This window comes from Pleurodeles waltl, chromosome 1_1 (genome assembly GCF_031143425.1).
Source record: "Pleurodeles waltl isolate 20211129_DDA chromosome 1_1, aPleWal1.hap1.20221129, whole genome shotgun sequence".
NCBI classification, from domain to species: domain Eukaryota; kingdom Metazoa; phylum Chordata; class Amphibia; order Caudata; family Salamandridae; genus Pleurodeles; species Pleurodeles waltl.
The window spans coordinates 593,987,090-594,131,268 of record NC_090436.1 but is presented as its reverse complement, the minus strand read 5'-3'; positions in this window follow the sequence as shown (position 1 = coordinate 594,131,268).

The window sequence follows — 144,179 nt, the reverse complement described above, 5'->3', positions numbered from 1 at the left end:
TAATTTTAGTAGGAAGGATCATGGCCAGCCGTAGGATGACCGCTCAGCAGGTTGTTAGTGTGCTTTTTGAGTCATCTTCTGACCATGAATATGAGACTGACTCTGCATCTGAGGCAGAGGAGGAAGTGCAGGATTCTGGAAGTGAATTTTCTGTCAGAGATGAATCATCTGATGATGAAGCCACTCTCAGTGCTGATGAAGGGCCTGTTTTAGAGGAGGACAGTGATGTGCCAATGGTGCAGGAGCCAGCGGCTGAAAGGCTTCCCATTGGAAGACCTGACGCATGGGTTGCACCAAACATGGAGCAGCCACAGTTGCCTGCGTTTACTGGTTTTCCAGGGTGTCGAGTTAATACGGAAAACTTTTTGCCCGTCAACTTTTTTGAGTTGTTTATGGACGATATATTTTTGGAAGAGATTGTTGAGCAGACTAATTTGTATGCAGAGCAGTTTTTGAGGGACAACGCTGCCAGACTTAGGCCACACTCTAGAGCTAGCCGGTGGATTCCCACAAATCTGGAAGAGTTGAAAAAGTTCTTGGGTTTAACTTTTTTGATGGGGCTGATAAGGAAGCCGTTGCTGTCTTCATATTGGTCTACTAGTCCCTTGATGGCAACTGCTATATTTCCTGCCATCATGAGTCGTAACCGGTATGAGCTTCTTCTGCGGATGTTGCATTTTGTAGATAATGCTTTAGCCTTGCCACGAGATCATCCTGATTCTGACCGTCTTTTTAAGATTAGACCTGTCCTTGATCATTTGGTAGATCGGTTTTCAGAGATCTATGTTCCAGGGAAAGAAATATCTGTAGATGAGTCTTTGGTCCTGTTCAAGGGTCGTTTGGTTTTTAGGCAGTACATTCCTAGCAAGAGGGCACGGTATGGAATTAAATTGTATATGCTGTCAGAAAGTAGTACAGGATATGTTTATAATTTCCGGGTCTACACTGGTAGGGATTCCAATATTGACCCCCCTGGTTGTCCTCCCACTTTTGGAGTTAGTGAGAAAATTGTGTGGGAACTTGGTAGACGACTGTTTAACAAAGGTCACCATTTATATGTAGATAACTTCTACACTGGAGTTCGGTTGTTCAAGGAGTTGTTCAGAGTGGACACTGTTGCTTGTGGCACAATCTGCTCTAATCGGAAAGGCTATCCAAAAGAGCTTGTCTGTAAAAAACTTGAGAAGGGACAGTGCAGTGCCTTGCGGAATGATGAGCTGCTAGCTCTGAAATTTGTAGACAAGAGGGATGTATACATGCTAAGCACCATCCATGATGAGAGTACTTCACCTGTGGCTGTTTGGGGTCAGGTTGCCGAAGTGCGCAAACCTGTGTGCATCTTAGACTATAATAAGCACATGGGTGGTGTTGATAGAGTAGATCAGAGGTTAGAACCTTACACTGCTGCTCGTAAGTCTTATGTGTGGTATAAGAAATTAGCGCTTCACTTGTTCCACTTGGCAACTTTTAATGCTTTTGTTGTGTTTAAGGATAGTTCTCCAGAGTCAAGGATGACATTTGTGAAATTTCAGGAGTCTATCATAGCTAGCCTTGTTGTGCTGGAACAGGCAAGAGTCCCTAAAGAAGCAGTGGTGGAGGATGTGGCTAGATTGAAAGATCGTCACTTTGCTGAGCACATTCCTCCCACGGCCAAAAAAAACTTTCCTGCTAAGAGATGTAGAGTCTGTGCTCGAAGAGGTATCAGGAAGGAGACTAGGATGTACTGCCCTGATTGTCCTTCAAAGCCTGGGCTGTGTGTGGGTGGCTGTTTCAGGAGCTACCACACACAGAAGAATTATTGGGAAATTCCGTGAGCGTAAACTGGTGTTTTATATTTTTATATGTTCGGTTTCACGGTTGGCATTAGTCATGTATTCAGTTAGAGCTTTTGTGTTTGTAGTTTTGTACTAATTTATGATTAGTGGTTTATTTGTTGTTTAAAAAAAAAAAAAAGGGGATGGCATGTGTAGAGTGGCGCTTGGCTGGCGGCGTGGGTGTGGTGGAGCTTGGCTGGCGGTGTGTGTGGGGTGGCGCTTGGCTGGCGGTGTGTGCGGGGTGGCGCTTGGCTGGCGGTGTGTGTGGGGTGGAACTTGGCTGGCGGTGTGTGTGGGGTGGCGCTGGGCTGGCGGTGTGTGTGGGGTGGTGCTTGGCTGGTGGTGTGGGTGGGGTGGCGCTTGGCTGGTGGTGTGGCGCTTGGCTGGCAGTGCCGGCCAAACGCCAGTCCACACACTCATCAGCTGGTGTGATTGCTGTATCAGGCATGTGGGCGTATGAAAGTGATGGGCCCTTGACTGGCGCTGTCTGTGGATGCGAGTCTTGTAATGTGCTGGGCCCGTGGCTGGCGGCGTGAATGGTCTAGTGCATGTCATGTATGAAAGGTGTGTGAATGGACTGTAAAGCGGTTGGTGCCTTGTCGTGGCTTTACAGCTCACGAGCTGTGAGTCATTGGTTCAGTTTTTTGGCCTTTCAGTTATTACCAGTGCATTTCACTTTTGTGAAATCTCTTGTTAATAAAATTTGATCTACTGAACCATCACTCACCCTCGTGCCAAATCCAACCAGTATGTGTGGTACAAATGACAAAACCTGCTCCGCTGTAATCAGGCGTCGCAGCACACTTGAGACACGCTAGGTGCCTCAGGTGGGACCCCGATGATGAAGCATGCCACCAACTTGGTTGGTGGGTGAGGGGTCTTCTTCACATAACCTAAGTGTGTTTCTTTTCACAATTTTAGTGTTTGGCACATCACGGACGTATGTGCACACATCAAAGTGATATATTCCAAAAATACCTGTGTTTGGGGGGGAGGGCCCACCTATGTTTTTGGTCCTGGGTGCGGCCGTCATGTAGGGAAACCTACAAAATCCAGAAACTTTTTAAAACTAGGCATCCCAAGGAGTCTAGGGAGGTGTGGCTTGTGTGGCTCCCCCAACATTTTCTTACCCAGACTCCTCTGTAAACCTCACAATTTGCATAAAAAAGCATATTTTCCTGATTTTTCTTAGTAGGATCACCGCTCCAGCACAAAATTCCTACTCCCCAGTTTTCCCCTCAGTCTCCCAAGTAAAATGACACCTCACTTATGTGGGTCCCCAAAGCAGAGTTCGTCTAAAGATGTATAAAAGAATATGCCCTTATAAACTTGCTGTGCTATCCCTTCAGGTTTTGGGCCTTATTATGTTGCAGGCACCTGGGCCACCCACACAAGTGAGGTATCATTTTTATCGGGAGACTTGGGGGAACGCTGGGTGGAAGGAAATTTGTGGCTCCTATCAGATTCCAGAACTTTCTGCCACAGAAATGTGAGGAACATGTGTTTTTTTAGCCAAATTTTGAGGTTTGCAAAGGATTCTGGGTAACAGAACCTGGTCCGAGCCCCGCAAGTCACCCCTCCTTGGATTCCCCTAGGTCTCTAGTTTTCAGAAATGCACAGGTTTGGTAGGTTTCCCTAGGCGCCGGGTGAGCTACAGGCCAAAATCCACAGGTAGGCACTGTTTTCTCCCAAACTTTTGGATGTGTCCACGTTGCGCTTTGGGGTGTTTCCTGTCGCCGGCGCTAGGCCTACCCACGCAAGTGAGGTATCATTTTTATCGGGAGACTTGGGGGAACGCTGGGTGGAAGGAAATTTGTAGCTCCTCTCAGATTCCAGAACTTTCTGCCACAGAAATGTGAGGAACATGTGTTTTTTTAGCCAAATTTTGAGGTTTGCAAAGGATTCTGGGTAACAGAACCTGGTCCGAGCCCCGCAAGTCACCCCTCCTTGGATTCCCCTAGGTCTCTAGTTTTCAGAAATGCACAGGTTTGGTAGGTTTCCCTAGGTGGTGGCTGAGCTAGTGGCCAAAATCTACAGGTAGGCACTTCGCAAAAAACACCTCTGTTTTTTTCCAAAATTTAGGATGTGTCCACGTTGCGCTTTGGGGTGTTTCCAGTCGCCGGCGCTAGGCCTACCCACGCAAGTGAGGTATCATTTTTATCGGGAGACTTGGGGGAACGCTGGGTGGAAGGAAATTTGTAGCTCCTCTCAGATTCCAGAACTTTCTGCCACAGAAATGTGAGGAACATGTGTTTTTTTAGCCAAATTTTGAGGTTTGCAAAGGATTCTGGGTAACAGAACCTGGTCCGAGCCCCGCAAGTCACCCCTCCTTGGATTCCCCTAGGTCTCTAGTTTTCAGAAATGCACAGGTTTGGTAGGTTTCCCTAGGTGGCGGCTGAGCTATAGGCCAAAATCTACAGGTAGGCACTTCGCAAAAAACACCTCTGTTTTTTTCCAAAATTTAGGATGTGTCCACGTTGCGCTTTGGGGTGTTTCCTGTCGCCGGCGCTAGGCCTACCCACGCAAGTGAGGTATCATTTTTATCGGGAGACTTGGGGGAACGCTGGGTGGAAGGAAATTTGTAGCTCCTCTCAGATTCCAGAACTTTCTGCCACAGAAATGTGAGGAACATGTGTTTTTTTAGCCAAATTTTGAGGTTTGCAAAGGATTCTGGGTAACAGAACCTGGTACGAGCCCCGCAAGTCACCCCTCCTTGGATTCCCCTAGGTCTCTAGTTTTCAGAAATGCACAGGTTTGGTAGGTTTCCCTAGGTGGCGGCTGAGCTAGAGGCCAAAATCTACAGGTAGGCACTTCGCAAAAAACACCTCTGTTTTTTTCCAAAATTTAGGATGTGTCCACGTTGCGCTTTGGGGTGTTTCCTGTCGCCGGCGCTAGGCCTACCCACGCAAGTGAGGTATCATTTTTATCGGGAGACTTGGGGGAACGCTGGGTGGAAGGAAATTCGTAGCTCCTCTCAGATTCCAGAACTTTCTGCCACAGAAATGTGAGGAACATGTGTTTTTTTAGCCAAATTTTGAGGTTTGCAAAGGATTCTGGGTAACAGAACCTGGTCCGAGCCCCGCAAGTCACCCCTCCTTGGATTCCCCTAGGTCTCTAGTTTTCAGAAATGCACAGGTTTGGTAGGTTTCCCTAGGTGGCGGCTGAGCTAGAGGCCAAAATCTACAGGTAGGCACTTCGCAAAAAACACCTCTGTTTTTTTCCAAAATTTAGGATGTGTCCACGTTGCGCTTTGGGGTGTTTCCTGTCGCCGGCGCTAGGCCTACCCACGCAAGTGAGGTATCATTTTTATCGGGAGACTTGGGGGAACGCTGGGTGGAAGGAAATTTGTAGCTCCTCTCAGATTCCAGAACTTTCTGCCACAGAAATGTGAGGGACATGTGTTTTTTTAGCCAAATTTTGAGGTTTGCAAAGGATTCTGGGTAACAGAACCTGGTCCGAGCCCCGCAAGTCACCCCTCCTTGGATTCCCCTAGGTCTCTAGTTTTCAGAAATGCACAGGTTTGGTAGGTTTCCCTAGGTGCCGGCTGAGCTAGAGGCCAAAATCTACAGGTAGGCACTTCGCAAAAAACACCTCTGTTTTTTTCCAAAATTTAGGATGTGTCCACGTTGCGCTTTGGGGTGTTTCCTGTCGCCGGCGCTAGGCCTACCCACGCAAGTGAGGTATCATTTTTATCGGGAGACTTGGGGGAACGCTGGGTGGAAGGAAATTTGTAGCTCCTCTCAGATTCCAGAACTTTCTGCCACAGAAATGTGAGGGACATGTGTTTTTTTAGCCAAATTTTGAGGTTTGCAAAGGATTCTGGGTAACAGAACCTGGTCCGAGCCCCGCAAGTCACCCCTCCTTGGATTCCCCTAGGTCTCTAGTTTTCAGAAATGCACAGGTTTGGTAGGTTTCCCTAGGTGCCGGCTGAGCTAGAGGCCAAAATCTACAGGTAGGCACTTCGCAAAAAACACCTCTGTTTTTTTCCAAAATTTAGGATGTGTCCACGTTGCGCTTTGGGGTGTTTCCTGTCGCCGGCGCTAGGCCTACCCACGCAAGTGAGGTATCATTTTTATCGGGAGACTTGGGGGAACGCTGGGTGGAAGGAAATTTGTAGCTCCTCTCAGATTCCAGAACTTTCTGCCACAGAAATGTGAGGGACATGTGTTTTTTTAGCCAAATTTTGAGGTTTGCAAAGGATTCTGGGTAACAGAACCTGGTCCGAGCCCCGCAAGTCACCCCTCCTTGGATTCCCCTAGGTCTCTAGTTTTCAGAAATGCACAGGTTTGGTAGGTTTCCCTAGGTGGCGGCTGAGCTAGAGGCCAAAATCTACAGGTAGTCACTTTGCTAAAAACAGCTCTGTTTTCTGTGATATGTCCACGTTGTGTTTTGGGGCATATCCTGTCGCGGGCGCTAGGCCTACCCACACAAGTGAGGTATCATTTTTATCGGGAGACTTGGGGGAACGCTGGGTGGAAGGAAATTTGTAGCTCCTCTCAGATTCCAGAACTTTCTGCCACAGAAATGTGAGGGACATGTGTTTTTTTAGCCAAATTTTGAGGTTTGCAAAGGATTCTGGGTAACAGAACCTGGTCCGAGCCCCGCAAGTCACCCCTCCTTGGATTCCCCTAGGTCTCTAGTTTTCAGAAATGCACAGGTTTGGTAGGTTTCCCTAGGTGCCGGCTGAGCTAGAGGCCAAAATCTACAGGTAGGCACTTCGCAAAAAACACCTCTGTTTTTTTCCAAAATTTAGGATGTGTCCACGTTGCGCTTTGGGGTGTTTCCTGTCGCCGGCGCTAGGCCTACCCACGCAAGTGAGGTATCATTTTTATCGGGAGACTTGGGGGAACGCTGGGTGGAAGGAAATTTGTAGCTCCTCTCAGATTCCAGAACTTTCTGCCACAGAAATGTGAGGGACATGTGTTTTTTTAGCCAAATTTTGAGGTTTGCAAAGGATTCTGGGTAACAGAACCTGGTCCGAGCCCCGCAAGTCACCCCTCCTTGGATTCCCCTAGGTCTCTAGTTTTCAGAAATGCACAGGTTTGGTAGGTTTCCCTAGGTGCCGGCTGAGCTAGAGGCCAAAATCTACAGGTAGGCACTTCGCAAAAAACACCTCTGTTTTTTTCCAAAATTTAGGATGTGTCCACGTTGCGCTTTGGGGTGTTTCCTGTCGCCGGCGCTAGGCCTACCCACGCAAGTGAGGTATAATTTTTATCGGGAGACTTGGGGGAACGCTGGGTGGAAGGAAATTTGTAGCTCCTCTCAGATTCCAGAACTTTCTGCCACAGAAATGTGAGGGACATGTGTTTTTTTAGCCAAATTTTGAGGTTTGCAAAGGATTCTGGGTAACAGAACCTGGTCCGAGCCCCGCAAGTCACCCCTCCTTGGATTCCCCTAGGTCTCTAGTTTTCAGAAATGCACAGGTTTGGTAGGTTTCCCTAGGTGGCGGCTGAGCTAGAGGCCAAAATCTACAGGTAGTCACTTTGCTAAAAACAGCTCTGTTTTCTGTGATATGTCCACGTTGTGTTTTGGGGCATATCCTGTCGCGGGCGCTAGGCCTACCCACACAAGTGAGGTATCATTTTTATCGGGAGATGTGGGGGAACGCTGGGTGGAAGGAAATTTGTGGCTCCTCTCAGATTCCAGAACTTTCTGCCACAGAAATGTGAGGAACATGTGTTTTTTTAGCCAAATTTTGAGGTTTGCAAAGGATTCTGGGTAACAGAACCTGGTCCGAGCCACACAAGTCACCCCTCCTTGGATTCCCCTAGGTCTCTAGTTTTCAGAAATGCATAGGTTTGGTAGGTTTCCCTAGGTGGCGGCTGAGCTAGAGGCCAAAATCTACAGGTAGTCACTTTGCTACAAACAGCTCTGTTTTCTGTGATATGTCCACGTTGTGTTTTGGGGCATATCCTGTCGCGGGCGCTAGGCCTACCCACACAAGTGAGGTATCATTTTTATCGGGAGACGTGCGGGAACGCTGGGTGGAAGGAAATTTGTGGCTCCTCTCAGATTCCAGAACTTTCTGCCACAGAAATGTGAGGAACATGTGTTTTTTTAGCCAAATTTTGAGGTTTGCAAAGTATTCTGGGTAACAGAACCTGGTCCGAGCCCTGCAAGTCACCCCTCCTTGGATCCCCCTAGGTCTCTAGTTTTCAGAAATGCACAGGTTTGGTAGGTTTCCCTAGGTGGCGGCTGAGCTAGAGGCCAAAATCTACAGGTAGTCACTTTGCTAAAAACAGCTCTGTTTTCTGTGATATGTCCACGTTGTGTTTTGGGGCATATCCTGTCGCGGGCGCTAGGCCTACCCACACAAGTGAGGTATCATTTTTATCGGGAGACGTGGGGGAATGCTGGGTAGAAGGAAATTTGTGGCTCCTCTCAGATTCCAGAACTTTCTGCCACAGAAATGTGAGGAACATGTGTTTTTTTAGCCAAATTTTGAGGTTTGCAAAGGATTCTGGGTAACAGAACCTGGTCCGAGCCACACAAGTCACCCCTCCTTGGATTCCCCTAGGTCTCTAGTTTTCAGAAATGCACAGGTTTGGTAGGTTTCCCTAGGTGCCGGCTGAGCTAGAGGCCAAAATCTACAGGTAGGCACTTCGCAAAAAACACCTCTGTTTTTTTCCAAAATTTAGGATGTGTCCACGTTGCGCTTTGGGGTGTTTCCTGTCGCCGGCGCTAGGCCTACCCACGCAAGTGAGGTATCATTTTTATCGGGAGACTTGGGGGAACGCTGGGTGGAAGGAAATTTGTAGCTCCTCTCAGATTCCAGAACTTTCTGCCACAGAAATGTGAGGGACATGTGTTTTTTTAGCCAAATTTTGAGGTTTGCAAAGGATTCTGGGTAACAGAACCTGGTCCGAGCCCCGCAAGTCACCCCTCCTTGGATTCCCCTAGGTCTCTAGTTTTCAGAAATGCACAGGTTTGGTAGGTTTCCCTAGGTGGCGGCTGAGCTAGAGGCCAAAATCTACAGGTAGTCACTTTGCTAAAAACAGCTCTGTTTTCTGTGATATGTCCACGTTGTGTTTTGGGGCATATCCTGTCGCGGGCGCTAGGCCTACCCACACAAGTGAGGTATCATTTTTATCGGGAGACTTGGGGGAACGCTGGGTGGAAGGAAATTTGTAGCTCCTCTCAGATTCCAGAACTTTCTGCCACAGAAATGTGAGGGACATGTGTTTTTTTAGCCAAATTTTGAGGTTTGCAAAGGATTCTGGGTAACAGAACCTGGTCCGAGCCCCGCAAGTCACCCCTCCTTGGATTCCCCTAGGTCTCTAGTTTTCAGAAATGCACAGGTTTGGTAGGTTTCCCTAGGTGCCGGCTGAGCTAGAGGCCAAAATCTACAGGTAGGCACTTCGCAAAAAACACCTCTGTTTTTTTCCAAAATTTAGGATGTGTCCACGTTGCGCTTTGGGGTGTTTCCTGTCGCCGGCGCTAGGCCTACCCACGCAAGTGAGGTATCATTTTTATCGGGAGACTTGGGGGAACGCTGGGTGGAAGGAAATTTGTAGCTCCTCTCAGATTCCAGAACTTTCTGCCACAGAAATGTGAGGGACATGTGTTTTTTTAGCCAAATTTTGAGGTTTGCAAAGGATTCTGGGTAACAGAACCTGGTCCGAGCCCCGCAAGTCACCCCTCCTTGGATTCCCCTAGGTCTCTAGTTTTCAGAAATGCACAGGTTTGGTAGGTTTCCCTAGGTGCCGGCTGAGCTAGAGGCCAAAATCTACAGGTAGGCACTTCGCAAAAAACACCTCTGTTTTTTTCCAAAATTTAGGATGTGTCCACGTTGCGCTTTGGGGTGTTTCCTGTCGCCGGCGCTAGGCCTACCCACGCAAGTGAGGTATAATTTTTATCGGGAGACTTGGGGGAACGCTGGGTGGAAGGAAATTTGTAGCTCCTCTCAGATTCCAGAACTTTCTGCCACAGAAATGTGAGGGACATGTGTTTTTTTAGCCAAATTTTGAGGTTTGCAAAGGATTCTGGGTAACAGAACCTGGTCCGAGCCCCGCAAGTCACCCCTCCTTGGATTCCCCTAGGTCTCTAGTTTTCAGAAATGCACAGGTTTGGTAGGTTTCCCTAGGTGGCGGCTGAGCTAGAGGCCAAAATCTACAGGTAGTCACTTTGCTAAAAACAGCTCTGTTTTCTGTGATATGTCCACGTTGTGTTTTGGGGCATATCCTGTCGCGGGCGCTAGGCCTACCCACACAAGTGAGGTATCATTTTTATCGGGAGATGTGGGGGAACGCTGGGTGGAAGGAAATTTGTGGCTCCTCTCAGATTCCAGAACTTTCTGCCACAGAAATGTGAGGAACATGTGTTTTTTTAGCCAAATTTTGAGGTTTGCAAAGGATTCTGGGTAACAGAACCTGGTCCGAGCCACACAAGTCACCCCTCCTTGGATTCCCCTAGGTCTCTAGTTTTCAGAAATGCATAGGTTTGGTAGGTTTCCCTAGGTGGCGGCTGAGCTAGAGGCCAAAATCTACAGGTAGTCACTTTGCTACAAACAGCTCTGTTTTCTGTGATATGTCCACGTTGTGTTTTGGGGCATATCCTGTCGCGGGCGCTAGGCCTACCCACACAAGTGAGGTATCATTTTTATCGGGAGACGTGCGGGAACGCTGGGTGGAAGGAAATTTGTGGCTCCTCTCAGATTCCAGAACTTTCTGCCACAGAAATGTGAGGAACATGTGTTTTTTTAGCCAAATTTTGAGGTTTGCAAAGTATTCTGGGTAACAGAACCTGGTCCGAGCCCTGCAAGTCACCCCTCCTTGGATCCCCCTAGGTCTCTAGTTTTCAGAAATGCACAGGTTTGGTAGGTTTCCCTAGGTGGCGGCTGAGCTAGAGGCCAAAATCTACAGGTAGTCACTTTGCTAAAAACAGCTCTGTTTTCTGTGATATGTCCACGTTGTGTTTTGGGGCATATCCTGTCGCGGGCGCTAGGCCTACCCACACAAGTGAGGTATCATTTTTATCGGGAGACATGGGGGAACGCTAGGTGGAAGGAAATTTGTGGCTCCTCTCAGATTCCAGAACTTTCTGCCACAGAAATGTGAGGAACATGTGTTTTTTTAGCCAAATTTTGAGGTTTGCAAAGGATTCTGGGTAACCGAACCTGGTCCGAGCCACACAAGTCACCCCTCCTTGGATTCCCCTAGGTCTCTAGTTTTCAGAAATGCACAGGTTTGGTAGGTTTCCCTAGGTAGCGGCTGAGCTAGAGGCCAAAATCTACAGGTAGTCACTTTGCTAAAAACAGCTCTGTTTTCTGTGATGTGTCCAGGTTGTGTTTTGGGGCATATCATGTCGCGGGCGCTAGGCCTACCCACACAAGTGAGGTATCATTTTTATCGGGAGACGTGGGGGAATGCTGGGTAGAAGGAAATTTGTCGCTCCTCTCAGATTCCAGAACTTTCTGCCACAGAAATGTGAGGAACATGTGTTTTTTTAGCCAAATTTTGAGGTTTGCAAAGGATTCTGGGTAACAGAACCTGGTCCGAGCCACACAAGTCACCCCTCCTTGGATTCCCCTAGGTCTCTAGTTTTCAGAAATGCACAGGTTTGGTAGGTTTCCCTAGGTGGCGGCTGAGCTAGAGGCCAAAATCTACAGGTAGTCACTTTGCTAAAAACAGCTCTGTTTTCTGTGATGTGTCCACGTTGTGTTTTGGGGCATATCCTGTCGCGGGCGCTAGGCCTACCCAAACAAGTGAGGTATCATTTTTATCGGGAGACTTGGGGGAACATAGAATAGCAAAACAAGTGTTATTGCCCCTTGTCTTTCTCTACATTTATTCCTTCCAAATATAGGGGTGTGTGTAAAAAAGACATCTATTTGAGAAATTCCATGTAATTCACGTGCTACTATGGTCACCCCGGAATTCAGAGATGTGCAAATAACCACTGCTCCTCAACACCTTATCTTGTGCCCTTTTTGGAAATGCAAAGGTTTTCTTGATAGCTATTTTTTACTCCTTATATTTCAGCAAATGAATTACTGTATACCCGGTATAGAATGAAAACGCACTGCAGGGTGCAGCTCATTTATTGGCTCTGGGTTCCTCGGGTTCTTGATGAACCTACAAACCCTATATATCCCCGCAACCAGAGGAGTCCAGCAGACGTAACGGTATATTGCTTTCGATAATCTGACATTGCAGGGAAAAGTTACAGAGTAAAAAGTAGAGAAAAATTAATGTTTTTTTCACCTCAATTTCAATATTTTTCTTTTTCAGCTGTTATTTTCTGTAGGAAACCCTTGTAGGATCTACACAAATGACCCCTTGCTGAATTCAGAATTTTGTCTACTTTTCAGAAATGTTTAGGTTTCTGGGATCCAGCATTGGTTTCATGACCATTCCGGTCACTGACTGGAAGGAGGCTGAAAGCACAAAAAATTGCACAAATGGGGTATGCCCCAGTAAAATGCCAAAATTGTGTTGAAAAATTGGGTTTTCGGATTCAAGTCTGCCTGTTCCTGAAAGCTGGGAAGCTGCTGAGTTTAGCACCGCAAACCCTTTGTTGATGCCATTTTCAGGGGAAAAACCACAAGCCTTCTTCTGCAGCCCCTTTTTCCAATTTTTTTGAAAAAAACGAAATTTTCACTGTATTTTGGCCAATTTCTTGGCCTCCTTCAGGGGAACTGTAAGGAAATGCCTCCTTGGCATGGTTGCCCCCTGACTTTTTGCCTTTGCTGATGCTATGTTTACAATTGAAAGTGTGCTGAGGCCTGCTAACCAGGCCCCAGCACCAGTGTTCTTTCCCTAACCTGTACTTTTGTATCCACAATTGGCAGACCCTGGCATCCAGATAAGTCCCTTGTAACTGGTACTTCTAGTACCAAGGGCCCTTATGCCAAGGAAGGTCTCTAAGGGCTGCAGCATGTCTTATGCCACCCTGGAGACCTCTCACTCAGCACAGACACCCTGCTTGTCAGCTTGTGTGTGCTAGTGAGGACAAAACGAGTAAGTCGACATGGCACTCCCCTCAGGGTGCCATGCCAGCCTCTCACTGCCTATGCAGTATAGGTAAGCCACCCCTCTAGCAGGCCTTACAGCCCTAAGGCAGGGTGCACTATACCATAGGTGAGGGTACCAGTGCATGAGCATGGTACCCCTACAGTGTCTAAACAAAACCTTAGACATTGTAAGTGCAGGGTAGCCATAAGAGTATATGGTCTGGGAGTCTGTCAAACACGAACTCCACAGCACCATAATAGCTACACTGAAAACTGGGAAGTTTGGTATCAAACTTCTCAGCACAATAAATGCACACTGATGCCAGTGTACATTTTATTGTAAAATACACCACAGAGGGCACCTTAGAGGTGCCCCCTGAAACTTAACCGACTATCTGTGTAGGCTGACTAGTTTTAGCAGCCTGCCACAAACCGAGACATGTGGCTGGCCCCATGGGGAGAGTGCCTTTGTCACTCTGAGGCCAGTAACAAAGCCTGCACTGGGTGGAGATGCTAACACCTCCCCCAGGCAGGAATTGTCACACCTGGCGGTGAGCCTCAAAGGCTCACCTCCTTTGTGCCAACCCAGCAGGACACTCCAGCTAGTGGAGTTGCCCGCCCCCTCCGGCCAGGCCCCACTTTTGGCGGCAAGGCCGGAGAAAATAATGAGAAAAACAAGGAGGAGTCACTGGCCAGTCAGGACAGCCCCTAAGGTGTCCTGAGCTGAGGTGACTCTAACTTTTAGAAATCCTCCATCTTGCAGATGGAGGATTCCCCCAATAGGGTTAGGATTGTGACCCCCTCCCCTTGGGAGGAGGCACAAAGAGGGTGTACCCACCCTCAGGGCTAGTAGCCATTGGCTACTAACCCCCCAGACCTAAACACGCCCTTAAATTTAGTATTTAAGGGCTACCCTGAACCCTAGAAAATTAGATTCCTGCAACTACAAGAAGAAGGACTGCCTAGCTGAAAACCCCTGCAGAGGAAGACCAGAAGACGACAACTGCCTTGGCTCCAGAAACTCACCGGCCTGTCTCCTGCCTTCCAAAGATCCTGCTCCAGCGACGCCTTCCAAAGGGACCAGCGACCTCGACATCCTCTGAGGACTGCCCCTGCTTCGAAAAGACAAGAAACTCCCGAGGACAGCGGACCTGCTCCAAGAAAAGCTGCAACTTTGTTTCCAGCAGCTTTAAAGAACCCTGCAAGCTCCCCGCAAGAAGCGTGAGACTTGCAACACTGCACCCGGCGACCCCGACTCGGCTGGTGGCGATCCAACACCTCAGGAGGGACCCCAGGACTACTCTGATACTGTGAGTACCAAAACCTGTCCCCCCTGAGCCCCCACAGCGCCGCCTGCAGAGGGAATCCCTAGGCTTCCCCTGACCGCGACTCTTTGAACCTAAAGTCCCGACGCCTGGGAGAGACCCTGCACCCGCAGCCCCCAGGACCTGAAGGACCGGACTTTCACTGGAGAAGTGACCCCCAGGAGTCCCTCTCCCTTGCCCAAGTGGAGGTTTCCCCGAGGAATCCCCCCCTTGCCTGCCTGCAGCGCTGAAGAGATCCCGAGATCTCTCATAGACTAACATTGCAAACCCGACGCTTGTTTCTACACTGCACCCGGCCGCCCCCGCGCTGCTGAGGGTGAAATTTCTGTGTGGACTTGTGTCCCCCCCAGTGCCCTACAAAACCCCCCTGGTCTGCCCTCCGAAGACGCGGGTACTTACCTGCAAGCAGACCGGAACCGGGGCACCCCCTTCTCTCCATTCTAGCCTATGCGTTTTGGGCACCACTTTGAACTCTGCACCTGACCGGCCCTGAGCTGCTGGTGTGGTGACTTTGGGGTTGCTCTGAACCCCCAACGGTGGGCTACCTTGGACCAAGAACTGAACCCTGTAAGTGTCTTACTTACCTGGTAAAACTAACAAAAACTTACCTCCCCCAGGAACTGTGAAAATTGCACTGTGTCCACTTTTAAAGTAGCTATTTGTCAATAACTTGAAAAGTATACATGCAATTGAAATGATTCAAAGTTCCTAATGTACTTACCTGCAATACCTTTCAAACAAGATATTACATGTTAAATTTGAACCTGTGGTTCTTAAAATAAACTAAGAAAAGATATTTTTCTATAACAAAACCTATTGGCTGGATTTGTCTCTGAGTGTGTGTACCTCATTTATTGTCTATGTGTATGTACAACAAATGCTTAACACTACTCCTTGGATAAGCCTACTGCTCGACCACACTACCACAAAATAGAGCATTAGTATTATCTATTTTTACCACTATTTTACCTCTAAGGGGAACCCTTGGACTCTGTGCATGCTATTCCTTACTTTGAAATAGCACATACAGAGCCAACTTCCTACATTGGTGGATCAGCGGTGGGGTACAAGACTTTGCATTTGCTGGACTACTCAGCCAATACCTGATCACACGACAAATTCCAAAATTGTCATTAGAAATTGATTTTTGCAATTTGAAAAGTTTTCTAAATTCTTAAAAGACCTGCTAGGGCCTTGTGTTAGATCCTGTTTAGCATTTCTTTTAGAGTTTAAAAGTTTGTAAAAGTTTGAATTAGATTCTAGAACCAGTTGTAGATTCTTAAAAAGTATTCCAACTTTTAGAAGCAAAATGTCTAGCACAGATGTGACTGTGGTGGAACTCGACACCACACCTTACCTCCATCTTAAGATGAGGGAGCTAAGGTCACTCTGTAAAATAAAGAAAATAACAATGGGCCCCAAACCTACCAAAATACAGCTCCAGGAGCTTTTGGCAGAGTTTGAAAAGGCCAACCCCTCTGAGGGTGGCAACTCAGAGGAAGAGGATAGTGACTTGGAGGAAAATTCCCCCCTACCAATCCTATCTAGGGAGAACAGGGTCCCTCAAACCCTGACTCCAAAAATAATAGTCAGAGATGCTGGTTCCCTCACAGGAGAGACCAACACCTCTGAAATCACTGAGGATAGCCCCAGTGAAGAGGACATCCAGTTAGCCAGGATGGCCAAAAGATTGGCTTTGGAAAGACAGATCCTAGCCATAGAGAGGGAAAGACAAGAGATGGGCGTAGGACCCATCAATGGTGGCAGCAATATAAATAGGGTCAGAGATTCTCCTGACATGTTAAAAATCCCCAAAGGGATTGTGACAAAATTTGAAGATGGTGATGACATCACCAAGTGGTTCACAGCTTTTGAGAGGGCTTGTGTAACCAGAAAAGTGAACAGATCTCACTGGGGTGCTCTCCTTTGGGAAATGTTCACTGGAAAGTGTAGGGATAGACTCCTCACACTCTCTGGAAAAGATGCAGAATCTTATGACCTCATGAAGGGTACCCTGATTGAGGGCTTTGGATTCTCCACTGAGGAGTATAGGATTAGATTCAGGGGGGCTCAAAAATCCTCGAGCCAGACCTGGGTTGACTTTGTAGACTACTCAGTGAAAACACTAGATGGTTGGATTCAAGGCAGTGGTGTAAGTAATTATGATGGGCTGTACAATTTATTTGTGAAAGAACACCTGTTAAGTAATTGTTTCAATGATAAACTGCATCAGCATCTGGTAGACCTAGGACCAATTTCTCCCCAAGAATTGGGAAAGAAGGCGGACCATTGGGTCAAGACAAGGGTGTCCAAGACTTCAACAGGGGGTGACCAAAAGAAAGGGGTCACAAAGACTCCCCAGGGGAAGGGGGATGAGACAACCAAAACTAAAAATAGTAAAGAGTCTTCTACAGGCCCCCAAAAACCTGCACAGGAGGGTGGGCCCAGAGCCTCTTCACAAAACAATGGGTACAAGGGTAAAAACTTTGATCCCAAAAAGGCCTGGTGTCATAGCTGTAAACAGCATGGACACCAAACTGGAGACAAGGCCTGTCCCAAGAAAGGTTCCACTCCAAACTCCCATCCAGGTAACACTGGTATGGCTAGTCTCCAAGTGGGATCAACAGTGTGCCCAGAGCAAATCAGGGTCCACACTGAAGCTACTCTAGTTTCTGAGGGTGGGGTGGATTTAGCCACACTAGCTGTCTGGCCGCCTAACATGCAAAAATACAGACAGCAACTCTTAATTAATGGGACTAGAATAGAGGGCCTGAGGGATACAGGTGCCAGTGTCACCATGGTGACAGAGAAACTGGTTTCCCCTGGCCAATACCTGACTGGAAAAACTTACACAGTCACCAACGCTGACAATCAGAGAAAAGTACATCCCATGGCAATGGTTACTTTAGAATGGGGAGGGGTCAATGGCCTGAAACAGGTGGTGGTCTCCTCAAATATCCCAGTGGACTGTCTGCTTGGAAATGACCTGGAGTCCTCAGCATGGGCTGAGGTAGAACTAAAAACCCATGCAGCAATGCTGGGTATCCCTGAACTGGTGTGTGTGAAAACAAGAGCACAGTGCAAGGCACAGGGTGAACAAGTAGAGCTGGAGTCTGGAAGAATGGCCCAGCCTACCAAGAGGAAAGGAAAGTCAGTTGGGAAACCAACTGCAACACAGCAAAAGAAAGGGAACCTCTCTTCTCAGGAAGAAGTTCTGCCCTCTGAGGGAACTGAGCCTTTGGAGCTTGAACCTTATCAGGTTGAGCTCTTAGGCCCAGGGGGACCCTCAAGGGAGGAGCTGTGTAAGGGACAAGAAACCTGTCCCTCTCTTGAAGGCCTTAGGCAGCAAGCTGCTGAAGAGTCCAAAGGCAAGAAAAATGGAACGCATAGGGTCTATTGGGAAGATGGACTCCTGTACACTGAGGCCAGAGACCTCAAACCTGGTGCCACTAGGAGAGTGGTAGTGCCTCAGCTGTTCAGGAAGTTCATCCTAACATTGGCCCATGACATTCCCCTTGCTGGACATTTGGGACAAACCAAGACGTGGGAGAGGTTAGTCAACCACTTCTACTGGCCCAATATGTCCAACATGGTTAAGGAGTTTTGCCTCTCCTGCCCCACCTGTCAAGCCAGTGGTAAGACAGGTGGGTATCCAAAGGCCCCCCTCATTCCACTTCCAGTGGTGGGGGTGCCCTTTGAAAGAGTAGGTGTGGACATAGTTGGTCCACTAGAACCTCCCACAGCCTCAGGAAATATGTATATCCTGGTGGTAGTGGATCATGCTACCAGGTATCCTGAAGCTATTCCCCTTAGGTCGACTACTGCCCCTGCAGTAGCCAAGGCCCTCATTGGTATCTTTACCAGAGTGGGTTTCCCTAAGGAGGTGGTGTCTGACAGAGGTACCAACTTCATGTCAGCATACCTAAAGCACATGTGGAATGAGTGTGGAGTGACTTATAAATTCACTACACCATACCATCCACAAACTAATGGCTTGGTTGAGAGATTCAACAAGACATTAAAAGGCATGATCATGGGGCTCCCAGAAAAGCTCAAAAGGAGATGGGATGTCCTTTTGCCATGTCTGCTTTTCGCTTACAGAGAGGTGCCACAGAAGGGAGTGGGATTCTCACCCTTTGAACTTCTGTTTGGTCATCCTGTAAGGGGACCACTTGCCCTTGTTAAAGAAGGCTGGGAGAGACCTCTCCATGAGCCTAAACAGGACATAGTGGACTATGTACTTGGCCTTCGCTCTAGAATGGCAGAGTACATGGAAAAGGCAACCAAAAACCTTGAGGCCAGCCAACAGCTCCAGAAGTTTTGGTATGACCAAAAGGCTGCACTGGTTGAGTTCCAACCAGGGCAGAAAGTCTGGGTTCTGGAGCCTGTGGCTCCCAGGGCACTCCAGGACAAATGGAGTGGCCCTTACCCAGTACTAGAAAGGAAGAGTCAGGTCACCTACCTGGTGGACCTGGGCACAAGCAGGAGCCCCAAGAGGGTGATCCATGTAAACCGCCTTAAGCTCTTCCACGACAGGGCTGATGTCAATCTGTTGATGGTAACAGATGAGGATCAGGAGGCAGAGAGTGAACCTCTCCCTGATCTTCTGTCATCAGACCCAAAAGATGGCACAGTAGATGGAGTGATCTACTCAGACACCCTCTCTGGCCAACAGCAAGCTGATTGTAGGAGAGTCCTACAACAGTTTCCTGAACTCTTCTCCTTAAACCCTGGTCAGACACACCTGTGTACCCATGATGTGGACACAGGAGACAGCATGCCTGTCAAGAACAAAATCTTTAGACAATCTGACCATGTTAAGGAAAGCATCAAGGTGGAAGTCCACAAGATGCTGGAATTGGGAGTAATTGAGCGCTCTGACAGCCCCTGGGCTAGCCCAGTGGTCTTAGTCCCCAAACCTCACACCAAAGATGGAAAGAAAGAGATGAGGTTTTGTGTGGACTACAGAGGGCTCAATTCTGTCACCAAGACAGATGCTCATCCAATTCCAAGAGCTGATGAGCTCATAGACAAATTAGGTGCTGCCAAATTCCTAAGTACCTTTGACTTGACAGCAGGGTACTGGCAAATAAAAATGGCACCTGGAGCAAAAGAAAAGACAGCATTCTCCACACCTGATGGGCATTATCAGTTTACTGTTATGCCCTTTGGTTTAAAGAATGCCCCTGCCACCTTCCAAAGGTTGGTGAATCAAGTCCTTGCTGGCTTGGAGTCCTTTAGCACAGCTTATCTTGATGATATTGCTGTCTTTAGCTCCACCTGGCAGGATCACCTGGTCCACCTGAAGAAGGTTTTGAAGGCTCTGCAATCTGCAGGCCTCTCTATCAAGGCATCCAAATGCCAGATAGGGCAGGGAACTGTGGTTTACTTGGGCCACCTTGTAGGTGGAGGCCAAGTTCAGCCACTCCAACCCAAGATCCAGACTATTCTGGACTGGGTAGCTCCAAAAACCCAGACTCAAGTCAGGGCATTCCTTGGCTTGACTGGGTATTACAGGAGGTTTGTGAAGGGATATGGATCCATTGTGACAGCCCTCACTGAACTCACCTCCAAGAAAATGCCCAAGAAAGTGAACTGGACTGTAGAATGCCAACAGGCCTTTGACACCCTGAAACAAGCAATGTGCTCAGCACCAGTTCTAAAAGCTCCAGATTATTCTAAGCAGTTCATTGTGCAGACTGATGCCTCTGAACATGGGATAGGGGCAGTTTTGTCCCAAACAAATGATGATGGCCTTGACCAGCCTGTTGCTTTCATTAGCAGGAGGTTACTCCCCAGGGAGCAGCGTTGGAGTGCCATTGAGAGGGAGGCCTTTGCTGTGGTTTGGTCCCTGAAGAAGCTGAGACCATACCTCTTTGGGACTCACTTCCTAGTTCAAACTGACCACAGACCTCTCAAATGGCTGATGCAAATGAAAGGTGAAAATCCTAAACTGTTGAGGTGGTCCATCTCCCTACAGGGAATGGACTTTATAGTGGAACACAGACCTGGGACTGCCCATGCCAATGCAGATGGCCTTTCCAGGTTCTTCCACTTAGAAAATGAAGACTCTCTTGGGAAAGGTTAGTCTCATCCTCTTTCGTTTGGGGGGGGGTTGTGTAAGGAAATGCCTCCTTGGCATGGTTGCCCCCTGACTTTTTGCCTTTGCTGATGCTATGTTTACAATTGAAAGTGTGCTGAGGCCTGCTAACCAGGCCCCAGCACCAGTGTTCTTTCCCTAACCTGTACTTTTGTATCCACAATTGGCAGACCCTGGCATCCAGATAAGTCCCTTGTAACTGGTACTTCTAGTACCAAGGGCCCTGATGCCAAGGAAGGTCTCTAAGGGCTGCAGCATGTCTTATGCCACCCTGGAGACCTCTCACTCAGCACAGACACCCTGCTTGCCAGCTTGTGTGTGCTAGTGAGGACAAAACGAGTAAGTCGACATGGCACTCCCCTCAGGGTGCCATGCCAGCCTCTCACTGCCTATGCAGTATAGGTAAGCCACCCCTCTAGCAGGCCTTACAGCCCTAAGGCAGGGTGCACTATACCATAGGTGAGGGTACCAGTGCATGAGCATGGTACCCCTACAGTGTCTAAACAAAACCTTAGACATTGTAAGTGCAGGGTAGCCATAAGAGTATATGGTCTGGGAGTCTGTCAAACACGAACTCCACAGCACCATAATAGCTACACTGAAAACTGGGAAGTTTGGTATCAAACTTCTCAGCACAATAAATGCACACTGATGCCAGTGTACATTTTATTGTAAAATACACCACAGAGGGCACCTTAGAGGTGCCCCCTGAAACTTAACCGACTATCTGTGTAGGCTGACTAGTTTTAGCAGCCTGCCACAAACCGAGACATGTGGCTGGCCCCATGGGGAGAGTGCCTTTGTCACTCTGAGGCCAGTAACAAAGCCTGCACTGGGTGGAGATGCTAACACCTCCCCCAGGCAGGAATTGTCACACCTGGCGGTGAGCCTCAAAGGCTCACCTCCTTTGTGCCAACCCAGCAGGACACTCCAGCTAGTGGAGTTGCCCGCCCCCTCCGGCCAGGCCCCACTTTTGGCGGCAAGGCCGGAGAAAATAATGAGAAAAACAAGGAGGAGTCACTGGCCAGTCAGGACAGCCCCTAAGGTGTCCTGAGCTGAGGTGACTCTAACTTTTAGAAATCCTCCATCTTGCAGATGGAGGATTCCCCCAATAGGGTTAGGATTGTGACCCCCTCCCCTTGGGAGGAGGCACAAAGAGGGTGTACCCACCCTCAGGGCTAGTAGCCATTGGCTACTAACCCCCCAGACCTAAACACGCCCTTAAATTTAGTATTTAAGGGCTACCCTGAACCCTAGAAAATTAGATTCCTGCAACTACAAGAAGAAGGACTGCCTAGCTGAAAACCCCTGCAGAGGAAGACCAGAAGACGACAACTGCCTTGGCTCCAGAAACTCACCGGCCTGTCTCCTGCCTTCCAAAGATCCTGCTCCAGCGACGCCTTCCAAAGGGACCAGCGACCTCGACATCCTCTGAGGACTGCCCCTGCTTCGAAAAGACAAGAAACTCCCGAGGACAGTGGACCTGCTCCAAGAAAAGCTGCAACTTTGTTTCCAGCAGCTTTAAAGAACCCTGCAAGCTCCCCGCAAGAAGCGTGAGACTTGCAACACTGCACCCGGCGACCCCGACTCGGCTGGTGGCGATCCAACACCTCAGGAGGGACCCCAGGACTACTCTGATACTGTGAGTACCAAAACCTGTCCCCCCTGAGCCCCCACAGCGCCGCCTGCAGAGGGAATCCCGAGGCTTCCCCTGACCGCGACTCTTTGAACCTAAAGTCCCGACGCCTGGGAGAGACCCTGCACCCGCAGCCCCCAGGACCTGAAGGACCGGACTTTCACTGGAGAAGTGACCCCCAGGAGTCCCTCTCCCTTGCCCAAGTGGAGGTTTCCCCGAGGAATCCCCCCCTTGCCTGCCTGCAGCGCTGAAGAGATCCCGAGATCTCTCATAGACTAACATTGCAAACCCGACGCTTGTTTCTACACTGCACCCGGCCGCCCCCGCGCTGCTGAGGGTGAAATTTCTGTGTGGACTTGTGTCCCCCCCGGTGCCCTACAAAACCCCCCTGGTCTGCCCTCCGAAGACGCGGGTACTTACCTGCAAGCAGACCGGAACCGGGGCACCCCCTTCTCTCCATTCTAGCCTATGCGTTTTGGGCACCACTTTGAACTCTGCACCTGACCGGCCCTGAGCTGCTGGTGTGGTGACTTTGGGGTTGCTCTGAACCCCCAACGGTGGGCTACCTTGGACCAAGAACTGAACCCTGTAAGTGTCTTACTTACCTGGTAAAACTAACAAAAACTTACCTCCCCCAGGAACTGTGAAAATTGCACTGTGTCCACTTTTAAAGTAGCTATTTGTCAATAACTTGAAAAGTATACATGCAATTGAAATGATTCAAAGTTCCTAATGTACTTACCTGCAATACCTTTCAAACAAGATATTACATGTTAAATTTGAACCTGTGGTTCTTAAAATAAACTAAGAAAAGATATTTTTCTATAACAAAACCTATTGGCTGGATTTGTCTCTGAGTGTGTGTACCTCATTTATTGTCTATGTGTATGTACAACAAATGCTTAACACTACTCCTTGGATAAGCCTACTGCTCGACCACACTACCACAAAATAGAGCATTAGTATTATCTATTTTTACCACTATTTTACCTCTAAGGGGAACCCTTGGACTCTGTGCATGCTATTCCTTACTTTGAAATAGCACATACAGAGCCAACTTCCTACATTGGTGGATCAGCGGTGGGGTACAAGACTTTGCATTTGCTGGACTACTCAGCCAATACCTGATCACACGACAAATTCCAAAATTGTCATTAGAAATTGATTTTTGCAATTTGAAAAGTTTTCTAAATTCTTAAAAGACCTGCTAGGGCCTTGTGTTAGATCCTGTTTAGCATTTCTTTTAGAGTTTAAAAGTTTGTAAAAGTTTGAATTAGATTCTAGAACCAGTTGTAGATTCTTAAAAAGTATTCCAACTTTTAGAAGCAAAATGTCTAGCACAGATGTGACTGTGGTGGAACTCGACACCACACCTTACCTCCATCTTAAGATGAGGGAGCTAAGGTCACTCTGTAAAATAAAGAAAATAACAATGGGCCCCAAACCTACCAAAATACAGCTCCAGGAGCTTTTGGCAGAGTTTGAAAAGGCCAACCCCTCTGAGGGTGGCAACTCAGAGGAAGAGGATAGTGACTTGGAGGAAAATTCCCCCCTACCAATCCTATCTAGGGAGAACAGGGTCCCTCAAACCCTGACTCCAAAAATAATAGTCAGAGATGCTGGTTCCCTCACAGGAGAGACCAACACCTCTGAAATCACTGAGGATAGCCCCAGTGAAGAGGACATCCAGTTAGCCAGGATGGCCAAAAGATTGGCTTTGGAAAGACAGATCCTAGCCATAGAGAGGGAAAGACAAGAGATGGGCGTAGGACCCATCAATGGTGGCAGCAATATAAATAGGGTCAGAGATTCTCCTGACATGTTAAAAATCCCCAAAGGGATTGTGACAAAATTTGAAGATGGTGATGACATCACCAAGTGGTTCACAGCTTTTGAGAGGGCTTGTGTAACCAGAAAAGTGAACAGATCTCACTGGGGTGCTCTCCTTTGGGAAATGTTCACTGGAAAGTGTAGGGATAGACTCCTCACACTCTCTGGAAAAGATGCAGAATCTTATGACCTCATGAAGGGTACCCTGATTGAGGGCTTTGGATTCTCCACTGAGGAGTATAGGATTAGATTCAGGGGGGCTCAAAAATCCTCGAGCCAGACCTGGGTTGACTTTGTAGACTACTCAGTGAAAACACTAGATGGTTGGATTCAAGGCAGTGGTGTAAGTAATTATGATGGGCTGTACAATTTATTTGTGAAAGAACACCTGTTAAGTAATTGTTTCAATGATAAACTGCATCAGCATCTGGTAGACCTAGGACCAATTTCTCCCCAAGAATTGGGAAAGAAGGCGGACCATTGGGTCAAGACAAGGGTGTCCAAGACTTCAACAGGGGGTGACCAAAAGAAAGGGGTCACAAAGACTCCCCAGGGGAAGGGGGATGAGACAACCAAAACTAAAAATAGTAAAGAGTCTTCTACAGGCCCCCAAAAACCTGCACAGGAGGGTGGGCCCAGAGCCTCTTCACAAAACAATGGGTACAAGGGTAAAAACTTTGATCCCAAAAAGGCCTGGTGTCATAGCTGTAAACAGCATGGACACCAAACTGGAGACAAGGCCTGTCCCAAGAAAGGTTCCACTCCAAACTCCCATCCAGGTAACACTGGTATGGCTAGTCTCCAAGTGGGATCAACAGTGTGCCCAGAGCAAATCAGGGTCCACACTGAAGCTACTCTAGTTTCTGAGGGTGGGGTGGATTTAGCCACACTAGCTGTCTGGCCGCCTAACATGCAAAAATACAGACAGCAACTCTTAATTAATGGGACTAGAATAGAGGGCCTGAGGGATACAGGTGCCAGTGTCACCATGGTGACAGAGAAACTGGTTTCCCCTGGCCAATACCTGACTGGAAAAACTTACACAGTCACCAACGCTGACAATCAGAGAAAAGTACATCCCATGGCAATGGTTACTTTAGAATGGGGAGGGGTCAATGGCCTGAAACAGGTGGTGGTCTCCTCAAATATCCCAGTGGACTGTCTGCTTGGAAATGACCTGGAGTCCTCAGCATGGGCTGAGGTAGAACTAAAAACCCATGCAGCAATGCTGGGTATCCCTGAACTGGTGTGTGTGAAAACAAGAGCACAGTGCAAGGCACAGGGTGAACAAGTAGAGCTGGAGTCTGGAAGAATGGCCCAGCCTACCAAGAGGAAAGGAAAGTCAGTTGGGAAACCAACTGCAACACAGCAAAAGAAAGGGAACCTCTCTTCTCAGGAAGAAGTTCTGCCCTCTGAGGGAACTGAGCCTTTGGAGCTTGAACCTTATCAGGTTGAGCTCTTAGGCCCAGGGGGACCCTCAAGGGAGGAGCTGTGTAAGGGACAAGAAACCTGTCCCTCTCTTGAAGGCCTTAGGCAGCAAGCTGCTGAAGAGTCCAAAGGCAAGAAAAATGGAACGCATAGGGTCTATTGGGAAGATGGACTCCTGTACACTGAGGCCAGAGACCTCAAACCTGGTGCCACTAGGAGAGTGGTAGTGCCTCAGCTGTTCAGGAAGTTCATCCTAACATTGGCCCATGACATTCCCCTTGCTGGACATTTGGGACAAACCAAGACGTGGGAGAGGTTAGTCAACCACTTCTACTGGCCCAATATGTCCAACATGGTTAAGGAGTTTTGCCTCTCCTGCCCCACCTGTCAAGCCAGTGGTAAGACAGGTGGGTATCCAAAGGCCCCCCTCATTCCACTTCCAGTGGTGGGGGTGCCCTTTGAAAGAGTAGGTGTGGACATAGTTGGTCCACTAGAACCTCCCACAGCCTCAGGAAATATGTATATCCTGGTGGTAGTGGATCATGCTACCAGGTATCCTGAAGCTATTCCCCTTAGGTCGACTACTGCCCCTGCAGTAGCCAAGGCCCTCATTGGTATCTTTACCAGAGTGGGTTTCCCTAAGGAGGTGGTGTCTGACAGAGGTACCAACTTCATGTCAGCATACCTAAAGCACATGTGGAATGAGTGTGGAGTGACTTATAAATTCACTACACCATACCATCCACAAACTAATGGCTTGGTTGAGAGATTCAACAAGACATTAAAAGGCATGATCATGGGGCTCCCAGAAAAGCTCAAAAGGAGATGGGATGTCCTTTTGCCATGTCTGCTTTTCGCTTACAGAGAGGTGCCACAGAAGGGAGTGGGATTCTCACCCTTTGAACTTCTGTTTGGTCATCCTGTAAGGGGACCACTTGCCCTTGTTAAAGAAGGCTGGGAGAGACCTCTCCATGAGCCTAAACAGGACATAGTGGACTATGTACTTGGCCTTCGCTCTAGAATGGCAGAGTACATGGAAAAGGCAACCAAAAACCTTGAGGCCAGCCAACAGCTCCAGAAGTTTTGGTATGACCAAAAGGCTGCACTGGTTGAGTTCCAACCAGGGCAGAAAGTCTGGGTTCTGGAGCCTGTGGCTCCCAGGGCACTCCAGGACAAATGGAGTGGCCCTTACCCAGTACTAGAAAGGAAGAGTCAGGTCACCTACCTGGTGGACCTGGGCACAAGCAGGAGCCCCAAGAGGGTGATCCATGTAAACCGCCTTAAGCTCTTCCACGACAGGGCTGATGTCAATCTGTTGATGGTAACAGATGAGGATCAGGAGGCAGAGAGTGAACCTCTCCCTGATCTTCTGTCATCAGACCCAAAAGATGGCACAGTAGATGGAGTGATCTACTCAGACACCCTCTCTGGCCAACAGCAAGCTGATTGTAGGAGAGTCCTACAACAGTTTCCTGAACTCTTCTCCTTAAACCCTGGTCAGACACACCTGTGTACCCATGATGTGGACACAGGAGACAGCATGCCTGTCAAGAACAAAATCTTTAGACAATCTGACCATGTTAAGGAAAGCATCAAGGTGGAAGTCCACAAGATGCTGGAATTGGGAGTAATTGAGCGCTCTGACAGCCCCTGGGCTAGCCCAGTGGTCTTAGTCCCCAAACCTCACACCAAAGATGGAAAGAAAGAGATGAGGTTTTGTGTGGACTACAGAGGGCTCAATTCTGTCACCAAGACAGATGCTCATCCAATTCCAAGAGCTGATGAGCTCATAGACAAATTAGGTGCTGCCAAATTCCTAAGTACCTTTGACTTGACAGCAGGGTACTGGCAAATAAAAATGGCACCTGGAGCAAAAGAAAAGACAGCATTCTCCACACCTGATGGGCATTATCAGTTTACTGTTATGCCCTTTGGTTTAAAGAATGCCCCTGCCACCTTCCAAAGGTTGGTGAATCAAGTCCTTGCTGGCTTGGAGTCCTTTAGCACAGCTTATCTTGATGATATTGCTGTCTTTAGCTCCACCTGGCAGGATCACCTGGTCCACCTGAAGAAGGTTTTGAAGGCTCTGCAATCTGCAGGCCTCTCTATCAAGGCATCCAAATGCCAGATAGGGCAGGGAACTGTGGTTTACTTGGGCCACCTTGTAGGTGGAGGCCAAGTTCAGCCACTCCAACCCAAGATCCAGACTATTCTGGACTGGGTAGCTCCAAAAACCCAGACTCAAGTCAGGGCATTCCTTGGCTTGACTGGGTATTACAGGAGGTTTGTGAAGGGATATGGATCCATTGTGACAGCCCTCACTGAACTCACCTCCAAGAAAATGCCCAAGAAAGTGAACTGGACTGTAGAATGCCAACAGGCCTTTGACACCCTGAAACAAGCAATGTGCTCAGCACCAGTTCTAAAAGCTCCAGATTATTCTAAGCAGTTCATTGTGCAGACTGATGCCTCTGAACATGGGATAGGGGCAGTTTTGTCCCAAACAAATGATGATGGCCTTGACCAGCCTGTTGCTTTCATTAGCAGGAGGTTACTCCCCAGGGAGCAGCGTTGGAGTGCCATTGAGAGGGAGGCCTTTGCTGTGGTTTGGTCCCTGAAGAAGCTGAGACCATACCTCTTTGGGACTCACTTCCTAGTTCAAACTGACCACAGACCTCTCAAATGGCTGATGCAAATGAAAGGTGAAAATCCTAAACTGTTGAGGTGGTCCATCTCCCTACAGGGAATGGACTTTATAGTGGAACACAGACCTGGGACTGCCCATGCCAATGCAGATGGCCTTTCCAGGTTCTTCCACTTAGAAAATGAAGACTCTCTTGGGAAAGGTTAGTCTCATCCTCTTTCGTTTGGGGGGGGGTTGTGTAAGGAAATGCCTCCTTGGCATGGTTGCCCCCTGACTTTTTGCCTTTGCTGATGCTATGTTTACAATTGAAAGTGTGCTGAGGCCTGCTAACCAGGCCCCAGCACCAGTGTTCTTTCCCTAACCTGTACTTTTGTATCCACAATTGGCAGACCCTGGCATCCAGATAAGTCCCTTGTAACTGGTACTTCTAGTACCAAGGGCCCTGATGCCAAGGAAGGTCTCTAAGGGCTGCAGCATGTCTTATGCCACCCTGGAGACCTCTCACTCAGCACAGACACCCTGCTTGCCAGCTTGTGTGTGCTAGTGAGGACAAAACGAGTAAGTCGACATGGCACTCCCCTCAGGGTGCCATGCCAGCCTCTCACTGCCTATGCAGTATAGGTAAGCCACCCCTCTAGCAGGCCTTACAGCCCTAAGGCAGGGTGCACTATACCATAGGTGAGGGTACCAGTGCATGAGCATGGTACCCCTACAGTGTCTAAACAAAACCTTAGACATTGTAAGTGCAGGGTAGCCATAAGAGTATATGGTCTGGGAGTCTGTCAAACACGAACTCCACAGCACCATAATAGCTACACTGAAAACTGGGAAGTTTGGTATCAAACTTCTCAGCACAATAAATGCACACTGATGCCAGTGTACATTTTATTGTAAAATACACCACAGAGGGCACCTTAGAGGTGCCCCCTGAAACTTAACCGACTATCTGTGTAGGCTGACTAGTTTTAGCAGCCTGCCACAAACCGAGACATGTGGCTGGCCCCATGGGGAGAGTGCCTTTGTCACTCTGAGGCCAGTAACAAAGCCTGCACTGGGTGGAGATGCTAACACCTCCCCCAGGCAGGAATTGTCACACCTGGCGGTGAGCCTCAAAGGCTCACCTCCTTTGTGCCAACCCAGCAGGACACTCCAGCTAGTGGAGTTGCCCGCCCCCTCCGGCCAGGCCCCACTTTTGGCGGCAAGGCCGGAGAAAATAATGAGAAAAACAAGGAGGAGTCACTGGCCAGTCAGGACAGCCCCTAAGGTGTCCTGAGCTGAGGTGACTCTAACTTTTAGAAATCCTCCATCTTGCAGATGGAGGATTCCCCCAATAGGGTTAGGATTGTGACCCCCTCCCCTTGGGAGGAGGCACAAAGAGGGTGTACCCACCCTCAGGGCTAGTAGCCATTGGCTACTAACCCCCCAGACCTAAACACGCCCTTAAATTTAGTATTTAAGGGCTACCCTGAACCCTAGAAAATTAGATTCCTGCAACTACAAGAAGAAGGACTGCCTAGCTGAAAACCCCTGCAGAGGAAGACCAGAAGACGACAACTGCCTTGGCTCCAGAAACTCACCGGCCTGTCTCCTGCCTTCCAAAGATCCTGCTCCAGCGACGCCTTCCAAAGGGACCAGCGACCTCGACATCCTCTGAGGACTGCCCCTGCTTCGAAAAGACAAGAAACTCCCGAGGACAGTGGACCTGCTCCAAGAAAAGCTGCAACTTTGTTTCCAGCAGCTTTAAAGAACCCTGCAAGCTCCCCGCAAGAAGCGTGAGACTTGCAACACTGCACCCGGCGACCCCGACTCGGCTGGTGGCGATCCAACACCTCAGGAGGGACCCCAGGACTACTCTGATACTGTGAGTACCAAAACCTGTCCCCCCTGAGCCCCCACAGCGCCGCCTGCAGAGGGAATCCCGAGGCTTCCCCTGACCGCGACTCTTTGAACCTAAAGTCCCGACGCCTGGGAGAGACCCTGCACCCGCAGCCCCCAGGACCTGAAGGACCGGACTTTCACTGGAGAAGTGACCCCCAGGAGTCCCTCTCCCTTGCCCAAGTGGAGGTTTCCCCGAGGAATCCCCCCCTTGCCTGCCTGCAGCGCTGAAGAGATCCCGAGATCTCTCATAGACTAACATTGCAAACCCGACGCTTGTTTCTACACTGCACCCGGCCGCCCCCGCGCTGCTGAGGGTGAAATTTCTGTGTGGACTTGTGTCCCCCCCGGTGCCCTACAAAACCCCCCTGGTCTGCCCTCCGAAGACGCGGGTACTTACCTGCAAGCAGACCGGAACCGGGGCACCCCCTTCTCTCCATTCTAGCCTATGCGTTTTGGGCACCACTTTGAACTCTGCACCTGACCGGCCCTGAGCTGCTGGTGTGGTGACTTTGGGGTTGCTCTGAACCCCCAACGGTGGGCTACCTTGGACCAAGAACTGAACCCTGTAAGTGTCTTACTTACCTGGTAAAACTAACAAAAACTTACCTCCCCCAGGAACTGTGAAAATTGCACTGTGTCCACTTTTAAAGTAGCTATTTGTCAATAACTTGAAAAGTATACATGCAATTGAAATGATTCAAAGTTCCTAATGTACTTACCTGCAATACCTTTCAAACAAGATATTACATGTTAAATTTGAACCTGTGGTTCTTAAAATAAACTAAGAAAAGATATTTTTCTATAACAAAACCTATTGGCTGGATTTGTCTCTGAGTGTGTGTACCTCATTTATTGTCTATGTGTATGTACAACAAATGCTTAACACTACTCCTTGGATAAGCCTACTGCTCGACCACACTACCACAAAATAGAGCATTAGTATTATCTATTTTTACCACTATTTTACCTCTAAGGGGAACCCTTGGACTCTGTGCATGCTATTCCTTACTTTGAAATAGCACATACAGAGCCAACTTCCTACAGGAACCCACAAAGTCTGGGTACCTTTAGAATCCCTAGGATGTTGGAAAAAAAGGACGCAAATTTGGCTTGGTTAGCTTATGTGGACAAAAAGTTATGAGGGCCTAAGCGCGAACTGCCCCAAATAGGCAAAAAAAGGCCTGGCACAGGAGGGGGAAAAGGCCTGGCAGCGAAGTGGTTAATGCAGAATGCAGATTAATGTGGAAACCTTCCACACTTTGAATAACACTGTAGAAGGGTAACTGTGAATCAAGGGATTATTTTTCTTCTTGGCATTCTGAGTGACATCACAGAAAACTTATGCTTTGCTCTTCTCTTTGATGTCACTCGGTCTCCCTCAGTGAATCCCCATTATTCACACGTGTTCCTGAATGGTTGCATATATTTAAGCTATTGTCTCCCCGCTTCTCTGTACTTCGAGTTTGTCGAACATATTTCCAGGAGGGAAGGATCCATGCCAGTTTGTTTCAAAGTCACAAAATATATATTTACATACAGTGAATTTACATGGAAATAATTTACAATGTTGGCAGTTATGATGAAAATCTCCCTCCTATGAACCCTCATTGAACCGGCGTTTGATATCAATGTTTATTAAATAGCACTGTATACCAGAGCACCCAGAGCCTGCGTGTCAACCACTCACCAGACAAGTGTTCATTAAAGCGCAACATACACTTGGCAATTGAGTCAGTGAGGCCAAAAGGAGACGAATCAAACGCGGGCATGATGAGTGCAGAAGTGCGAATATGCCTACATCACGGTCCCTGAAGGCACAGATACATGACTTCTGGACTTTGCCAATGCTTTAGAGCATAGCGGATGGACAAGCACTTCTTGTTCCATTCTTTGCAAAATGAATTATGTGCATCCTGGCTCTACTTCCACCCGGATTTACTCGGGCTCCTCTGCTTTGTGTTGTGTTAATGGCCCCGCTCATGGTGAGTAAATCAAAGCTAGTTCGGGGTCTCTGACAGCGTTAATGCCTGGTAATGTATTCTGAAGCAGCACGTTCGTCGAGCCGAAGGAATGCATCAGAGGAGCCTAATATTAATCGCTGTCAGCAATGCACAGAAAGCGTCATCTCTGCTGTAGCTGCAGAGCACGCACGTGCAGAGTGAAAGGCGCAGCACATGTGACTCACCTCTCGGCAATTTACTGGACTTTTTTTGTTTCCTGAAGCCTGGAAACAGAGGTCTGTAGATTGCCGGGAATGATGAGCAGGTTTTTCTGGTAAGGCGAAGCAGATGCAAGAGTAATTTTGCATTGAGGATCTCACAGTGTCTCCGAGGTATGTGTGACAAGGCAGAGCGTCAGCCATTCACAGATTGTTTAAAAACATTACCGATTTTAATATGAGATGATGGGCAGCATTTAATTTCTATTGTCATAAATTATTTTGAAAATCTTAGGCACATGATTTCGTCATCAAGTTCTTAAAGCGTGTACACCTACATCTTGTGAGCCCACGTCTCTGTGCCCAGTGAGCAAGAGACAGAAAGAAGGTGGTAAGAAAACAGACTTTCTGGGTATTCTTTTTTTTAGAATTGTTTATTTTAGAAATTTGGCAAGAATACACGTTACCTTGCAAATGTTGTCTAGGATTAAACTGCAAAAATGGGACATAAATTCGTACTTCACATCCACAACACTCATCAGGAGGTTCACACCCCGTTCTAGCTCCATCAACTTTTACCTGTGAATTTAGTGTTCATTCAATGTAGTTGGATGGTGAGATTGTAGGGGAGGTTCTGTGCATAGTCCACCCCTGTACGCATTCCATGTCCCACCCACTCTTTCGTTAAATTCTGCAAGCACCCTTGACTTTCGTAAGTTAACCTCTCAACCAGCATGCACAAGTCCATATCTTGCTTCCAGTTCCTCATTAGTGGTGTTTGCAGTGATCCCCATAGTCTGGTGATATTCCTCTTTGCAACCACAATACCCAAAGCTATCAACAGAATCTCTGATCTACTAAGATCTGTGGTTTCCCATACATTTAACAGACAGCATTTTATCGATGGATACAGTTCCTGACCTCAGAGGTGGTTTAGACAGTCGATCACTGAGGACCAGTAGTGTGTGACTTCCGGGCATTCCCAAAGTATGTATAGGAAGGACCCCTCCAGCCCACATCCTCTGAGGCACAAGCCGTCGGGTGCCCTGCCCATTTTAGTCCTAACTGTGCATGACAGATATGCTCTGTGGAGGACCTTCCGTTGTATCAATCGAATCGAATCGAATCGAATCCCTCTCTCGGGGATGCCAGTGCTTCTTCCCATTCTTCGTCATCTGGGGCTTCCCACGTCCTGCTCTCATTGTAATTTAAGGTGTGCGAGCGGGTCTTGGGACTTATTCCTTATTGTCTTATATGTGGGGGAAATGTGTCTGTGAGTCCCAGATGGGGGTGGCTGGGTAAATCTTCTCTCCAATCACAACGCTTGGAGTGTGGTGTGCCAATGGCCCATCGATGGTCACCAACGTCAGACCTAGATCTTGGGTCGGTTTGGGGGGGATAGATGGCCCTCAGGTACCCTCCTGGTAGTAGCACTCCACCTGTCCATCTGATTAGCTTGTTTATCTTGGGGTGCATGCATCCAATAGTTTATCGTTATCATCTGTGCTGCCCAGTGATAATTCCTAATGTCATGAATGGTGATCCCTCCATCATACTATCCTCTGGTCAGTTTGACTAAAGCTGTTCGAGCCTGTCCTCCGTTCCACAGAAGGGTGCTCAGCTCACTGTCTATCACTTTGTAGTAATGTTGAGGGAGAGAGTATGACGGGTTGTGAAGGGCATACAAAAAGCATGGCAAGGCCAACATTTTGAATAAGGCTGCCCTTCCCAATAATGACAATGGTAGTGTTCTCCAGTGCTGGTTGTCTTGCTTGAGCCGAGACAAGAGAGGGAGCAAGTTGCAGGAGTATACCTGGTAGGGTCTGTGGTCACATAACTGCCTAAGTATTTGAAGCCGTTGGTTACTATTTCGGCTGAGCAGTCCCCAGGGAGTCGAGGAGTTCTGCCCTTAAGGATGTAAATGATGGACTTTGACCAGTTTTTTGTATAAACTGGAATACTGCCCAAAATGAGTCATTATGTGCATTACACAGTCAAGGGAGGCAGAGGGTTCCATGACATATAGCAGAATGTGATCTGCATATAGTGATATTCTATTTTCCCATTGTTCCATCCAACTTATTCCCTTGATTGGGGGTCCATCCTCACCTAGACTGCCAGTGGCTTGAGAGCCAGTTAGAACAGCAGGGAGATAGTAGGCACCAGTGTCTTGTGCCACACCAAAGTATAAATGTCCTCGACCATGTGCCACTCACTACCACCTGACCAAGTGGAGAGAAGTAGAGGAGTCGACTCCATGCCCTGAATCGGGGACCAAAGCCCAGACATTCGAGTACCATGAATAGGTATGGTCACTCAATGTTGTCAAAGGCCATACAGGCTTCAAGTGAAAGAATGGTTGCATCATCCCGCAGGGACACAACCTGGTCCAGTACTCCATTTAATCTCCTGAGGTTCAGTGGCACAAATCAAGATTGGTCGGGTTGTATCAATATGGGTATTATTGGTGTAATGCGAGAGGCCAACATTTTAGCTTGTATCTTGACCTTTGCATTTATAAAGGAGATTGGTCGGTATGAACTGCTCTTCCCCCCAGGTTTTCCTTTCTTCCGTCTGACAACTATGGAGGCCAATCGTTGGTCCAGGGGAACTTTCCCCAGATAAGACTTTCTTTGTACATCTTTTTTAGGTGTGGGGCCAGTTTGGTTGCTTTCAAATTGGACAGCTCAATAAGGACCGCTTTGAGACCCATTGCCTTACCTGATCGTAGGTCTCTGATAGGTCCCACAATCTCTTTCAGACAGAGCTCTCTTTCTAGGATCTCTCTATCCTCCGCAGTAGGTTGGGTAAAGGGGTATCTGCCAACAATTCACATGAGTTTTCCCTCACGGTTATGGCTCACGGGGTTCATCATAGTAATTTGCAAAGGTCTCTGTTATTTCCTCTTTGTCATTAGCTAGTTTATCTGATTCAGTCTGGAGAATCCCCACCCAATCTTGTACTGCCTCACATCTATCTAGCCAGGCCAGGAGTTTCCCTGCCTTGTCTCAAGCTTTGTAGAGTCAGTGTTAAATTGCTCAGTGGTGGGTTTTGGCTGCCTCCTTAGTCACATTTCGATATTCGCTCTGTTTGAGACCCAATATGTAAGTAATGTCTGTCACCTATTGTCCTGGGGGATTGATTTTTAGTGCTAAGAATTCTCGTTCTAGCACCTCCCTCTCTGCCCATTTTTCTTTCTTTTGCCCCACTACCGCAACAAGGCCTATTCCTTCATTACTGAATTATGTGCCTCCCATACCGTCTGAGATGAATCAACTGAGGAAGCATTTTCCTCAAAATAGCACTCTGTCGCTTCATATCTGCCCTGTTCATCAGACCAAGTGTGTCTGATGTCTAGGGGGAGTGATGTTTTCACAACTATTCACACCCCCCTGGGGGAGGCAGTGTAGCCTGCATGCACTACCATCTTGTATCCCCACCTGTATAGTGTGCAACATTTATCCCCCAGGAGGTGAATCTCTTGCAGGAATGCCATGTCCGGGGATTGGTTTTGGGGGTACTGCAAGACCACTCCCCTTTTGATTTTGTCACCAAGTCCGTTGACATTCCAGGAGAGGAAACACAATGCTGACTTGCTCAAGTGGTTATGTGTAGTTGAGAGCGTGTGGTTCGTTGTGGACTGTGGTGATCTGAAGTGCTTGTAGGTCTTGATTATTTTATAGAGACAATGTCCAGGTGGTCTTAATGTGTGCATACCTATTTCTTACCTTTACTGCAACTGCTAAAGTAAATAACCAACAATCCCCCTTAACTTTTGCCCCTTCCCTCCCTCCCTGCAATTCGGGTCTTGAGCTACCTGCCACTTCAGATGTGCAGAGTGCCTATCGCCCATACCTAACCAACATTCAAAAAAAGGGGGTGAGTAGTTAGTATCCTCCAATCCACCTCCCATCACCTGAAATAACTCTGTTTTTTATCAAGGTGCAGTCATCATTGAGCGGTTCTTTCATTATTGGCTGTGGCTAGGGCGTGGCCATACTGCAGTCTAAAAAGTTCCTCGCATGTGTGTCACAGGAGGTAGTTTCGAGGAGTTGATCCCAATCTATGAGTTCAGTCTATTCTAAGTACCGTTCCTGCTTTGCTTTTAGTTGGGACTGTCGGTCATGCAAATCTGTTGGAGTTGGGCTCCAGCGTTGTTCCTTGTCTGGCTGTTTTTGGTGCCCCAGAGAAGGGCCATCCCTTCGCTGCTTTCCTGACAGCGCCTATTGCCTGATTTTACCAACCCTCTGCCAGTCATCAAGCCAGTCCCATGTTGCTTCTGGCGAGGAGAAAAAAGTAAGTTTTGCCGCTGGCTTTTACCAGGAGCTGCACTGGGAATTGCATTAAGTACTTAAGATCACACTCTGCGTGGCCTTTTAACGTCGAGAAAGTTGCAGCATAGTTTCTGTACACGGAATGTAAAATCAGGGAAGAACGCAATATTTGCGTTTCCTATCCGAAGGGATGGGGCACTTCTCACCATCTGGAGAATTACATCTCGATCTCTAAAATTATAGATCGTCACAATGATGGGGTGAGGTGGTGCGCTGGGTTTTGTGAATGCTCTTGGTACTCGGTGCGCTCTCTCCACCCAAAAAAAACATACAGAGACCTTGTGGTCTCTCCTGCACATTTATCCCCGCTGGGCACCTTTTATTTAGCGTGTAGCAGGGAGACCTCCTTCGGCGATGCCACTGAATCCCAGATTCTGGGTCTGCACCTGGCCCCCCTTTCTTGCAGCTCCACAGGAGCCCCCACACTCTCCCCCCTTCACACGTTTGGAGAAGGCTCACCTTCTAGGGGTTAGGTAGCAGGTGTCCATCAGCCGCCGCAATTCGTGCCCCTCCAAAGGTTTCGAGCACTGATAGTGCACCCCTCCATTGTGCCCTTAGTTATCCTCCCATCTACTGATCTTCGTCTGGGGCTGTGCTCCATCAGGGCCCACCCGTTGATGGTGGTATTGCATTTGGAGGGGCCTCCATTGCTTCCCTTTGGGGCGATCAGTGTTTTGGAGTGGGGATCAGGTGTCGGGGTCTCCGTAGTCCGCCTCCACCCCCTCCAATGCCACAGGTCGCACCCGTCACTCACCGCCTTGGCCTAACCACCGATTTTAGGCCCTGTCGTCATCCACGGCCCTGAAGTATATCTCGGGGTCGCTGTGATTGCACCTCTGATACTCCATAACAGTCGCCTCTTAGGTGTCACAATATTGCTCTGGGGCCAGATAATTTACTTGGTTTTAGGGGAGATTAAGCCAGGGATTGGTGGAAGCTCCGCTACTGTGCAGCCGTTGCGGTCAGCCCTTTCTATGTATTCTTTTAATTTTAAAAGTGCTTTCCTCCTACTCATGTTTGTTTAAATGTATCGCTTGGTTTTCTGCAAATTTTTTACTTTTAAACCGCAGTTTTGTTCTACCTGTGTCTGTCTGAATTTAAATCTTAGTTTCCTGCAAACTTGTTACTTTAAACAATTATCTTGTTCTACCTGTGTAAATTTCCTTCCTTGTTTTCCCATATACTGTACTAGGCCTCATATCTCCACCCCTTATTTAAGGTCTAAAAAAGTCAAAATATACCACAGTGGCCAACCAGAGTGTGTGTAGGAGACTGCTTCACCCCTTAGCAGCTGGGCCTTCCCCTCCCCCCAGTGTTGAGCCCTTTTTTTGCTATTTGGGGTAGTTTGTGCTTAGGCCCCCATAAGCTTTTCTCCACATAAGCTATTCAAGCCAAATTTATGTCCTTTTTTTCCAACATCCTAGGGATTTTAAAGTTACCCAGAGTTTGTGGGTTCTCCTGGAGGAGACAGAGGAATTAGCCAAAATACAGCTAAAATCAGATTTTTTTAGGGGAAAAGTGGAAAAATTGCTATGAAAGAAAGCATCTGGCTTTTTTCCCTGCAAATGGGATAAACAAAGGGTTTGTGGTGATAACATCACCATCTTCCCTGCTTTCAGGAACAGAAAGACTTGAATCAGAAAACCAAATTTTGAGACATTATTTTGGCATTTTACTAGGACATACCCCATTTTTACTATTGTTTGTGCTTTCAGCCTCCTTCCAGTTATGGTGTAAAACCAATGGTGGACCCCACACAGCTAAACGTTTCTGAAAAGTAGACAACATTCTTAATTCTGATACAAATGGTACCTCACTTGTGTGGGTAGGAATAGTACCCGCTACAGGAAACACCCCCAAACACTATGTGGATGCATCACATTTTTCCAATGAAGTGTTTTTTGCAAGGTGCCTATCTGTGGATTTTGGGCTCTAGCTCAGCTGGCACATAGGGAAATGGTGAACCTGGCCTTTTTAGCAGGGTAATCCCCAAATGTATTGCCCCCTTCCTCCTATTTTTCTGACCTGTTGCTGTTGGCTTTTGAACTCTGAGCACTTTACCACTGCTAACCAGTGCTAAAGTGCATATGCTCTCTGTGCAAATTGTAAATAATTAGTTTATCCATGAATGCCATATTTGATTTACTAGTAAGTTCCTAGTAAAGTGCACTAGAGGTGCCAGGGCCTGTAAATCAAATACTACTAGAGGGCCTGCAGCACTGGTTGTGCCACCCACATAAGTAACTCTGTAATCATGTCTCAGACCTGCCACTGCAGTGTCTGTGTGTGCAGTGTTAACTGTACATTTGACTTGGCAAGTGTACCCACTTGCCAGGCCTAAACCTTCCCTTTTCTTACATGTAAGGCACCCCTAAGGTAGGCCCTGGGTAGCCCCAAGGGCAGGGTGCAGTGTATGGTTAAGGTAGGACATATAGCAATGTGTTTTATATGTCCTGACAGTGAAATATTGCAAAATTAGTTTTTCACTGTTGCAAGGCCTGTCCCTCTCTTAGGTTAACATGGGGGCTACCTTTAAATCTGTTTAAAGTGTAGATTCCATTTGGGAGCGGATGGACCTGTGGAGTTTGGAGTCTCTGAGCTCACAATTTAAAAATACATCTTTTAGTAAAGTTGATTTTAAGATTGTGTGTTTGAAAATACCACTTTTAGAAAGTGGGCATTTTCTTGCCTATACCATTTCTGTGACCCTGCCTGTTTGTGGATTCCCTGTCTGGGTCAGTTTGACAGTTGGGCTGGTTGCACCTCACACTAGACAGTGACACAAAGGGAGCTGGGGTGTAGCATGCATATCCTGATGAGCCATCTGTGTTAGGAGGGAGGGGAGGAGTGGTCACTCACACCTGAAAGGTCTGTGCCTGCCCTCACACAATGCAGTCTCCAACCCCCTGGTGAGTGTCTGGGGCCTGGCCCGGGCAAGGCAGGATTTCACATTCAAAAGAGACTTTACTTTGAAGTAGGCCTACTTCAAAGGAGAAATTGGCTATAAGAAGGGCACCCAAAACCACAGACTTTTGAAAAACACTTCTGGAACCAAGAGGAACCTCTGCCTGGAGAAGAGCTGAATAGCTGAGGAAGAAGAGCTGCCCTGCCTGTGACTGTGCTTTGTGGAGCTATCCTGCAGTTGCTGCTTCTGCCAGAGTAAGAGGGCAAAAACTGGACTTTGTGTGCCTTCCATCTTGAAAAGAAATCTCCAAGGGCTTGATCTAGAGCTTGCCTCCTGATGTTTGAAGTCTCAGGGACAGCAAAGACTTCTCTCTTCCAGCACCTGGAGTCTCTGGAGAGACTCCTACTCTGCCCTGTGGTGCCCATCCAGTTCCTGGGACCCTGAAAGGAGAAGCTGGCAGCCTAAAGACAAGAAAATCCACGCACAGAGCACTGTGCGGGGAAAAGATTGACGCAACTCCGATCTGCGGCTGAAAAAACGACGCGCTGCCGGCTCCGCAGCTGAGAAAACGACGCTCGCAGGAAACGCGACTGAAGAATCAACGCACGGAGCAGGAGAAACGACGCACAGCTTTCTTGAGGGAGGCTGGGAGATCATAACCTGCGCTGCAGGGATTTCAGATCATCGTGCGACTGGATTTCCGATTCACGTACCACTGTGCGGAGTTATTTTTGATGCACACCCGCCCGTGTGGGATTATTTTTGACGCACACCAGGTACATTTTTACACTAGCAGCGCTAGTGTGTGTTTAAAACTACTTAAAGACTCTTTTTGCATTTTTTATTGATAACTTGACTTGCGTATTGTGGATTTTTTTCATTTTGGTCTTGTTTTGTTTAGATAAATATTTCCTATTTTTCTAAACTGATGTTGTGTCATTTTGTAGTGTTTTCATTAAGTTACTGTGTGTGTTGGTACAAATACTTTTCACCTAGCTCTCTGAAGTAAAGCCTACTCCTCTGCCAAGCTACCAAGGGGGTAAGCAGGGGTTAGCTGAGGGTGATTCTCTTTTACCCTGACTAGAGTGAGGGTCCTTGCTTGAACAGGGGGTAACCTGACTGTCAACCAAAGACCCCATTTCTAACATACTGCTTGTGTATTCCACGACTGGGTCAGACTGACAGTTGGGCTGTGGTGAATTCCCTCTAGACAGGGACACAAAGGAGGTTGGGGTGTAGCCTGCATATTCTGATCTATTCCAACCTTAAAGATAACATCTGCTCTTCACTTTACTTGGACTTACCCTCAACACAAAGTGCATTACCAAAACCCAATGGCTTCTATTGCTGCACAAAATGTTCCATCTGTAAATTTGGTCTTTCAGAATCCAAAACTGTCCTGAATAATGACCAAACTTTCAAGATTAGAGACTTTATTAATTGTGAAAGTAATAATACCGTCTATATTATTAGTTGTCCCTGCAAAAAAGCATATATTGGAAGCACGATCCGAGCATTGAAGATCAGGATTCAGGAACACTTTCGCAACATACAGAAAAATGACACTAAACAACTGTTGATGGAACACTATCGGGAATATCATCCCAATAACCGTATTTTCTCATTCAGTGGTTATAAACAGCTAAAACCCCATCGCAGCGGGCGTAATCTGGAACTCCAACTACGCCAGTACGAAAGTCGCCTTATAATCCGCTATGACACCGTACGGAGAGGTCTAAACAAGGATCTGGAATGGCATTATTGGCTTTAATTATCATCGCTATTTTTTATATTGTTTATGTACAGGAAACGTAATGTTTTGTGCATCATCTACTTGATTTTTTCTCATTGTAATGAAAAAGATTTACTGTCCATATCATTCATATGTCTACCCTTCCCAATATAATTTTTCATTTGTATTCTCATAGTATCTGTACTTTTATCTTTCCGCTTTCATTATTAGCTTTCTTCTTCTTTCTCCTTATTTTTTCAACTTTATTTTCTTTCTTTCCTTTCTTTTGCAATATATGATGACATATATCATGATTATTTATTCCCTCTTCTTTCTTTTCTCCTTCTTTTTAACCTTCGTTTTTTTTATACAAGCATGGCGCTCGTAATTTCATATTTTCACAGGATTACCTTAGATGTACTTGAAAATGTGGATAAAACTTATTAGGAGTGTTCGATCAGTTCTCACTGTATAATAAAAAATACAGTATCTAAAAGAAACTCGGGCATCTGAGCCCATTTAAATATGGTGACCTTTTCTCTTTCATAATCACACTTAGCCGGCTATAAAGTGAAAACGGACTACACTAGTCCAGGCCAGTCCCCCTTTTTAAATGCGTACACGCGGGGAACACCTTTTCAAGATGGTGCCCAAATAAGACACGTTCTCTGCAACTTTCTGCCATTCTTCACGAGAAATCTCTTCTACTAGGTATTCGGGTAAGCTTTTATTACTCTGACTCGGAAAGCTCCTCTTTTGATAGCAGGGCTGCCCGCAAATTAAATAATTTCTATACTTCACCCGTAAATTTAATTCATTATGTTGAGGACTCGGATTTTCACTTAGTCTGACCTTGTAAGCCTTTCCTTGGACATCAGTGCTGCTTGTATTTTAATTTCTACACCATACCTCTAAATTTCACTTATAATGTCGAATACACGGGTACTCACTAATTTATGACAATTTTTTGGGGGAAAATGGATAATTGCAATTTAATAACTACTTAATATATTGTTAAATGTTTTTTGTTAAAATTGGCTCGTACTTTTTCTGATCAATCTTTCTCAACAACTTTATAAAATTCCATAATATTTTTTGCACTATCAACCAGGAATCTATACAAATGTTATGTCTGTCTCTAAATCAGGAGACGATTTCTCCTAATTTCCTTAATTAGTCAAATGTTTTCTCTTCAAACTCAGACCAATGATCAGGATGATGTGATGAATGACTGTGAATACTACATTGGTATGATTAATCTATGTCTTTCGTTATTTTCTTGGTGGTCTTTATAAAAATGGTCACTAATATTCAGTCTTGATTATAACTCACCAAAAATACTAACTATTGAATTTTCCAGTACTAGCAACTTGCTAATAAATAATTGAGCTCAAGAACTGCACTTCTTTCATGGGTGTTCTTATTGAACTATCGCTTTAACAGTGGGACTAGATAGTCACAATTAGTCTGTTCTGGACTGGTATGGTTTCACTATATCTTCCTTTTTCGTATTTTTCGGAAACAACTACATAGGGTAATGGGACCCTTAGTGTCCCTTTATCTTTCCACTTTATATTGAGTCCATTGGAAGTTTGGAATGGTCACAGCCTTGCATGACATTTTGCATGCTCAGATTCTAATTATCGAAAAAATTAGATTTTATAGGTCGATAAGTGGCCTCATTGTACTTATTTTGAATTGTTTTCAGCCTTGAAAAAGCCCCAGGTGGAACTACCGTAGGGGGCGAAACACGTGTCGGCTGTTGTAATCTGTTCTACACTCTTTGAATTCATTGGATTTACTTTATCACATCTTGTCGTCATTTGGCTCAATTTCTGTCCTCTGCTCCAAATTGGATTTATGAAGTTCTAAATAAAGACTATATTCACTCAATTGACGAACGTGGGTTCTCATTCCTTTACTTGTGTTGGTCTATCTGAGCTGTGTATCTTATCTGTGTATCTTATCTTTCGTATCTGTGTACCTTACCCTGACTAGAGAGAGGATCTGTGCTTCGACAGAGTACAAAATGACTGCCAACCAGAGACCCAATTTCTGACAGGAAACCTAGCACACCTATATTTTTTTTTAAACTAGACACCTAGGGGAATCCAGAATGGGGTGACTTGTGTGGCTCTCATCAGGTTATGTCACCCAGAGTCATTTGCAAACCTCAACATATATCTAAAAAATAAATTTTCCTCACATTTCAGTGATGCAAAGTTCTGGAATCTGAGGGGACCAACAAACTCCCTTCCGCCCAGCAGTCTCCTAAGTCTCCCAATAAAAACTATAACTCACCTGTGTGGGTAGGCCTAGTGCCCACAACAGGAAAGGCCCCAAAATACAACATGGACACATCACATTTTCCCAATGAAAACGGATGTGTTTTTTGCAAAGTGCCTAACTGTGGATTTTAGGCTCTAGGTCAGCTGGCACATAAGAAAACCTGTAAATTTTTTAAAACCAGACACTTAGGGGAATCCAGAATGGTGGGATCTGTGGGGTCTCACCAGGTTCTGTTACCCAGAATCCTTTGCACACCTTAAAAGTTGTCTCCTCACATTTCAGTGATGCAAAGTTCTGGAATATGAAGGGAGCCACAAACTTCCTTCCCAAGTCTCCTCCAAGTCTCCAGATAAAAATGGTAACTCACTTGTGTGGTTAGGCCAAGTACCCGTGACAGGGAAGGTCTCAAAACATATTGTGGAGATAATGATAACTAAGGTGAGTTTACTAATTAGGCCTGGGATCAGGAACCATTTAGGGAAACCTATCAAACCCAGACATTTCTCAAAATTAGACATCAAGGGGAGTCCAGGGAGGTATTGTGTGTGAGGATTCCCCAAAGTTTTTTTGCCCCTAATGCTCTGCAAAGGTAAATGTTTGAATAAAAACACTCTTTTTCCTTGCATTTCTGTGATGTAAACTACAGGACTATGCATGGATCCACAGACTGCTTACCACCCAACATGGTGTGCCTGGGCTTAGTGCCTTTGACAGGAATGGATCACTCAGCTGTCAATAGTAGTCCTTACATGAGGTCTACTGTTGACCCTGGGGTGATCTATTCCTGACGCAGGCACTAGACACAGGCAGACAAGTGGGATAGCATCTTTCTCAGGACAAGTGTGGAAACGCTGGATGGTAGGACTTTTGTGGATCACTACATATTCCTGCAGGTTGCATGACAGAAATGCAAGGAAAAATAGAGTTTTTATTTAACGTTTCACCTTTTCAGGGTACTCTGGGTAAGAACACTTTGTGGGATCCACACAAGAAACACCTCCTTGGACTCCTCCGGGTGTCTAGTTTTCAGAAATGTCTGGGTTTGGTAGGTTTGCCTATATGACCACTGAGCCCAGAACCCAAAACGCAGGTGCCCGTCCTACAATACCAGGTTGTTTTGTGATAGATCATTTTGATGACTCCACAATACGATTTGGGCCCTTCCCTATCATAGCCCTGTGTGAAGACGGGAGTTATCCAACCCTTGTGAGTCGTCACACAGGACTACTAAATGGGTTTCTGCACTAACCGCAGTTTGAACATAAGTCCCAAAACTATCTTCAATTCCACCAGCAAAGTGTAAGTCCAATGGCGTGCCCTAGAACATGGCCTTAGAGCGCCTTCATGCTCCCTCAGAAATTGTTCTGCACGCAAATTTGTCTGCTGCACAATTTGCTGAAGGAAATCAACATCCAAAAAGAGATGGATGTCATCCACTGGCAAAAAGTTGTCCGTACCAACTTTACATCCATCGTCACCAGTAAAAGGTGAAATTTGGGGCTGAACTAGATTGGGGGGCTGCCAAGAGAGCACTCTGTTTGTATTTGTCGCCGCACGCACCTGCTCTTTGGTTTGGGCTAACCTGCTGTTGCCCTGCTGCACAGACTGTGCTTGTGAAGTGATAGCACTACTGTCCTCATCAATTCCCTCATTATCACTGGAAGAGGTGTGGAGTCGGATGGGACTCTGCCGACCAAAAAATCACTCCCAGATTCTGCTCCATTTTTCTCTCCGTCACATGCTGTCTCAGTATCTTCTGTCTCAGTCTCTGATTCTCTGATAACCTGAGTTATGGCTTCAGCAGCAATCATCCAACAAGATGCTATCTCTGCTACTGGCTAAACTGTCCCTCTAAAACACTAGTCTATATATGTGGCAGATATGGTGACAACATTGATAGTGGATGTGTGTGTGTGATGTGTGCAACAGTAAATGTCAGTCACCTTTCCTTTGCTTCTCCCCTCAATCATCAAGTTCCCTGAGTACACAGAAAAATACAAAAAAGACACACTTAGTTAACTTTCCCATATACCCATCATCACAGCCTTTAGCACTGGTGGCGGCCAGTGCAACAAGTTTTTATGCGGCTCTCCTTTCCAGGACCTCCTCCTTGGATTCCCTTGCTATAATCCAGCAAAATTGACCTTCATCTCTCCATAGCTCCCCTCGCACATACATTTTGGGGGTTATTCTAACTTTGGAGGAGTGTTAATCCGTCCCAAAAGTGACGGTAAAGTGACGGATATACCACCAACCGTATTACGAGTTCCATAGGATATAATGGACTCGTAATACGGCTGGTGGTAAATCCGTCACTTTTCCGTCACTTTTGGGACGGATTAACACCTCCTCCAAAGTTAGAATAACCCCCTTAAATTGTTGTAAATCGCAGGTAATGGCGGTCTTTACTAATCCACTCAACAATTCACAAAAAATACAGATCTGTTCTTCTCAGCAGGCATATAAACCTTCTGTGCTACTTTATGGTGTCAAAACTGCCAATAGACAAAAGTCTGATCTCTAGCAGGAACATAATCACAAGAGCACAAGAGTTATTTTTACTGCTACCTAATAGGTATATATATATATATATATATATATATATATATATATATATATATATATACACTCTATACACATATAAAGGGAGAGAGTGTCTCTCTCTCTCCATATATATATGTAGAGAGATCACTTTTATATGTGTGTGTGGTTTCCCTGAGGGCCGATCGCAGCCCCCATGATATATATATATATATATATATATATATATATATATATATATATATATATATATATATATATGTGAGATTTCTTTCCCTCTCTAGGAAGTCTCTCCCTTTCCTCTCTCCCTCTGTCTCTTTCTCTCTCTCTCTCTATATATATATATATAATAATATAGCTGTGTGGTTTCCTTGGAGGCCATTGTGGTCCCCAGGGAGACTACACATCTATAAAAGAAATAGTCCCCCCTGGGTTCAGCCTTGCTCATGGGCGACCCCCATATTTCATTTTTTTTTCCTTTTTTTTTTAACCCCTGAGGGGGTGATTAGGCCCCCTAGGGTTAAACACACTTATTTTTTTTTTTAAAACAATTTGGCCATGGGGGGAGTGGGTGGCCCATTTTCCAAAAAGGGCTGACCCCCAGTCAATATCCTTTTTTAAAAACATTTTCTAAAGTTTTTAACCCCCTGGGGTGCTGACCGCACCCCCCAGGGGTAAATCAGGTTTAAAAAAAAAAAAATGCCCCTCTGAGGGGGTGGGATGGCCCATTTACACGAGGGCCGACCCCCAGAGTAAATCCTTGGTGTCTAGTGGTGTTTCCTGACTTTGGGGAGGATCCATAGTCAGGAAACCCTTTCAGGAAGGCCTTGTTCGAAAGGGGAGAAGCTTCCCTTTCAAATGAGATCTTCCTGAAAGGTAGGGAGGCCTTTTGGGCCCGTTTTCCCCACTGGAGTGGAAAGTGGCAATACCTGCTACTTCCTGCTCCAGTGCAGAAAACAAACTGTGACAGGGCGCAATAACGTCACAGATAGGCGGGTGGCGAATTGGGGGGAGACACAGAGACTCTTCCATGTCACCTGAGGGGTTTTAAATATTTAAAAAATCCTCTGATGTGACTTTTAAAACCCCTCCCTAGTGTCGGCCAATGTTTTTTTCCCACACCAGGGAGGGTGTGTGTGTGTCTGCCATTGGCCGACACATGCACGGTTAGGGTTAATCTGTTTTGTGGTTTAAGCTATCTTCAGAAAGTATATATAGCAGTCATGTTGGGCTTGAAAAGTGATTAGTTTAGGTGTGTGAAGAGCAGTAGCTACAGACATGGGCTTTACCTGAACGAGTTGAATCAGGAAGCTAAAAAGTGTGGATTGAGCCTAACTCTATCTAAGGAGATCCTGAATGAGCAGCACCTCCCTGACCCAGCAACCTGAGCAGTCCTCTCACTCCTGCACTGGTCTTTAAGCTTTGTGGCGATAACCCCAAAGCTCCCACCTCCATCTTGTGAGCCCAGCATCTCTTTGCCCAAAATAGCCCAGTGAGCAAGAGACAAAGAAGGTGGTAAGAACACAGACTTTCTGTATATTCTTGTAATTTTAAAGCTTTTCCCCTACCTGTGTTTGCCTCTTGGTTTTCTGCAAATTTTGTACTTTTAAACTGCTGTTATGTTCTGCCCTTGTCTATTTGAATTTACATCTTGGTTTTCTACAAACTAGGGGGCATATTTATACTCTGTTTGCGCCGGAATTGCGTCTTTTTTTTAACGCAAATCCGACGCAAAGCTAACTCCATATTTATACTTTGGCGTTAGACCCGTCTAGCGCCAAAGATCTTGGAGTTTGCGTAATTTTTCAGCGTGGACACCTACCTTGCGTTAATGAGATGCAAGGTAGGCGTTCCAGTCTAAAAAATGACTCCAAGGCATGTGCGCCTTATTTAAACTCCCGTGCAAAAATGACGCACGGGAGTGGGCGGGTCAAAAAAAATGACGTCCAGGCGCTTTTGCGTCATTTTTTAACGCCTGGTCAGGGCAGGCATTAAGGGACCTGTGGGCTCGGAAGGAGCCCAGAGGTGCCCTCCCATGCCCCCAGGGACACCCCCTGCCACCCTTGCCCATCCCAGGAGGACGCCCAAGGATGGAGGTACCCATCCCAGGGAACTTAAGTTCAGGTAAGTATTTTTATTTTTTGGTGGCATAGGGGGGCCTGATTTGTGCCCCCCTACATGCCACTATGCCCAATGACCATGCCCAGGGGACATAAGTCCCCTGGGCATGGCCATTGGGCAAGGGGGCATGACTCCTGTCTGTGCTAAGACAGGAGTCATTTCAATGGGAGTTGGGAGTAAAAAAAAATGGCGCAAATCGGGTTGAGGCCAATATTTTGCCTCAGACCTGACTTGCCCCATTTTTTGATGCCCAATCTCCATTTTCCCCTACGCCGGCGCTGCCTGGTGTGGGTCATTTTTTTTTACGCACACCAGTCAGCTGCGCCGACTAACGTCATTCCATAAATAAGGCGGCCGCATGGCGCTTTGGAATGGCGTTAGCCGGCGTTAAAATTTTTGACGCACAACTGCGTTGGCGCAGTTGTGCGTCAAAAAGTATAAATTTGGCCCTAGGTACTTTGAAACTGCTATCTTTGAAAAGTGTCTGTAGCAGTAGTTTTTAGCTGGAAAAAGTGATTTGTTTAATTGTGCAAAAAGTACTATTTTAGAGGCTTCAGAATTGGGCCTTATGTGAATGAGTAGAATCAGGGATCTAGGAAGTGTGGATTGAGGCTCCCTGTATCCTAGAAGATTCTGAATTGAAGACCACCTGATCCCTGATCCAGCAGCTTGTTCACAGGATTACCTTAGATGTACTTGAAAATGTGGATAAAACTTATTAGGAGTGTTCGATCAGTTCTCACTGTATAATAAAAAATACAGTATCTAAAAGAAACTCGGGCATCTGAGCCCATTTAAATATGGTGACCTTTTCTCTTTCATAATCACACTTAGCCGGCTATAAAGTGAAAACGGACTACACTAGTCCAGGCCAGTCCCCCTTTTTAAATGCGTACACGCGGGGAACACCTTTTCAAGATGGTGCCCAAATAAGACACGTTCTCTGCAACTTTCTGCCATTCTTCACGAGAAATCTCTTCTACTAGGTATTCGGGTAAGCTTTTATTACTCTGACTCGGAAAGCTCCTCTTTTGATAGCAGGGCTGCCCGCAAATTAAATAATTTCTATACTTCACCCGTAAATTTAATTCATTATGTTGAGGACTCGGATTTTCACTTAGTCTGACCTTGTAAGCCTTTCCTTGGACATCAGTGCTGCTTGTATTTTAATTTCTACACCATACCTCTAAATTTCACTTATAATGTCGAATACACGGGTACTCACTAATTTATGACAATTTTTGGGGGGAAAATGGATAATTGCAATTTAATAACTACTTAATATATTGTTAAATGTTTTTTGTTAAAATTGGCTCGTACTTTTTCTGATCAATCTTTCTCAACAACTTTATAAAATTGCATAATATTTTTTGCACTATCAGCCAGGAATCTATACAAATGTTATGTCTGTCTCTAAATCAGGAGACGATTTCTCCTAATTTCCTTAATTAGTCAAATGTTTTCTCTTCAAACTCAGACCAATGATCATGATGATGTGATGAATGACTGTGAATACTACATTGGTATGATTAATCTATGTCTTTCGTTATTTTCTTGGTGGTCTTTATAAAAATGGTCACTAATATTCAGTCTTGATTATAACTCACCAAAAATACTAACTATTGAATTTTCCAGTACTAGCAACTTGCTAATAAATAATTGAGCTCAAGAACTGCACTTCTTTCATGGGTGTTCTTATTGAACTATTGCTTTAACAGTGGGACTAGATAGTCACAATTAGTCTGTTCTGGACTGGTATGGTTTCACTATATCTTCCTTTTTCGTATTTTTCGGAAACAACTACATAGGGTAATGGGACCCTTAGTGTCCCTTTATCTTTCCACTTTATATTCAGTCCATTGGAAGTTTGGAATGGTCACAGCCTTGCATGACATTTTGCATGCTCAGATTCTAATTATCGAAAAAATTAGATTTTATAGGTCGATAAGTGGCCTCATTGTACTTATTTTGAATTGTTTTCAGCCTTGAAAAAGCCCCAGGTGGAACTACCGTAGGGGGCGAAACACGTGTCGGCTGTTGTAATCTGTTCTACACTCTTTGAATTCATTGGATTTACTTTATCACATCTTGTCGTCATTTGGCTCAATTTCTGTCCTCTGCTCCAAATTGGATTTATGAAGTTCTAAATAAATACTATATTCACTCACTTGACGAACGTGGGTTCTCATTCCTTTACTTGTGTTGGTCTATCTGAGCTGTGTATCTTATCTGTGTATCTTATCTTTCGTATCTGTGTACCTTACCCTGACTAGAGAGAGGATCTGTGCTTCGACAGAGTACAAAATGACTGCCAACCAGAGACCCAATTTCTGACAGGAAACCTAGCACACCTATATATTTTTTTTAAACTAGACACCTAGGGGAATCCAGAATGGGGTGACTTGTGTGGCTCTCATCAGGTTATGTCACCCAGAGTCATTTGCAAACCTCAACATATATCTAAAAAATACATTTTCCTCACATTTCAGTGATGCAAAGTTCTGGAATCTGAGGGGACCAACAAACTCCCTTCCGCCCAGCAGTCTCCTAAGTCTCCCAATAAAAACTATAACTCACCTGTGTGGGTAGGCCTAGTGCCCACAACAGGAAAGCCCCCAAAATACAACATGGACACATCACATTTTCCCAATGAAAACGGATGTGTTTTTTGCAAAGTGCCTAACTGTGGATTTTAGGCTCTAGGTCAGCTGGCACATAAGAAAACCTGTACATTTTTTTAAACCAGACACTTAGGGGAATCCAGAATGGTGGGACCTGTGGGGTCTCACCAGGTTCTGTCACCCAGAATCCTTTTCAAACCTTAAAAGTTGTCTCCTCACATTTCAGTGATGCAAAGTTCTGGAATATGAAGGGAGCCACAAACTTCCTTCCCAAGTCTCCTCCAAGTCTCCAGATAAAAATGGTAACTCACTTGTGTGGTTAGGCCAAGTACCCGTGACAGGGAAGGTCTCAAAACATATTGTGGAGATAATGATAACTAAGGTGAGTTTACTAATTAGGCCTGGGATCAGGAACCATTTAGGGAAACCTATCAAACCCAGACATTTCTCAAAATTAGACATCAAGGGGAGTCCAGGGAGGTATTGTGTGTGAGGATTCCCCAAAGTTTTTTTGCCCCTAATGCTCTGCAAAGGTAAATGTTTGAATAAAAACACTCTTTTTCCTTGCATTTCTCTGATGTAAACTACAGGACTATGCATGGATCCACAGACTGCTTACCACCCAACATGGTGTGCCTGGGCTTAGTGCCTTTGACAGGAATGGATCACTCAGCTGTCAATAGTAGTCCTTACATGAGGTCTACTGTTGACCCTGGGGTGATCTATTCCTGACGCAGGCACTAGACACAGGCAGACAAGTGGGATAGCATCTTTCTCAGGACAAGTGTGGAAACGCTGGATGGTAGGACTTTTGTGGATCACTACATATTCCTGCAGGTTGCATGACAGAAATGCAAGGAAAAATAGAGTTTTTATTTAACGTTTCACCTTTGCAGGGTATTCTGGGTAAGAACACTTTGTGGGATCCACACAAGAAACACCTCCTTGGACTCCTCCGGGTGTCTAGTTTTCAGAAATATCTGGGTTTGGTAGGTTTGCCTATATGACCACTGAGCCCAGAACCCAAAACGCAGGTGCCCGTCTTACAATACCAGGTTGTTTTGCGATAGATCATTTTGATGACTCCACAATACGATTTGGGCCCTTCCCTATCATAGCCCTGTGTGAAGACGGGAGTTATCCAACCCTTGTGAGTCGTTCAACAGGACTACTAAATGGGTTTCTGCACTAACCGCATTTTGAACATAAGTCCCAAAACTATCTTCAATTCCACCAGCAAAGTGTAAGTCCAATGGCGTGCCCTAGAACATGGCCTTAGAGCGCCTTCATGCTCCCTCAGAAATTGTTCTGCACGCAAATTTGTCTGCTGCACAATTTGCTGAAGGAAATCAACATCCAAAAAGAGATGGATGTCATCCACTGGCAAAAAGTTGTCCGTACCAACTTTACATCCATCGTCACCAGTAAAAGGTGAAATTTGGGGCTGAACTAGATTGGGGGGCTGCCAAGAGAGCACTCTGTTTGTATTTGTCGCCGCACGCACCTGCTCTTTGGTTTGGGCTAACCTGCTGTTGCCCTACTGCACAGACTGTGCTTGTGAAGTGATAGCACTACTGTCCTCATCAATTCCCTCATTATCACTGGAAGAGGTGTGGAGTCGGATGGGACTCCGCCAACCAAAAAATCACTCCCAGATTCTGCTCCATTTTTCTCTCCGTCACATGCTGTCTCAGTATCTTCTGTCTCAGTCTCTGATTCTCTGATAACCTGAGTTATGGCTTCAGCAGCAATCATCCAACAAGATGCTATCTCTGCTACTGGCTAAACTGTCCCTCTAAAACACTAGTCTATATATGTGGCAGATATGTTGACAACATTGATAGTGGATGTGTGTGTGCGATGTGTGCAACAGTAAATGTCAGTCACCTTTCCTTTGCTTCTCCCCTCAATCATCAAGTTCCCTGAGTACACAGAAAAATACAAAAAAGACACACTTAGTTAACTTTCCCATATACCCATCATCACAGCCTTTAGCGCTGGTGGAGGCCAGTGCAACAAGTTTTTATGCGGCTCTCCTTTCCAGGACCTCCTCCTTCGATTCCCTTGCTATAATCCAGCAAAATTGACCTTCATCTCTCCATAGCTCCCCTCGCACATACGTTTAAATTGTTGTAAATCGCAGGTAATGGCGGTCTTTACTAATCCACTCAACAATTCACAAAAAATACAGATCTGTTCTTCTCAGCAGGCATATAAACCTTCTGTGCTACTTTATGGTGTCAAAACTGCCAATAGACAAAAGTCTGATCTCTAGCAGGAACATAATCACAAGAGCACAAGAGTTATTTTTATTGCTACCTAATAGGTATATATATATATATATATATATATATATATATATATATATATATACACTCTATACACATATAAAGGGAGAGAGTGTCTCTCTCTCTCCATATATATATATGTAGAGAGATCACTTTTATATGTGTGTGTGGTTTCCCTAGGGGCCGATCGCAGCCCCCATGATATATATATATATATATATATATATATATATATATATATATATATATATATATATGAGATTTCTTTCCCTCTCTAGGAAGTCTCTCCCTTTCCTCTCTCTCTCTGTCTCTTTCTCTCTCTCTCTATATATATATATATAATAATATAGCTGTGTGGTTTCCTTGGAGGCCATTGTGGCCCCCAGGGAGACCACACATCTATAAAAGAAATAGTCCCCCCTGGGTACAGCCTTGCTCATGGGCGACCCCCATATTTCATTTTTTTTTCCTTTTTTTTTTTAACCCCTGAGGGGGTGATTAGGCCCCCTAGGGTTAAACAGACTTATTTTTTTTTTTTAAACAATTTGGCCATGGGGGTGTGGGTGGCCCATTTTCCAAAAAGGGCTGACCCCCAGTCAATATCCTTTTTTAAAAACATTTTCTAAAGTGTTTAACCCCCTGGGGTGCTGACCGCACCCCCCAGGGGTAAATCAGGTTTAAAAAAAAAATAATTGCCCCTCTGAAGGGGTGGGATGGCCCATTTACACGAGGGCTGACCCCCAGAGTAAATCCTTGGTGTCTAGTGGTGTTTCCTGTCTTTGGGGACGATCCATAGTCAGGAAACCCTTTCAGGAAGGCCTTGTTCGAAAGGGGAGAAGCTTCCCTTTCAAATGAGATCTTCCTGAAAGGTAGGGAGGCCTTTTGGGCCCGTTTTCCCCACTGGAGTGGAAAGTGGCAATACCTGCTACTTCCTGCTCCAGTGCAGAAAACATACTGTGACAGGGCGCAATAACGTCACAGATAGGCGGGTGGCGAATTGGGGGGAGACACAGAAACTCTTCCATGTCACCCGAGGGGTTTTAAATATTAAAAAAATCCTCTGATGTGACTTTTAAAACCCCTCCCTAGTGTCGGCCAATGTTTTTTTCCCACACCAGGGAGGGTGTGTGTGTGTCTGCCATTGGCCGACACTTGCACTGTTAGGGTTAATCTGTTTTGTGGTTTAAGCTATCTTCAGAAAGTATATATAGCAGTCATGTTGGGCTTGAAAAGTGATTAGTTTAAGTGTGTGAAGAGCAGTAGCTACAGACATGGGCTTTACCTGAACGAGTTGAATCAGGAAGCTAAAAAGTGTGGATTGAGCCTAACTCTATCTAAGGAGATCCTGAATGAGCAGCACCTCCCTGACCCAGCAACCTGAGCCGTCCTCTCACTCCTGCACTGGTCCTTTAAGCTTTGTGGCGATAACCCCAAAGCACCCACCTCCATCTTGTGAGCCCAGCATCTCTTTGCCCAAAATAGCCCAGTGAGCAAGAGACAAAGAAGGTGGTAAGAACACAGACTTTCTGTATATTCTTGTAATTTTAAAGCTTTTCCCCTACCTGTGTTTGCCTCTTGGTTTTCTGCAAATTTTGTACTTTTAAACTGCTGTTATGTTCTGCCCTTGTCTATTTGAATTTACATCTTGGTTTTCTACAAACTAGGGGGCATATTTATACTCTGTTTGCGCCGGAATTGCGTCTTTTTTTTAACGCAAATCCGACGCAAAGCTAACTCCATATTTATACTTTGGCGTTAGACCCGTCTAGCGCCAAAGATCTTGGAGTTTGCGTAATTTTTTTGCGTGGACACCTACCTTGCGTTAATGAGATGCAAGGTAGGCGTTCCAGTGTAAAAAATGACTCCAAGGCATGTGCGCCTTATTTAAACTCCCGTGCAAAAATGACGCACGGGAGTGGGCGGGTCAAAAAAAATGACGTCCAGGCGCTTTTGCGTCATTTTTTAACGCCTGGTCAGGGCAGGCATTAAGGGACCTGTGGGCTCGGAAGGAGCCCAGAGGTGCCCTCCCATGCCCCCAGGGACACCCCCTGCCACCCTTGCCCACCCCAGGAGGACACCCAAGGATGGAGGTACCCATCCCAGGGAACTTAAGGTAAGTTCAGGTAAGTATTTTTATTTTTATTTTTTGGTGGCATAGGGGGGCCTGATTTGTGCCCCCCTACATGCCACTATGCCCAATGACCATGCCCAGGGGACGTAAGTCCCCTGGGCATGGCCATTGGGCAAGGGGGCATGACTCCTGTCTGTGCTAAGACAGGAGTCATTTCAATGGGAGTTGGGAGTAAAAAAAAATGGCGCAAATCGGGTTGAGGCCAATATTTTGCCTCAGACCTGACTTGCCCCATTTTTTGATGCCCAATCTCCATTTTCTCCTACGCCGGCGCTGCCTGGTGTGGGTCATTTTTTTTTACGCACACCAGTCAGCTGCGCCGGCTAACGTCATTCCATAAATAAGGCAGCCGCATGGCGCTTTGGAATGGCGTTAGCTGGCGTTAAAACTTTTGATGCACAACTGCGTTGGCGCAGTTGTGTGTCAAAAAGTATAAATTTGGCCCTAGGTACTTTGAAACTGCTATCTTTGAAAAGTGTCTGTAGCAGTAGTTTTTAGCTGGAAAAAGTGATTTGTTTAATTGTGCAAAAAGTAGTATTTTAGAGGCTTCAGAATTGGGCCTTATCTGAATGAGTAGAATCAGGGATCTAGGAAGTGTGGATTGAGCCTCCCTGTATCCTAGAAGATTCTGAATTGAAGACCACCTGATCCCTGATCCAGCAGCTTGTTCTTAAGGTCTGTTGCCTCTTTTATACATTTTTACTGGCCCTTGTATCTTGTGGTCTGATTGGTTTCCAGGGCTAGGATTTCTATTGGACTTAAGGCTTAGGGTTTGAGTTCTGATTAGCTGTTAGGGCTAGGGTTTCTGATTGGTTGCTAGGGCTAGTGCTTGCATTCTGATTTTCTGTTAGGGCTAGGGTTTCTGATTTGTTGCTAGTGTTTGAGTTCTGACTAGCTATTAGGGCTGTGCTTCTGATTAGAATTAGGGCTTAGGGTGTGGCTTTAGTTTGGGTTGGGTCTGTGATTGGTTAATAGAGCAAGGTCTCCCATTGGATCTAGGGCTTAGGGCTATTTTTCTGATTGGTCCGGGTTAGGGCTAAGGTTGTATTGGCCAATAGGGCTTTTAACCTTAGGGCTCAGAGCTTTCCAGCCCAGGTGTCAAGGCAAAGGGTGGAGAGGGCAAGGCAATTGCCTGTTTAGTCTTAAGCCATCCACATCCACTTATATCCAAACAAAATATCAGCAAAGTCATTCTACTCACGTATCATGAACAAACCTCATGCAGATTTCAATATCTCAAATACCACAACAAATCTCCACAAGTCATACCTATACACCATTCTACTCCAACTACTGCACTAGAGAACCTTCATTCTCACACAAAACACAACTCTGTCCTATACCAGTAACATATCCACACATCATCAACAAAACACAAAGCCACATTATACATAACTTTAATGCATTCAGACGCACACTCCCTATTCATCCAAAACACTAGCTTTATCCTCTACTTTCTCCTAACAGACCCCATTTGTATCACAACAAGATCTATTCTTAGCCTTCCATCACACCATCCACCAAAACCCTCCTCTTCTTTTTACCAAAAAACACAAAACCAAACAATCCTTACACTGCGCTACAGCACTTCCAGTGATCAAATATAACTCAACCAATCATAACTCTTGGCCTTCGCCTCTTACATACCACATACACTCTTTTCCAAAAAACATCACCACCCCCTGTACAGTTTAAATACAACTCACCAGCAGTACTTTACATACAAATCCATATCATAAACACTCATTCACTCCATCCCTTATCCTAATCCATTTTACTCCCAAATTTTCTGTCTTCACCAACACCAACAACAAATACACCAACTCAAAAACTCTCATTCACCCGCCTCTCATCCATTGCACAATTTAGAGCGTTAGAATGTGACCCACATGCTTCACTGCCATTCCTAACCCATACTCCTTTCACCTTAAACAGATGCAAACAAAATAAACAACATGCCACTCTTCACAACTTTGGATCCCCATGTCTACTACACAACTGGGCTACACTACTAAAACAACACAACTCACCATCCCACTTTCAAACACCACCTGTACCACCGACACACACAGACCCAACAAAATACCTTTAAAGCCTGCTGGATAAGGAACGCAATATAGAAAAACAACACTATTGTGATACTCAATGACAAACCTGCTACAAGTTCAAGATATACTGCTCACTCCTCTACAAATCAGAGTCACAACACCACCAAAGCACAGTCCCGTATTTATACTTTTTGATACAAAACTGTGCAAACGCAGTTTTGCATAAAAAAGTATAGCGCTCGCTTGCATCATTCCAGACCACCAGCTAGACGCCAAATTAATGGAATCCCGCAAGCCGGTGCAAAGGTTGGGTTTGCGTCTAGGAAAATGACATTAGTCGGGTGGGGGTGGCGGTATGGGGGAAGGGGGTTTTGCTCCATAAAAAGACTGTTTAGGCTGTTTAGAGGCAAAACAAAATGCCTTTGACCAGCCTAGCGTCATTTCCTGATGCAAAACCATCCATACCACATAACTCCTGTCTTATAAACAACACCACCCCAATGGCCAGCACAGGGGACAGAGGTCCCCTGGGCATGGCCATTTCACCCTGTGAAAATACTTTCCTCTACTTACCCTACTTATCTGGGATGGGGCACCCCATCCTCTGGTGTGGGTGTGAATGTTTCTGGGGCTTGGGGTGGGCCCCTGTGGGCTCTTTCCACTGTGTTTTACCATGGAAATGGGTCCACAGGTCTCCTAACGCCTGCCCTGACCCAGGAGTCATTATTTGGACGGGAACGCCTACCTTGCACCTCATTAACACAAGGTGGGTTCACGCATCCAAAAAAAGAACTTTAACTCTAATATTTGGGCGCTAGGCGGGTCTAGCATCAAAATATAAATATGGAGTTAAGTTTGCGCTGAATTTGCGTCAAAATAAATTGTAAGAATTCAGCGCAAAGAAAGTATGAGTATGCCCCACAATCTCTGAACTGTCCACTAATAAATGCCTGATCACTCTCTAAAAATAAGCACTACATCTACGACTTACTCACTGACACACAACCTGACTTACACTTCATAACAGAATCATGGTTGGGAGCTGACATGACTCCAGTGTTGCATAAAGCCCTTCCTCCAGACTATCACACAAAATTGTGTAGGCAAAAGAGGGGGTGGACTAGATGTTACTTACAAGAAAACAATAAATCTCTGCAAAATAGAGGACATTTCCATACAAGTTTGTGAGGCCCTCTTCACCAGATGAAACCCTACACCAACTTCCTCCTGTAACTTCCACCTTCTTTACAGACCACCACCTAGCAATGCAACATTTCCAGACACATTTCTAGACACAGTTTAAACCTTATAACACTACACTGTAACCTATGCATTTTGGGGACCTAAACATTTGGTTTGACAAACCCAATAGGCCCCATACAAAAACTAACATCACTGGTCTGGTCACAATGAACCTACAGCACATCGTACACAATATCACACAAATAGCTGGACACATCCTAGATGTCATTTTTGCAAATCCAGAACTAGTTAACTTTCAAAGGATGACTCGAGTCACATGGTCAGACCACCATTTGGTCAGACCACAAATCAGCACTCACACGACCACCTACATGCATCCACCTATTGACCTTGGAACAAACTCAATGTTGAATATTTACAAATACAACTAAATCCAACACAGACCTAGAAATAATACAATCTGCTGAAAAACGTTATGAGTGGCTATAGGAAGGTTTCAATATCCTAATACACCTAAGAACAACAAGGCAGGACAACAGAAAACAAGCACCTTAGAGAAATACATAACTAAAAAAGATAAAATATAAAATTAGAAAGCTGCAATGAACTTTGCTCAAAACAAACAGCAATCAATACGAACTTCATCTATGCAAACTTAACAGAATATACAAATCAAAGATAACATTTTTAAAAAAGGTACTTTTCAGACAGAATTCAAAATGCTAAATTTTGTAAACCTAAGTGCATGGAAGGAACTCATCCCATTACTCAAGAATTCACAGACAAACTGGCAAATCATTACACAACCAAAGCAGACACATTGGACTCCTATTTAAAAAATAGGAAAACTACCGGCACCAACCCATTTCCAATTATCCCTTCCAACAGAAGACCAACCCAGCCTCTGCATTCCTTTGAACAAATATCACAAAAGTGAATTCATGGATCCGGTCAAAGCAAGCAGGGCTTCCGGCTGCACTTCTGTCCCTTATCCACCACACATTTTCAAGAACATTCTTTTATCTACCTCTGCTGCCACACTGGTCAGAAGAATCATCAATAAATCTTTAACTACAGAAATCTTTCCAGAGGACCTAAAAGAGGCCTATACATGCCCATTATTAAAGAAAACAAACCTGGACCCACATGACCTCAACAACTACAGACTAATTACTAATGAACATTTACTGGGCCGACTGATAGAGCAGCATTCACCCAGATGTCACATTTGATTGACAATAATCTTATATATATATATATATATATATATATATATATATATACATACATACACATATGTGCATACATATATATATATATATATATTCTCCAACGTCTTTGTGAAACCCTTTCCAATCCTGGCCTCTGACATTTATATTTAGTCTTATTTTTCTTTAGTACTCTTGGGTCTTTTTCCCCTACTCCAACTTATTTTTGTTGGATGTCTGTTTTTACTTTGATAGACAATATTAAATGAAACCAGAATTTGAAGCAACTTCAAGAGTTAGTAAAATGGAAGTGAAAGCAAGGTATTGTCCAACTTGGGCAGTCCTTGAAAATTGTCCAATGCCACGGACTATTCCCTTTATTTCACCAAACCATCATAGTGAGTTCACCCTTCTGGAGAGATGTTGGAGCTGGGTGAGAGGAAAGAGTTCCTCCATAAAGCAAATTCAAAAAGTATAGGGCCATACAATGCATTTCGCCTACAGCATCAAAATGTGTCGCTTTGTAGCAGCAAAATCCTATCTCTCCAGCCACCCTGTATGTAATCAAACTTGAAATAAATATAACATGCTGTGAATGGAAGCCAAAACAGAGGCCTATTTTGAGCTGTCTCCTTCCTGGACTGATGACAGAGGTGTATTACTCCCACGTCAAAGCACTTTTCATGTGTGTTTACATAAACCCTTTTGATATTTGCCCAAAAGAACTTCTATAAACTTCACTGTGTACACTGGATTAAAAGAACAATCTGTTTTCAGAGGAGTTTATTTGGGCATTCTTCGTCACTCAGGTGGCATCAGTCTGGAGGGATTAGCAGTCATGTTCTCATGCCATGTCCTGGCAGTTTAGCTGTTAACATTACTAGGACCTGGGCCTCCTCTGTTGCCCTAATCTACTGTGCTGTTTTTAATCATGGTTGCTCCTTCTACCTTCCCATTTCATCTGAGCCAGGGAAAGGTATATTTTCAGCATCCTTCAATGAAGTGCTAATTTAACCCGACGCATCTGCTTTTCATTTAAAAATCCACACGTCTCTGCACGCGTATTTTCTTTTGAAGACATGCTTGTTAGATACATTCTTTACACCCTGTCTGCTATTTTCCAAGTTCTCGTTTTAAAACCTTAGAGTATATTTGGTTGCATTGATTGTCTTATCCATTGGTGGATGTTATAGAAACAGGCTGTAATAAAAGTGCGCCCTTTCACCTACAATAGGTTTGTGTTTGTTTTCTGAACACATAAGTAGTTTAAAAATCATTGTTCTTTTAATACATTGTAGTAATATTGATAAAATGAGAGCTGTAGGATATTTTCCACACAGTAACCACTAGTATATGACTGAATTTATTCATTTTCATTTTCTCCGGTCGGTACAGTGAATCTTTCGTCACAGACATGTTATTTTCTATAAGTTCAGATATTTGCTCCACTCCTATTCTGATAGATAGGGCAGGGGTAGATGGCCCTGGTGCAGTGGGCCTGTTCACCAGAAACACTTGTAGAGCATGACTGGTGTGCTCCTGACACCGAGCCTGTCATGGACTCCGAAGTGGAGGATTTGTGGAAATACCGAAGTCGGTCCGACCCAGTGCTTAATTTGTGCTTGGTGTTTCCGGTGCTGAGCACCAACATTTATTTTTGAGGGACGGGGCTTGCTCTTCTGCCTCAAGCATTTGCTGCGAGCAAAAGACACATATGGGAAAGACGGAGGAAGTGAAAAACGAAAAAGCGTCTCAAAGGGAGAGAACAGAAAGCTGCAAGAGTGAGCTGAAGGGGCAGGGAGTGGCTTTATAGGGATTGAAGAGTCCTGAGATGGCTTCAGGATTACGCTGCCTCAGTATTCCATGTTCGCACATTTAATTGCAGCAGCCGCATGTTTAAGATGAGAGCTTTGGGCACTAGCACCTTTTTATTTACAAATTAAGCACTGGTCCGACCGAATTACCTTGTTGACCCTACCATCGCAGCCATGGCACTGGTCTTCGTGTGTCCGAGCGGTCGCCTCACCTGAAGAAGGTACTTGTTAGAAATAGGGTCTTTGGTTGACAGTCAGGTTACCCCCTGTTCAAGCAAGGACCCTCACTCTAGTCAGGGTAAAAGAGAATTACCCTCAGCTAACCCCTGCTTACCCCCTTGGTAGCTTGGCAGAGCAGTAGGCTTAACTTCAGAGTGCTAGGTGTAAAGTATTTGTACCAACACACATAGTAACTTACTGAAAACACTACAAAATGACACAACACCAGTTTAGAAACATAGGAAATATTTATTTAAACAAAACAAGACCAAAACGACAAAAATCCACCATATACAAGTCAAGTTATGAATTTTTAAAGATTAAACTCAAAAATAGCGCTTAGAAACACAAAATGCTTCGATGAGGTGTTAACACGGCGTTGTGACGGAGTCGTTCCCAACAAGCCGACACCAGTGGTGCCAGACACAGAGTCGGGTAGACCCCCAAGTACAGTACCTTTGGTGAAGAGTGAAAACAAGTGGATGCGCGAAGTCGGGGATCGCAGCGTGGGTGCAAAACGTTGAATCCGCGCACTTCGAGCGGCGTCGGTCACGACATGGTGTGGCGACTTCCACGGAGTCGCATACTTCAGTGGGGCTGCAGTGGCATCGGGCCTGCGAAGAGCGTCACGTTCTTGCAAAGGTCACGGCGTCGGTGCAGGCGGCGTCACCGTATTCAGCAGCGGCGTCAGTCCGAAGTCGTCCGAAGTCTATTTCCTTGGATTTCCACCAGCTTTCCTTTCAAGGGCCCAGGGACTGGATAGGGCACCACTTGTCAGAGCAGGAGTCTCTCCAGAGACTCCAGGTGCTGGCAGAGAGAAGTCTTTGCTGTCCCTGAGACTTCAAACAACGGGAGGCAAGCTCTAAATCAAGCCCTTGGAGATTTCTTCACAAGATGGAAGGTACACAAAGTCCAGTCTTTGCCCTCTTACTCTGGCAGAAGCAGCAACTGCAGGATAGCTCCACAAAGCACAGTCACAGGCAGGGCAGCACTTCTCCTCAGCTCTTCTCCAGGCAGAGGTTCCTCTTGTTTCCAGAAGTGTTCTAAAGTCTGTGGTTTTGGGTGCCCTTCTTATACCCAATTTCTCCTTTGAAGTAGGCATACTTCAAAGTAAAGTCTCTTTTGAATGTGAAATCCTGCCTTGCCCAGGCCAGGCCCCAGACACTCAACAGGGGGTTGGAGACTGCATTGTGTGAGGACAGGCACAGCCCTTTCAGGTGTAAGTGACCACTCCTCCTTCTTCTCCCTCCTAGCACAGATGGCTCATAAGGATATGCAATCTACACCCCAGCTCCTTTTGTGTCACTGTCTAGTGTGAGGTGCAACCAGCCCAACTTTCAAACTGACCCAGACAGGGAATCCACAAACAGGCAGAGTCACAGAAATGGTATAAGCAAGAACATGCCCACTTTCTAAAAGTGGCATTTTCAAACACACAATCTTGAAATCAACTTTACTAAAAGATGTATTTTTAAATTGTGAGCTCAGAGACCCCAAACTCCACATGTCCATCTGCTCCCAAAGGGAATCTACACTTTAATCAGATTTAAAGATAGCCCCCATGTTAACCTATGAGAGGGACAGGCCTTGCAACAGTGAAAAACGAATTTAGCAATATTTCACTGTCAGGACATATAAAACACATTACTATATGTCCTACCTTAACCATACACTGCACCCTGCTCTAGGGGCTACCTAGGGCCTACCTTAGGGGTGCCTTACATGGAAGAAAAGGGAAGGTTTGGGCCTGGCAAGTGGGTACACTTGCCAAGTCGAATTTACAGTTAAAACTGCACACACAGACACTGCAGTGGCAAGTCTGAGACATGATTACAGAGCTACTTCTGTGGGTGGCACAACCAGTGCTGCAGGCCCACTAGTAGCATTTGATTTACAGGCCCTGGCACCTCTAGTGCACCTTACTAGGGACTTACTAGTAAATCAAATATGCCAATTATGGATAAACCAATCAACCATACAATTTACACAGAGAGCATATGCACTTTAGCACTGGTTAGCAGTGGTAAAGTGCTCAGAGTTCAAAAGCCAACAGCATCAGGTCAGAACAAATAGGAGGCAGGAGGCAAAAAGATTGGGGTTGACCCTGCATAAGCAAAAACGTCCAACACGAACCCCTACCAGCCTAAAGCCAGGGGAGAACAATCAATACCTTGATGTACTTCCCTGATTGGGGCGATAGAACAAGGACCCAGGCACACAACAGCAGGGGCATGTTCCAGTTCTACGCCTTCCTGACTCCAGTCGGATCCCTCTGTCCATACTTTCAGGGCCCACTAAGCTAACCCATGGGGAACCCTTCTCCACATCTGCAGATACCATCTGTGCAGCACCTAACTTTACCTTGCTCACAGATGTATCCCAATGGGCAGATAGTACCTCCAGGGCCAACACAGTGGTGTTGCCCACTCCACCCCGGGGGGGATCTCTCGTTCCCCCCCCCAGGGACAACTCTGTCCACCAGGACAGCAAGCCACAGTGGCCCCGGACAACTGTCAGGGATGATAGCCCAACCTCAGGCCTCTCTAACCACTGTGACTGCGGAGAGTGGGGGGCGGTAGCCCCAGGTGCCTGGCACGCTTTGACCACTCCCTCTTCCACCAGTTCAGGGATGACAACCTGACCCTGGTCATCCCCTCTTGGGCTCTGTACCCTCCCTGCAGGAGCAGCACCCCCAGAGTCCAAAATTGTCATGGAGCTTGTAGACGCAGTCCTGAACAATTCCTCCACCAGTACAGGGATGTAAACCTGCAACTGGTTCTCCAACCTGGGGTCTGTACCTTCAGGCTGGACCAGGGCCAGGGGTGAGGTTTCCCTCCCCCTGCCCTCCCTTCTGTGGTCCTGCACCCCCCAACAAGGAGTGCCCCCACCCCAGAAGACAACATGGTAGGGGCACTGTTAGCAGTAGCCCCTTCCTCCAGATCAATCCAGGCCTTCCAATCCAGGGTCTGTACCCTTAGATTGCACTGGGGTCAGGGGTGAGTCTCTCTCTCCCCTGCCCCTACTCTCAGGGTTCTGCACCCCTGTTCAGGGAGAGTACCCCTTGAAATCACACCGGGGGGGTGATTGGGCAAGCCGCCCACCCCTTCAGGTCAGGGTTTACCCCCTGCACCTGATTCTCCAGTCCAGGGTCTGTACCCACAGACTGGACCACTGCCTGGAATCCCAGGACTTCGTGGGGGGCATACGTACCCCCTACCAGGTCAAAGTTTACCCTCTGAACCTGGTCATCCAACCCAGAGTCACCACCCTGCGGTTGAACCACTGCCTGGCACACCAGCACTTCCTTGGGAGCACACCTACCCCCCATCAGGTCAGAGTTTACCCCTTGATCCTGATCATTCAACTCAGAGTCACCACCCTGCGGTTGAACCATTGCCTGGCACACCAGGACTTCCAGGGGGGCACACTTGCTCCCCTCAAGGGACACACTGTCCCCAAGGGCCACACAAGAGTCTGGCTGGTGCAGGCCTCCTGACCTCTGCCCATCTGACAGAGTCTGGATTCCCCCAACCTGGAAATGGTCTCACCAAGGTCATTCCTGGTGGGCTCTGCTCTCAGAGCTGACCCCTGACCCTCCAGGTTCTCCACTGGGGTCCGCAACCCCCTCTCAACCCTCTGTCTGGACTTCTGCACCCCCTCACTAGGAGTGGTACTGCCAGACACCAGAACTGGTGGGACGCTGGCTACAGCCGCCCCTCCAAGTTCTCCTGACGCTGTGGGGTCTCCCTCAACAGATGGCCCTATGGTACAGGCTAGGCTCCTCTCCTGGTGTTCCCTCATGGAACCCTCCAGGACCTGGGACCGGATCTCGGGGACCTTAGGCCTCAGCCCATCCCCATTCCCTCTCCTCTGAGACTCGACATGGGGTCCCTCACCCATCCCACTACACTGGGACCTACCTGGAACACTACCATCCTTCCCTACCTCACCTGGTTGGGAAATACCTGGACCACTACTCTCAGGAGAACCCCCAAAAGCCTCTATAGATTCTCTGGTACTCACCCAGATGTCTGCTTCCAGTGTAAGTTCCCTGGGGTCAGAGAACTCACACTCCATCTGGTGTTGGTGTAGCTCTGGAAAATAAGGACTAGACATATGCTCTCCAGCAATTACATCACTCAGCCCCTCACATGAATTAACCAAAGTACCCTTCACCCAACCATCCAGTGACTCTTCTTTGAAAAAGCACCCCACATCACGCTCCTGAGACAGGTGAGACAGTTCCTGACTGTCCCTGACACTCAACCCACACTCTTCTGGGATGTCTTCACACTCCATAACCAGGACTTCTACCTGGGGGGAACCCCTCTCCCTGTAACTCTCACCTAGAGTCAGTAGAGTGTCCCTCCCACCAGTAGGAATATGACTCCCCATGACAGTTCCCCAATCCACCTCAGGAACCCTGTGCACCACTGGAGCTACCTCATACCCCTGAACCTCCTGGCGTGTGTTAACTCCCTCCTTGAAGTAGGGCACCACATCTCTGGGCATGTGCACTTCTTCAGCAACACTGGATATAAAATTGTTGCTGCCGCCATTCAAGCTGGACTCAGCCCTCATGACTTCCAGCTGTTTCAATTTAAGCTCATAAGCCCAAATCCTTTTTTTGATCTCTAAGTCCCTCCTCCTTTTTTCCAACTCCTTCTCCCTTTGCATCCTCAACTCCTTGAACTTCAACCGGCGAGCCCTCTCTGCCTGTCTGTCCTGTAACTCTTCAGGAGTCAGACCCTTGGGTAACACCCTGCTATCCCTCCTGGGGACCCTCCTCCCAGGCATAACTGGTACCTCAACTACACCACTGTGTATCCTCTGCACTTCCCCACCCACATTCTCCTCCTCTGTGTGCCCTCCAGCCTCCTTGACTGTCACCCAGGCCCTCTGTGCCTTTTGCAGCTCCCCCTCCCTGGTGGAGCTATCAGTGGGACAGTCAAGATCTTTAAGGAACCGTTTCAATTGAGCAACTGAGTACTCCTTCAGTTTCTCTATTTCAAACACAGCTCCAGCTGTTGGTTCTTCAGATTGAGACATGATGGTCACAAGTGCAAAGTTCCAAAGGCAGAAAATAAGTTTCCAATGAAGTAAAAAGAATCAGTCAAGGGATCAGCAAAATCATGGAAGTAGAACAAAATGGAGTCCTTAAGAGAAAAAGCAAAAGATCACCAAACAAGTAATATGTGGTCACATAGTGGTCTGAACTCAAACAGTAGTATACACTTAATCACTGCATGTCAAGTACAAATACAAGTCCAAATCCCAACCGCTGATCACCAATGTTAGACATGGGGTCTTTGGTTGACAGTCAGGTTACCCCCTGTTCAAGCAAGGACCCTCACTCTAGTCAGGGTAAAAGAGAATCACCCTCAGCTAACCTCTGCTTACCCCCTTGGTAGCTTTCCAGAGCAGTAGGCTTAACTTCAGAGTGCTAGGTGTAAAGTATTTGTACCAACACACACAGTAACTTACTGAAAACACTACAAAATGACACAACACCAGTTTAGAAAAATAGGAAATATTTATCTAAACAAAACAAGACCAAAACGACAAAAATCCACCATACACAAGTCATGAATTTGTAAAGATTAAACTCAAAAATAGCGCTTAGAAACACAAAATGCTTCGATGAGGTGTTAACACGGCGTCGTGACGGAGTCGTTCCCAACAAGTCGACACCAGCGGCGACGGACACAGAGTCGCGTAGACCCCCAAGTACAGTACCTTTGGTGAAGAGTGAAAACAAGTCGATGCACGAAGTCGGGGATCGCGGTGTCAGTGCAAAACGTTGAATCCGCGCACTTCGAGCGGCGTCAGTCACGTCGTGGTGTGGCGACTTCCACGGAGTTGCGGACTTCAGCGGGGCTGCAGCGGCGTTAGGCCTGCGAAGAGCGTCGCGTTCCAGCAAAGGTCACGGCATCGGTGCAGGCGGCGTCACCGGATTCAGCAGCGGCGTCGGTCCGAAGTCGTCCGAAGTCGATTTCCTTGGCTTTCCACCAGCTTTCCTTTCAAGGGCCCAGGGAATGGATAGGGCACCACTTGTCAGAGCAGGAGTCTCTCCAGAGACTCCAGGTGCTGGCAGAGAGCAGTCTTTGCTGTTCCTGAGAATCAAACAACAGGAGGCAAGCTCTAAAGCAAGCCCTTGGAGATTTCTTCACAAGATGGAAGGCACACAAAGTCCATTCTTTGCCCTCATACTCTGTCAGAAGCAGCAACTGCAGGATAGCTCCACAAAGCACAGTCACAGGCAGGGCAGCACTTCTCCTCAGCTCTTCAGCTCTTCTCTAGGCAGAGGTTCCTCTTGTTTCCAGAAGTGTTCTAAAGTCTGTGGTTTTGGGTGCCCTTCTTATACCCAATTTCTCCTTTGAAGTAGGCCTACTTCAAAGTAAAGTCTCTTTTGAATGTGAAATCCTGCCTTGCCCAGGCCAGGCCCCAGACACTCACCAGGGGGTTGGAGACTGCATTGTGTAAGGACAAGCACAGCCCTTTCAGGTGTAAGTGACCATGCCTCCCATCCCCCCTAGCACAGATGGCTCCTCAGGATATGCAGACTACACCCCAGCTCCTTTTGTGTCACTGTCTAGTGTGAGGTGCAACCAGCCCAACTGTCAATCTGACCCAGACAGGGAATCCACAAACAGGCAGAGTCACAGAAATGGTATAAGCAAGAAAATGCCCACTTTCTAAAAGTGGCATTTTCAAACACACAATCTTAAAATCAACTTTACTAAAAGATGTATTTTTAAATTGTGAGCTCAGAGACCCCAAACTCCACATATCCATCCGCTCCCAAAGGGAATCTACACTTTAATCAGATTTAAAGGTAGCCCCCATGTTAACCCATGAGAGGGACAGGCCTTGCAACAGTGAAAAACGAATTTAGCAATATTTCACTGTCAGGACATATAAAACACATTACTATGGGGGTCATCCCGCCAAGGGAGTGCCCGCCGGCCCAGCGGGAAAGGCCCTGCAACATTGAAGCCGGCTCCGAATGGAGCCGGCGGTGTTGCAGGGGTGCGACGGGTGCAGTTGCACCCGTTGTGATTTTCACTGTCTGCTATGCAGAGAGTGAAAATCATGCTGGGGCCCTGTTAGGGGGCCCCTGCACTGCCCAGTGGCATGGGCAGTTCAGGGGCCCCCAGGGGCCCCACGACACCCGTTCCCGCCATCCTGTTTCTGGCGGTGAAAACCGCCATAAACAGGCTGGCGGGAAGGGGGTCGGAATCCCCATGGCGGCACTGCTTGCAGCGCCGCCATGGAGGATTCCCCCAGCCGGGGGTAATCCGGCGGGAAACCGCGGCTTTACAGCCGCGGTCGGAATGCCATATGAAGCACCGCCAGCCTGTTGGCGGTGCTTCCGGCGACCTCCACCCTGTCGGTCATAGACCGCCAGGGTTGGAATGAGGGCCTATATGTCCTACCTCAACCATACACTGCACCCTGCCCTTGGGGCTACCTAGGGCCTACCATAGTGGTGCCTTACATGTAAGAAAAGGGAAGGTTTGGGCCTGGCAAGTGGGTACACTTGTCAAGTCGAATTTATAGTTAAAACTGCACACACAGACACTGCAGTGGCAGGTCTGAGACATGATTACAGAGCTACTTATGTGGGTGGCACAACCAGTGCTGCAGGCCCACTAGTAGCATTTGATTTACAGGCCTTGGCACCTGGCACCTCTAGTGCACCTTACTAGGGACTTACTAGTAAATCAAATATTCCAATCATGGATAAACCATACAATTTACACAGAGAGCATATGCACTTTAGCACTGGTTAGCAGTGGTAAAGTGCTCAGAGTTCAAAAGCTAACAGCAACAGGTCAGAAAAAATAGGAGGCAGGAGGCAAAAAGATTGGGGATGCCTTAAAAATACTGTTGACATAACAGTGGCACTTTCCCCTAAGTGTCCGAGCAGACTGTGCCACTAAATAAGAGGCACGTGAAGCTGTGACACTTGCTCAAATGTTTCCAATGAATTAAGACTGTGGCTAGCTCCTGGCAGTTGTCAACTACATGCCATGTAGACTAGCCTTCTGACAGGGTACTACTTTGAGGCATTTGCCAGTGTCTGCTTGAGCAAAGGAATGACTGCTTGGGGTAGTTCGGATACTGTTGACAAGAAGCATCTCAAAGCTATCCCTGCCCTGGATCTGTGCTTGGAAGAGGACTGCATCAGCACCTCATCTGACGGAGGCCCAAGTGAATAACCCCAGGACTCGACTGTCTGGAAGGAGAAGACCTGGAAGATGGCCACTCTCTAAAGACAGCCACACACCAACACTGCCTCCAAGACACTGCCATAACCAGGATAGAGACAGCCCCCTTGGCTAGGGGTAACCAGCACACCCGGTGCTCCCTACCAAGCAACTGGGGAAAGTGGACAGAAAGAAGGGAGGCAGGTGTGAGGACTACAGTGGCCCCAGATCAAGGGTGATAAACTGAATTCTATTACTACATAAAAGGGAACCAAGGGGGAAAGTGCTGAAGGGTACATCCTTACAGATTCTGGGTATTTGTTATTTTTGTGTAGTGTGTAGTATTGAGTTTTACCATATAATAATAATTTATGTTTTTTTCAAAGAGAAGCACTGGGCTTAACAATCATGTTATTGGTTCCCCCTCACCAGCCCCTCTGTGAAGCCTGTGATTGCTCAGCATCACTTCCACTGAGAATCAAGTGCTTAAAGTATTGTGCTTGATCTACTTGGCTGAACTAAAGTATGACAGACCCTGGGATATCTGAGGCAAATGACCCCAGGCCCAATGGCTGTGACCCAGTAGCTCATGCTATCCCATAGCATTTGAATGGGTCTGAGGCAAGGCCTTTCCACTAAGAGTCTGCAGGTCCTTCTTCCTTCAGATCCCAGTTAAGGGTTGGGCCAAGGAGAAGGAGATGCCTTTATAGTTCATTAGTCCGGCTGCTTCCAAATGTGTGAATTTGCTGAGTCACAGCTCTTGGCTATCTAGAATATTGAGTCTTACGACATCTGCATCAGTTTGGTTTCACAGGTGCCACACCATTTAATTGTTGTCATGGTGGGAATATATTCACTGCTCTAAAGTGACAATTTATTTAATATTAAGGGGGATTATTTATTCAATTGTTTTTTTTTTAAGTGTGAAAAACGTCAAGAATGTTGTGAAATAACTGCCATTATAAATGTTTATGCTGGAATCTTTCACCCAATTAATAAGCATTTTCCAGAAAATCTTGAATTGGACTAGATTTATATTCACTTCCTTACATAGCAAAATACATGAATCTTCAGAGGTTTGCCATGGTTATAATGCATTCCCAGTTTTTAATCCTGCTGTTTCCATAACTCCTATGCCCCATGTTTCCACTTCGTACTTCGTCCTACTGGGCACACCTATGCAAGAAGAAGGAATGCTGGTGTTACCTTTTCTAAATGATTGGTTAATGTGAGTGTTGGAAATGTCCTCTCTGCAGGGACACTGCCAACCTTTTTGCTTTCCTCCTCTTATTTTTCTGGCCTCATTTTTGCTGGATTTGGGACTCTGGACACTTTACCACTGCTAACCAGTGCTAAAGTGCATGTGCTTGCTCCCTAAAAACATGGAAGGATTGGCTGATACCCAATGGGCATATTTATTTACTTGTAGGTCTCTAGTAAAGTGCACTACATGTGTCCAGGGCGTGTGAATTAAATGCTGCTATTGGACCTGCAGCACTGGTTGTGCTACCCACATACATAGCCCCTCACCATGTCTCAGGCCTGCCACATCAACACTGAAGAAACCAAATCCATCATGAACTCTATCCACTCCGGCGCCCTTTCGGACCCCTTACCCCACTTCATCTTTAATAAAGCCGACTACATCATCGCCCCGCACCTCCAGGCCGTCATCAACTCTTCTTTTTCTTCTGCTACCTTCCCCGAATGCTGGAAACACGCCGAAGTCAACGCCCTCCTAAAGAAACCTACGGCTGACCCGAGCGACCTGAAAAACTTCCGCCCCATCTCTCTCCTGCCTTTCCCAGCCAAGGTAATAGAGAAGACCGTCAACAAACAGCTGACCACCTTCCTGGAAAACAACAACCTGCTCGACCCTTCACAAACCGGATTCCGAACCAACCACAGCACGGAAACCGCCCTCATCTCAGTCACAGACTGAAACAGTCGCCCTCATCCTCCTCGACCTCTCGGCGGCCTTCGACACCGTCTGTCACCGCACCCTAATCACCCGCCTCCGCTCCACCGGGATCCAAGGCCAGGCCGTGGACTGGATCGCCTCCTTCCTCTCAAACCGTTCCCAAAGAGTTTACCTCCCACTGTTTCGCTCAGACCCCACCGAGATCATCTGCGGCGTACCTCAAGGCTCATCGCTCAGCCCGACACTCTTCAATGTCTACATGAGCCCCCTCACCAACATCGTACGCAAGCACAACATCATCATCACCTCCTACGCCGACGACACCCAACTTATACTCTCCCTCACCAAGGACCCCGCCAGCGCCAAGACCAACCTACAAGAGGGTATGAAGGACGTCACAGATTGGATGAGGCTCAGCCGCCTAAAGCTGAACTCTGACAAAATGGAAGTCCTCATCCTCGGCAACACCCCGTCCGCCTGGGACGACTCCTGGTGGCCCTCGGCACCGCACCGACCCCCACAGACCACACCCGCAACCTCGGCTTCATCTTGGACCCCCTTCTCACCATGACCAAGCAAGTCAACGCCGTGTCCTCCGCCTGCTTCCTCACCCTCCGCATGCTCCGCAAGATCTTCCGCTGGATCCCCGCCGACACTAGAAAAACCGTGACCCACGCCCTCGTCACGAGCCGCCTGGACTACGGCAACACCCTCTACGCTGGGACCACCACCAAACTCCAAAATCACCTGCAACGCATTCAAAACACCTCGGCACGCCTCATCCTCGACGTACCCCGCAACAGCCACATCTCCGCACACCTGAGACACCTGCATTGGCTCCCAGTCTGCAAAAGGATCACCTTTCAACTTCTCACCCACACACACAAAGCCCTCCAAAACAAGGGACCGGAATACCTCAACCGACGCCTCAGCTTCTACGTCCCCACCCGCCTCCTCCGTTCCTCTGGCCTCGCGCTCGCTGCCGTCCCTCTCGCATCCGCCGCTCCACGGCGGGTGGGAGGTCTTTCTCCTTCCTGGCAGCCAAGACCTGGAACTCCCTCCCCACCAGCCTCAGGACCACCCAGGACCACTCCGCATTCCGGAGACTCCTAAAAACCTGGCTTTTCGAGCAGCAGTAACCCCCCCCTTTCCCCTAGCGCCTTGAGACCCGCACGGGTGAGTAGCGCGCTTTATAAATGTTAATGATTTTTGATTTTTTTTTTTTTATTGCAAGGCCTGTGTGTCTAGTTTCACTGCCACTTTGACTTGGCATTTAAAAGTACTTGCCAAGCCTTAAACTCCCATTTTTCTTTATATAAGGCACCTCTAATGGGGGTCCTATGTAACCCATAGGGTGGAAGGTTTCTATGTAGGTAAATGGCAAGGCATGTACATGTGTGTTTTATATGTTTTGGTAGTGAAAACTCTTTTAGTGGTAGATCCTGATCAGAACGACCAGGTCATATTTAGTATGGCCAGAATGGCAATAGAAAATCCTGCTTATTGGTGAGGTTGGATTTTATATTACTATTTTAGAAATGCCACTTTTAGAAAGTGAGCATTTCTCTGCACTTAAAATCCTTCTGTGCCTTACAGCCTGTCTCCAATGAACGTCTGCACTGGGCTGGTTGACAGCTTCCCAGTGTATTTCACCCAGACAACCACAAACACACTAAGTCATACCTGCACTCATCTGCATACTGAATGGGTCTTCCTGGGCTGGAAGAGTGGGGGCCTGACACTTACATTTCAAAGGCTAGTGGCCCGCCCTCGCACAATGGACTGTCAAACGCCCTTCTGGGATCCTGCTGGACAGACCTGTACTGAAAGGGGAACTTGTGTGCTTCAAAACCACGTTTTGAAGCCTCCTCCACTTCAAATGCATTTTTGAGTATATAAACTGGGTCCCTGACCCCACCAACTCAGACACTTCTGGACCTGAACCTGCAACCTGTCAAGAGGAGCTGCCTGGCTGCCCAAAGGACTCATCTGGACTGCTTTTCTGAGAAGGACTGCTGCCCTGCTGTTGCTCTGCTGCCTTGCTGCCCTCTGACTTTGCTGAGTTCTCCAAGGGCTTGGATTTGAGCTTGCTTCATATTTTCTGAGCTCTCAGGGCCAAAGGCCTTAGGTGGTCATTCTAACCGCCAGGGCGAATGACCGCGGTAGCACCGCCAACAGGCTGGCGGTGCACCGCTGGGCATTCTGACCGCGGCGGTTCAGCCGCAGCCAGAAACGGAAAGTCGGCGGTGTACCGCCGACTTTCCGCTGCCCTTGAGAATCCTCCATGGCGGCGGAGCGCGGGATTCTGACACCCCCTACCGCCATCCTGTTCCTGGCGGGTCGCCAGGAACAGGATGGCGGTAGGGGGTGCCGCCTGGGGGCCCCTGCAGTGCCCATGCCAATGGCATGGGCACTGCAGGGGCCCCCGTAAGAGGGCCCCACAAAGTATTTCAGTGTCTGCTATGCAGACACTGAAATACGCGACGGGTGCCACTGCACCCGTCGCACCTTCCCACTACGCACACTCAATTCTGAGCCGGCGTCCTCGTGGGAAGGCTGTTTTCCACTGGGCTGGCTGGCGGCCTTTTGGCGTTCGCCCGCCAGCCCAGTGGGAAACCCAGAATGACCGCCGCGGTCTTTCGACCGCGGTACGGTCTTCTGGCGGTTCCCGCTTGGCGGGCGGCTCCCGCCGCCCGCCAATATCAGAATCACCCCCTTAATCTCTTCATGAAACTCCTTGTGCGCTGAAAATCAACGCACAGGCGGACGGAAATGACGCACAGCTGTTTTGCGACCGAGAAAGCACCACACAGCAGAGCCAGAACTACGCCCGAATTCCTGAGTCAAGAATCGACACAGCGCCTGCCTTGCGGCTGGAAATTTGACACACAACATTCTGGATCGACACACAGCTGAACCGGAACGACTCAGCCCGACTTCCTGAGATAGAAAATTTGATGCATTGCATACCGGATCGACGAAACGCTTGCAATTTCTTCCTGCACACCCAGCGAGAAACCAAGACTGTGTGCCAAAAAGGGACGCAAATCCCCTTGCAGCGTGGAAAGAAACAACGCATTGTCTGGGCCACGTTGGAAAATCTGATTCACACCATATTTTTCCACGCATCTCCTCCTCTGTGGTCTCTGTGCGTGCTATTTATGACACAAACCAGGCACTTTGTGTAAGCAAGAGACAACTGTTGATTTCTAAGATTTAAGACTCTTTTTAATCTTGCAAAAGTGATATCTCAACTTGTGCTTATTGAATCTTTATCATTTTGACCCCAATTTAACCAGATACATATATATTTTTCTAATCCTGTGTGGTGTATTTTTTTTATTGTTTTCACTGTGTTACTGTATGACTTATTGCACAAATACTTTACACATTGCCTTCTAAGTTAAGCCTGATTGCTCAGTGCCGAGCTACCAGCGGGTGAGCACAGGATAATTTGGATTGTGTGTAACTTACCCTGACTAGGATTGTGGTCCCTATTTGGACAAGGGTGTATACCTCTGCCAACTAGATATCCCATTTCTAACAGTAAGTCTCTGCTTTGTAAAGGACACAAGCTCATGTTAAGAAGTACTAAGATAATGTTGCATACCAGTATTGGGGAGCAGTCAATACCATATGGTATGGCTCAATCCAAGCACAAATAATACAGCCCTTAGTTTCCAAATAATAAGTAGAAAAATATTTTTTTATTCCAAAACACTCATTCTTATATTGTCAACAATGTTTACCAAAGACTTCTAAGAATCAGCCTGCACACTTACGGCCACTGGAATTTCTTCAGGGCTGACAGGAATCATGTTTAAAATATATTTCTCACATAAAAAAGAAATGAAAATGTTTAAATGCATACATTGAAACAGGCATTAACAGTTGTATCCAATATCTGAGTTAAGTGCAACTGTAAAACCACTGCAAATGTAGTACAACATTTTAAAATGATAGCCATCTACAAGAGTGGTAATTGCATCATCATTTGCACTACCGACATATAACAGTAATGACCATAATTTATAAAAGATATTTTACGCGAACATGCCAACATCATTATATATTCCACGTATCAACAGCTAGAAATAAAAAAACCTGTAGTGATCATAAATATAATGGTAAGGATCATCAACTCATAATCTGGAGTGCAAATATAGATGTGCATATTAATAAAGAACATACGTGTATCCACAAAAATATACTTAATTATGCTTACCAAAATACTTGTAGTTCATGTAAGGCTCTTATTATGTAGAGAGAATCAGAATACAAATGTGATGTTTGATGACTCTGCTAAGCTTGTAATAAGACAATAAACATAGATCTTACTATACTGTGATTATTGGTTAATAACTAAAAATGCAAATCATTAATAAAACAGTACTAGGTGAATTGTAGTTCATGTTTATTAACTGTTAACACACAGCACAAGGCAAATGATGTTCAGTCATCCCTAAATCAAATGGGGAGCGTTAGAATATTATAAAACCTATAGAAGTAGCTCTATAATGATATGGCCTGTCAAAAGATAAAGATAATTTGTGTAGAATGATAATCAAAACATACAGATAAATGACATATATGAGAAAAATATAAGAATAACCCTAGTAATAATCAAAGAATAAAGAAAATCATTTCCATTTGGTGAAACATGTTATAACATGCAGGCTCTGTACTTGAACATAACTAACACCAAGAAAAATGTGGACATGTATAGGCATTTGTCTTTCCCTAGCCCTTTGCCATGCAAATCCATATCACTAATGATTACTGATCGCTCTTGTTGCCTGCTGGAGGCATACCTTGTATTTATGGCGCTGCTCTGGGTGCAAGGGTCTCATTAGGTCAAGCACTGTCCCGCTAAGCTCATTTGATAAATAGTCAACATCCAAGTAGGGAACTTCCTTTATGGTATCTCACTCTGTGGCATTGTCCCTGTTCAGGGATATTTATCCTTTAGCCTTGCTACACCTACACACACAGACACAGAGACACACGCCTACACATCCACCCACACACAGGCACGCACACACACACACACACACACACACACACACCACCTATCTTCCTGGGAAGAAAGAAAATCTTTATGTTACATTTACATCATAACTGGGTTTACCTTGCAGCTATTTATGTGTGAACCTGTTACATTTGAGAACTGAGTATTTGTCTATTTAACTTTTACAATTCAACTAGGTTGACTGTGCATATTTTCCTGAGTAAATATCTATGGTACTCTGAAATCACATCTAGGTTGACTTTTTCACTTTGGGAAGCAAGGGCCTGATGTATGCCCATTTAATTTTGCAGGTCTGTAATTGCAACTTTTTGCGAGTCGCAATTAGAGACTCACAAAATGAAATTTACAAATGTGTCTCAGACACATTTAGTGATTCCCAATGGGGTCACAAAGGCCTACCTCATCAATATTCATGATGTAGGTCGCAATTTGCGACCCCATTGGGAATGGCCTCACTCACAGGGATGGTGGCCTGCTGGAGACAGCAGACTACCATGTCTGTAATTGCTTTTAAATAAAGCAGTTTTTTAAAATACAGCCCTTTGTCCTTAAAGGAAAATGGGATGCGGTTGCAACACAAAAATGAAAAGTTTTCTCTTCATTTTTTCAGAGTAGGCAGCGGTCCGAGGGACCACTGCCTGCTCTGAAAAAACGTTTAGGCTGTCACTCACAAAGGGGCCCCTTCCCATTTGCGAATGGGTTACCACCAACTCAAATTCGGTGGTACCTACAAATGTTTTGCAACTGTATTCATGGTCACTAAACATTCCTTCATGCCAGTGCAATTCAGTTAGGAAGGGATGCCCTAAACACGCCCCTTCCTAGTATTGAATAGCAAAAGCAAATTGTGATTCGATAAACAAGTTACAGAGTCGCATTTTCTTTGGTACATAGAAAGAAGAATGTTTGCGTCCGGAAAAATGCTTCGTACATCTGGCCCCAAGAGATTTACCACTATCTCTGTGTTCCTACATGAGTAAACCTCTAAGCTTAATACAAATCAAAACTATGCAAACCTTGAGAAGACTATCCTGCATGTAACATGACAGCCATGAACCTGGAGCTTGGCTGCCATGAGGAACACCATTCTTGGTCAATTTACAGTGACAAATCTCAGTCCTTATGAACACATTAGTAACACTCCATAGGTTATGGAGACTGAAGTGAATACACGGACAGCAAAGGTACACAAACGCAGGATCTTCTTTATTTCTTCAGGTAAGTGGGAACACATAAAAACTCCAGCCTCCTCATCTTCCAGCTCCCTGCAACTGCCCAGAATCTTTACTACATTCCAGCCAGAACAATTGCTGGAGTACGGGAATCTGGAAGGCACCACCACATGAAAGGAGGGGAAAGGGGAAGGAAGGGGAAGAAACAACAAAGGAATAACAGGAAACAATATTTAAACTAACAACAACACTATTTTACAATAAAACAATACCACAGAGACATTATACAAGAACCTTTCTGAAAATACAAAATGTAACCTGATATGTGTTTGTCACATTTGTTCAAAGATTATTCTAGGCTGTATTAGTCGAATGTAATATGTTTAGTACATACCTAATTATGTCCTTGTCTGTCTTTCTCATAGCAGTCCTTACCTATTAACCATTTCTCTCCAGATAAGGACATTGTCCACCTAATCAAGACAAACATTATACCTATACCACCTTACCTACATGGCTCCTCCTATTGCCAGATACCTAAGCTGAATTGACCTAGAAAATGAGGAAGTGATGTACTTCCTGTAGTCCCTAGAAACTTAAGGTAGCAGCTGGGAGCCTAATTCCAATCCACTTGGGGATGGAAGAGTCGAAATGCTGGAGTGTGTCAAGGAAGTCCAGGATTCAAAGTAACTAAAATTATTGGTAAGTAGCTGGGTCATTATGTCCTTGTCTTTCTTCGGACCATGAACAAACTGCAAGTAAATGGACACTCTTTAAAGAATTATGTAGACTCCTTTATTTATGTATGTATGTATGTATTTATTTATTTATGTATTTATTTATTTATTTATAAACAGTGGTTCTAGACTGCATGCAAAATATATGTTTCAAAGCTAGATGAAAGATCTCCTCCTTCTTGTTGGCAACAGTCATTCATGAAATTATGGGGAGTTGACCAAGTAGCAGCTTTGCAAATATCATTCATTGATGATAAACACCCCACTAGCCCAGGTATGTCTTCATTGAAATGGGGCAGAATAAGATTTTTATTTCTTCTTATATGAAATTATGATTGTCTGTTTGAACCATGTTCTCAGTTGCAGAAGGTCTCAGGCCTTGCCCTGACAAACTGAAAATAACAAACAAAAATTGCATTGTAGCTATTATGAGGAACATCACAGTAATACATTTAGTAATGAAGATTACTAGTAAGTAAGAGGATCATGACTTGAGTCTTAATGAATCAACAGTAACCTTTTCTATGCATCTGTGTAACATATTCAGTTTTCATCGTAATAAATGACATGTTGTGAAATCAGTGGACTCTAATGTGATCTGATGTGCTTTGTCACATTCTACCATGACACAGTTATGAAATATACTAATTAATTCATAAATATGATAAAGTGTTTTTTTTTACTTTGTTCTGGCAGGACAAAATGACATTCACTAGAATACATGAGAATATAGAATATATCACATACACAACACAGGTGAGGTATGCCATATAGCCAGTTCTCATGTGTGTCCGAGGAGCGCTTTCCACCTACACCCAACAGATAATCAACTTGCATATCATTGTATAATTGGTATGGATGTGTATAACTTGGAGATGATAGTATGTGGTATAATGTAACCCTAACTGTTCATTATAAGGGTAATGCAAGTCACCAAGATGTTTCATGATCAAATAGTGTGATGACTATACTGGCCAAGAAAGTGTGACGATGCTCGCAATCCCACTATACTGATATCTTGACGTGGGATTCTCTGGATTTGTCACACCTACTCAGCAACATGGCAGCCACAACAGAACCAAAACAGGAAATCCAAGTCCAGACAAGTGATGATGTTGAAACCTGAGGGTGCCTAGTGAAAATGGCTAATCTGGATGCTTTTCACAGCCCTGGAGCTGCATAGTGAAGTGCAGCTGAGAGCTGGAGAAAAATGGAAACTGAAGTATCAATGCAGAGGGCTACTTCTGTACTAGTAACTGCATTAAACTCTGGTGAACCCTGGAGCCACACAGAAAGATTGGAAGACAGCAGGCATGGTTTTGACAAGCCAAAGGCAAGTAAAGCTATTTAACCTCTTTTATAACGTGGCAACATTTTTTCTTGTGTGCAAGAGACAAACACAAAGTAGTCACATGATGAAGAAAATAAAAGCAGTCATGTTGTGAACAGTGGTGAGGTGGCACCAGCAGAGGCTGGGACTTCCCAACCTTTATTGACAAGATCACTAAATTTTTGTTTCAATCTGGACCACAATCAGAAAGCTCAAAAACATTACAACAGGAAAATATGCCATCTAGGAAAACCACAGAATTGACAAATTCTGAAGAAGAAGTACCTGGAGTTGAAAATGAGATTCCTTATATTGGCACTCAGATTCATGAACTTTCCCCATACAGAGTGGACCCTGATAAAAAGTGATCTGGAAGGAGGAACAAAATTATCGGAGGTAATGAACATAATCAGTAAGAGGCGCATTTGTAAATTCAATCTCAAGAGAGCCCGGAATCTCTTTTTTGATTTTTAATATTAAAAGAATTAAAGGATGTGAAACTGTCACAAACTGAGGTAACTTAGTTGTTAAGCTTTTTAGACCAATCAAATTGGTAACAAATTGCAGGTAGAGAACTGCATCACTACACTGGAACAATGCATCTCAGATTCAAAAGTTCTTCAGAAGGAGGGTGCCTAGGCAGAAGTGTTGAATTTTGGAAAGGAAGTAATATTAAAGAAAAATCTGAAGGCTTAGAAGATCACACCAGAAGATCGAAACTAAGATTTGTGGCCAACCAGGAAAATACAGCAAAAGATGGCAATCTAGTGGATTTAATACCCTCACTAATCAGATGCACAATTGTTCCAGAATTTTAGAAAGATGTGACCATAACTAGAGCTCACAGGTGCCAATGTTTATTTCCACCAAGAGCAGTGTGAGACCTCAAGCAATTCAAGTTAATTTTACAGATCACAGAGTCAAAGGAAAAACACTAACAGCCATACAGAAAAAGATGTTTTGGATAAAGATGGCCCACCTTTTGAGCTTTTTTCTGATATGTCGGAGAGTCTAGAAAGAAAAGATGTGAATTTAAACAGCTTATTTCAAAGTTTCTTAATCAAGGAAATCCCTGATTGTCCAGTGGTAAGTGACCACTGCCTGCTTCTACCAGCTCTCCTCTGCTTTGTGTCTCTCATTGTGCCTTTTGCCTCTTTTTCTGCCTGGTTGCCCCAGTGCTCTAGTACTTCCCCTGCCACTGCTGCCCCTGCGTCACCCACCCCCCAGCGCTGTGTCTCCCACCCTCCCACTTCCCAGCTCAACAACCCCTCCTATCTCCCTCCCCTTCTTAATGGCAGCCGCTGCACAGTAGAGAGCGACTCTAACTGTCCTCCAACAGCGTGAGCCTCACTCCCCCGCACAGCTCCACCATTCTGCTGCTGCCTTCAATCCTCTGAGGGCTTCCTGAGCCTGTGTTTGAGTCCCTCCTCAACCCGCTGGTCTGCCTGCCCTTCATCCCAGGTGGTCCAGTGGTAAGTGACCACTGTCTGCTTCTGCCAGCTCTGCTCTGCTTTGTGCCCCTTGTTTTGTCTTTTGCCCCTTTTTCTGCCCAGCAGTGTTTTTCCCCCGCCGCTGCTGCATCTGGGGCCCCTGCCCCCCCCCAGCACTGTGTCTCCCACCTTCCCACCTCCCAGCTCAACGACTCTTCCACCTCCCTCCCCTTTTTAAGGGTGGCTGCTGTGTGGCTGTGTGCAGCGGGCACGCCGCTGGCACGCCGAAGGTGTGCCAAAGGCAAGCCCGTCTGTACCTGTCCATGCCTGGACCACACCCAGCACCAGGATCCATGGATCCCAGATAAGCCATTCCCCGGGCGCCATCCAATACAACGCCAAGACCTTCCACAGCCTTAACACTGGATGTCTCAGTGCCTGCTGCACCGCATCCCCTAAGGACACCCATGCACCTTTCTCCTGCTGGAACTGCAACCACAGCTTCAGCCACACCAAACAACCGGAACACCCCAAACCTGAAACCACTGATGCCCGCCACAACCTCATCAACTGCCTCCTTCTGAATATATGCCGCCTCCATTAGCACACCACCAAGCTTTGGGACCTGATAATCTCCGCCCTTCCAGACATTGCATTCCTAACCGAGATCTGGACCAACCCTACCTCTGGACCAGACATTGCCATCGGAATTCTGGATGGCTACAACATCCTAAGGAAGGACCAGCACTCCCATCGGGGTAGAGGACTGGCCATCGTACGCAAGTCCTCACTCTGCATCACTGTCAACATGGAGGAACACTGCACCACAATGGAACACCTACACCTCCTGATCCACGACCCTCACAACTCCTCTCTCCATGGCACCCTGATCTACAGACTGCCAGGCCCCCACCCAGCCTTCATCGACACCATTGTAGACATCGCCGCCCACCATGCCCTCGCGTCCATCGACTACTTCCTCCTGGGCAACTTGAATTTCCACCTTGAGGACCGCAACAACGAAACACCACATCCCTACTTGACAATCTCATGACCCTCGGCCTTAAACAACTGATCACCATGCCCACATCCATGCACTTCATGCAGCAGGATCACCATCAAGAATATCTCCACCTCGGACTGGACAGACCATCACTGCCTACACTTTGCCATCACCGCACCCAACAGCCACCTCTGCGTCCCCCAGGCCTCTGACAGGAAATGGAACAAAATCACCAAATAGCAACTCACCACGATTCTTGCCAAATCATCTCCTCTACCCACTGATGACGCAAACGCCAAAGCATGCAACCTCAACTCCTGTATCACTGAATGCACCAACTCCTTAGACCCCCTCCGAACGACTTTGGTCTAGCGCATCCCAAACAAAGCCAGCTGGTTCAACACCAAACTCCAAGAATCCAAATGCACCTGCAAGTGCCTAGAGAACCGCCACTACCACCCATCACTGATGCATCAAGAATGCTAAGAAAGCCAAACTCAGGGAACGCATCATTGCCTCCCCCCACAACACTAGAGAACTCTTCATGGTAATCAACAAATTCACCGGTCCTCCCTTCAAAGCCACCAACATCCCCCCATCGCAAGACTTCTACGACAAACTGGCCACTTTTTTCCAGAGCCCGCACAGCACCGAAACCTGTGACTGACCCAGTCCCCCAGAACCCACCCAAACCGTCCACAGCTAGTCCACTCTCATCACAGAAGAGACTGAAATCATCATGAACAGCACTCGCCCCAGAGCTCCCACTGACCCCTGCTCTCGCCACATCTACAAAAGAGCCAGTGCATCCATCACCCCCAAACTCCGCAAGACACTGAACTGCTCTAACGAAACAGCCTTCTTCCCCGAAGACTGAAAACACAAGTCTGCCCACTCCTGAAAAAATCCACAGCTGACTCATCCAAGCTGAAGAATTTCTGGCCGAACTCACTGCTACCTTACCCGGCCAAAGTTCTGGAAAAAGCCATGAACTCACAACTACGATAATTCATTGAGGACAGAAACTCCCTAGATACCGCTCAGTCTGGTTTCCGCAGCAACCACAACACAGAGACAGCTCTTCTTGCAGCCACCGATGACATCCACACACTCCTTGACCGTGGCCACATTGCAGCACTCATACTCCTCGACCTCTCAGCAGCCTTTAACACAGTCTCCCTCATTACCCTATGCACCAGACTCCACGAAACAGGAATCCACGGAAAAGCCTTGCAATGTATTCACTCATTCTTCACAGGAAGAACACAGTTAGGCTCCCACCATTCATATCCAAACCAACAGAAGTCAGCTGCGGAGTCCCTCAGGGATCCTCCCTGAGCCCAACACTCTTCAACATCTATGTGGCCCTGCTTACAGCCAACGTCAGAGGCCACAGAATTAACATTGTGTCATATGCCAATGACACACAACTCATCACATCCCTCACCAAAGACCCTGACAAAGCTAAGAGGAACTTTCACACCGGAATGAAAGCTGTTGCCGCTTGGATGAGGAAGAGCTGCCTTAAGCTCAACTCAGACAAGACTGAGCTGATCATCTTCGGAAACTCCACTTCAGCCTGGGAGGAGTCCTGGTGGCCCACATCGCTCAGCGCCCCACCAACTCTGACTGACCATGCCCCCAACCTAGGAATCATCCTTGACTCTTCTCTATCGATGACCCAACAGGTAAACTCAGTCAGCGCCTCCTGATGGCACACCCTGCGCCAACTCCGCAAAATATTCAAATAAATCCCTGTTGACTGCTGCAAGATAGTCACTCACACCTTAGTCACAAGCAAGCTGAACTACGGCAACACACTCTACACTGGCACCACAACAAAGAACATCAGAAAATTACAACTCATCCAAAACGCCCCCGCTAGACTCGTCCTGAGCCTACCAGGAACACATCTCCCAAAAACTGAGGAACTTCCATTGGATCCCTTTGGAGAAACAAATCAACTTCTCACCCGCATCTACAAGGCCCTTCACAACATCGGACCGGCCTACCTGAACCATCTGATCTCCTTAACTCTGCCAGACCTTTCCTCTCCACCCAGCAGGCACTGGCCACCATCCCACACATATGGAAAACCACCTTCCCAGGGGAAGATCTTTCACCTACCTTGCAGCTAAGAGCTGGAACAACCTGCCCAAGCACCTCAGACAGAGCCCGTCACTCACCATATTCAGATGAACCTCAAGACCTGGCTCTTCAAATGAGGCACAGACCCACCACCAGTGCCTTGAGAACCTCATGGGTGAGTAGTTGCACTCTATAAAAACTGATTGATTGATTGAAGTGACTATAGTGCAGCAAGCTCAGTTGAAATATACTGTAAATGATACAAAACTATATATAGGAAGTGCAGGAGTCAATAAAAGGTTTATATAGACACAAACAAGAAGCTTTAAAGCCATTGAACATTCAAAAGAACTATTTGAGGGAAAGTTGGTTTGGGGAATATTTATTTGGAGAAGATTGTGGAAAGTGTTTTGAAATGATTTGTGATCTGTGTAAATATTTTGACAGGCTGAAGGGAATTGGTGGAGACACAGTATCAGAGACAGAATCAAACAGGTGCAAACCAAAGCACCCAGAGTCTGTAAGGGGAGACTCAGCAGGGGACATAAGCGAGCTATGTCCTTGAGCCAAGAGGACAGGTGGATAGAGAGGTGGAAGAAGCAATGGGGGGTTGTAGGAAAAAAGAGTGTTCAATAAATCAGAGGGAAAAAAGATTGCAAATATACATTGAAGACCTGAGCATGTTCAATTGGGAAATTAAAATTCCTGCTAAAAGGTGAGGATGAAATCCAGAACCATGAAAGGATTTTTTACTGTATGCAGGATATGGTGTAAACGTGTTAACAGCTTAAGTAAAACTAGGTCAGATCAGGAAAAAATGAAAGGGAGAAAAGAACTTTGAGTACTCTTGGAATGGTACCATTCAACGTAAATGGTTTGAATATTAATCAGAAGGATAAAGCTGCTCAGTAATGGCTATTAAATCATAAACCAACTATTACTCTCCTTCAAGAAACTCACTGGACGGAATCCAAGATAAGCATGATATAAAAGTTTAAGGAGTAAGCTGATCATAGGGCATTTGCTTCAACATAAGCAATGTACAGAGGAGTTGTAATATTAAGAGAACGTTAGATGTCGAAATTGTGTGTAGTGGTACTGATAAAGAGGGCTAGGTTCATATTATTATTGCAGCAGAAAACATATATGATAGTCTGCTTTTATGGCCCAGTAGCAGATGATCTTAAGCCACTGACTGACTGAGCTACTTATAACATTAGCAGTGCTAAACAAATGCATACTTATTGGTGGGGATTTCATTGTTTTGAAAAATCTTAAGTTAAATTATTCAAACCAGAAAAGGAGAAATGATAAGTAAAATCACCTGCCTATTAAAAAACCTGAAAGTATAACTAGATATTATGGACCTGTGGAGATCTTTGAACACAGTGGTACTACATGGGTATCCATGTGTTATCTCAATGTATAAGCAGGGCACACACCATTTTTTAAGCTGCCTCTTTATTATCAGCTTAGAAAGTGGCAACAATCCATAATGGGTTTTCAGACTGTACAGCAGTTGCTTTAGAAGTTAGAAGAGTCAGCCAGTAAGTACTATGTGGCACCTAAATCAGCCACTACTCAATGATGATTATAATCTAAATGAGATCATTTGTTTCACGAAGGATTGTTTTAATCGACGAGGGGTCAACAGAAGAGAACATTGTATAGGACATATTTAAGGCAACCCTGCCTGGGAAAATGATTTTGGAATCTATTATCTTAAAAAGGATAAAAGGGATACACAGAGGTGTAGCTTTAGCAGTAAGATTGGGGGGAGGGTGTAAGGATCAGATTTCCCAACAATTACTCTGGTTGACATGCATTATACAAGAAGGAGGGCATGAGTGGGGCCTTAAAGAGCAGAAAGAAGAGAAGGGTGGATTATTAGGAGTACTTATCATTCAATATTTTACAAAATAACATTTTTAAGACCTTTATAACAGAGTCAAGAATATGTGTGTGTGTTTTTATCTGCATTTGTATATAAAAATCCTAAGTGAAAGCCAACAAACACCTCAAAATACCTGACTTAAATCACTTGTATCCAACTGTTTACTATAGAATACATTTATTAGGGGGGTGTAACACCACAAACACCACCTCACACGCCCTCCGGACATACACCCCTGAGGATACAATCAGCAAATTAGTACATAAAAAAAATAATAGACAAAATTGTTTTCTGAAAACTTAACTCAAAATGGATTGCAAAGGTTGGGTCACAGACAAATCTGAATTGAAAGAATATTATTGAAGACATGCAAAACTGAAATTTAAATTCCTGAATACAAAATGTCATGAAAAAGGACAGTATACAGGAAAATGTTTGAATGAGCTATTAAAGTTAAAAATAATAATTATAAAATCACACAGCACTAATTCTTCAAGCTAGTAAGGTTTCTCACAATATAGGGGAGATTTCACAAAAATATTTGTGAGACATCAGAAAATGATCCAATCTTACTAAAGATCAGGAAGCAGACATAGGTGATAGTGGAATTTCTCTCAGATATAGTTCTCTCAAAATTAGCCATGATAGAAGCAGGTAGTAGAGGTAGCAGCCATAATAATAGGCAAATGGGGAGGCTAGGATTCCTTTGGAATTTTATAGTAAATGTTTAGATTCACTGTTTTGCCAGATTGATGCTTAGAGTTGGGTTTATAGTCAGAGTTTTGGGTGAGTGTTTGGTTTAAATTTTATATAATTAGATTCATTTTTGTTTTAGTTTTCATGCACGATATATTTTCAGGATAATCCCAATATAATAGGATGCTTAGATATTTAAATGCCTGTATTTTCTTTTTAATACACTTATTTGACAATAAATCTTAGGAATTAATATTAATAACCCAAAAACTGTTGATATGCCTGAGCTCTTTATAATTTATCCAAGTTTAGTTGAGTAGTCTCTGTTTTTGTTACCAGTTCACCACTCATCATGAGCCATACTTTTAATACACTAGCACTGATGGTTAATTCAGTGTAATGGTATAAAAAGATGCCTAAGATGGCTGTTATTTCGATTGAAGGCAAGCATTCACGTCTTTCAAACCACTACTCACCTGACCGCAGCTACATTAGTCACAGAACTATCATTTTGCGTTGGGTGTGAAAATCACTATCACTATTACAATCACATCATTGTTACTATTTTATGGCACTGGCTATACCCTCCCATGTCTACCTTGAAAAATGAAACTGTATTTTAAGGTTGGCCATAAGATTCTTCAGAATGAAAGCAAACACATTTTGAGAAACTATAATACCATATACATCACTTGCTGAAATCGAACTACTACTGAATTGTATAGTTAAGAGTATTGTTTATGCTATTAAATAATTTATGGTGCAGGAGTGATATTTCTATTTGCAAGGATGAGTACTTTGCACCTTTGCAAAATATTTGTAAACCCTTGACATATTTGTGAAATGTGATGCTTTTGAAGTTTTAAATACTTTTAAACAAATAAATTACAGATGAAAAGAGCCCTTGCGCCATGATAAGAAAATGATTCTGTTCCTATTAGGAACTTAACGTGTGATTTTTTGCAACTGGAATTCTGCTTACAAGGAGTATAATTCTGGTAGTGTAGAATCATCAATGCACAGCTGCCATTCTGGGGTTGTTTACCCAGTGGTGGCTGCAACCGATCAAAGGTGCTGGGGTGAGAGGGTCGTTAAAAATAAAAAATAAAACTTACATGCCGCTCTGGTCCTGTCTGCCTCGGTACTCCAGATGCTGCTCTCATGCTATCCCTAGCATGAGGGCAGTGTTTGAATTGCACGGAGTGGGCTGGATTGACACTCACTCAAGCACAGGGAGCTTGTGCCATTTCTCCACCAGGCTGTTCAACACAGTTGGGTTGGAGAAATGTAACTGTGCATGTCTGTTTGAACGACCTAAGATGGCTGACCAAACCCAAATAGGCACTTTACAGTGCCCACCACTCCTCCTTCCTGCCATGGCCTGGCCCTGCCCTAGACAGGTACCTGGCAAGAAGATAAACTGTACAGAGGGAAACAGGTAAAGTGAATAAACCGTCCTCCACTTTGCGAAGGACCAATTACCCCAGCATTGCAGGCGACTAATGGAATTTTTTCCATCCCATATTTTTAACCACCCATGAAGCCTCAAACCAAAGGAGCAAGAAATACATTGCAGGTAAATGTGGACAGACTCTCAAAATCAGACAGACCAATCAAAAGAGGAATTTAAACATGCAGCTCTGGACGGTCAATTGACCACTGGAAATGGTGAATATTTCTCTATATAAAAACTCTGTATATGACATGACATAACACGCCATTATATTTTTCAAAGGCCATTGTAAAGGATTTATGTAAATTCAGCTCATTAGGCCAATACACATTTTTAGAACTCACATATATCCCTAGTTCAGTCATTTTCAGGTTATGTTTGAAGGTGGGACGTCGATCTTTGTATCATTGGTTAATATATTGCCAAACAAATAATTATATTGGTTTTGCAGACTGAAAATACTTTTATGGATAACAGTGTTATGTTATCTAAAGTATAAAATGTGAGCCCAAGCTTGGGGTAGTCCTCGAAAGGATGGCAATTGCAACAGTTACTGGACATGGAACAAGCATTGGCGCATTGTAAATCTGCCAAGGTTTATCTTCAGGACTACTTGCCCCCTAATAATATGTACACTGTGCATATAAAATTTGAACTAAAACAAAGAGTGTCTTTCCATGGTGGTTTCAAAATTAGGAACAGGAGGTCATATGCAAAATCTTTAACAGTTGCAAACTACCCTACTTGCCAAATAATAGGAGCTGTGACTGCTAAAAAGTATGTTTTGATTTACTAAACCCAGTTAACAATTAGGAAAAGTCTGTTGTGGATGTCGCTTCTAAATTGCAATTTTTAAGCTGATGTATAAACCGTGTGTGACCTTAATTCCATTCATAAACCATTGACCAGTTACTGACTCTGACAAGGAGGTAGTCCTCATTGGCAAAGAGGGAAGGAGAAAGGGTCCCTTTGCAACATATTCCACTGTGAGACTCATGTTGGTAGCCTCTCTGGGGAATAGGCAGTGGCCCAAGAAACGACATGCTGCTCCCCTAAAGTTTTTTAAAATGTAAACGATTTTCTTCCTTTTTTTAAAAACTTTCTTTATTATTTTTTCATTGAGTAAACACCAATGACACACCAAGAAACCTTCCCAGTCTCAGGATCCAGCATAGTGCAGGAAGGACAATCCATGGCGGGTATATAGCACCCCTACCTCACAATCCCAATACAAAGACAGCAGCATCCCCGATCAGACTACAGGTTCCCTTCCGGGGCAGCATCCTGATCCGTAGAACTATTGATAGTAGCTGGTGGAGTCAAGTTGTGTTCACTATTCAAAGACCAAATTCATCCTTCACCCTTCCAACAAATCTATCCAGGAGTCCCACCCATGTTAGAAAGGTGTTTTTCACCCTGTCATCATGTCTAGATAATTTAATGAACTTTTCTTCCACTAGGGTCCATGCCTTAACATCTTTGTACCATAATGTAACCTGATGGCTCCTGTTTCTCAACCAGCAAATGCAACCCTTCCGCAAGCTAACATCAGCCCTAAGTTCAAGAAGTTATGCTGCATCTTTCTCTGTTTTTTCTCAGGGATCATTCCCAGGATACCTTGTAGTGGTCCAAGCTTAAAATGGGATGCCCGTAATAGTCATCAAGGTAACAAAGTCAGCCCCTCAGTAATGCCGCACTGCTGGGCAGCCCTGGGCTAAGCACCAATTCCTTTAGGAAACCCGGGCTGTTTAAAAACAAAAGCTTTCCCTTTTGGATTGCAATCATGGGGATGGTGGTTTGCTGTCCCTTGTAGGCCAGCATGATTATGATTTTAGCCCACTGTAGGGGTCGCAAATTGCAATCTGCCTAACGGATATTAATTTTGCAGGCGGTGTTATGACCTCCTGTTATTTGATATTTTGTGAGCTTAATACAGAGGTCAGTTTGTAAAATCAGATTCCACTCTCACAAGATTGGTGCACAATTAGCTGCCACTTTTTGGGAATTATGAGCCTACTTTAGAACTCTGTGGATGGATTATGCCATCACAATAGTAACAGATATTCCATCCACCAAAATCCAAATCCATTCTATACTATGGGATTTAGATTTTAGAGGACAGGATTTACATCACCGTTGTGTAGCCCATCCGCCAAGTTCTAAATCAGGCCCTAAGTCATTGTTCATCAGGCCCTAAGCACTTAGCCCATTAAGCCTATCATGCTGAGTTGGCTTGGCATGGTAGTCAGTAAATGCTCCTCAGGAAAATACCTTCATCGCAAATAGTGGATAAGGAGATGTCAGTATTATTGTGCATTAAAATCATATGCTTACCCCCAACTGCTGCCCTTTTGCATAGTTTTCTTATGATAATTCATCTGGATAGTACTGTGAGGAAATTGCACTGGGAATTATCCTGGGTCAATATGCAATGTGTGCTCAAAATAGAGTTTGAAGTAGAGGAAAAATATTGTTCGAGACGGATTTCGGATTTACTACAACATTCAAATGAATCCATCAGTGTAAATGGCTGACTTTATCCACTGGATTTTTTTCTTCATTTCACATGATAAAATAAGTCATTTAAAACATAACTGCTTGAAAATTTACTTATGGGCAGAGGCTGCATTATTAGATGGTAAACCAGTTATATTTCTTTGGGACCTGCAACATTTTCAATACTTTAATCCAGGGGAGTTCCCAGATATTATTTTACAACACTGTGATGTTTTCCTCTATATATATTAGGGCAAGTCATGATTAGATAGTCAATAAGGCATGTCAGTGAAACAATGGATTTCCATTAGTCAAAAGCTGGGCAGTATTTTGAGAGTGAAGATGGAAAGGTAAGAGGGGATAAGGGACAACTACACAACTGTAACTTGGATTTAAGGTTGAACAACTGCAGTCCCAGGGTAGAGGGGGAAATCATCCAACTAGCCGTATATGCTGGTATTTCTCTTAGGGAGATTAAACAGTTAATCACTGCCAATTATTGTTGCCGTTCTTATCACATACCATTTATACAAATAGTTGTGTAGAAGCTAGTCTGTCCCCTCATTGGTGTAATAGTTTCCCTTTCCATTACTCCTCAGGAAAATACCTTCATCGCAAATAGTGGATAAGGAGATGTCAGTCTTATTGTGCGTTAAACTCATATGCTTACCCCCAACCCCAGCCTTTTTGCATAGTTTTCTTATGATAATTAATCTGGATAGTACTGGGAGGAAATTGCACTGGGAATTATCCTGGGTCAATATGCAATGTTATAAATGTAACAATAAATGTATAAACAAGTTGCAGTGGAAATCCTTTGCAGCGACATCAAACTGTACAGCATGCCACAGTGCCAGATTTGTACAACTCACTGAACAGCTCTACCTCCATATAGAAGCTGTCCACAAAAAGGTTATAGGGCCTGATTACAACTTTGGAGGAGGTGTTAATCCGTCCCAAATGTGACGGATATACCACCAGCCGTATTACGAGTTCCATAGGATATAATGGACTTGTAATACGGCTGGTGGTATATCCGTCACTTTACCGTCACTTTTGGGATGGATTAACACCTCCTCCAAAGTTGTAATCAGGCCCATAATCTTTATGAAGGAGTGGCTGGACAAGCTCCCATGCAATCTTTACCATAACTCCTAGCGTGGAAAGGCAACCTACTGGATTTAGAGTGGAGTCCTTCCCTTTGTACTCTTTCATGCTGAATACATAACCAGTAGAGCTCTCACACAGCATGTACATTTTGATGCCATTATGAGCTCTTTTGCTCATTTGTACTGCCTGAACATTAGCCACCTTTGTACAGGATCAAGGGCTCATCAATGGCTATATTCCTTCCAGGAGTGTAAATCTCTGGAAACCTGCAGACAAATGTTATAATACCAGGCTGAATTTTGAACAACCTTTCATTGTCTGGGTAGTCCCATGGTAATGCAGCACAATTATGGAAATGCAGCATATGCTGCAAGAGCAAAAACTGATCTCTGCTCATGACTGTGAAGCTAGGTGTTATCCAAACTGTGCAAGTAGACTAGCATTACTGTATTATTGGTTAGTGCATTATCCCTATTTTGAGCCTAAAGCCCACAAACTTCTTTAACTTCCCAAGTGAGCTGGCAGACCTCCAGTGTGGCCTAGAATGATATCTAAGAGTGCCTCCATCCTCCCTGAAAACTTGTTCGGCATGCACATTTGTTTGGTGCACAATTTCCTCAAGGAAGTCAACATCTAAAAAGAGATAGACATAGGCAAAAACTTTGCTGGGTCAACTTTGCATCCAGCTTTTGCAGTACATGGGGGAATTTAGGGCTGCAATAAATTGACGGGCCTGCCAGGAGAGCACTTGGTCTCTGCTTGCTGCTGCACATGGCTTCTCTTTTGGCTGGTCTACCCTGCTACTGTCTCTCCCCTGAATGTATATGTATAATGTGTAATCAAGACTGCCTTTGTGCAGCTGATTGTCTCTTAGTGAATGTATGAAATAGTCATGGGGGCCAGCTCATATGTATAGCGGGCAGATCCCAGGAAAACGTGTAATTATTTTACCCTGCAGAGCAGGCCCCTGGGGATAATATAAATTCATGATTAAAAAAATGCCTTCGGGTGGTCAGCCATGTCTTCAGAGGGCCAACCGCACTAACGCCTCGCTGCCAGTTTGTTACGATTGCGTCCCTGAGGGAAAAACACATTTTCTAAAATAATTTTAAATTGGGGGTTGGGCCCCCAAAACCACACACATCCCTGGTGTCTACTGACTTTCTGCTCAGGTACTGAGGCACGCTGAGATCCACAAGCAGGAAACTGTTTGAGAAAGGCAGCGCTGGAAAGGGGAGATTCTCTCATGTCCTCTCTGTTCCAGCTCACCAAGCTGCCTCAGCAGCAAATTTCATTCCTCGTATCTGCTGCCTTATAGTAGGTCAAGATTAAAGACAATCTTGGTCTCGTCCGACTAAAGTCTTACTTCTACAGCCTCAAGTGATGAGCAGGCCTGCTTCTGGGTTTACTGCATTGGCGTCCATGAGGCATTTGCATGTATTAGAATGATATGAGTGTCCACCTTATTTCATTCATCACAGCTTTCCTCGATCACCGATAAGAGCAGCAGTATGAGTTTTCCCCTCAGAGCTTTAACAGGTTATTGCCATCTTAATCCGTGCCTCATTTTCTGACCTGCATTATTTTAATCATTTAAGTAACTGCTAAGCACCCTCAGAGCACTATCAACTATTTTCTAGGACATTTTCGGAAGCTGCCTTCCTGCATGTTGAACAAAGGCTTGCAAAAAAATAGCTATAGTCTACCTACCTATGTACACTGTTTCGCTTACTTCACAGTATCTGTAAAACTTGTGCATCGTCATTAAGATGTTGTGCAGGGTGTAGACACAGGCAGAAGTGTAGCAAGGATGCCAAGGGCCCTGATGGAAACTAGTAAAATGGTCCCCTTGACTGCTGCAGAGGTAGTAAAATACAATATTTCTCTGGGCAATGGTACCAGTGCACCTGCTGTAGCAATAATAGCCACACCCCTGGCCACATGCTTCATCATAAAGAACTTTCTCTGGAGACAGGAAATATATAATCAGAATATTTAGTGGTAGGCACAGTCAGCAACAGAAAGCAATCACCGACTTGTAGTGAGATACTCATACCTAGCACAAGACTTAATGCAAATAAAATCTATACGTTGTAGTGTAAGCTGTGAAGGTATTCTGATTTAAAACACTGCCCTGGACTAGTGATGAATCATTATGCCATTTTAGTGCTTCTGTTCAAGCGTATATCATGCTTTGTCACTTCATCATGTTGAGGAGTTAGACCCTTGTCTAACTTGTCATGCTTGATAAAGCCCACCCAAATTTTTTAAAAATCAGTCCTTTCTTTATGTTCAAAAAGTTGAGAAATACAATGAGCAAAGTACTGTGCAAAGATCCATAATCCTTCTATTTCCATATTTTTTTAAAGAATTTTTTGCACATTTTTCCCCATATTCCCTTGTTCATATACTTGTTGCCCCATGTTTTCCAGCGTGTTTTTTTTAAGTTAACCCCACCTCTAGTTCTATCTACCTCAATGGATTCATGTATTGCTTTTGTTCTTTGGCCCTTTTCAATGGCGGACTGACTTGACATCAATATTATGGGGCATATTAGTGTCCCACCAGTGTGCGCTGTATTTAAAATAGGGTACACCATGGTGGTAGTTAGGGAACTAGCATCAGAATTTTTTACGCTAGTCCGGTGCTTCGCAAAAAATTTGACGCTAATCCTGCAAAGCACCCAGAGGCCCATTATAACCAATGAAAGCCTCCTTTTAACGCCTGTGCAGGCATTAAAAGTGCCGGAAAAAAAGGACGAAATAAATCTGTTCGATTTTTTTGCATCACGATTTTGACCCCCTAACGGGGGAACACACCCTTTGCATACATTATTCCTGGTGCAGTCATAATGTAGCCCAAAGGCTTACAAAGTGATGCAATGCATGCATTGCACCACTTTGTAAATATGGTGTCTCATTTTTGGCCTTCTAACACCACATTAGCATTAAAAATGACACTAATATGGCGTTAGAATGGCGCTAGGGGCTCTTCAATATGCCCCTGTATTTCTATTTTTTTCTAAACTACATCTATATCTTTTTTTATAAATTCAAATATGATGCATGTGATTTAGCCATTGTAAAGGCTGTTGTTAAATGTTCCACTGTATTCATGGCTAGGCGAGAAGAAAGATATTTAATGAGTTAGTAATCATGCCTACACAAATAGTATCTATGTATAATAAGGTGGATGAGATACATGGCATTAGAATAAAGTTCTTTGTAAGTATACAATGAAATGAAGTAAGAGACTGTTAAGTAGTAAGACACAAGAAATATAATTTACTGATTGCATACAATGGAGACATGAGAGGATACGCAAACACCACCAACTCATCTGGACCACCAAACGGTCTTTCTACAAAGAACGCATAGACAACAACATGCACAACAGCAAGGAACTTTTTGCCATCATCAAAGAACTCACCAACCCAAATCCTGCACCATCGACCACCCACACTCCCAAGACCTCTGCAACTCCCTCTCCAACTACTTCCACCGCAAAATCGCAGACATACACGACAGCTTCACATCATCAGCACCCACCATCACCACCACTGATACAACCAACAACACAACACCTGCCGCACCAACCTACTGAACACCTGGACCCCCACCAATGATGAAGAAATTGACAAAACCATGAGCTCCATCCACTCAGGCTCCCCAACAGACCCTTGCCCCCTCTACATCTTCAACAAAGCCAGCGAAATCATCGCTCTCCAGCTCTGGGGCATCATCAACAGCTCCTTCGACACCGCAACCTTCCCAGATATTTGGAAACACGCCGAAGTCAACGCTCTTCTCAAAAAAAACAAAGCAGACCCTGAAGACCTCACAAACTACTGACCCATTTCTCTTCTCCCCTTCCCCGTAAAGGTCATGGAGAAGATAGTAAACGTACAACTGTCTTGCTTCCTAGAAGACAACAACATACTCGACATCTCCCAGACTGGATTCCGCAAAAGCCACAGCACAGAGACCGCCATCATCGCCTGCACAGATGACATCAGGACCAGATTGGACAAGGGCGAGACCGTCACCCTCATCCTCCTAGACCTCTCTGCAGCTTTTGACACTGTATGCCGCCAAACCCTCCGCGCATGCCTTTTTGACGCCGGAATTCGCCACAAAGCCCTGGACTGGCTCACCTCCTTCCTCTCTGAAATAACCCAAAGAGTTTGCCTCCCTCCTTTCCAGTCTACAGCCACCAAGTTCATCTGTGGGGTCCCCCAAGGATCGTCCCTCAGCCCCATCCTCTTCAACATCTACATGGCTCCTCTCACCAACATCCTCTGCCCCCACGGCATCACCATCATTTCATACACTGACCACACCCAGCTCATCATCTCCCTCACTAGGAACCCAGCTACCACCAAGAATAACCTGCACGCCGGACTCCTCGACATTGCCAACTGGATGACAGCAAGCCACCTCAAATTGAACTTAGTCAAAACAGAGATCATCATCTTCGGCCCCAACAAGGCAGCATGGAATGACTCTTGGTGGCCCAACACCCTCGGACCTCCCCCAACACCCACCACCAAAGGCACACAACCTTGGCATCATACTGGACTCGCCTCTCTCCATGACCCAGCAAATCAATGCTATATCATCCTCCTGCTTCAACATCCTTTCCATGCTATGCAAGACTTTCAAATGGATTCCTTTAGAAACAAGAAGAACAGTCACCCACGCCCTCATAAGCAGCAGACTGGACTACGGCAATGCCCTCTACGCAGGGACCACAGCCAAGCTTCAAAGAAAACTCCAGCGAATCCAGAACGCAGCCGCACGTCTCATCCTCAACCTCCCTCGCCACGAACACATATCCACCCACCTTAGATCCCTACACTGACCACCCATCAACAAAAGGATAATTTTCAAAATCCTAGTCCACGCTCACAAAGCCCTCCACGACACCGGACCGGCCTACCTCAACGAACGAGTCAACTTCCACATACCAACTCGACAACTCCGCTCCACCGACCTCGCCCTCGCTACACTCCCCCGCATCCAACGCACCACCTCCGGCAGCAGATCCTTCTCCCACCACACCGCCAAACCCTGGAACTAACTCCCCACCAACCTACGCAAGACCCAGGACCTCCTAACCTTCAGAAAGCACCTCAAAACATGGCTTTTTGAGCAGTAACCGCCCCCACACTCCCTCCCTCCCAGCACCTTGAGACCCTACTGGGTGAGTAGTGCACTTAAGAAATGTATTTGATTGATTGATTGATAGAGTCAGTGATAAGAAACATATACATATAATTAATAATGTATTTAGTAACATAAGCTCAGCAAGAATAGACATAAGTTCAGGCACTAAACATTTTATTACATCGCTGTTGAACATTGGATTTATAGTGTGTCATGCAATAGTTTTATTAGTGATCTGCTTGAAGATTTACCCAGCTCTGCTGTCTATCTGTCCTGTGTGGCCAGTCCACAAGTAAGCGCATTCCTTGTAGCAGACGAGGAGGTGGTGGCAGTGGGTGGATGAATATATAACACAGATCACTAAAAATAAAAGATAATATGATTAGCATGAGCACATTAGTGGCCTAATACGTTTTAATATTAGTATGGGAAGAGTACTATATATATATATATATATATATATATATATATATATATATATATATATATATATATATATATATATATATAACATATATATTCACTGAAAAACACATTAAAGTGATGATACAATTAGATGAAAATATCAATGGCAACGTAATATTTTAAAACAAAAAAAACACTGAAATTCACCAGTTGAAGTTAGCTCTAGTAATGATAATTCATGTCCTAAGGTACCTAAAATATGTGCTCCTGCTATAACATTATTTTAAATAACAAATTTGCTATTCACATAATTATGTGTAATTTCACATAAAGGTATTTAAGTTTTACGTAATTACTTGAAATTTGCACATGCCAAGTAGTAGTCTAGTTGCTATATCGAGGGATTTAGGTTCTTTTCTGGCCAGATGCTGAGATTCTCCACGACAGGCAGGCCATTGTAGCAGGTAAGGGTGCATGGTAATGAGCATATTGTGACAGCTGAATCCTGGAGAACTGCCTCTTCTTCTGCCTCCTTTTGTCCTATTAACATACTTTTCAGGTCCCCATAGCGTGTACCTCTACCTCCAATGTATTGATAGAGTCTGCCAGCTTTTGCCTCATGGCTCCATTGCCCACTCCAGCGAGGGTGTATGAAGGCCAATCATATAGTTCCGTCTAATGATCAGCAATGTATTTATAAAGTCTATCTCATCTTTAATGTAGTTAATTCTCCTCTTAAGCATGGTAGGCTGTATTCTGAAGACTGTAGCAGGTCTTAGACTCTAGATCAGCAAGCAAAATCCAAGGGAAAGAGGGCAGAACCTAGGACATTGGCAGTGCTGTGGCCCCCTGCACTTGTTCTCCACCAGCCTTTTAATGGCAGTTAGACTGTCATTAAAAGTCTGTCAGAGAACAAGGTTGTAATGAGCAGGGCTGTGCTGAGTTCATCGCTGCCCTGGCTTATTACAACGAGGGCCACCATCAGCCTGTTGGGATCACTGATCCTGGCGGGGATGGCGGTAGGTTGGCGGGTCTGCTCGTCATCCTCATAATGTGGTGGTCTGGCCATCACAGCCACGGCAGTCCGACCGCCACCGCAAGTATGGCAGTCTTGAGACTGCCAGCCTCATTATCAGGCTCGTAGACTTGGACATTTTTACATTCTTTGCAAAAATACATACACCTGAAGTATAAGTTTACATTCTTTGCAAAAATACATACGCCTGAAGTATAAGTGACACCTCCGTTCCTTCATTTTTGTTCAATGGTTATGAGTCCCATCTCTTATTTGCAATATTCTGTTTTTGGGTCTATGACTACACCATCAACACTCTCTTAAAGACGGAAGATGATAGCAGGCCGGCATTATTTGAGGTATGGCAGAGGTAACAATTTAACAAAGATAAATAAAACATTCCATGCTCACTTTTAACCACCCTTCTGGATGCTGGTACCCCCATGTTCCACCATCAAAGCCAAGTGCAATTCTGGTCTTCTCTCCATCTTCTTACAGAGAGATCACCCCATTTCAGAACAAGAAGCTAGCTTCCTCAGACAGTCCTGCATATAGGGGTTTGACGATTAAATCCTTTCCTCCCACAGGATCATTCCTCTCTTCTGTGAGGGGGATATTTGTAAAATAAGGGTATCCATGCACAACATCTCCACCCACCTAAAAGGCCTCCCAGGGTTTATTGAGAGGTAGACCCGTGTCTTGGACAACATAAAAGTTTCCATACATAGTAAAGTTTTGGCTGAAACATCTATAGGTGTTTTGGCTTTCCCACACAAGCCAACCTGTTTCGAGCACACAACTGGATCCTCCACTCGCTGCTGGCCCTATTCTGTGTAGCAAGGCATGCAGGTGGCTCCCGTAGTTGGTATGTGTAGAATTCACTCACCATTCATTAGCCCATTCTCATGCTACACACCCCAAGTTTTTTTATTCACTCATCCCACCTTTGATGATGTGTTTTATGTGTGTTTTATGGTTTTTAAGTAAGCAGCAGTTGGACCTGCCTTGCATTTGTGTGTCATCTCATATATGCCTTGGCTTGAAAGAGTGTATGTGAGAAATGGTATGAATTACTCTGGAATTATGTGCTGTTCACCCTTAGGGCAACACAACCACATCAGTCTTCATGGAAGCCCACATTCTTATAACAGAATCAAAAACATTCTAAGTCAGTTAAAAATATAGAGATTTGTATTGATTTCTAAAAATAAAAAATGTAAAAAATAAAAATTATTTGAGAAATCGGTTTTGAGGATGGATAAACATGTCCACTCCCACTAGAAAGTGGAGAACGAGTCAAAATAGATCCTAAGCCTAGGAAGAAAGAATCAAATAGGAGGGGATGGACAACATAAAAAACACATGAAGATTAGGGAAAAATCTAAATGTACCACTCATTGGAGAACATGAACAATAATTAGGAAAATGTCCAAAATATGAGTTCCAACAATTGTTCTAAAGTCTCAAATGATGTTCCACATCCAAACTAAATCAAGCCCTCTGAGGGGAGCATTACATTATACCGCTTTGTCTAAGAAAAGGGTCAAACAGGGGATGGGTACAGGACTAGGCTACACTTATATACCTTCACAAACTGATTTTGTGGCCAGGTTTCTCAGAAGGAAAAAATTTTCCCAGTATTCCTGGACCTGGAAAGTTCTGGTGCATGAACACCGGGCCCCTTACTATTGAGTGAAGCAATATCCAACCCTGGGATACTGTGTTGCTTTGCTTTAAACTAAGAGGAAACAATGGCAAAAAATACAGCACTTTTAGTCTGAGTAATGAATTTATTAAGGCAAGCAGACAAATATAAGAACATAAGCATTTAACTCAAATGCAGTGAAACATATGCATATGCTAAAATAATCACACCAGTTAAACAACGACAGGGAAGAAATGTGCCATACATCGACAGTGGATATATGCTGTGAATATATATATATATATATATATATATATATATATATATATAAGTCAAGCATAATAATTAAGAATTGAAATGCATCACCGTGGGGGTTGAATCCATCATACTTGCCAGCACCAAGACGAGGAACCCTGAATTGCTGAGGCAGGAGAACGTCCTTGAAATGGGATTTTCCTGAGCAGTGTGTCCACTCTCAGGCGAGCTCCTCCCTCAGTGCCAAGTTTCCCCATCTTATATACCTTAATCAACTCAAGAGGAAGATTCTAGTAACCATCCTCCCTTCGGTTATGAAATTCACATGCTGGCAGTACTTGTGTACTTGATCTGTGTCAAAAACACGCAAATTAACTGGCCAGGCCCCAATGTGCATTCCTGAGACAGAACTGTACCTTTCCCTGATGAAAACATTCTTATCCTGGTACACTCTTATCGTAGCCACATCCCCCAGAATATGTTCTAGCACGGTATTACCCTGGACTGGTGAGAAAAGCAAAAACACGTTCAGTGTGGAAAACAAACTCTGTTTGGAAAAAGCTCTGTGCCACTGCTGTGACGGCACCTGAAGCTAAGCACAAAATGGAGTCAGGGTTCAAGTTGGAGTCGGTGGTCAAATACACATAGCATTACAGATACCACTCTGTTCAACTCATAATAGAGGTTTAAATGAATATTGTATATACATGACTTAACAATTAACTTTTTTGGGTGTTACAATGTCAGAACGGTCAAAACATCTGGGAAACACTGTTTAATATTTGTGTCTGACATAACAAAAGTACACATAGGCATAAGCCACTTATGGATTTAGCAATGCAAAGTGTCACTGTCTGAAAAGTAGGACATGACCGGGGTGATATGAATATTTTTTTATAAAGCTACACAATTATTCTTGACACAGTTCCTGCTTGGTTAGTATAGTACTATTGCATTTAATACTGTGTTTCCCAAATTTTAGAGATCCAGGCAATAGTTATGGTGACCACAGGGCATCCCTTACACTTGGCAACATAGTATACAGGCCAAGGCTTATTAACCAGGTTTGTACATCAGCCTATTGTGTAGAGAAATATTGTCTGGTGTAAATATTGTGTCCTAAATACTTATTACAAAAATATTTCCTATTAGGTCAATATTTTCTATTAACACAAGTAGGGCAATATTTATGTAAACAATATTAATAACACTATTTAGGTCATACTATATTCTGACAGTGCTATTTTGGCACCACACTTTAATCAAGAGACATGACTGAGCCAAGCACTTTCAATTTTCTATGACTTTCCATTGTGCCGCTGTTCATGAGCCTCTAACTGAACATGGAGGTCTTGCCAAACTGTTCCAAGGACATTCCTGTGCAGTAGGCTTAGCCTGGGGTAATACGTCTTCGATTTTACCCCAGCACTCTGTGCTTTCAGGTATTCTCAGCATCAGAAGTAATTCAATCAGTTGCAGCACTTTCTGGTTTAACAGGTGTGTACTCCCAATGCACTACAGCATCTGTTGATGTCTAACCAGATGCCCATGCAGGCTGAATTTCTCAGTGATATGTTTGAACCCCACAAAGCTGACAAAATACTTGGAGTAGCCTTTCCGGGCAACCTTCAATTCCTTTTAGGAGATTCTGACACCCTCTTAGCCCTCTCCTTAGTCTCCTTAACCATTTTGGGGGTTATGGAATGAAGGGAGCAGAAGGATGGGAAATGATTAATTTCTGGTGTAAGGGTGGCTCAGGTAGAGCCTTATTTCCTTCTCTTGTTCTTAATTTCCTTTTTGACAATGCCACCTCTGTTACATATTTCACCTACATGGCAGAGGTGGAGAAACCTGCCTCAGCTGCATAGTTTGATGCTGTGAAGATGTAGGAACTAGGGGAAAAGGGAGCGAGTGAAGGCCACAACATGCCTGGGATAATGAGTGCCACATTTATGGGACCATGCAACAATTCCAGGAATATAACACATTGCAAAATATTAGAGAAGATGTGTGTAAGGTATGTGTGTGTGTAATTCTACAATGCTAGGTGTCTTTCTCTGCACACTATGGCGGTCATTCTGACCGCTGCAGGCGGAGGTCGCCGCCCGCCATGCGGTTACTGCCGAATGACCGCCCCGCGGTCAAAAGACTGCGGCGGACATTCCAACTTTCCCGCTGGGCCGGCGGGCGACCGCCAAAAGGCCGCCCGCCGACCCAGCGGGAAAGCCCCTGCAACGAGGAAGCCGGCTCCGAATGGAACCGGCGGAGTTGCAGGGGTGCGATGGGTGCAGTGGCACCCGTCGTGATTTTCACTGTCTGCTAAGCAGACAGTGAAAATCTGTATGGGGCCCTGTGAGGGGGCCCCACGACACCCGTTCCCGCCATCCTGGTTCTGGCGGTGACAACCGCCAGAAACAGGCTGGCGGGAAGGGGGTCGGAATCCCCGTGGCGGTGCTGCAAGCAGCGCCGCCATGGAGGATTCCCTGGGCCAGGGGAAAACCGGTGGGAAACGGCCGGTTCCCCTTTTCTGACCGCGGCTTTACCACCGCGGTCAGAATAGCCCAGGAAGCACCGCCAGCCTGTTGGCGGTGCTTCCGCTGCCCTCCGCCCTGGCGGTCATGGACCACCAGGGTCGGAATGACCCCCTATATGTGGAGTGCCCTGATCTGAGTGAAAATGGCAAGCATGTAAAGAATGTATTTGCATCTGTTCATCTTCTTCTACTTTTATGTAGCCTGACCCATCCCCAATGAATCTAGTCCAAGCCCTAAAGTAAACCTTACTGGAATCCCGCTCCTAGGATAGGATAGGATAAATTAGGGGTAAGGGTGTGAGATGGGTAGCATAAGGACATGGGCGTGGAAGAAGGCTGCAATAGATCCCCACATTATGTGACAGGAGTGGCTTAATTATGTCACAAGAAAAGGCAAATTATGAGGCTTAATGTTTCACATTTTATGGCAGTATAACTTTTGTGATTTGTCATTTTAATACATTTTTCTGCTGCCTGTGACAATGTTTCACCTCATCATTAAAAGTGGTTTAACACCCAAATACATCCAGTCACCTGTGATAACTTTTACTTTGCAGAGTCTGCCAAGTGTGGCACTTTTGTTTTTTTTGTTTCTTTTATCCATTTGAGCTAGAATTTATTTTGTATGTGATGAAGGTGGTGATTGAATTTAAATTATGCACAAAAGATTAAGGCAGTAGAGCTGCTTAATTTCAATGCCCCTGGGTAGAAGTACCAGCAAAGATATTTACTTTACTGCTGTGGGTACTACAAATCGGTGCCCTTTTTCTCCTCTCCTTTTGGACACCATATCCCATTGGAGACCAGGATAAACAGCACTAGGCAGAGTAGGAGACAGTCTCCCAACTGTGGTTTGACAAGATTGAGTCAATTGTTGCAGTCTTCTGCAGGATGATGGGGTTGGAGAAGGGGAAGAATTAACAGCTACAACCACTGCTGGCACTCGAAACAAAAACATTACCAGTCAGTAAGAGACAAGAGCAGGTATTGCCGCAGGCAGCACTACCACAACCGCCCACATCCCACAGCAGGGGAAGCTGGCTACAGACTCCCTTCCTCCATAGCCACTGAGATTCCTCTCTCGGAGGTCACAGAGAACCAGGTGGTGGCCATAGCTGCTCACCTGGAATGATTAAAAACAAAGCCTTTCTGTTAAGAAAAGTATTTTATTGAAATTCTTGACCAACTTTTTTAGTCTGTTTATTGTTGATGGACTAATTGTTGGAGGGCTGGGGTGTTGTGGTGGTTTGGTTGGGGCTTCTTGTTGTGGGACTTTTTGAAATAATATATAGTGTATAACGTACATAATTGTGTCTTCGTCTGTATTTTTATTTGTTAAGCAATAATATCTTCGGTAAGCAAGTTGAGGTCCACTCTATGACAAAAGTTGCTTCATTACCCATCTAAGTTCTCTGCATGAGTTCCTTTCCTAGGCTACCCACGATGCAAGTCTGTCCCCACTTGCACAATGCCTCCAGCCAAAATATGTACTGCACCAGTGTACAAGTTTAGACATTTTGGCTTTTGTGGCACCAAACAAAGTATGTGATCTACATCAGGGTCTCTTTAGGGCATAGAAAAATTAAAGTACAGACTGCTGAGCCTTCAGCTACAATTGACAATTTCCAGTTCCAAGATATCCCATGGATGTGTAAGGTGGTCGTTTGGATGTGATAGCAATTTTTGTTCTCCTCATGGAAAGGTTTAACACAGTCAAGCTATTCAGTTGTCACTACCAGAGACATATGGCCTAAATGATCAAACAAACATTAAGAAAGTAAGTTTAGCTACATCACCCATACAATCACTGTTGTTCCAAATATATCACCTGTTTAGATTACAGAGAGTGCACCTCTTTTTTCCCTGGGAGTAGGTGGCCAGCTGAGAGATGGGTCTTCCTGGTTGGTGTGGACTAAAAGAGCAGATTCTGCTAAAAAAGAAAGTCCTACCTGACACATACCTCTTGAATTGATTCTCTTTTTGGAACAAGCAAATGTTTCACCACTATTTTTATAATGTTAAACTATTGAAATGTGTATTAACTACTTGACTTAAAGATCTAATAAGAAAGTGTTGGTGCTTGTGTATGCATTTTGTAAACATGGGTCATTTGGGGGTATGACTTGGGCATTAATCTCTTTGCTGATAAGGTCTATTTTTAGCTGATGGATATTGAAGATGCATAAGGGATATGCAGATGAGGGCGGACTGAGGGAAAGGCAATAAAGCTTTGCTTCTCCCTAGTAAGCCCCTTTGTCAAAAACATGAATTTGAAATAGGTCTTGCAATTTTGTTAGGCTTATTATTTATGTTCAGTTTATTGTAATTATTGACAGAACATTTAAAAATGTGGCAATTGTGTTCCATCCTTGCGAACTGAGCTGTTAGATTGGAGGACTTCTTTGATTTGTGCCAAGGCATGTTTAGATTTTCTTAAGTAAGAAGTACTTCCTAAGTAGGCTTCATCTTTGCGGCACCCATTGCTGGGGTACGCTTTTATGCTGTATGAAGCAATGTAATTTTAGTCTTTAAAACACATTGTAAAACGTAATTTGAGGGCAACTAATGCTTAATACATAAATGAACATTTGTTCAAACTACTAGAAATACTTTTTTCAATCACTTTCCTGAAAATGCATTCTTACCAGACACATGTAGTACAGAGTGAATGTATCGAGTGAGTCTGAAGTTTCCACGATTATTTGGGAAGGGGAGAGCAAATTATGGATGGTCTAAAATTAAATGGTGTGTGTTCCGTCCTGGATGGATAGCTCTATGATACATCTGTCTCTCCAACTCTAAATAGGTATGCATGTCAGGATATGGTGGACAGAAATATGAAATTACTTACATAAATATTATGTCATAAATAGATTTACAAAAATATCTACACATTGTATGTAAATATTCTATTATTAACTCCAATGGGGCGTTATTTATTTAGATACAATTTCTATGTCAAATGATATTCTGGATAACATTTTTTTCTGCTATTACAGGGAGTGCAGAATTATTAGGCAAATGAGTATTTTGACCACATCATCCTCTTTATGCATGTTGTCTTACTCCAAGCTGTATAGGCTCGAAAGCCTACTACCAATTCAGCATATTAGGTGATGTGCATCTCTGTAATGAGAAGGGGTGTGGTCTAATGACATCAACACCCTATATCAGGTGTGCATAATTATTAGGCAACTTCCTTTCCTTTGGCAAAATGGGTCAAAAGAAGGACTTGACAGGCTCAGAAAAGTCAAAAATAGTGAGATATCTTGCAGAGGGATGCAGCACTCTTAAAATTGCAAAGCTTCTGAAGCGTGATCATCGAACAATCAAGCGTTTCATTCAAAATAGTCAACAGGGTCGCAAGAAGCGTGTGGAAAAACCACGGCGCAAAATTACTGCCCATGAACTGAGAAAAGTCAAGCGTGCAGCTGCCACGATGCCACTTGCCACCAGTTTGGCCATATTTCAGAGCTGCAACATCACTGGAGTGCCCAAAAGCACAAGGTGTGCAATACTCAGAGACATGGCCAAGGTAAGAAAGGCTGAAAGACGACCACCACTGAACAAGTCACACAAGCTGAAACGTCAAGACTGGGCCAAGAAATATCTCAAGACTGATTTTTCTAAGGTTTTATGGACTGATGAAATGAGAGTGAGTCTTGATGGGCCAGATGGATGGGCCCGTGGCTGGATTGGTAAAGGGCAGAGAGCTCCAGTCCGACTCAGACGCCAGCAAGGTGGAGGTGGAGTACTGGTTTGGGCTGGTATCATCAAAGATGAGCTTGTGGGGCCTTTTCGGGTTGAGGATGGAGTCAAGCTCAACTCCCAGTCCTACTGCCAGTTCCTGGAAGACACCTTCTTCAAGCAGTGGTACAGGAAGAAGTCTGCATCCTTCAAGAAAAACATGATTTTCATGCAGGACAATGCTCCATCACACGCGTCCAAGTACTCCACAGCGTGGCTGGCAAGAAAGGGCATAAAAGAAGGAAATCTAATGACATGGCCTCCTTGTTCACCTGATCTGAACCCCATTGAGAACCTGTGGTCCATCATCAAATGTGAGATTTACAAGGAGGGAAAACAGTACACCTCTCTGAACAGTGTCTGGGAGGCTGTGGTTGCTGCTGCACGCAATGTTGATGGTGAACAGATCAAAACACTGACAGAATCCATGGATGGCAGGCTTTTGAGTGTCCTTGCAAAGAAAGGTGGCTATATTGGTCACTGATTTGTTTTTGTTTTGTTTTTGAATGTCAGAAATGTATATTTGTGAATGTTGAGATGTTATATTGGTTTCACTGGTAATAATAAATAATTGAAATGGGTATATATTTGTTTTTTGTTAAGTTGCCTAATAATTATGCACAGTAAAAGTCATCTGCACACACAGATATCCCCCTAACATAGCTAAAACTAAAAACAAACTAAACACTACTTCCAAAAATATTCAGCTTTGATATTAATGAGTTTTTTGGGTTCATTGAGAGCATGGTTGTTGTTCAATAATAAAATTAATCCTCAAAAATACAACTTGCCTAATAATTCTGCACTCCCTGTACAACAGAACAACCTTAAAAGCAGCCCCATAGCCTCAGCTTTACTGGGGTTTTCAAGTGTCCCTTATGGCCAGCTGATCTGATCCATGAGGGTGAGGCAGCCCACGTGTTCTTGTATGTCAATGTGTGACCCTTTTGGACTCACTTGGTTTTCTTCTATGTTTTAGGCCACCCCACAGCTTTTAGATGTTCACTATGGGTGACCTAATGTGTACATTAATAATACATAGAGTTGGCACTGGGTCAGTGCTTATCATTGGTTGGCTTTTTTGTCATTTGCATTTGCTTGCTTCCTGTTCAATGGCTTTCATTCCACTTTTTGTATTTGTCCTTCCCCGGGTACATAGCTTCTTTATCAACCCTTTTAATGACTTTTATGGTTCCAAAGCTGACATTGAGGAAACCACATTTTTTTGTTGCATTTCAGCACTCCTCAAAAATGCATATGTTTTCATGCTCTTTCCCTTATGTGAAGGTTTCCAGCTAAACCTCCATCCTTGTGCTCTGTGTGCTATCCCTCTTTCTCTTTATTATCCATTGCATTCCCCACCCCACCCCTCCCCATCCTGCACTGCTTTAAAAAAAAAATCTGCCAGATCTTCCATTGCTCCCGGTTCCCTGTACTTGTTCATGCTGCTCAGTGGCAATAGCTTGCTCTCCCCGTTCCTCCACTGATCTCCTGTTAAATTATTTTTGTCCAAAAATTGATAACTTTTTTTACATTCTTTTTTGGAGGGCATTGCAGATGCAATTTTGCATCTTTCTTTGCTCCAAGATGGGCATTTGCCATCTTGGAACAGTAATTTAAAACAAGCTAAAATAGCTGCTGTGTCATAGCCCATGTTCGCACATGCATGGGGAATCATGCACCCATGAGTCGTGGTGCGGTGGCCATTATTATTATTATTATTTTTTGCGGATGCATCTGCAACAATCATTTTCTTCCTTTCTGCTAAAGCTATTTAACATTGGCAACAACCATCGGCAAAGACACCTTTTGGCTTTGCCAATACTTGTTTATTTGGGTTACAGCTTCATTATGGTCCTTCGGATTGCTGTACATGGGGGTGACCATGGTACATTGAAACTCCCGCGATAAGGCATACAGAAAGTGTTGTTCCCGCACTCCTTGTGCACGTGATTAATATTGAGACTCGAATGCGTGTAGAAGGGGGTCGTGTATGATCTTCTGAGAGTGTTCCATTTTACTCGCCGGCAATATCTAGTGAGGAAAAATAAGTTCCGGTCCCGAAATGGGTCCCCATCAGCAACCACGCGCTCAAATCTAACCACTGAATTTCCCGTCTCAGTTCATGCCGAATACAGTGTGTTCCTCATGAAATAAATCTACCTAGCGTGCTTCAGAAATTAAAGAATCCGTCGTCCACCTGCTTCACCTGCTCTGGGGATATATATGTATCACTTTAGAGAGACAATATACTAACGTAAACCCATTCTCTAGGACCCCCTAGAACCAGGAATGTGTTTTACATCCCCCGAGTAATAGCCATGAAATAATTATAACTGTTAATTCATAGTGTGCACCGCGCTTCACGAGTCTCTTTGTCTTCCTAGCATCATGGCCGCAGCACTGTACTTACGTAGATCAGAACTGAATGCCTGCCTGCTCCCTCTTCTTGTACCTACTGAATGGAGTTTAAAATTAGCTCATTTTAAAAAACTATTTCTATTGTGAACAAGACGGCAATCCGGGAAACTAATGAGAGCGGGGCTACCTACTGTGCAGCGTTAAATTACCGGTAGCATTAATTCTACTGCAAGTTCATTTTCATTTCCATTTCCAGTATCCTAAGAATATAAAAAGCTAGGAGAGACATTTTAGAGCAATTTTCAAGCACCCTCGCTATTTAAAGGTCTTGATTTTCTGGGCTGATAGGAAGCCCAATTGCTGTGTAAAAGCAAGGACCTTTGAAGGGTTTTGCAGTGCCATATCAAGGCTCAATCTACCGTCAGGGACTTTGTAAGCTGCTTGGTGCTATGATATTAGACCAGTTAATACACTCTTTCATATTGAATTGTGTGATAGAGACCCTGACCCCTTGGCTGCTGTGATAAACAGGGCTATCAGGTCGCATATAACCAACCACTCTCTTTGCTCAGCATCAATGAAGATCAGGCTTTGTGGAAAATGTTTGGATTCTGAGGGCAGGTTTCAGACATGGTTCAACACCGAAGAATATGGTAAGATTTTTTTGATTAATTCTCACATTGATTCCACCAAGGGCCGTTTCACAGGTTCCACAGACAAGCCTTCTCTGCACACACAATAAAGCAGAAAGGCATAAGAAGGCTGCCACTTGTTCCATGAAACATATATCTTTTTGCCATTCTAACGATAAGCCTGTACAGCCACCCCCATACAACAGTGCAGAGCACAGTTTTGCCGTCAACTGCATTTTTGCAACGCCTCTCAGTACTGGAACCAAGGTTACCTTACCTTTTTTAAACGTGCTGTTTATCATTGAGCTAAATAACTGATGTATTTGAGTAGTCTAACTGTGTCAGCAGTTCAATGGGATAGTCAACTGAGAGTCCACTACAAACTCCATAACTTAGATAGGCACTGTTGCTGCCAAGCTGTGCCCATCTAGGTTGAGACCACCCTCGGCACATGTTGCAGGTCTCTTGACTCTCTAGAACCAAAGGACAGGGGCAGAGAGGGAGGTGTATCTGTGCCAGCAGCTGGGGCATAATGTAGGGTCCTGCAGCCCACCCTTCACGGGGCACCCAGCCATTCAAAGGGCCTCTATTCACCCCAAGGCCAATGTGTATCTGTGAGATAGTAGAGACTCAGAACATCAGAACATCCATCAGTGATATTCTGCGGGGGGAGGGGTGTGGCAATCATTTTGCATTGCACCACTTCGTCAAAGCTTTAGCAGATTGCACTGCTGTAAGTGTGCTATGTTCTTGAACACTTACCTGAAGATGTTTTGTTTGTGTTTAAAGAGGTTGCATGCATTCCTTGGGGAGAAATTGACAAAAGGTGTATTGTGTTAAGGGGGCATGTCAGAAGTTTGAACGGTTTGCTGGAGCCATGACAAAGCTTGTCTATTTGTAATGTCACATTAACCCATTGGGGCACCCTAGATCTGAAAAATAGGTGTTTTATTTTACATAAATCGATCAACAAATGTAATTGAAGTATGAATGGCCGAGTGAACTCGCCAGGGTTTGAACCTGTGACTATAGGGTAAAGCACATTTCACAATTGGATGTATTAGTCCAGGGACTCACTACACCTTAGCAAGTATGTTTTTCTGTTTTAGCCAGGGTGGGTGCTATGGGGGAGGTGGGAAGAGGTGACGGGACAATTTTGAGATTATGGTGGATGGAGAGTCAAATAGGTGGTTAGGGAAAATGACTGGAGGTTCCAGGATTTCTTGTCTGTAGAGGTGGTTGCTGAGATTTGAAGATGCAGGTTTTGATGACTTTTGGAAATTGCCCTTTTTGCAGGGCTCTCCTGTCTTTTGGCTTCTGACCTCCTGTTTTGATCCTGTGCTGAATTTCATTTTTGCTGGTTTTAGGAATCTGGGCACTGTACCACTTCTGACCATTGCTAAAGTGCAAATGCTGTCTGCCAACATGGTATTGATGATTGGTGTATTTATGATTGGCATATTTGGTTTACCAGAAAGTACATAGTATGCACCATGTGTGCCCAGGGCCTGTCAATCAAATGCTGCTAGTGCCACCCACATAAGCAGCCCTGCAAACATGTCTCAGGCCTGCCGTTGCAGTGTCTCTGTGTGCAATTTAAACTGCCAGTTCGATCTGGCAAGTACACCCACTTGCCAGGCCCAATCCTTCCCTTTTACTACATGTAAGCCACCCCTAAGGTAGGTCAAAGACAGCCTCAGGGGCAGAGTGCAGTGTATTTAAAAGGTAGAATATGTACTGGTATGGTTTACATATCCTGATAGTGCAATATTGCTAAATTTGTTTTTTACTGTTGCAACACCAATCTCTCCCATAGAGTAACATGGGGATCGCCTTAAAATATATTTTAAGTGTAATTTCTCATTGGGAGCAGATAGAGCTCTGGAGTATGGAGTCTCTAAACACTCAATTTAAAAATACATCTTTCAGTGAACTTGGTCTTTAACTTGTAAGTTTGAAAATGCCACTTTTAGAAAGAGGGTATTTTCTAGCTTACCCATTCTGTGCCTCTGCCTGGCTGTGGAATACACGTCTGGGTCAGGATGACAGTTAGATTGTTTATGAGTTCACTCTAGACAGTCACTTAAAGGAAGCTGAGGTGTGTCATACATATTCTGATGGGTCTTTCTGGGCTAGAGAAGTGGGAGGAGCTGACACTTGCACCTGAATTGGGATGTGCCTGTCCTTACACAAAGCAGATTCCAACCCCCTGGAGTGTGTCTGGGGCCAGAGTCTTGTGCACTACATAGACTTTCCTTTGAATGTTATCTAATTCAAAGGCAGAAATGAATATAAGTATTGGACCTTTGAGACCAGAACTTTAGAATCCTTGTGGACTTTGGATATTCTGCCAGGAAGATTAGCTAGATGCTGAAGGAAGGACTGACACTTTGCTTGTTGCTCTGCTGTGCTGGCCTGCTGCTTGCTGCTTCTGACCCCTGAGTGAAAGGGCTGGACTTTACGTTCTACATCCTGCTTCCAAAGGTTCTCCAAGGGCTTGGACTGAACTTGCCTCCTGTTAGGAGTCTCAGTGACATCAAAGGCTTCATCTGCCAGCACCTGGGAGTCCGGACCCAGCTTGTAGTGCCAAACCAAGTTCCTGAGCTCCTGGGAGTGAGCTCTGGTGTAACCAAGAAGAAACCAAGGCCCATATTTATACTTTTTTAGTGCTGCATTTGCGCCGCTTTGTGATGCAAAAATGGTGCAAACTTACAAAATACGATTGTATTTTGTGAGTTTGCGCAGTTTTTGCATCAGAAAATGACGCAAATGCGGCGCTAAAAAGTATAAATATGGACCCAAGTACATCGACTCCAGAGCCACTGTGCTGCTGCCTGCACCAGAGTCGTGGTCCCTGCTGAGTGCAACAATGCAACTGGTGCTGCAAGCCCCAACGCCACTGCAGCATCTTTGATGTCCCACTACAGTGAGAGCCCTAAGTGCTGTGTCACAGACGTCTGTGACACCTGACTCCGCCACAGCACCTGTGGCCCCAAGGTGTGATTGAAACACCGTGAAGTCAACTCCTCGCGTCTTGCCCTGCTGGATTCATTAACCCTGCTGGATCATAAGGAACCAATGCCTCGCCACACCACCAACACCGCATTCTCTCCCCTGCAACCATAAGGAACTGACACCTCACCCCCCTGCCTTGCAGGAAGGAGCCAATGGCACACCTCCCCTGTAGCGATAAGGAACCAACACTGCACTCGCTCCAGTGACGCTTCTCCTCCCCGACTCCATGCAACGTCTTCGTTTCCACGTTGTTTTCAAAGGTGCTGTACCTGGGGTCCGTGAAACTCCATGACCTGCCAGCAATCCCTCGTGAATGGTGTCTGACTGTTGGGAACAACTCCGTCAAGACATTGTGACATCTTTGACATTGTGTTTCTAAGCGCTTTACTGAGAGTTAATCTTTAAAAATTAGTATTTTTGCTTGTGTATGTTCGATTTTTGTTGTTTTGGTCTTGTTTTACTAAGATAAATATTGGCTATTTTTCTAACCTGGTGTGGAGCACTTTTGTGGTGTTTTTACTGTGCTACTGTGTGTGTGTGTGTGTGTGTGTGTACAAACACTTTACACATTGCCTCTGAGATAAGCCTGACTGCTTGTGCCAAGCTACAAGGGGGGTGAGCAGGGGTTAGTTTAGTTGTGTGACTCCCTTACCTTCACTAGAGTGAGGGTCCCTACTTGGACAGGTTGCAAGCCACTGCCAACTAGAGACCCCCATTTCTAACAATGATTTGGATGAAGGAATAACATGGTTTTGTTTAGAGGAGTAGGGCATTGGGGACGTGAAGTAATATGGAAAGCACAAAGGGGCATATTTATACTTTTTGATGCAAAACTGCACTAACGCAGTTTTGCATCAAAACGTTTAGCACCGGCTTGCACAATTCCTGAATGCCAGCCATGCACCATATTTATGGAATGACACAATCCCGCGCAAAGGGTGAGCTAGCGTTAAAAAAAATGACGTAAGCTAGGTGGGTGTGGAGGTATGGAAAAAGGGGGTTTTGCACCACAAAATGACGTTAGGCTGGTTAGAGTAAAAAAAAAAAATGCTGCTAACCAGCCAAGCGTAATTTTCTGATGCAAAACCATCCATACTACATGACTCCTGTCTGAGGAAAGACAGGAGTCATGCCCACCACCCCAATGGCCAGCACAGGGGACAAAAAATACTTACCTATACTTACCTGGGATGTGGTCCCAAAATCCTCAGGTGTCCCTCTGATGTGGGTGTGGTTGTTCCTGGGGTTTGAGGAGGGCACCTGTGGACCCATTCCATGGTGTTTAACCATGGAAATGGGTCCACACATCACCTAACGCCAGGTGTGTGCCAAGCGCTAAATAATGGTGCAAAGCAAGCTTTGCATCATTATTTAGCCCCTCCTCTCACCCGTGCATCATTTTAGCATGGGGGGATAAGTATGAGGCTAATGGGTTAGCACAATTTTTTAGATGGGAATGCCTTCCTTGCATCTCATTGACGCAAGGTAGGTTCACACATCTAAAAAATGGTGCAAACTCCAATATTTTGACGTTAGACGGGTCTAACGTCAAAATATAAATATCGAGTTAGTCTTGCACCAAATTTGGATAAAAAAATGATTCAAATTTGGCACAAACGGAGAATAAATATGCCCCTAACAGTTTTTATGGTTCAGCTAAGAAGAGTCCTACATATAAGCATGCACATTGGTTCCCCTCCTGATTCGTTGCACTACTAATATGTGGGGACAATTCATGAGGACAGGGAGACAGGGAATGATAACTTCCAATTTAACGTTGTTGTTGATTTGTTCTCAGCAATCATGGCCCAGATTTTCTAAGGTTTTGTGCTGAGGTAAGAGTGATACAAAGCAACACAAAGTCGAATCTGTAGTTTCCTAACTTGTGCAAACGTTTTGGACTGGAAAGTTGCACTTTTCTCTGCAGATATGCCACTTTGTGCTGCTTTATGTCGATATATGTCAAAGTGGCACTGCTGGGACGAACCCCAGTGCAAATACCCAAAAGTTTTACACAAAGCCCGATCTACTAAGATAAGCAGATCGAGCCTTCTGGCAAAAACTAAGGGCTCCTGGAAACAGGCACAAACAATGGGAAATGTGTCGATTTCTCCCAGAAAAAACGCATTGTATATTTGCCACAGTGCACAGCACACATCCAGTGTATCAGACCGTATTAATTTGAACCGGAAACAAATGCTTCAAGAGCAAAACCTATGCTAGAGAGTACACACTCGCCTTTGTGCCATGGTCCGAGTATGTGCATTGTGCATAAAAGCCGATATGTGTGTCAGTGCAGAGGATTTTACCAGCAGCAGGCCAACCCTTGTAGACGCGCACTGCAGTGTGTATTTCTTTATACACAACTCAGTGCACTAATTTTTGATGCTGCAGAACTTAGTGTATCTGGGCAGTGATGTTTTCCAACCAAGGAGTTCAGTGTTCCACAGAGAACTTGAGCTGTGCTCTGATTTTCTGTAACACAAAGGGAACGCCTACATAGATAAACTATTTTTAACTGACGGTGGGTGTAAAGAAATGGCTCCCTGTTGCAGTTACCCCCCACTTTTTGCCTGATACTGATGCTGACTTGACTGAGAAGTGTGCTGGGACCCTGCTAACCAGGCCCCAGCACCAGTGTTCCTTCACCTAAAATGTACCATTGTATCCACAATTGGCACACCCTGGCATTCAGATAAGTCCCTTGTAACTGGTACTTCTAGTACCAAGGGCCCTGATGCCAAGAAAGGTCTCTAAGGGCTGCAGCATGTCTTATGCCACCCTAGAGACCCCTCACTCAGCACAGACACACTGCTTACAAGCCTGTGTGTGCTAGTGAGAACAAAATGAGTAAGTCGACATGGCACTCCCCTCAGGGTGCCATGCCAGCCTCTCACTGCCTATGCAGTATAGGTAAGACACCCCTCTAGCAGGCCTTACAGCCCTAAGGCAGGGTGCACTATACCATAGGTGAGGGTACCAGTGCATGAGCACTGTGCCCCTACAGTGTCTAAGCAAAACCTTAGACATTGTAAGTGCAGGGTAGCCATAAGAGTATATGGTCTGGGAGTCTGTTTTACACGAACTCCACAGCACCATAATGGCTACACTGAAAACTGGGAAGTTTGGTATCAAACTTCTCAGCGCAATAAATGCACACTGATGCCAGTGTACATTTTATTGTAAAATACACCACAGAGGGCACCTTAGAGGTGCCCCCTGAAACTTAACCGACTGTCTGTGTAGGCTGACTAGTTCTAGCAGCCTGCCACAAACCGAGACATGTTGCTGGCCCCATGGGGAGAGTGCCTTTGTCACTCTGAGGCCAGTAACAAAGCCTGCACTGGGTGGAGATGCTAACACCTCCCCCAGGCAGGAATTGTCACACCTGGCGGTGAGCCTCAAAGGCTCACCTCCTTTGTGCCAACCCAGCAGGACACTCCAGCTAGTGGAGTTGCCCGCCCCCTCCGGCCAGGCCCCCACTTTTGGCGGCAAGGCCGGAGAAGATAATGAGAAAAACAAGGAGGAGTCACTGGCCAGTCAGGACAGCCCCTAAGGTGTCCTGAGCTGAGGTGACTCTAACTTTTAGAAATCCTCCATCTTGCAGATGGAGGATTCCCCCAATAGGGTTAGGATTGTGACCCCCTCCCCTTGGGAGGAGGCACAAAGAGGGTGTACCCACCCTCAGGGCTAGTGGCCATTGGCTACTAACCCCCCAGACCTAAACACGCCCTTAAATTTAGTATTTAAGGGCTACCCTGAACCCTTGAAAATTAGATTCCTGCAACAAGAAGAAGGACTGCCCAGCTGAAAACCCCTGCAGCGGAAGACCAGAAGACGACAACTGCCTTGGCTCCAGAAACTCACCGGCCTGTCTCCTGCCTTCCAAAGATCCTGCTCCAGCGACGCCTTCCGAAGGGACCAGCGACCTCGACATCCTCTGAGGACTGCCCCTGCTTCGAAAAGACAAGAAACTCCCGAGGACAGCGGACCTGCTCCAAGAAAAGCTGCAACTTTGTTTCCAGCAGCTTTAAAGAACCCTGCAAGCTCCCCGCAAGAAGCGTGAGACTTGCAACACTGCACCCGGCGACCCCGACTCGGCTGGTGGAGACCCGACACCTCAGGAGGGACCCCAGGACTACTCTGATACTGTGAGTACCAAAACCTGTCCCCCCTGAGCCCCCACAGCGCCGCCTGCAGAGGGAATCCCGAGGCTTCCCCTGACCGCGACTCTTTGAACCTAAAGTCCCGACGCCTGGGAGAGACCCTGCACCCGCAGCCCCCAGGACCTGAAGGACCGGACTTTCACGGGAGAAGTGACCCCCAGGAGTCCCTCTCCCTTGCCCAAGTGGAGGTTTCCCCGAGGAACCCCCCCCTTGCCTGCCTGCAGCGCTGAAGAGATCCCGAGATCTCTCATAGACTAACATTGCGAACCCGACGCTTGTTTCTACACTGCACCCGGCCGCCCCCGCGCCGCTGAGGGTGAAATTTCTGTGTGGACTTGTGTCCCCCCCGGTGCCCTACAAAACCCCCCTGGTCTGCCCTCCGAAGACGCGGGTACTTACCTGCAAGCAGACCGGAACCGGGGCACCCCCTTCTCTCCATTCTAGCCTATGTGTTTTGGGCACCACTTTGAACTCTGCACCTGACCGGCCCTGAGCTGCTGGTGTGGTGACTTTGGGGTTGCTCTGAACCCCCAACGGTGGGCTACCTTGGACCAAGAACTGAACCCTGTAAGTGTCTTACTTACCTGGTAAAACTAACAAATACTTACCTCCCCTAGGAACGGTGAAAATTGCACTAAGTGTCCACTTTTAAAACAGCTATTTGTGAATAACTTGAAAAGTATACATGCAATTTTGATGATTTGAAGTTCCTAAAGTACTTACTTGCAATACCTTTCGAATGAGCTATTACATGTAGAATTTGAACCTGTGGTTCTTAAAATAAACTAAGAAAAGATATTTTTCTATATAAAAACCTATTGGCTGGATTTGTCTCTGAGTGTGTGTACCTCATTTATTGTCTATGTGTATGTACAACAAATGCTTAACACTACTCCTTGGATAAGCCTACTGCTCGACCACACTACCACAAAATAGAGCATTAGTATTATCTCTTTTTACCACTATTTTACCTCTAAGGGGAACCCTTGGACTCTGTGCATGCTATTCCTTACTTTGAAATAGCACATACAGAGCCAACTTCCTACATTGGTGGATCAGCGGTGGGGTACAAGACTTTGCATTTGCTGGACTACTCAGCCAATACCTGATCACACGACAAATTCCAAAATTGTCATTAGAAATTGATTTTTGCAATTTGAAAAGTTTTCTAAATTCTTAAAAGACCTGCTAGGGCCTTGTGTTAGATCCTGTTTAGCATTTCTTTTAGAGTTTAAAAGTTTGTAAAAGTTTGAATTAGATTCTAGAACCAGTTGTAGATTCTTAAAAAGTATTCCAACTTTTAGAAGCAAAATGTCTAGCACAGATGTGAATGTGGTGGAACTCGACACCACACCTTACCTCCATCTACAGATGAGAGAGCTAAGGTCACTCTGTAAACTAAAGAAAATAGCAATGGGCCCCAAACCTACCAAAGTACAGCTCCAGGAGCTTTTGGCAGAGTTTGAAAAGGCCAACCCCTCTGAGGATGGCAACTCAGAGGATGAAGATAGTGACTTGGAGGGAAATTCCCCCCCTCCAGTCCTACTTAGGGAGAGCAGGGCTTCTCAAGCCCTGACTCCACAAATAATAGTCAGAGATGCTGGTTCCCTCACAGGAGGGACCAACAACTCTGAAATCACTGAGGATAACTCCAGTGAAGAGGACATCCAGTTAGCCAGGATGGCCAAAAGATTGGCTTTGGAAAGACAGATCCTAGCCATAGAGAGGGAAAGACAAGAGATGGGCCTAGGACCCATCAATGGTGGCAGCAACTTAAATAGGGTCAGAGATTCTCCTGACATCCTAAAAATCCCCAAAGGGATTGTAACAAAATATGAAGATGGTGATGACATCACCAAATGGTTCACAGCTTTTGAGAGGGCTTGTGTAACCAGAAAAGTGAACAGATCTCACTGGGGTGCTCTCCTTTGGGAAATGTTCACTGGAAAGTGTAGGGATAGACTCCTCACACTCTCTGGAAAAGATGCAGAATCTTATGACCTCATGAAGGGTACCCTGATTGAGGGCTTTGGATTCTCCACTGAGGAGTATAGAATTAGGTTCAGGGGGGCTCAAAAATCCTCGAGCCAGACCTGGGTTGATTTTGTAGACTACTCAGTAAAAACACTAGATGGTTGGTTAACTGGAAATGAAGTGTGTGACTATGTTGGGCTTTATAATTTGTTTATGAAAGAACACATTTTAAGTAACTGCTTCAATGAAAAGTTGCATCAGTATCTGGTAGACCTAGGTCCAATTTCTCCCCAAGAATTGGGAAAGAAGGCAGACCACTGGGTCAAGACTAGGGTAACCAAAACTTCCACTGGGGGTGACCAAAAGAAAGGGGTTACAAAAACTCCCCAGGAGAAAGTGGGTGACACTAGAAACAAAGAAAAAGAGTCCTCTGTAGGCCCCCAAAAACCAGAACAGGTGGGTGGGCCCCAAGACACAACCCAAAACAAAGGTGGGTACCAGGGTAAGAACTGGGATGCCACTAAGGCATGGTGCCACAACTGTAAACAGTCTGGGCACCACACCAAGGACACTTCTTGTCCCAAAAACAAACCCCAGAACAAAATTCCAGGGGTAACCAGTGTAGCCATGGGAGATGACTCCTCAGATGAGGAGGTCTTCATAGCCTTCAACTGGAAACAGGGCCCAACAGGTGAGTTGGAGATTCCAGAGGGAAGTAGACACTTCCACCACCTACTGGTGAATGGAATCCCAACCACTGCCCTGAGAGACACTTGTGCCAGTCACACTATTGTGCATGACAGGCTGGTGCTCTCAAACCAGTACATCCCAGGTGAGACTGCCAGGGTAAGAGTTAGCCTAGACAGGGTCACTAAGAGGCCTGTGGCTTTAGTACCCATAGAAGTGGGTGGCACTCTTAGCTGGAGAAGGGTAGTAGTCAGTACAGACCTCCCCCTTGATTGTCTCCTTGGAAATGACTACCCAGAGGTTAGTCAGAGCCCAAGAGAGGAACTGGTCCAGTGCCAGTCCTCTCCCAAGGATTCTGGAAGTCCTGCCTCTGCAGTAAATGCAAGCAGGCCCCAGAAGAAGAAGAAAAGAAAACAGAGTAGGAAGGGTGGACAACCTTTAGCCAAGGTTACAGCAAGCCAAGGAGATTCTGCTCCAGTAGGGGAGAACTCCAAAAATGGCCCTGATAAAGTCCAACCTGACCCACAAGAAGTCCTGGCTAGTCAGGCAACTGTTAAACCTGAGTGGGTGGCTCCTCAGCTAACAGAAGAAAGAGTGGAAGAAGGGTGTTTACTACAAGATGTGGTAACCCCCCACTCTAATACAGCAGACAGGCAACCTGAACCCAAAGAGGCCTGTAACTTAGCCCCTTCCCTTTTAGGTGAAGAGCTAAAGGTGTGGTTCTGGGCACTGACAGCTGTCAGTGGCCTCTGCTGGGTGTTAGCCTTTATGGCTGCACTATCCTTAGCATGGTGGTCTGACCCCATGCCAAATAGCAAGTTAGGCCCCCTGACCCTATTGGTCATGGTGGGGTTACTCCAGCTCTGGGTAACCTCTCTGGGTAAGCTAGGGGTAACCCTGGCCAAGATAAGGTTAGCAGAGGTGGATACCTCTAAGACCAAAATAGAAAGAATGGGTGGAGACATTGAAGAGGCAGACAAGAGGCAATTCAGACTAGGTCCTATCACTGTGGAAGTAGGTCAGTTCCCCCAAGGGAATGACCTGAACAGAAGGATGTAAGGCAGAGTAGGCCCTGCAACTAACCAGCCTATTTCTCCTACTCTTCCTCGCCTGACAGACTAGGAAGACTCTCCCAGCTTGGGCTGAGTCTCCTGGCCTGTGGGCTGGGGGGGGCTTGTGTAAAGAAATGGCTCCCTGTTGCAGTTACCCCCCACTTTTTGCCTGATACTGATGCTGACTTGACTGAGAAGTGTGCTGGGACCCTGCTAACCAGGCCCCAGCACCAGTGTTCCTTCACCTAAAATGTACCATTGTATCCACAATTGGCACACCCTGGCATTCAGATAAGTCCCTTGTAACTGGTACTTCTAGTACCAAGGGCCCTGATGCCAAGAAAGGTCTCTAAGGGCTGCAGCATGTCTTATGCCACCCTAGAGACCCCTCACTCAGCACAGACACACTGCTTACAAGCCTGTGTGTGCTAGTGAGAACAAAATGAGTAAGTCGACATGGCACTCCCCTCAGGGTGCCATGCCAGCCTCTCACTGCCTATGCAGTATAGGTAAGACACCCCTCTAGCAGGCCTTACAGCCCTAAGGCAGGGTGCACTATACCATAGGTGAGGGTACCAGTGCATGAGCACTGTGCCCCTACAGTGTCTAAGCAAAACCTTAGACATTGTAAGTGCAGGGTAGCCATAAGAGTATATGGTCTGGGAGTCTGTTTTACACGAACTCCACAGCACCATAATGGCTACACTGAAAACTGGGAAGTTTGGTATCAAACTTCTCAGCGCAATAAATGCACACTGATGCCAGTGTACATTTTATTGTAAAATACACCACAGAGGGCACCTTAGAGGTGCCCCCTGAAACTTAACCGACTGTCTGTGTAGGCTGACTAGTTCTAGCAGCCTGCCACAAACCGAGACATGTTGCTGGCCCCATGGGGAGAGTGCCTTTGTCACTCTGAGGCCAGTAACAAAGCCTGCACTGGGTGGAGATGCTAACACCTCCCCCAGGCAGGAATTGTCACACCTGGCGGTGAGCCTCAAAGGCTCACCTCCTTTGTGCCAACCCAGCAGGACACTCCAGCTAGTGGAGTTGCCCGCCCCCTCCGGCCAGGCCCCCACTTTTGGCGGCAAGGCCGGAGAAGATAATGAGAAAAACAAGGAGGAGTCACTGGCCAGTCAGGACAGCCCCTAAGGTGTCCTGAGCTGAGGTGACTCTAACTTTTAGAAATCCTCCATCTTGCAGATGGAGGATTCCCCCAATAGGGTTAGGATTGTGACCCCCTCCCCTTGGGAGGAGGCACAAAGAGGGTGTACCCACCCTCAGGGCTAGTGGCCATTGGCTACTAACCCCCCAGACCTAAACACGCCCTTAAATTTAGTATTTAAGGGCTACCCTGAACCCTAGAAAATTAGATTCCTGCAACAAGAAGAAGGACTGCCCAGCTGAAAACCCCTGCAGCGGAAGACCAGAAGACGACAACTGCCTTGGCTCCAGAAACTCACCGGCCTGTCTCCTGCCTTCCAAAGATCCTGCTCCAGCGACGCCTTCCGAAGGGACCAGCGACCTCGACATCCTCTGAGGACTGCCCCTGCTTCGAAAAGACAAGAAACTCCCGAGGACAGCGGACCTGCTCCAAGAAAAGCTGCAACTTTGTTTCCAGCAGCTTTAAAGAACCCTGCAAGCTCCCCGCAAGAAGCGTGAGACTTGCAACACTGCACCCGGCGACCCCGACTCGGCTGGTGGAGACCCGACACCTCAGGAGGGACCCCAGGACTACTCTGATACTGTGAGTACCAAAACCTGTCCCCCCTGAGCCCCCACAGCGCCGCCTGCAGAGGGAATCCCGAGGCTTCCCCTGACCGCGACTCTTTGAACCTAAAGTCCCGACGCCTGGGAGAGACCCTGCACCCGCAGCCCCCAGGACCTGAAGGACCGGACTTTCACGGGAGAAGTGACCCCCAGGAGTCCCTCTCCCTTGCCCAAGTGGAGGTTTCCCCGAGGAACCCCCCCCTTGCCTGCCTGCAGCGCTGAAGAGATCCCGAGATCTCTCATAGACTAACATTGCGAACCCGACGCTTGTTTCTACACTGCACCCGGCCGCCCCCGCGCCGCTGAGGGTGAAATTTCTGTGTGGACTTGTGTCCCCCCCGGTGCCCTACAAAACCCCCCTGGTCTGCCCTCCGAAGACGCGGGTACTTACCTGCAAGCAGACCGGAACCGGGGCACCCCCTTCTCTCCATTCTAGCCTATGTGTTTTGGGCACCACTTTGAACTCTGCACCTGACCGGCCCTGAGCTGCTGGTGTGGTGACTTTGGGGTTGCTCTGAACCCCCAACGGTGGGCTACCTTGGACCAAGAACTGAACCCTGTAAGTGTCTTACTTACCTGGTAAAACTAACAAATACTTACCTCCCCTAGGAACGGTGAAAATTGCACTGTGTCCACTTTTAAAACAGCTATTTGTGAATAACTTGAAAAGTATACATGCAATTTTGATGATTTGAAGTTCCTAAAGTACTTACTTGCAATACCTTTCGAATGAGCTATTACATGTAGAATTTGAACCTGTGGTTCTTAAAATAAACTAAGAAAAGATATTTTTCTATATAAAAACCTATTGGCTGGATTTGTCTCTGAGTGTGTGTACCTCATTTATTGTCTATGTGTATGTACAACAAATGCTTAACACTACTCCTTGGATAAGCCTACTGCTCGACCACACTACCACAAAATAGAGCATTAGTATTATCTCTTTTTACCACTATTTTACCTCTAAGGGGAACCCTTGGACTCTGTGCATGCTATTCCTTACTTTGAAATAGCACATACAGAGCCAACTTCCTACAGTGGGCTATACCGAAATTTGTCCATTATCTAAATCAGTCTCAATTAGGTGTGAAACCGGATTAGTCACTGCTATTGAATCAGAGTAGTGGAAAATAAAATTAGTAATCCACGTCAATGCTCCCATAATGTTCTATGGCTGTTTCTTCGAACATGCAGTTTACTACCATTATTAGGTTGACAGCACAAGAAATCTGCATTCACATAATTACTCCATGTTTTTTTCCCATCTATGGAAACCAAACCCTAAACCCAGGAGTATTGGCACACCTCCTGATTATGATAAATTTGGGATATTAAAAATCAGACAAGTTTCACAGTAGAAAACTCAGAATTCAGCTGAATATAAAACCCAACATTTGTGATGTATTACCAAGACTGTTTAGTCTAGTTTCTGATAAAGCCGATTCTAGTTTTTTTTCTCCAATATGAACAAAGCAAAAATGAAAGCTATCATATAATGGAGAAAAATCAGTCAAAGCACTTCAAAACACATTTCGAAATTGTCTTTGACACTCATCACTGAAGTAAAAATGGATGCTCTCGTACATCATCAATGTCACAGAGTAGGAAGGGAGCACTATGCTGAAAGATTTAACAGATGTTTATGCAGCCGAGGTGTCAGAACTTTGTAATGTGACAGGGAAAGATGGCTGATTATGCGTGTTTACTCTGAAACTATTTTGAATTCAGTGTTTTCGTCTTTACAGTGAAATGTATTCCAAAGCTGATCCTCTAATTGCAAATGACTGCTGCCTTGCACAACAACTACGAAAATGAGTGTAATGCAGTATAGTGTTTAAAATGTTATGGGATCGTATTGCTGTGATGTATCTTGAATAGTTATGCTAAAACAATATAAGTATTGTACTGAACTATAAAGGAACATCTATAATTCACTCAATGTCAGCGCAAATATTACTAGTAGTTTTTATAGGCACTTGCACACAATTCTTCCCTCTCATTGTGCGCCTCCTTTTCAGCAAAAAAGAGTGGCAGGTAAAAACGTAATAATGAATTACTTCTTGTATAGGGCATTCATACCCATGATTGTTAATGAGGGCTTTAAAACCCTAAAATAAACCAAGGGTTTGAATTCGTATGTAAGCCTTGTGGGTCACATACCACCCTCTATTGTGTTGTATGGGAATTGCAGTCACATAGTCCTCCATAGCCCTGACAAGGCGCTGAAGCGTATTCACGATGTGCATTACACTACTTTGTGCGAGTGCTTATTTGGAAGAAGTGTGTGTTTGTCACATTGGCTATGTTAGTAGTCTTTGCATTTTAAGATTGTGCGCTACAGTTGTGCTCTTATCATGTCTGGTGTCAAATGAAGCAAAAAGAGTGAGAGATAGGACTCTTAGGCTTCTAAACTACTAGTGCATAGGTGAAGAAAATGCATTAATTTTGGTCTATCTAGGAATAGTGCCTACCACTGACTGTGCCTACCGGCCTTAGGGGATTCCTTCCTGAACTCCAGATGATTTTCAATGTTGCCTGTCTTTGCCTGAAAACAGTTCCAGTGGTTCCAGTGTTTTGAAGTTTATACAGAGAAGGAGGCTCCACTGACGCATTTAATATTATATGGAGGGATAACCAGATGTGGTGCCAGTCTAGAGTGGAGGGTTCTCTTCTGCGTCTTTCTTTGCAGCTTTACTTGAAGAGAGGGCCTTTTTTGTGGATGGACCTGTGAGTAATGCAGCCAGTTCTGAAAGCTGTTAAAGTGGCGCAGATTGTGTTGATGAGATTTATATGGGTAGACATATAAAAGTTTTCTTCTCAAAGCTTTCTGAATTCACTGCAGAGATCAGAGGGCAAACATGAATAAACCCAGGTAGAGTCATTGCGCAGTCAAGATGACTGTTGACAAAGCATAAAGAAGGTCATCATCTTTGGTATCGTAGAAAAACGTTGTCCAATCGCCTGCAACACTTGAACCTCATGTTGCCACACACTACGTTACACATATGTTCCATACATGTCTCAGATATAATGAACACAAGATTTTGGGACCTGAGTTGACATTTTACATGGTGGAACCATAGGCTGTGTTCCCTTAGGTGTAGGTTTAAAGAGGCCATAAACATGACTAGAAAATGAGCTGTCACCTCCCTCAGTCTCCACATAGTCAGGGTAGAGAGGACAGTAGACATCCTTCCAGTAGAGTTACATGTGGACTGTCCGTAACATCATCTCAGCACTGATATCCACGCAAAGCACATGTGAACTCGCATGCCTGTCAAACTCACGGCAATAAATAGCAAAAACATCCAAGACTAGGACGGCACTGCTTTGTCTGGCCTCGGAAAGATAGTTCACCGCAGCAGATGGCAAATATGCAATTCAACGCTTTATAATGATTTACATTAATTCAGTGATGCATATATTATGAGTGATGGTTATGAATAAAGTGTTAAAAGGTTAATGTCATCCATTTCTTTTCTACCTAACACAATCTAAAGCAGAGCACGCACATTTTTATGTTACTCGTGATCTGAATTACACAGACCTTAATCTAATATTTCATTTTATCACATCACAGTTCCTGAAATTAGAACTTACTGAGACTTGAGTTACAGGTAGGAACTTAGGGCCAGATGTATGAAAATATTTTGCACTCGCAAACGGTAATATCAGCAGTTTGCGAGTGCAAAATAATGGTCTGCAATGCATGAAAGGCATTCGCAGACCACAAAGTAGAAATCTCAAAAATTGCGATTTTTTGCGTTGCGACCTGGATTTTGCGAATCGCAATTTGTGATTCGCAAAATCCAGGTCGCAAGGCAATGCTGCAAAAAATCGCAAATTGCAATTTTTCGCAGAATGGTATTTTGCACATGCAAAATACCATGATCTGCAACCAGGTGGTAACCTGGTGCAAAATATAAAAATGCAGTAAAACTGCATTTTTAAATTTAACATGTAAAGCACACATGCCCTTTTGGCATGTGTGTACCTTACATGTTAAAAAAAAAAAATTGGGGTGCAGGAGAGGGGGCCTTAGGCCCCCAGCACCCTGGCCTTTTGCATTTCCAAAATTGCGATTTCTGGTTCAGAAATCGCAATTTTGGAAATGCAAAACATTTGCAGCTATGGGCCAACAGGCCCATAGCTGCGAATGGGGCCGGTATCGCAATTTGCGATTCGGTAATAGCATTTGCGATTTTTAAGAAATCGCTATTACCGATTCTCAAATGTGATACATGGCCCCTTGCAAGTCGGTAATAGCGATTTCTTAAAAATCGCTATTACCGAATCGCTATTACCGAATCGCAATGGGCCGTGATCATACATCTGGCCCTTAATCACAATCACAAGTGCTGTGACACGTGTTATAATTTTTGTATAGTCTACCAGTTATGCAGGTTTGCCTTTGACTGTTTTCACTATCCTATCTAGAAGCACATGGGTGATTCTCAGTCCTTCAATTTGTACTGTACATCTATTCATAATCGTAACAGCAACAGTTTTCTTCAGTCAATTCAAAATAAAATTGCTTATGTCATAATTGTAACAATACACTTGCTTTAGTGATCATATTACGTTTCGAGATCTGTATAGCCAATATTCTAATGCTAACAAACTGAGCATCACTGTTATGTTATGTGTATTTGTAAAGCACACTATCACCCGCCAGGCTATCCTGGTGCAGAGCAGGTGTGTCTTGCTGTGCCTATGGTAGGTTGGTTAATTGAAAAGCTAAGTCTTCAGCTTCTTGTAGAAATCAAGGAGAGGAGGAGGCTCTGATATGGAGTAGAAGATCGTTCTAAGCTTTAGGAGTGATGATAGAGAATGCTTGATCTGATCTGGTTCTGTGTATGCATGGATGTGTACGAGTAGGAGTTCTGCAAAGCACAGGTGGCTGGGTCATTAGTGAAAGGAGATGTGACTGTTCAGGTAGGTGGGACCAGAGTTTTGTAGTTTCTTGTATGTGTGTGTATGAGGAGTTTGAATTGAATGTGTTTGTGTATCGGGAGCCAGGTATGGTGTGATATGAGTTCTTTGTGGAAGGCTGAGGATGAGTCTGAATGCTGAGTTCTGGATGGTTTGAAGTCTTCTAGTGAGTTGCTAGATGATCCCGGTGTAGAGAGTATTCCCATAGTCCAACTTGCTGGTGACTAGGGTGTGAGCGACAGTTTTTCTAGTGTTGCTTAGGAGCCATTTGAAGATCTTCCTCAGCAACTTCAGGGTGTGGAAGAAGGTTGTAATGAAGGTGTTGCCTTGTGCCAGCATGTCCAGTTTACTGTTGATGATTATTCAGAGGTCCATGGTGTGGGTTCTGCGTATGGGTCTGGGTTCAGCCGGCCACCACTTTGAGACCTATAGCGAGGTGTTCTTTCTGAAGATCACTACTTCTGTCTTGTTGGTGTTGAGCTTGAGACAGTTGGTTTTTAGCCAATTAGAGACTTTGGGCATGCATTAAGTGAATTTGTATCTTGTGCTGTGTTTCTTTTGCGCAAGAGAAGACATTGAAGTCATGTGTGCAGATTAATATAGCCAGAGGGATAATGTATGTGTTGAAGAGGGTGGGGCTGTGCAATAAACCTTGAGGCACTCCACAGAGTGTGGGATTTCAAGCAGTAAGATGCAAGGCTGACAGCTTGTGATGTGTCTGTTAAGAAGGAACAGATTCAGTGGAAAGCAGGTCCGTGGATGCCAGGCATCTGATGAGGAGATGGTGTGAGACTGTCAAATGCTGCAGAGAGGTCCAGGAGAATGATGGCCGCCACATCTCCTCTGTCAAGGATCATGCCAAAGCGTCTTTCACAATAGCACAAAAGAGTTCTAAACAATCCCCATCTTATTTGGTTTATGTCTTGGAATGATTGTAACAGGAAGTGAGGCCAAGAATCTAATATTTCCCAACCTTTATGAGCTGTGTAGAACATGTATTCGACATCCACTCTGGATTTACATCAGAATATCAGAAAACAACGTTTATGTCAAGCCACACAATAGTGCAGTGAATTTGGTTCGCTCGAAAATATATGCTTTTCATTAATGTTCCTGAAAATGTGTATACTTAGAACACTTGTATATCAAGAACTAATCAAATATGTTACAGGAGTATTTGTGCATTCCACATTCCATGCTGTGTACAAGGTGATATAACTTTCAGTAAAAAACTACTTTTAGTTCACATACAAATGTATATGCAGAAAACATTACACCCAGACTGTTCCTGTTACTTCCCTCCCTTGTGCATGATATAGGAGAAAATAAAGCCCTGGTGATGGAAAAACATTAATTTGTTTCAGTCTTCATATACTAACCCCTCTTGACCCACATATGCTGATCCTCTCCTATTGTTCTGGGCTAAAGGCAGGATTGTTTATCCATCTATCCATCTACCAATACTTCCTGATCTTCTCTAGTGGTTAACTAATAAGAGAGGAAGTATGTCTCTCCCGTTCTTCAACCCAATCACAACACTATTGTAGCTATGTTGGACTATGTCTGTGAGATGTGAGGTGCAAGATACACCTCACCAATCTCTCAAGTAGGTTATATTACTAAATAATATTATCACTGTAGCATATTGTTTTCTGTTTACAATTTCTATGCCTTCTACCTATAGGAAACAAACACATTTATTCTATGGTACCCAAATAGTAAGAGTAAATAATCTTTTCACTATGACTCATGAATTACAAGATCCATCGTTATAGCAGGAAAGCTAATTAATTCTTAGAATTTCTGGATTTCTCTGTTTTGCATTGCATGAGCTGCCTTGCTCTGTATTGTTTTGATTAGAAGCGTAAATTAAACAGCACAGGCTATGGGATCTTTCCTCTCCACATGGCTTGGGTTAGGCCCCGTTCGGAGGGAATGAGAACTGTCCTCTGAGTGCAGGGTCCATGGCATGGGAGGGCCACAGGATGGATGCAGGATGGAGGATGTCAACCACTGTTTTGCTGCCAAGTCTCCGTCTGAAGTAAGCTTACACAAAAGGGGCGTGTAGAGGGCCAATAAGAAAGTCACATTCCTGGCTGACAATAAGGTTGTGGTGTGAAGGATGAACACGCCTGAGAATGAGAAACGGCTTCTGAGATTTCTGTGGGAATTGGTTTTTAGATGCTTGTATCTAAGCATGCTGTTCTGGGCTAGAAATATACTAGTTCTTGACAAGATGATGGATGCTTTCTCTCATTCACAGTGGTTGGGATTCTGTAGTTTGGTTCCAGAGTTGGACCCGTAAGGGAGAATCTATGTGACCTAAGAAGATGAGAGTGTTGAGTTTAGTTGAGAGGTTTTTTTTTTCAACAAAATCATTGTATAGACAAGCTTGGATGACATTTTCTATGAGCAGGGCAAGGAAAAGATGGTGATATTTATCCTAGGTTAGAGATAGAGAGACAGCATTATAAGAGAAGGAGAAAAGAAGGGGTTATCACTGGTTACAATTGCTAGTGAAGCTGGCTGGAGTTGCTTTTTGTGGAAAGCGCTTTTGGAGCTAAGTGCCAAATATAGGCAAGTTTTGAAAAGGGTGTTTCAAGGATGAATCAGAATAAGAGTGATGGGTTATGACAGTTAGAAGCAGTTATTGGTAGAGTGCTAGAGGGAATAATGGGCCAGGTGAGAGTTGCATATGCATTCGCCTGGGAAGATTGCTTATTTCAAGCTAGACTTTGTCATCTTTTTGGAGTGCTTAGGATGTGATATGTCACTGGGTTGAAGAGTAATGAAGGATTTTGAGTAGAGGACTTAAACGTTTAGAGGAGGACTGGTTGATGGTGATGGTGAAGAAGAGTCAAATGTAAAAGGTTATGAGGCGATCTGGGAAAGTCAATCAAAAAGTTGATTTGTCTAGTGTGGGTACAGGGGTCGAGTGACAGGAAGGGTGCTTGTGCATGCGGATGTTAGCAAGGTGAAGGGCAGGGAAGTGTTAGGTTTGTTGTGAAAATGTTTGCAATTAGGTGGCTTGTCAGAGCAGTGCTATGGGACACATTAGTTTAGAATAGAGGCAGTAACAAAGACCAAGAGGCTGCTGCCGAGGGAGGACAGGCAGAAGAGTGTTTGCCGTGGGTACACAAAGAGCACAGTGGTCTCTAAAGGGCATTGTTTTTTTCTAGGAAGAGTGTAAAAAGTAGCAAGTGTGTATGTGGTCATTCTATTGCCAAGAACTGGGAACCAGACAAATAAGCAGTATTGGAAGATGAAAAAGTGGCAGTGGGATGGCGTCGTGGGTCAAGAGGGCTGAAGTGGCTAGTGCAGCAGATAGGTGCAAAAAGAAGGGGATGGAGATTTTGTAACAATGAGTGGGAAATAGGAGTTCCTAAATAAAACAGTGTGAGGTATGGAATCATAAAAGAGGACATATAATGGGTTGTCAATCAATCAATCAGTCATTTTTAGAGCGCGCTACTCACCCATAGAATCTCAGGCGCTGTGGGGTATGTCCTCAGGGTTCAGTTGAAGATCCAGGTTTTGAGGTCCTTCCTGAATTGAGGTACCATTGGCGACTGTCTGAGGAGGAGGGATAATGAGTTTCAAAATTTTGCCACAAGGTAGGTGAACGATCTTCCTCCAGCTGAGGAGTTCTTTATGCGGAGTACGGTGGCGAGCGACTGCTGGGAGGAGTGGAGAGGTCTGGCAGGGGAGGACCAGGTAATGCGGTGGTTGAGGTAGCTGGGTCCAAGGTTGTGGAGGCCTTGTAGGCATTTACAAGGAATTTGAAATTGATCCTCTTCTCAATGGGGAGCCAGTGGAGGTCTCTCAGATGTTCTGTGATGTGTTCTCAGCGTGGGATGTTCAGGACGAGTCTGGCAGCGGCATTCTGGATTTGTTGCAGCTTGCTCAGGAGGAAGGTAATGCTTAGGAGTAAGAGTAGGTTACATTTTGTTGTGAGAAACATTGATAGATTCACTTAGCCTATGTGGTTACTCCAAATGGTTGGTATGAATTTTAAACCCCACCTCCAATGAAGCAGTCTTTTTCATGTATGAATCAGGAGCGGTTCCTCTCACAACAAATGTAAAGCACTTCTCAGTGCCAGTACTTCCTCTTACAGCTTTTCAAACCTCCACCTGTGCAAGTTCTAAAACAATGTATATACATGCTCATTGATCTACCTTCATTTCTCCCCAAGAACAGCAGCAAAGATTCGGCAGATTCCAAAAAGTCTTAACTAAAAAGCTTACATATGAGCTAAAATAGTTTACCCAGTCGTAGAAATCATTGATTTTATGTAATGTATATTGTATAGGAGAACTGTTCATTTACTGCAATGATTCTTGAAACTATCCACATATGTTGCAAAGTACTTTTATCACACATATTTGTTTAAACTCAAAATGGAGAAAATGTGTAGGTTTTGGAGGACGAAAATAACCTTGTAAAATCTTTCATGATATTATCTTGATAATAAAATCTGAGCTAGAATACCAGACTGTTAAACCAATGACTGCTCTGATTTCAAAAAGGTCAGCATTTTCCCATTGAGCAAAATACCCTCTCTTAGTGCCTGTTCACGAACAGCTGTGATATCTTAAGCAGCTCAGACCGAATTCCAGGTTGTACAAGCAGTGGATTTTCTGTTAGAATTCATTTTATTGCATAACTGCAGTATGACTCAAATCCTTTAGAAACTGTATATTGTCTTGATGTGGGATTAATGTTTTCGGAGACCTCTTCATCGTGTTTAAAGATCACAGAAAAAGTTCCCTGGGCCTCCACATGTGTCCTGGATATTCAGGGCTGTTCATACAATATCTTCCTGGCACACATTCACAATTTCTTAGTGGAAAATGGTATGCAAATCTAATAGCGAGTTGAATTGTAATATTAACCTACTAACGTCATGTAGAGAGCAACTGAAGAAGCTCAGTAAATTCGGAGCAGATACGTAAGAGATCTGCAATTTTGCGCTGGATAATTTCTTCTGTTACCAGTTTTGAACTAAGCTCTTGTTTTAGCTATTATTCCGATAATATCAACTGTTTTAAACCAAATCTGTGACAGTTTTCCCTCAGCACGCAATGTTACTTTTGCTGTAGACAAGAACACAAACGTTCCTTTCTCTTCAACTCTGTTGGGCCACCTTGAATGACCTCTCCTGCCCCTATAATTTACATTTGAAAATCATTATATTGTTTTTTTGTGTTTTATATTCATTCAAAAAAGTATGTAATTTTTTTAACCATAGTGAGTCAAGTCCAAAATGGTGAAAAATGATGCAAGAGACTACGGTTCAGATTGAAGAAAAGTGGCGCTTCATATTATGAAGCGCCACTTTTCTTGAGGCCCGTTGCACCCCCCTAACGCCATCATGTGTGCTCCGTATTTAACATACAGTGCACCATGGGGCAGGTTAGAGACAACAGTGTCATCATTTTTTATGCTATTGTTGTACTTTGAAGGATGAGTGCCAAAAATGTTGCCACTAATTCTGCAAAGTACATAGACCCCCATTAAAAATAATGGTGTGCCTCCTTTTAACGCCTGCTCTGTGCAGGTGTTAAACATGGCACAGTGGAATCTCACAGGTTCCACTGTGCCATTTTTGGGGGCCCTCTAACGGAGGAGCAAGCTCCTTTGCATACATTATGACTGGCACAGGCATAGTGTGGCCAACGGTTTACACAGTGGCTCAATGCAAGCATTGCGCCACTTTGTAAACATGACACAGCGTTTTTGCAAAGCTTTTACCACATTAGCGTAAAATAATTGATGCTAATGTGGCGATAGTTGGCGCTAGGCCCTTTTCATGGGCGAGTGCAAAGAGCTCCTTCCCATGCTGTAATCTCTCTTTGGGCATCCAACCACGCCCATGTCACATCAGTCACTTTCATTTGTTTGTGGGCTTGCCTTTTAAAATCTGCTTGCTTTCATTTGTGAAAGGCATGCATACGTCGGTGTTTAGCCCACCTACACAGCACTGGTAAATTACTAAAAACATACGAGGCTTGATGTTTTCAGCATGGTTTCCGGACTACTTTATCTGTTTATTTTCCACGAGGCGGGATTGCGCTGCAATTTACATAGTGCGATCCCTATCTGGTTAGGAGTTTACAAAGCTAATAGCTCTAACTCGAGCAAATGCGAGACCCGTTGCATTGAAAATGCTTGTTAGTGTTGAGCCTACATATCAGGCACAATTATTTTGCTCAATCCATTTTTCCATAAGTAGCTGAATAGAGGCAAACCTACTTTCTTCTATTTTTGCGTTTTGCATTTAAATAATAAGCCATCAAAAATGGTTTCACAATGTCATAGTTCACACGATAAACACAGACATAAAAGTAGCCGTTTTTTAGTCTGGCCTCCAGAGTAGTTAACTTTCTTGTCAGCCTCATAAATCTGAGAAAAATTAAAACCTACATTTGTTCAAAGGCTTTAGTTAGCCGCCTTTTTCATTTGTTCGTTGTAATGTCATTGACACAATACATACGCTCACCACTACATATAGAAAGGAACACTTGTCTATCTTGCACAGTGACTGATGGCGTTTTTCTGATTGCGTGTGCAGTAGTACATAATTGCCTGCAAAGGACTTCATAGCACTGCCAAGGCTGTTGTGCGTTGTCTGCTGAGTCGCATTATTATTTTCATGTGTTTTGTATTTTTGGCATTTCTCCATATTGAATATGTTCGCTAAAAATAAAACATAATAATAAATAGATTGCAGTCTTGCCAAGGCCACTCACTCGTTTGTATTGGCATTAGGAGTTTCAGATAGCAGTATGGAAAGCTAAATATATATTTTAACTGTTTTAAGTTTAACACTCTTTACTGAAAAAGTGAAGACAGAAAAATCTCCTGAAGTTAATAAGCAAAAGCAAATATATCAATACTACCTGTGGACGTTCATAGGAAGTCATAACTTGTTTTTATTATATCTATGACCATGGTACAGGTGATATATTTGTTGAATTACAATATTCATTTTGATATCAATATATAGTAGGCAATACAATTACTACACTGCACAAATAAAAACAGGGTAAAAATAATAAACAACTACCGAACTATCAGCACACCAGCAACTTGCCCAAAGGCATCAAAAACCTAAACAGCTGGATCACCACTAACATCCTGGCTCCCTCAAACACAACTTATTGACAAGAGAAAGACCACGGGCCCGTTGGTACACAGAGGAATTCAGGCTGATTCATGAAATACCACTGCAAGCAACTGGGGCAGAAAAGGAGAACAAGTCAAGACACCACAGTTAAAGACACCTTAAAATTAGCCCTAAGATGCCTCCACCAGTAGATACAGAACACTAAGCACAGCTCTTGCAGATCGCATTGATGCAGGCACTTATAGCAGAAAGGAAATCATTGACATCCTCAAAGATTTCAGAACACCTCCTGCCGCCCCCTGGAACATCACCCCATGACAAGACCGCTCAGATCTCTCAGAATTCTTCTGTAACAAAATCACTTTCTGTTGGAAATGGTCCTCTCTACAGGCTCACCCCCAGACCTTTTGCCTTCCTTCTAATTTTTGCTGGATTTTTGCTTCTTGGCCTTATGACTCTGTCCACTTTACCACTGCAAACCAGTACAAAAGTGTATATGCTCTCTCTCTAAAACATGGTTTGATGGTCATACACCTGATTGTCATATTTAATTTACATGTAAGTCCCTTTTAAGTGGTATACTATATACCCAGGGCCTATAAATTAAATGCTACCACTGGGCCTGCAGCACTTATTGTGCCACCCACTTAAGTAGCTCCTTAAAACCTGTGCTGCCACACTGGGAACCACACCGACACCCACCGACCGCGCACGCAACCTGGGGTTCATTCTGGACTCATCGCTATCAATGACCCAGCAAGTCAACGTCGTCTCTGCCTCCTGCTTCAACACCCTCCGCATGCTTCGGAAGATCTAGAAATGGATCACCACTGGAACCAGAAGAACGGTCACCCAAGCGCTCGTAAGCAACAGACTGGACTATGGGAACACCCTCTACTCAGGAACCCCGGCAAAGCTCCAGAAAAGACTGCAACGCTTGCAGAACACCTCCACACACCTCATCCTGGACATCCCCGGCACAGCCACAGCACAGCCCATCTGAGAGACCTGCACTGGCTCCCCATCAGCAAGAGAATCACATTCAAGCCCCTCACCCACGCTCACAAAGCACTGCACAATACCAGACCAGAATACTTCAACAGACAGCTCTCCTTCTACACCCGACCAGACAGCTTCGCTCCACTGACCTTGCCCTCACCACCGTTCCACACATCCACAGAACGACCGCTGGTGGCAGATCATCCTCCCACCTCACCACCAAGATGCAGAACACTCTTCCTATCCACCTGCGACAGACACTGGACCTGCTAACCTTCAGGAGACACCTCAAGCAGCACTCCTCTCCACCCCTCTTCAGCGCTTTGAGACCCTCCTGTGTGAGTAGTGCGCTTTAAAAATGCTATGATTGATTGATTGATTGATTGTCCCAGGATTGCCGTTGCAGCCTGAAGGCAGTGTCCCACTGCTGTGCTCACTTGGCATTTAAACCCCCTTGCCAAGTCTTAATCTCCCTTTTTATTACATAGATCACCCCTAATGCAGGCTCAAACAAACCCCTAGGGCAGGGTGCTGTGTGATTAAAAGGTAGAGCATGTACATTTTAGTTTTATATGTCCTAGTAGTGAAAAACTTCCAGATGTGCTTTTCACTACTATGAGGCTTACTCTTTCCTCTGGATTCCTGATTATATTCAATAAGCTGTAATTCCTAAACCAGAGGTGGTAGAAATTTCATCTCTGGTATCTATGAACTTGTAATGATAAACCCTTGTTAATGGTAAAGTTGGGTTCATCATTACAAGTTTGAAAATGTCACTTTCAGAAAGATGGCATTTCCCTGCCCTTAGCCACATGTGCCTGCATTCTGCTTTAGGTCAAATGACTGGGTGTAACTGACAGTTGAGACTTTGTAAATTCACCCCGGACTTTCACACAATAGTGGGATTTGCAGAGCTTTAATGGGCCATTAACTGATTTGATGGGGTGGAGCTAAGCACAGCCCCACTTGCACCTGAATAGGCTGGGCTCTGTCACCATACAATAGGTTTTACAACCCTGTATTGTCAGTGCAGCCAGCTAGGAGCCAAAGCATGGGAGGCAGTAAACTCCTAGTACTTCAAAGAACCCTTTTGGAAATTTCTCCCAGCTTTGAGAAGCAGGGCACAACAGTATAAAAATATGGTTTTCAGACCCACTCTTCAGTTCACTACTGAACCTGTGGAAGTACTTGCAGAGGACTGCCTGCTGCTGTGACCTGCTGTGCATTCTACTGGACTGCTGCTGTACCTGCAAGACTGCTTTGCTACCTGGGGCCTGCCTTGAACCTTCAAAGGCCAGCTTTGCTGTTGAGCCCTGCATCTTCACCGGCACCAGGACTTCAGGAGTGACTCCAAGGGCTAGTTTAGCTGTCCTCCTGTTTAGAGTCACAAGGACACAACAGGCTCCAACCATCTTAAACTCACACTTTGGCCCAGACTGAGTAAGTCTTGAACCCCCAAGAGGCTCCCATCCACCCTTGGACCCTTGGTTGTGGAGCTAAAGGTGCCCAGGTTGCCATTTTCCAAAACTGAAGATGCTATTTTGAACCCTAAAGTTTACACATTCATAACTTCAGTTGGCCTAATCGGATTCTGATGTTTGTGGTGTCAAATCATTTCTTAAACGTTTCTCTAATGTTCCAAAATGGTTTAGAATTTGTATTGCTGTTTTTGTACTGCATAAATATTTAACACACTGCCTCTAAGTTTAGTCTGACTGCTTTTTGTGCCAAGCTACCCAGGGTTAAGCACAAGTTAAAATATTGACTTTTGTGGTTCACCCTGCGAAGGATTGTGGACTGGTCAACCAACAAATCAATTTTTCACACCTACAGCTGCAGCATCTTCATTCCTCAACCGTACCCCTCTACCATCAGAACTCAACTTCCCATGAGGCCTGCAGTATGAACCATGACCTTGTAACCCACCATCACTACCATCAACATTGCTGCTATCATGAAATCATCCACTTTGAGGCCCCATCTGATGCTTGTCCCCACCAAACCTTTACCAAAGGAGTCCTACCATCAGCGAAGCACCAACACCCACCCTCAACACCTCCATCAATTCAAACATATTCTAAGACATCTGGAAAAATGCAACCCTCATGTCCCTGCTGAAGAAACCATCCACTGACCCAGCACCATTTTCCAATTACAAACCCATCTCCCTCCTACCATACTTGGCAAAGGTCTAAGAGAAACTAATCAACTGATGCCTCACACGCTGCCTCAGCAACCATCAGCTCCTCAATGTCACCCAGAATGGATTCAGGCCCAGCCACAGTACAGAAATAGCACTCATTGCCTCCACAGACAGCATCCACAGGATCCTTTGCAGAGGAGACACAGCAGCCCTTATTCTCCTGGACCACTCAGAGCATTTAACAAGCCCCATCCTCACACACCACCCTCCTCAGGTGCCTGCATAAGATTGACATCCAAGGACCTGCTCTCCGCCTCTCTGCTCTTTCTTCAACAGGCCAAAGCTGGAGACTGTAGCTGATGACAGTTCCAGGAGGTGAATACCCCTTTGCAGAGGGACTGCTGAACAGCATTAGCTGCTGTCAAGAAGAATGTAACAGGAGTGACCACAAAGTTAGGGACATCTGGAGATGCACTTGGACAAGCAGGTTGGTTCCAGCCTTCCCTCTGTTCTCAGAGCAGTTTCTAGCTAAACATTTTCTAAGTCCCAAGTTTTGCATTTGAGTCTATCTGGGTAACCTTGACACTACAACCAAGGGTCAAGGACTGAGGGGGGCAAAACCTGGGGGTGCAGGGCTTACTCAGGCTGGGTCCAGGTGAAGCTTGAAGATGATGGGAGACTGATATGTTCCTGTTGCTCTGAAGAGGGGGCCAGCAAACTAACCCTTGGAGTCACTCTGGTAGTCCTGGGTTCCAGTGATGAAGTAGGGCTCAAGCCGCCGGGTAGGCCTCTGAGGGTTCAAGGCAGGCTCCAGGAAGCAAAGCAGTCATTCCAGATCTAGCAAAGCAGACTCTTGGGGTACATAGCAGGGCACAGCAGCAGGCAGTCCTGTGAGAACCCTTACGCTGGTCCAGAGAGTAAACTGAAGAGTGGGTCTGAGGATCCCATATTTATACCAGGTGACTTCTTTGAAGTAGGAGAGGTTTCTGGATAATTCTCTTTGAAGTCCTTGAATTTTCCTGACTCCCCTGTCCTGTCTCAAAGCTTGCTGCAGGAACAATGCAGAAACAATGCAGCGGTGACGTCCTTTGTGTAAAGGCAGGGCACAGTCCTCTCAGTTGCAAGTGAGGCTTTGCTCAACGCCATCCCCCCATACTGCCAGTTGATGGGCCATTCAGGCACACCTAATTCCTCTATTGTGTGACTGCCTGGGAGGAATTAACAAAGTCAAACTCCCAACTGCACCCAGTCTTGTGACCTAGGAAAGTATACAGACACCAAACAGCAAGGATTGGATAATTCCAACTTTCTAAACGAGCTGAACACGAGATGCTTACCTGTTCCCTTTTAAAAGATAGCACTCATTAAATGTAATAGGGTAACCACATGTTATCTTATGGAGCATGTAGGCTTGACAGCAGTGAAAAACAAATTTAAGAGTTCTACACTACCAGGACATGTAAAACGAAAAAGGACATATCTAACCTTTTAATTATAATGCAGCCTGACTACCTAGAGCCTACCTTAGGGGTGGCTTATATGTAATAAAAGGGAAGTTTAAGGATTGGCAAGAGTGTTATGTTTGCCAAGTTGAATTGACAGTTTAAAACTTACGTCAGGCTGAAATAGCAGGCTGGGGATATGTTTTAAGGGGCTACATAAGTGGATGGCACAATAAGTGATATAGGCCCATTAGTAGCATATATTTTTTCAATTTACAGGCCCTGGGGATTTGGTGTACCATTCTACAAGGGACTTATAAGTAAATTAAATATGCCATCCAGGTGTAAGCCAATTTTACCATGTTCAGAAGGGAGAGTATAAGCGCTTTAGCACTGGTTCTTAAAGCCAACAAAAACAAATTTAGCAAAAATAGGAGGAGTGAAGGCAACAGAATGCGGGAAACCCTGCAGAGAGGGCCAAGTCCTACAATAGGGCTATTATATATGGGACAAATATTCCCATGCAGTACATTATAAGGATATTACAAGTCACCCACAATCCCCATGATCATATATAGGAACACAGCTGATGGCAGAGTTAATTTATGAGACCATGGAACTCAAAGTGATTTGTAAAATCTTTCTAATGTATGGCAGATGGTACTGCATCCTTATACATGGTCAAACCATCACCAATCCCACAAACCAGTTAAATCCTTGGTGTCTTGCTCTTTCATGTTCATTACGGGCATGAAAAATAAAAGAAGAGTCTGTATTTTGAAATAACCACACCAAAAAACAGTTTCAGTTAGTCATTTCTGGAAAAGGATATTAAAATAATTTTAATGTACATTAGATGTAAATGTGATGCAGCTCAGATTGTGAAGAAACATGCAGAGATTATATCTTTCTGGTAATGATCTGTAGCATGGAAAAAATAACATGTTAATATCTCTTTTCTACTGGTAATTTTTTCTTTTTAGGAAAATTGACAGAAGAAAAAGCCAGTTCATATTTCCTTGTTTAAACTGCAGTAGTAATGATGCTTTGTGATCTGCCTTCCACCTTGGCTGCTTGCTTTGACAGCAGACTTTGGGCCTGATATAGAGTTTGGCAGAGGGGGTTACTCCATCACAAATGTGACGGATGTCCTGTCCACCATTCACAACCCAATTAGAGGCTATGGAGATCATAATACGACAGACAGAATATCTGTCACGTTTGTGATGGAGTAACCCGTCTGCCAGGCTCTAGATCAGGCCCTTTGTGACATCAATACGTAACTGCAGTAACTTATTGCAGTGGAGCAGTTAGGCAATTTCCTTATTACTGATGACTAGATACATCACAAGTGTACTGCAATAAAGAAATCAGAAACAGGCTTTTATGTAGGCGCCCCTGTAATAAAACATATTATTAAGCATTTACAAAACAAAAAAATCAATCAGTAAATAGAGAATCATTATAAATGTAATGCAATCAATGTAAGAGCAATATTAATAAATGCAATGTTAAACTATAGTTGTTTAAGGTGGCCTATGATTCTCCTTTGAGATAGAGGATAATAGTGATCATGCATTTTAAAAAAAGAAATGGAGAAGGAAAACCATATTTTATCTCTTTAATGACCAGAGACAAAGAAGTGCTTTTATGCTTCACCAAGAGTCCTCCATACCCTATATAAGATACTATCTGCTGACAGTTGGAAGTTTAGTTAATATGGGATTGGCTAATAAGATATCAATAAATCTATCTAACAAACTTTGATAATGAAGCTTTTCATGAATATCACCTATAAAAATATTCCTAGATGAGAAGGGAATTCCTAAACCACATCTATCCATAACCTTTTATCAAACTGTCTCCCAGAACTGATGTAACATTTAAACATTCTTAAAACAATTGTTCTAAAAGAGATCTGAAAGACCAACATAAATTCTGGATTTTCAACTTCACAAGATGAACCAAGTGTAGAATAGTCTGTAATAGAAAAGAACAATGTTTGAACCTGTGGTTTACACTGTGATAATTATAATGAACATTTCCTGTTTGACTGTTTCTATTTTTTATCAGCCAGGTGGTAAATTTTAAAACCTATTTTTATAACATATAAGATTCAGTATAGAAGAGAAGCAATTTGCCTTCTGTTTAACATAGTTAAACGTAAGTAGTGCAGTTGGAAGATTTTTAAAGGAGGAATTATTTTAGATTGTTTCAATATGTTTGAATGTGCTGCTGATGTATTTAATCTGGTTTTTCAGACCACTGTCTAAATAAACTATTTTATTTACTATTACTACTCACAGTAATACATGGAAAATTGTGTTTAATGCATAGTTTAAAGCCCAAACCCAGCCACAACCTCCTTGCATGTCTTCTTACCTGAGCAAAAGTAATCTTCTGCTGCCTCCCCGAAAACCTGCTGTTGTTGACGCGGTGGCTTTTCCAGAGTGTCTAACTAGATGATCTAGCAGGCCAGAACAGAGAAGATGCCACAGGAAAAACAAGGTTTCACTTATTCAGAATGAACCAGCAATGAAGGATTCTCCTACTGATATTTCAAACTAAAAGAAAAAGTGAGAGGAAAATATAGGCAATATGTGGCATAAATCGTCAACAAAGTTTAAGAGTCATGTCTCTGGAGGAGGTTGCTGCGGTTTAAAAGAATCTACAGGTACAATGATTCTTCGTCCTTCTATCTGGCCCACGCTCTATCACGGTCAGTCTGAGCTTGTGACTTTCCCCCAGTCTAGCATGACCAAATGACCGTGAGTGGCGTTTTGTGCTTTTAGGCACGATATCCATATAAAACTGTGAAATTAATTATTTAAATATGCTATATTTTTCATGTAGGATTTGTTTTATGATGTTTTTCACTTATTACTCTTTTTGTGCTGCATAAATCCTTTACACATTGCTCTTTTTTTCTATGAAAGCATGCACATTGCAACTGTGTAAAATGGCCTGTAGGTACCCATTGCATACTTAGATATCATTGATTTTGCATAGGAAAGTCTATAATTGACCCACGGGTTTAGTTTTCTTGCTTGGTCACTGCTCAGAACTCAGTCATAAGGTAAAATTAGCTGCATCCTCCTCGATTGCTTATCTGTGGAATGCACACTGCTGTGTGTACATTCATTTACATTAGCCACAATCAAAATGTAAAAACAGAATTTACTTTCAGTTTTTTTTTTTTTTTTTTACAGCAGACATTTCTGTTGTGCTATTTTTTTTATTATGGACACGAGAGTGCATCCTAAAATTCAAGGAGTATATCGGGAAAGTGATCAATAGACACACTTTCGCTGTCAGAAAAATGTCCCTCATTCATGGCTGTGTTTTGTGGAGCTCTAGAATGAAACATTTATTCATTTTAATTATTGTAGTCTCTCCATATTTTTGGGGGACAGACTGGTCATTCTGACTGGGACTGTCTGCTTTAAAAGCAGTCAACAACTGCACTGATAACACAATTGCCACAGGATACACAGAATACTGTTATTGCCATCCTATTGAGTTCGGGCCACAGTTCCTTGTTTCCCATGCCAATAAGTCAATGGCTTTTGGTCCAAGTAGACTTCTGTTTGGTCATCCAAGTAGACTTGTATGACTTCTTGATTAACATAGTTGTGGACATTTTCATAATTGCCTGCACCTGTGTACTTGATTTAAGCCCTGGGAAATTCATAAACAAACTAACTGCAGATGTTGGGAGTGAAAATGCTTCTGTTGGTGCTGTAGGTCTAGCAGCAGCTAACTTTGTTAATCAACTGCTGGATGCTGTCCAGAGGGTAAATGCAGTATTTCAGTTTTGCTATGGCCTTAAAGTGCTAAGTGTTTATCTTCTGTGTCACTCCTTTCCTTGTAAATATAGACATCCACTGATGAAAAAGGAATGAAAGTTGGTTGCTTTTCTTTGTACTGTAAATCGAATATTGTGCAACAGATGTACTCTTTAGAGCCGTTGATTTGTGTGTAACTTAAAGATTTAAGCTGTTGACCAAAGTTATTGCTTCTTCATTGACATTTACATATGTTTGTTTCACCTTTTTCAGATGGTTCTGTAGCATGTGCACCTACGGAATGACTTGTTTTTTTAACGGTCGTCCTTGCTGTCTTCCTGTGTCAAAAAATAAATCAAAAAGCTGATAGCATCAGGTCAGCCCTCCACTCGCCTCCACTTTGCTAATTGTCCCCCTCAATTATATTGGCTTTGGCAGTTGCATCCTCTCTCGTTTATAGTATGTGATCATTGATATATCTGTACTACTCTAATAGGAGTTGAAAATATAGAATGTGGAGGTTTCAATAGGTTGGAACATTCTACATGAAGGCATTTACAGGGACTCTTCTAGCATGCTAAATGACAGCTGCTTCGGGGCTTTCAAGAAATGTCTGAAGTGACTGCAGGCTTTCAACAGGTGACCGCTATACTGTTGATTACATCTTTTTTTAGGAAGTCCTGCATATTTAAGTTGATGCAATGAACTAAGTACAGGTCTCTGAAGTATCTTCTCCCAGGCACGTATTTGACAGTATTGCTGCTATTGTCCTCTGGTTTGAAGCCACTCATACACTATAGTATTACATTATTTCAGGATGTTGGCAACTGTGTGTGATTACTCGATAGATATAGTTTAATTATTGCATGCCTCCAAATGCCCCGAAAAGCATCAGCAATTGTGAGACCAGTGGATAACCTTTGCTTAACTCCCTTTAAGTAGAGCCAGTGAGAAAGGATGCACATGTAGTCTGTTGCTTGATAACTTGTCCATTTGGTTGTCATGCAGTGGATGGACTTAACAACATTCCTCTTCATTGTTTCGCTAACCAACTCAGCACTTGATGGTACAGTGATGACACAGCAAAAGTTGAAGAATATGTCTGGCTTGTAACCATCCATTTTGCCACAAGGTCTCCACAAATGAAAGAAACTTCTTTTTAAGAGAATAATCTCCTTTAAGGAAGAATCTCCTTCTACTAAAAGAAAAGGGAGGAGGCCACGCAGTAACATTCTGGCCAGCTTCCTATTGTTTAAAGGGACAAGCTGATGGGTTCGGTGGTATGGCAACTCCTCATTAAACAAATATTTGGTATTGGTTCATTGTGGCAGTTATTTTCTTTGTGAGGAAACCATCACAGCAAGTACTTTACTGGTAGCAGGTAGACTACTTGGACACTTTGTGGTGACTTCCATGGTGTGATTAGTGGTCCAATCCATGTTATTTCATTTAGTGTGGGTTTGGAGAAGATAAGGGAGTACTCTTTCTGTTCCTCGGGGGGCAGTGGAGACTGTGTGTTCAGTGGAAGTGCGGAAACAAC